Source organism: Lepisma saccharinum, chromosome 6 (genome assembly GCF_977018435.1).
Source record: "Lepisma saccharinum chromosome 6, izLepSacc3.1, whole genome shotgun sequence".
NCBI classification, from domain to species: Eukaryota; Metazoa; Arthropoda; class Insecta; order Zygentoma; family Lepismatidae; genus Lepisma; species Lepisma saccharinum.
Window position 1 is genome coordinate 62,200,900 of NC_139234.1, and position 144,179 is coordinate 62,345,078.

General features: G+C 38.2%; 4 protein-coding genes and 1 long non-coding RNA gene across 6 annotated transcripts in view; 3 read left to right on the top strand and 2 right to left on the bottom strand.

Annotated features, from left to right (window-relative positions):
- Positions 1–1,486: 1,486 nt before the first annotated feature.
- On the bottom strand, positions 1,487–49,402 carry LOC145989420 (uncharacterized). 2 transcript variants are annotated; one of them, XM_083124764.1, is made up of 14 exons: positions 49,253–49,402; positions 45,995–46,170; positions 42,819–43,060; positions 38,097–38,138; positions 29,610–29,715; positions 24,733–24,877; positions 20,590–20,695; positions 19,571–19,644; positions 19,324–19,413; positions 16,539–16,649; positions 6,481–6,629; positions 5,333–5,558; positions 2,933–3,131; positions 1,487–1,648 (listed from the first exon to the last, which is right to left on the bottom strand). In XM_083124764.1, exons 1-14 carry the CDS (start codon positions 49,300–49,302, stop codon positions 1,541–1,543), a joined length of 1,824 nt encoding a protein of 607 aa, XP_082980890.1. In that variant the 5' UTR covers positions 49,303–49,402; the 3' UTR covers positions 1,487–1,540. The 2 variants fall into 2 exon arrangements, with proteins under 2 accessions (XP_082980890.1, XP_082980889.1); XM_083124763.1 differs by having other exon boundaries at positions 29,544–29,715.
- Positions 49,403–58,873: 9,471 nt separating this feature from the next.
- On the top strand, positions 58,874–65,383 carry LOC145989421 (uncharacterized). The gene is made up of 2 exons (XR_014441841.1): positions 58,874–59,115; positions 65,031–65,383. It is a non-coding gene; the product is annotated as an uncharacterized LOC145989421 (long non-coding RNA).
- Positions 65,384–91,431: 26,048 nt separating this feature from the next.
- LOC145989422 (protein G12-like) lies at positions 91,432–93,145 on the top strand. The gene is made up of 3 exons (XM_083124765.1): positions 91,432–91,487; positions 92,317–92,544; positions 92,680–93,145. Exons 2-3 carry the CDS (start codon positions 92,317–92,319, stop codon positions 93,061–93,063), a joined length of 612 nt encoding a protein of 203 aa, XP_082980891.1. The 5' UTR covers positions 91,432–91,487; the 3' UTR covers positions 93,064–93,145.
- Positions 93,146–135,170: 42,025 nt separating this feature from the next.
- Positions 135,171–138,955, top strand: LOC145989423 (protein G12-like). The gene is made up of 3 exons (XM_083124766.1): positions 135,171–135,266; positions 138,116–138,343; positions 138,492–138,955. Exons 2-3 carry the CDS (start codon positions 138,116–138,118, stop codon positions 138,873–138,875), a joined length of 612 nt encoding a protein of 203 aa, XP_082980892.1. The 5' UTR covers positions 135,171–135,266; the 3' UTR covers positions 138,876–138,955.
- A 4,100-nt stretch (positions 138,956–143,055) lies between these two features.
- LOC145989424 (protein G12-like) overlaps positions 143,056–144,179 on the bottom strand; it is a 2,238-nt gene continuing 1,114 nt past the window's right edge. Inside the window, exons 2-3 of the mRNA XM_083124767.1 lie at positions 143,668–143,895; positions 143,056–143,519 (exon numbers count right to left, since the gene is read on the bottom strand). Of these exons, the coding sequence (XP_082980893.1) occupies positions 143,136–143,519; positions 143,668–143,895 (612 nt within the window). The 3' untranslated portion in view covers positions 143,056–143,135. The remainder of the gene's footprint in view (positions 143,520–143,667; positions 143,896–144,179) is intronic.

Consider the following 144,179-nt stretch of genomic DNA (forward strand, 5'->3'; position numbering starts at 1 on the left):
CCGCCAGAACATCACTACGTTTTTATCAGGAAATGGCAGAGGAATTAGGAATTCGTGTCATTCCATTTGAAGACATTCCTGTGAAAAGCCCAGATGCCAGTCCAATGGATTTTTGCGCATTTGGACTGTTGAAACGACGTCTTCAACATCACCGCCCACACACCCTGGATGGTCTATGGAAAGCTTGCAAGGAGGAGTGGGACATGCCTGTCCTGTACCGGAGCTTGCTGCAATGGAAACTGCAATGCCGGGTGATAGTCCACAATGCTGGGAGTCCAGTAGAACATGATTAGTGGTGGCGGCGTGGTATCTCTTAAGGTGAGTACCCGTCAAAAATGGTTGTATATAAAGCGAACAACCTTCTGTATTCATAGCTTTTTGAAGCATTATGGTCATCAAAAGGTGTTACTTTAAAATAAATCTTTAAAAATTGAAGAAAATGTAAAATTTTTCTCATATATGCTTGTTTTGGCATCTGATTTTCCTACTAAACCATATTTGGCAACTGCCCGACCCTGTGGCCGAGTGGTTAGCACATCGCGCTGCGACACCAAGGGTCCCGGGTTCGAATCCCGGTCGGGCTTGATTGTTTGTGACTGTCCATTCATCAATTTCATCATTTCATCACTCATCCCCATCTTCGCAAATTAGCCAAGAGGCACAAAACGCGAAGTAAAATAAACTAAATCAAATCAAATCAAATCATATTTGGCAACTAAACTGTCAACTGTAGCATCTAACTATTATGCATTAGTTGTTAAATGGCACCTAAATATCAAGAGTCTATTCACGTTTGGGGAATAAAAATGTGGTAGTATAATCAACATGTGTAGTCAAATTACTAACTTTATTAATGGTTCTATTAATTTCATATTATTATTTCTATTAGTCTCAAGGATAAAGTTAGTGATTCAATTACAGATATTGATTGAGAGAGTAGTTCTGAATCCTGTATCAAATGGAATCCAATTCAAAATTCAAATAAGATTAGTTGTAGGTAGCCTTGAGATCAGAATATTAACTAAAAATGTTTAATGCAAAATCAATTTGATGAATATCCAGCGTAAAACTTTCAGATTCAAAACACATTTATAATTCTTTAAAATTTTCTTGACAACTATCACAAAATTAGCAATAATTAATGCTGGCCATATTATTTCATGTATAAATATGCGAGTACTTTTGTATTTGTATTTTTTGTTATTTTACAGCACTTTTGCGTCTCTTCCGACTAATCATTGTGATGAGTATGAATGACGATGAGATGAAATTGATGAAGGGACTTTGCAAAGAAACATCCACACTCAGAACAGCGCTCAAAAGTGGAACCTACCTTCTGGGGCAATTTGATTTTATGTAAAATGAGCGAATCTCTCTCTCTCTCTCTCTCTCTCTTAACAAGGTCCAAACTACTTAACCATTCCTACTCTACTACTAATAATAATATCTCATAGAAACTATTATGTAAACAGTAGTTTAATGCAGGTTCAAGTTCCCAATCTGGAAGGAAAAAATGTCACAAAGCTGGAAGCACCACAGGTTAACCCTTTCTCTTTTGTCTCTTCTTGAGCATGACTGGTATGCTCCGTTGCTCTAGCCAGGTTTCAACAGCACCTACCGGCCCATCAATTATTTCCTCAGCAATATACTGAAAATGTTAAAAGAAATTTATTATGTTTGTGTAAATATACAATATCATCTTGCCATGTGGGTTCTACTACAATTAGGGATGAATGGCCCCCATATTGTATGGATCGTAGTTTGCAAGAAATATAGGATATATTAGAAAAATTGCATGCTGGCACTGTATTATCAGCAGGGTGCAGATTTTTGCCTATTTGTCGTCTTTATTCCTTTGTAGTAAAACATATGATATAATGTTTTAAGTTCGTTTCATGGTATTTCTAGTCTGAAAGTCCATTTTTGTAGTGCCTATAAATGCCTATTTTGAGGATTAGTGCCTATTTTGCTTAATTGTACTTATAAATGCCTATCTTGCAATTTCCGCTTGCTTTAACTTTTTTTTTTATGTGCCTTGGTTTTCCCTATATTGAAGAAGGTAACCCTTTGTCTATGTTGAACTGAATGAAATTTGGTATTTGCCAGATTTGAGGGTCGCAAGGGATGTCAGATCTTCGGAAATTTCAAATAGTTCTTAATCAGGGTAAGAAAACTGGACAACTAGTTGGTGACTCATACTTGGACAGTATGATGCCAAACCACCCCTTGTATGAGTCAGTCAGTACTCATTTGCTTTGTTGCACATTTAAAAGGACGTAAAGTTATCTGTGGAGATATCGTGTGTTCAAATTGTAAAAGGACGTAAAGTTATCTCTGGAGATATTGTGTGTTCAAATTGTCAAAGGACAAAGTGGCAAGAAGTGTATTACAGTAATTGAACAATGCAGAAGCTTGTTTTACCACTGATGAAAAATGAATTTTCTGTTAAGCTTGTATGAAGGATATTAGTTTAACTGTTAAATTACTTCAAAAATTTAATATTTCTTTCCACATGCGAAATATATGTACATATATAGTGTTATGTAATGGCCTTGTTCAAAACTATCAGCTTCTGAGGATTTCCGGCTACTTTGAAAATGTTTCCAGACAGAGTTTGTATTCATATTTTTTGGAAACGAAGATAAATGGTGAACAATTGATAGTGTGACGAGCCATCATCTTACACATGGGCATAACATGGGACCAAACGTAAGGGGTAAGGGGGGCAAATTGAGACGTTTTCCATTCCATTAGAATAGCGTCCAGAACTAGTTTGCTACATAGCTGCTACATTTCAGAAATCTGTTTGTTCCTCAAGTCCCAGGAGGTTAACAAAATACTCTTAACTTGTAAACATAGATATACTTTGAAATTTGGGAGGAAGAAATATTAGCAAGACATATTCCAAGTAATAGAAGCATGAATTCCTTACCTTGAGTGCCTGCTGCCAATACGCGTTACAAAGGTCTGGAATTGGAAGGGACATGACCAAGAGACACAGCTTCTCTTGCACATAAGGCATATTTCCCAAATCTTTGATTTGGAAGTAAAATATCTGGTCCAAGAGTTTTGTCACTTTCTTATTGTGCTCAGCTTTCAGGTTCCGGGTTTCATCTAACAGAAGCTCATACCTGAAATGCAATAAAGAATTTTATGTGTATGAATATGTTATTTACAACATAGTAGAATATGAAAAGGATTTCCTGGCCATAATGTGCAGTAAAATGGAGTTATATGGACTGGTGCGAACCTCTGTAGTGAATTAGGTGTCACATGTCTGGGCGTGGGTGTTCTTTGTGAGTGTCCCTTCATCAATTCATTCATATCATTACCAATCCTTGAATTGTCATTCGTATTAATCTTGTTGCCTTGCAGCGAGCGACGGCATGCAGGAGTTGACATTCTGACAAATGAAGGTATCAAGTGGCATTTCCTCACCTTGGTTTGGCGGAATTTGGTAAAGTAACATAAAATGCATTAAATATAACTTAAAACATGTTGTGGGCAATGCTGTATTAACATCTGAAGAGCTGTACACAGTATTAGTGCAGATAGAAGGTTGTTTGAACTCTCGTCCAATCACAGCCATGCCAAGTAACCCCAATGACCTGACAGCATTGACCCCAGGGCATATCCTAATTGGTGACAAACCAAGAGCAAGATCAACCGCATGTCGCGTTGGCAAAGGTGTCAACAAATTGTGCAGCATTTTTGGAGAAGATGGCATTTGGAATACATATCTGGACTTCAAGGTAGACCAAAGTGCCAGAAGAGATTGCCTAATCTTCAAGTCAATGATTTAGTGTTGATAACGGAAGATAATGTACCCAGATTGAAGTGGAAATTAGGTAGAGTTATCGAAACTTGCACAAGGACAAGATGGTTTGGTATGAGTTGCAACTGTCAAAACTAAAGATGGTGAACTAAAGAGGCCTATTATTTAACTTGCACCTCTGCCAATTGGAAATGTGTAAAATTTGCAAACTGAAAGAAATTTGTGTTCATTGTAATCTATATATTTACATGTAGTATGTTGTATTGCAATTTTGGAGGCCAGATCTTCAAAGAGGGCACGTGATGTTCAGACGAATTGTCATTCGTATTAATCTTGTTGCCATGCAGTTTGCGCATGCGCAGTCAGTGTGTGTCCGAGTCAAGTCGAGCGACGACGTGCAGGAGTTGTATGCCTCATCATTTACCTGTGTATTTATGTGGAACATTTAATTATATTTAGTGTTATTTACATTCTTCATGTAACTAAGTCTACATACATGTTTCATTGTGCCAGAGTGACTGAATACACAAAACCACACACCCAGGAACTTGGAGTAGCAGAGAGAGTTCATGTGCGGTACTCAGACATGCTGCAAGCCTACACGCATCCCCATCTTTGTGATTAGCCAAAAGTAGCAGAAGAATTAAGTAAAATAAACGCAAATCAGCCAATCAATTATATGGAGTGGTGAAATATATACACGTCTCTTATTTTCAAAGTTTTCTTTGAGTAGCTATTAATTGAAAGGGCTACTGCCTTCGTTGTTTCCTGGTAGACACATCTGGAAAAGTGCAAGCTTCATATCTACCATATCATCATCTTAGGGCAGTGAATGTAGCAGAACTTTGATATGTATAGGTTCATCAGTGAAAGAAATATGAAGTAAAGGTTTTTAGAAATTTGCTTAGTGCAAAATGAGAAGTTAATGTTAATTTCAATTCTGCACTTCTCTTGTAAGGTTGTAGCATTCCGTATGTCACCAAAAGAAGTGAGTGGGTTGGGGGGAGTCATATTTATTGTACATGGAAAAGAAAACATGTCTCATATCGCCGCACCATCGCCAAAATCACGAATGTGCAAATTTTAACTTTTCACCTAAGTTATTTCTGATTACTTTTTGTTGATAGATTCCTATGCTAACTTATATGGCCTAATCAATAGTCATAAATAGGTACATATTTTACTGATGATAACATTTATCCAAATGTAAAACCTGTTTTTCCCAGGATGTTGAATATTAAAATGTTCTTATCTCAAAGTAAGCAGATTCATCGTTTTTGGCATTGGTGCGATGATATATAAAGCCCATTCCAATGGTAAATATTTTGATAGTGAAGGGTGAGAAAAGTTGTGCTAAACAAGCAAAAACCAAGACCGAGATGTATGGATGATGTTGAAATAGGAAAAGCAGGATTGGATGTCAATTCTGAAGTTTGGGTTGTAGTGTGTGTGTATGTGAGAGAGAGAGAGAGAGAGAGAGAAATGGGTAATAATTAAAGTAGAAAGCAATTGTAACCTATTAAAAATAGTTGGATAAAGCTACTACCAAAAACTTACCACAAAGCTACATTTTCCCCAACTCTCGTTTTATCCTTAGGTTTTCTGTCAGCACTTTTAACACTTAAGGTATCCTCAGTGGAATCATCCTTTGATTCTTCTTCAGCAATGCTGCATTTTGCACTCCTTTCCACTTGCTTTATGAGATCGTATTTTTCAAAGAAATTGGCCATGTTGGCAATGTCTGAAACTTGAGTAATTCGCCTCAGTGGAAGAACACCAAGCACTGATAAAAACAGGGGAAAAATAAGTTTCAATATAACAAGTTAGTGTTAGGTATAAATGCTTGTATAAAATGTAACAACTTAACACACACATCACTTGGTTTTAATCTGGAACAATAAATGTGTTGTGATTCCATCTTTAACACTTTGTGGACTGACCTGAAAATTCCATGATTTTCCTAGGAGACTGTTTTTTTTTTCAGTTTTTCAGAAAATATGTTACGAAGTGTGTTATTATTTACAATTTTTTTTTCTTCTGAAGTTTACAAGACATCCTCTTTCCACAGACATATAATATGTTACATTTTATATTCACTTTCTCACATTTATGAATGTTTTTCTGTAACATTTTTCTTTTAAAGCAAAAAATTGAAGATTTTCATAAAAGTTACTCAAAACATATTTGCCATACACAATATAGAAATAATTAATGAAAAATAACCCAAAAGCTTCTTCTTGGGATCTAAATCGTCACAAACTGCAAAATGCAAAGCAGAATCCTCGTAAAGAATTTTCACAATGTGTTGTTCAATGCTATTCTCAAGAGTATAAACAAAATTGCAACATAATTCGACACAAGTACAAGTAAAATTCAGCAAAACAAGAAAATTTGACATCTCGCACTTGGAACTTGAAATAGATGGTTACAACCCAAGTGCACAAAGATGTAGTTCGAATACAGAATAATTCACAATACAAGTGTATAGAAAATGATGGGCTATGTTCATTGTCTGTCATACAAGCTATGCCCACTGCTCATCCGGAATGTGTTAATTTCTGCATCATTATCCTCTTCCTTATCGCACCACTCCACTTTACTTCACAATATAAATATATGATGTAAAACTTGTTAATCAAAGGTGCAAGACAAAACAAAATAATATACAACATATAAATAATATGTATATACATAAATAAACTCACCCCAGAAAATATACTTGTATTTATGAATAGTCTCACGTTCCTTCTTTTCTATTTGATGATCATATTTATATCCCGTTTTCTTCAGCACTCGTTCAAAACTTGCACGAAGAGACTCAAATTTCTCCTCGGGAGTTTGGACTGTGCCAGGTCTGTTGGAAAACAAAATCACCAATTGTAAGATCCAAAATTCATTTGCTTCACCAGTTTCATATTTGAATTGTTTTTATTTTGTGTCACCTTTTTGCCTTTTTACACTCATAATGATGATGAGGATGAGGATGAATGACGATTAGGTGAAAGTGATGAAGGGAAGGTACAAGAAAAAGAGCTGGAGATTGAACTTGAAATCTTTGATGACGAGATTAAGAGTCAACCATGAACCATTCAACTCACTTTCCTACTTTTTCCATGATTATTTCTTGGATACCAGTGGCATATTCTCCATGTTACGTTACCACATTTATTTATTGCCAGTAAACTAACTTCTTTCAAAATTTCTTTTATACGTTTAACTTTAATACATGGGCAATTGCTAATTATATACAGGGTGTCATTTTAATGGCGCCCACGGACCACGGAAACGTGTAGAAGACATCAAAACAAACAACATTTCTCAGTAACATTTTTCTCGTTGGTGCATCATTTCGGCGCCACAGTCGTTCAAAAAAGCCCGTTTTGCCGCCTGAATGCTGGCAACCACACACAACATTAGATTGCATTTGTGACGTCATATCCCGTCCTGAAGCGATGCGTTCCAGGGTTGTCAGGAACACTCATATTCTGTGAAAAATGACATAGCTACAATCAGCCACATTATGTACCGTAAAAGAAAGCGAGAAAACACTTTCTTTAACCTAACAGGAAGTAAACAAACGACACGAAAAGTGGTAGAAAGAAAACAGAATTCAAGTGGAAGTGGTCATTACGAATTTTGTCTCAGCTTACATGTCAAATATTTGCAAATCTAGTTACCAAGTTGGAATCTACAATTTAGTCTATCCACTTCGTCCTTCTGATACTAGTTGTATGTGACACACTCAACAGATAACAAAATAGAAATTAAAGAACTCAAAACTCCAAAGGTAAGCAACACATAATATAATGTATATTCAAGACATTACGAGGCAAGTGGCAAAAATTGGTTGAAAATACAGGGATATACAGTAGTAGACTGTGTTTATCTACGCACCGGATACACATATAATAGTCTGCAACTGTGAACAGGGCAGTATATTCGCTACTGATTCATCTTTAGATTGTTACTGTGGTTGTACGTGTTTTAGCCGTAATGTAACAACGTGAACCTCGGATACTTCCGTTATCAGCACAAAAGTACCACAAGGCATCTGGACACACACCTGTAGATATCAACCTTGCAACGAGATTTGCAAATATTTGACATGTAACTGGGCGTAAACAGCCACATGTGAGCTGTAAGTCCAATAAAATGTATTGTTGTTGATATTTGACATGTAGGTTGAAACAAAATCCCATATTGACACTTCATTTTGAATACGTTTTTACCATTTCCCATATCGTTGGTTCACTTCTCCCTTCCCCTGAGATGACTGCTGACCTTCTGGCTGGTAGGCTATGATGTTCGGTCTACTGGACGCGTTTCTTGCTTCGTTTTACACTTAATCATGTGGTTGGTAGTTTGTCAATTTTCACAAAATTTGTGTGTTCCTTGCAACCCTACCGTGCGCTGTTTCGCTGCAGGAAATGACATCACATATACGATCAAATGTTGGGTTGGGTTGCCAGCATCCAGGCGGCAAAACGGTCTTTTTTGAACAGCTGTAGCGCCGAAATGATGCACCAACGAGAAAAATGTTACTGAGAAAAGTTGTTTGTTTTGATGTCATCTATACGAATCTGTGGTCCGTGGGCACCATTAAAATGACACCCTGTATAATTCAAACTATTAAAACAAGCTTCTAAACCAGTATTTAAATAAATCATTTAAAGAACGTAGAGACTGATTTATGCATGACACTGATAATACACTGGAAGGGTTGGGGGGGGGGGGGGCAAAGCGTGTGGCTCTTTTAAACCAAGCATCCTGTGTACTTAGGTCCATCACTTCAAACAGTGATGACGGGAGAACACTGCTTGTTCCTTCTTGCTTTCTGTGCTATACTTGGCTGAGACAGTGTTGCTACATGAAAGGAAATTTACCTTGGTGCAGGGATCTCTAGGACCAATATTAGATACAGTGATCAGAACGCTACATTTTAAAAGTAGCTTTGCTACAGCTACAGCTACCCTTCCAAAATGTAGCTTCGCTACAGCTACAGCTACAGCTACATTTACCAAAACGTAGCTCGCTACGCTACTCCTGTTCGCTACTCGCTACTTTTTGCGCTACTTCTGCATAAAAAAAATGAAAAACAACCATATGGGTATTAAAAAAATCCCCTACTATTGGTAAATAGATTCTGTTATTTATTATCATGATTCCAATCATTCGATAATTTTGATAGCAGTATTACTTCAGTTACTTATTTTTACTATAGTTTTTGAGAATACCATACCTATGCAAGTGGCATTTCAATTCAAATTTGATATATGAATATTGCAATTAGGTTGTTACCCAAATTAATTATTACTACAATACACAAATAAAATTTTGTAGGATTACATATTTATGTTCACATCAACATATTTTTCTTGAGAATAAATATTTCATTTTTTATAGACTGATATGAAGTCAGCATTTTGAATGAAAAGTACCTGGAGCCCTTTGACTACAAAAGGGCCCCAGGTTTGATACCCAGCGGAGGCACATAGTGGTTAGGATCAAGTCTCGATCAGATTATCTATGCATAAAATGGACTCAAAACAAAAACTAGGAAAAACGCCAAGTTGGGAGGATGAGATCCTCCATTCCCCACACTGCTCATCATTCATCATTCTTCCTCGTTCTCACAATTAGCCAAAATTGGCAGAAAGCGATTATAGATAAGAGAATAATTAAATAAACCATTCATCCTCATTGTCATGATTGAGAGAAGTGGAAGAATAGATGAGGAGGTAAACAGAAGAGGACAAATGGGTGGTGGACTATATCAAAGCATTCGAAGATTAATATGGAACAGGGATGTACCCTTGAAATGCAAGAAGGTAATATATAGAGCCCGGAAGTTTGGCAAAATGCCTCTTTTTATCTACTGCATATATTGATAAAATTTTTCCGGATATACGTTTTTTATGTTGTTTCGAATGTTTTAGAAGCCTTTTCATTTTGCCTATTTTGCCTATTTGGGACCCCACTGCCTATTTTTAATTATAATGCCTTTTTTTGCCTTTTTCAATGAAATTTGAACATTATTTTAAAAAAATGTGTAAATAAATTATTTTTCTCCCAAAAAATGTTGTTGGCATTTATTTTTCTTCCGTTTATTATGTGAATAATTTTCGCCTTATGTAAGTAATATTGAACTCACGTATGTTTCAACATTGCTGAAGGAGAAAAGTGTGTTTAAAAAAAATAGTATTTCATGCTGAGTTATATTACCTTTCTGTTAACGTGTCCTTGTGAATGATTGACTGCTGAAAACCTGTTGCAGAACACCTGCACAATTACGTCATCACGTCCAGCATCCGTGTCAGGAGGTTATTGACAAGAAACAGCACTAATGCCCAAGGGCCTTTGCATGGATTCCAAGATCAAGTTCTCTATCTTCAGTTTAGTTCTGCACTTTGGAAGGAAAGGATCGTGTAGTTGTCATCATGCCGAAATTTAGTGTGCTATTAAGTGGTAAGTTACATGGTTACGTGCATGAATTTGGTGAAAGCACATTTTTGACAGATGGTACTATTCTTCTCTGCAAGATATGTGAAAAAACATTCAACCATGAGAAAAAATACTTTATATCTCAGCATGTGTCAACAGCAAAACATAAATCTGCAGTTGCCAAAAAGGTTGGACAGAAGAAGATATCCCTAATTTCAACAGTGGGCACTTCATCCAACAGGCAATCTGTTTTCTCTTGAACTGTGCAAAGCTTTCATGGAAGCAGGGATACCTTTCTGGAAAGTGGAAAACAAGTCACTGAGGAAATTCCTGGAGAAATACACTAAAGAAACGGTGCCGTCGGTATCTACGCTGCGGAAAACATATTTAAGCATCTGCTACGAAGAAGCTCTGCAAAGAATTCGTGCTGAAGTTGGTGGAAAGAAGGTTTGGATTTAAACAGATGAAAGTACTGACGCTATGGTATGCTGAATAGCCAACGTCATCATATGAACTATGGAACCAACATGCGGAGAATCCTCGTCATTTCTTCTCACGTCAGAACAACTAGAGAGCCAATGGTTCGTCAATAGCTCAGTTATTCTCAAATTCCCTACTTCTGCTCTGGCCAGATGGTGTACATCATGATGACATGTTACTTTTTATCAGTGATGCAGCTCCCTATATAAAGAAGGCTGCCATAGCATTGAAAATTCTCTTCCCGAACATGCTTCATATCACATGTGTAGCCCACGCAATGCACAGAATCGCCGAAAAAGTTAGAGTGTTGCACCCAGAAGTGGACAGGTTGATTTCGAACACAAAGAAGATATTTCTGAAATCTCCCTCTCGAACCCGAACATTTCAGGAAGTTGCACCTGAGCTTAGTTTACCTCCGCAACCAGTCTTGACGAGATGGGGAACCTGGATATCAGCAGCTATATACAAGTATTATGCTAACCACCTTGAAATAATCAGTGAGGTGATCGATGCTCTTCCAGAAAATGAAGCGGCTTCAATTCGTGAAGTGAAAAAACTCCTGTGCTATTCAGAACTGAAGAATGAACTGTCGTTTATTTTGCACATTATGGTGCATTGCCAGAGACAATTACAAAGCTAGAAAAAAGAGGTGAGACTCTTGTAGCATCCATGAAAATCTTCGAGGAATCTATGCAGCAGATGATGGAAGTGTCAGGAGAAAAGGGGTCAGCTGTTGTGGAAAAGTGCAAATGGGTAGTGAGTGCAAATGGGTAGTGAGTGCAAATGATGACTTGAAACAATTGAAAACAATTTTGATATTATAAAAGGTGAAAATGCTGTTATCGAAATGAGTCCAGCTACATTTGCTTGTTTTATGTATGCTTCATTAACATTTTGCCAGAAATTATAGATAAAAGTAAGTGACTTTCAAATGTGTCTTTTTCAGTTTATTTTGCCTTTTTCCCCATTTTTAGTGCCTATTTTCCACATTATAAATGCCTTTTTGCCAGCCTATTTTAACGAAAATAAATGCCTGAACTTCCGGGCTCTAGTAATATATAACACATACTATGTGCCAATAATTACGTATGGAGCAGAGACTTGGACAATGACATAGAGAGACAAAGAAAAGATGCAGGCAGTGGAGATTAAATTTTTAAGGAGCCTTTTGAAGAATACTAGAAGGGATAGAGTAAGAAATGAGGAGATCTGACAGACAGTGGGTGTAGTGAAGCTTCAGGACAGAATAGATCAGGCACAGATGAGATGGTCCGGACACATGAAGAGGATGGATGCAGAAAGACTACCAGTAAGAGCTTACAATCCACAACGAGTGGGAATAAGGCCAAGGGGGAGACCAAGATGTCGGTGGAAAGAGTAGATAGTGGTGAGTGTTAGGAGACAAGATTGGAACACCTTGGAAAGAGAGGAGTTGTGAAAGACCAGGAAAAAATGGAGAGGCTTGACTTCTATGCCGACCCAGCCAGAGGCAGGAAACAGCGAAGGATGATGATGATGTCATGATTAGGGAACGGAACTTTATGTGCTAAAAAACTCAGAAATATTTATTTTTTATGTGTCATAAATGTTGAAAATATGTGATAAAAACAGGAAAATATGTGACAAAAATATAAACATTTCGTAACAAAAACAAACTATAACATGCATTTTAAACACCTGAAATTAGTTTCTAAATGATTACCTCTTAGCGAGCTATTTTTTGGAAGAGTTGCAGTGGATCACCATAGTTTTTTTTTTCAAATTCTCCATTGTAAATCTGTGACGATTATCTCTAAAAAGCATCTTATATTGTGAGAAAGATCGCTCCACGTCACAAGAAACAACTCTTGCATATTTGAAGCACGAAATGTCACTAACGCTGAAGTTTTCCAAAGCTTCATCTTCCTCTACTTCACCTCCTTCCAAAACACATGCAATTTGGCACAATGTTTGAAAACCTTGGTTTTTCCCCAAAAATTCTGTACATTTAGACATTTAGATCCAGTGACTTCTTTCAGTTTCGTTTCTACTGTACGGACTTCACCAATGGAAGCTGCCAAAGTTTTCGCGGACGATTCAAGGTTTCATATGGAATTAGAGAGAATGGACAGGTTTGTTGAGATGTATGCCAATTCGACTTTTAAGGAGGGCTCCATCAACAGTTCTTGCAGAATTCTTCTTTGTCGAGATCATTTACAACAGATACAATTTTTTTCAAAGTTCTGGGCGTAACATCTGCATCGCATAACTACAGGTGTAGGGGGAAGGGGAACCTCAGGACATTTTTGTTTAAAAATGTCTATTCTTCTAGGCAACTTGATAAAAACTTTCTTCCCATTTGAAACCAGTTTATCGACATTGGGATAAAGAGCTCTTATCTTTTCACATATTCTATGCAACGCGTGCACCATTTTGGGGTAGCTAGCGGCAAGACCACTGCATGTAAGCTGCACCATCTGTCAAGAGAAGAACATTGTCAAATTTTATGCCTTCTGGCCACAATAGCTGCATTGCTTCATTAAAAAGCCTTGCTATCGTTACATGTAGCCAGCCCCAGCTACTTACAGCTATTTTCTCCCAATAGGATCGTAGGCAAGGTGCCAGAAGTCTGCCAGCGAGGGTGTTAAAAGAAAAAACAAACCTAGCACTCTCGATATGAAAGAGGTGCGGAGAATAAACATTTTTCCTTCGAGGATTTCGAGGTAGATGAAGTCAATGAGCGATTTTATGTATTTAAAATGAAAATTCGCAAAATATGTATTTACATACGGAAAACTGGAAAATATGTGTTTTTATGTAAAATAAAATTTGCTGTGTTGACATATAAGGCTATGATCAGAATTTTGGCAAAAATGAGGGTCTCTATCTTATCGCAGAAAAAACATTGATTTACCTAAAGTTCCTTTCCCTAGTAATGATTAGCAAAAGTTACAGAAAAGTGACGCAAAAGTAGGAGAAATACATAAATTTGAAAACTATGTATATTAACTAAAAAAAAAATTGTCATTTCTGCAGGAAAGTCAATAACACGTACATACTTTTTGCAATATGATAAAATTATTGAGGAAACTGTCGTGTAAACCTGAGTGTTCTAAACGTATTGTAATTTTAAAACTTGTGAACAAATACTATTGCGAAAATAATTGTAATTCCAGAAACTCTATCATTCTTGTAACAATAATTTCTTGCTGGTGAGATCCTATATACTGACTATGATCAATGCTGTTAACGTACTGAGCCATTTATTGCTGGCACTATTTCCTTGTCAGTGCAGTGGAAAATCCATCGCTCGTTTTTGCACTGCAAGTTGTGTCTTACACAGTAATTAATGACATTTTGGTGTCTTACACCATGAATATCCACAGGATTTGTTCCGGGGGTGATGCAAACGAAGCACTTTTTTCCAGTGGTGCAGCAAACTAGCCATGTTTCTCCCCAAAATAGCGATGCAGCTAACAAAACGTAGCTGTTAGCAGGAATATATTCATATATGTCAGTTAGTTATCTGGATATCGGAATTCTTCAGATACTAATTAAATAAATTACGCAGATATCTATAATCTACAACCTAGATAATCTGTATCTCCATGTAATAGACTGTCTTTTTGAACCTCCTGCAAAATTAAGGGTTATTGTCGATTTTTTCTGACGCTGTTGCCACATTCAAAATTCATCTCAAAATGCTGAAAAAAAAAGTAGCTGTAGCAAAAAATTCGCTACAACTACAGGAATTTTGTAGCTTCGCTACCGCTACAACTACAATTTTCAAAATGTAGCATCGCTACAGCTACAGCTACAAATTTTGTAGCTAGCTACAGTAGCAACGCTACAAGTAGCTCGCTACTTCTGACCACTGATTAGTAGAGGCACATATTTTTGGTAAATAAAAAGGCAAGATTTCGGTACAAAAACTGAGTCAATTTCGGGTTCAAAAGCGGTAAATAAAATTAAATATCGGTGTTATAGCGGTGAAAAAATGGATGAAAAGTGGTATATAAAAAGACATATTGGTTTTAAAATTGTGAAAATAATCCTAAATTTGATTTAAAAACTACACTTATTCCACAGAATTAACATTTCACTTCTAATAGCACATTTATGTAGTTATCAGAGTATTAAGTTTATTTCTGTGTAAAGGAGTCCATTTTTGCTTCTCCAACATTAACAGCAGAATTAATCAATTTTCCGGGAATTGCATAACTCTCAGGATAATTCAGACTTCGGAAGGTGTCGCGTCGGTGAATAAACCCTGAATTTCGTGTTTAAGAGTTAATTTCGCTTTTTGCAGTTCATTTCGCATTATTTCGTGACAAAATATGGTCACAAAATGCACCTCACACCTTTCAAAAACATGAAAAATTAACACTACAATGTGTTTTTTCAAATTTCGTTTTTTCGTCAAAAACGAAATATGCATGCCCCTACTGATTAGGTACAAGGTAAGATTGTATGGAAAAGGATGGAAAATTTGAATTTGTTAGATTTCTGTTTTTTTTCTACTTGCATGCCTGCATTGGTGTTTCATTTGTATTACATCTAATTAATGTAGATGGGGTGCATAATAAATACGTACAAGAAGTAAGAGTTGTTGCGGTAAACCAGGTCAAATTTTTAGAATATGCTACTGCTGGATACAAAAAAATAGACATAATGACAAGCATATATTTGGAAGGAAGGTAATTAGTATTATGATATATGATTTTCTGTCCATGGCAATGTACAAGGCACATACTGAAAGTTGTGAGCCTTATTCAATTACTCTCAGGCCTTGATCATTTTGGTTGAAACCACACCTATGGCAGGTAGAGCCATCTGTTGCACACTGAATGTACCACATATTGGTGCATACTCACTTTTGCTGCCAGAGCTGTCAGTAGAAGAAAAATGGCATCCACAGACAGTTCGTTTCGTCAACATGCTGTCGTGGAATTTCTTGTTAGTGAAAACGTTCGAGCTGCAGAAATTCATAGTGTTTACAGAACTTCTATGGAGATGCCTGGATGGGTTACAGTACAGTGAAAGGTGGGTGAAACATTTTAGAGATGGTAATACACATTGTTGATAAGCATCGTATTGACATACCAAAAACAGCTTGCACGTGCAACAACACAGACCGGACAAGAGGAGGACAACTACGAGAAATTGCACATTATTTGAACATTGGACACAGTGCTACACTGGACATCATAAAGACTTGGTTATCACAAGCACAATGTCATTTTGCAACATGATGACGCCCGTCCCTATACAGCTGGGCTTACATTACATAAAATTGAAGAGATGTGCTGGGAGCTAATCCCCACCCTCCCTACACCCCAGACTTTCACTTGTTTGCTCCCTTGAAGAACAGCATTCGGGGTACCAAGTTTGACAACGATGACGAAGTGAAGAATTAGATTCGCCGGTGGTTACGTCGTGCTGAAACGGACATCTACAACGGTGACATTTTCCAGCTGCTGTTACGGTGGTGCAAATGTGTTGACCAATCTGGATGTTGTGTGGAAAAGGAAGGAGGTCCAAATTATGTATCACCATACATAGAAGAAAAATAATTGTTTCTAACTTTGAGTAGTATCACTTGGCTCATTACTTTTAGTGCATACCTTGCGTTATATTTTGATTTAAAAAAAAATGACATGAAATGTACACACAGAACTGTTGTGTTATTTAAAATTTAAATTTTGTTGGTAATATTTTCTCTCTCTCTCCCCTCTCTCTCCCTCTCTCCCTTCCCCCCTCTCTCTTTCTTAAAGAATCTGGTTAATGTAAAAATGTAGGCTATAAGGATATAATAAATTAAGTGTAATTTAGTATTTCAGTTCAAGAAAACAACAATACTTACTCTTTACTAAGGTCATTATTCTCCTGTTTTTCTCCCAACAAATCATTCCACTGTGCAGCACTTGCTTGAAGTGTATTGATCAAATCCAATAAATCAGGATCAGTAAATTTTCTGCAACAAGAAATACATGATTCTCAATTTGACAATGTTGGGAAATAGAACATATAAAGCCTACATTGAAATATACATGGGGCACAGTTTACTTCTCAAACTACAGTGTGTCAAGGCTCAGGAATTTTACGTTGGTTTATGAACCATTTTAAGTTGGCCAAAATCAAAATAAGGTTGATAGGGCCAGAAGAAAGAAGAAGAAGGAACCAATTTAAACCTGCTCTTCACTGATTGCTTTGGTTTATTTTACTTCGCTTTTCTGCCTCTTTTGGCTAATTGCGAAGATAAGGATGAATGGTGATAAGATAAAATGGATAAAACAACAATCATAAACATTTATGAATGATTTTACTGGTTGTGATTTCAGATGCCAGAGCCTTGCTGGTCTGCAAAATTCGAGTCCAGAGTACTACGTGGGAGGGAGTTTGACATTTGGGTGTCTGCAGAAAGGTCTCTCCTTACACTCCTTAAACCTGCTCTTCTCAACCTTAAATTTACAGCTTTTAACACTTTAACTGTCAGGCCCAATTTTGGGAGGCCTCAGCTATTTGGATGGTGTGTACGACCTCTATGGTACACTTTTTAGTTGCTTTCAAAACTGAATCTCTTATCATCTGTGAGAAAACTCAGAAAGCAAGATAACACGGCCTTTCCAGGAGACCACTAGAATTCATACACACATTTATTTTGAAAGGAGTTTATATGAGAACTATGGTTGTGTATCAGTCTGATACACATAGTCTGTGCCAGGATACACCCTCTGTATCAATTTGATATACATGGTAGTTAAAAGTGTTAAGCTCTGTATTCAATTTCCTTTGTTGAGCATTATATACCCAAGCAGAGGCATGTGGTGCATGTAGCCGGTGTTACCGCAGGTAACAGCAAAATGTAAAGAATTAAAAAGTTGTTTCAATAAAATGACAACATTGTTAAATACGTTAATGAACACCGTTGGCCGTGGAGTAGATATTGCCTAGGGCACTTTTTCTTCAGCCGACAGAAGCAAAGAGGGAAGCCGTTCCACTACCCTGAAGAGGCAACAAGGGAGAAGAGGGCGCAAATGCAAGGAAAGAGCGGGGAAGGGCTTTGGGGCAGTGTGTGCTATGGGGTATTCATATGCCTGTTAAGAGGCCCTGTTGCCGTTCAGACCTACTGGATCAGCCAGTGTTGTCACATTGGATTGGCAGAAAAGAGCTAAATCCCTCCTAAAATATGAATACAATTTCTGTGAAGCAACTAGAGGTAGACTACAAAGTCAAGGGGATTGAACTTCAACTGAGACCAGTTAGGTAATAAACGAAAATATAATTCCTTGTGTGATTTGTGATTTGGACAAACCTTGCTCCAAAATACTAAGTTGGCAACAACAGCAGTACGTACAGCTGGTCTTCCACAAAGGAGAGATCTGTCGTCTGCTCGGTGCTCACCACACAAACGTCAAACTGACCTGAGAAAAGTGTGTATCATCTTCTTCCCCTTCGCACCTCATTGCAAAGAAACGGAGACAGATGAAGATTTGACAAGGGTCACCACTGTTCATTGGATTTTCGCGGTAAGCATCTCATGAGTGGTAGTTCTTTCTAGGAGTGTTTGTGGCTAAATTACTGTGCTGATTGCAAAACAAGAATGAAATTAACAAATATGTAGCTCGAAGACATGTTTTCTTTACCAATAGGGAGGGGGGGGGTGATAATGTCTAGCAGGCATAATTGTCGTACTGATAGCCAGTAACACTTTTGAAAAAGTCACGCCACGCCACTGTACCCAAGTAATTATTGCTCCCAGCAACAATTCCTTCAAAAGAGGGATAGCAGGAGCTACAAAACACCCAGTCACTCCTTCATATATCAAGTAAGTATGTATTTTCTGTTTTATGCCAGAATGTATGACACTTTATCTTCATTTTCACACTATGCTGACAAAGATATTCAATATCAGATGACCACCCACCCCATAGACAGGGTTAGCATGCACTACCCTATGGTATATGAAGTATCTGTCAACCCACTGATAAGAGTCTGGGGGAGCCTCAGAGTTGATTTATGCAAGGGAATTGTCGGAAAGATTTCTACCCGAGATCCCCTACGCTGGGATTCAAATCCAGATCTCTCATGTCAGACATCTTACCATTGTTGCATGCATGCTACAAATAACTGGTCTTACTTTTAAAATTTCATTGTAATATGAACATTGTCATTTGCATTTTAATGTCTTTGGGGAGATGCTGTCAGTGCAAGAAGTCAGTAAATTCCTGGTAAGCTTCCGATATATGGTGGAAACAGAAAAGTGGCATGTGAGAGAGCCTTGTGGAGATTGTGGAGAATTGAAAATAATCATGTGCACTGTACGATCCAGTCAAGATTTTATTTCTCTAGCTAAGGAATACGACTGTGTGGAAATTAAGTGTACCTCCAGATGAATCTTCAGAATCAAATGCATAGGTATTTGAATTTTCCTTTCTTACATCACCTTTCTGCCACTTTGAGCTAATTGCAATGATGAGTGTGAATGGTAATATGATGATATTGATGAAGGTATAGGCTAGGACTCGAACCTGGAACCTTTGATGGCAAGATTATGAGTCAACAACCAAAGTGGCAGGAATCGAATGCATCTTACAACAAGAGAAAGACACCAACTATAAATAGTTTTCTGTAATTCTTACACTTACTTTTGTTGGTAGCTCCTTTCAATCTGGTCAAGCGTACCGCCATGAGGAAGACACTTCAAGGGATCATATATCTTGTATGATGGATTGGCTCTGAAAGAAGAAGGAGCAGAGTGGTCTTTGTCATAATAAAACCTTGAATCTACTTCCAACATGCTACGACAGTGACCAGATCCAAATATAATGAAACAAAATAACAGTGAACTAACGTAAAACAAAAATATGTTGAATGAATCTTACATAAACTAACCTTGGAATCTGAGGTTCGCCAGTTATCTTTTGTCCTGTTCGATACCAGCGAAGAAGCCTCTGAGATAATGGTTTCTGAAAAAGAATGTTATTATTTTTTTAAAAAAATCCATTGCTTTTGGGCTAAGTGCATAGAATAATTATAATTACGATTAATTTTACAACAAACATTCGGTTTGGTGGCAGAGTGTGTTATGTGGTTGACTTTTGATCTCATGACCAAAGTTCCCAGGTTCAAACCCTGGTGTGGGCATTGGTGTTATTTGTGAGTGTCTTTTCATCAATTTCATCATATCATCAGTCTCCCTCATCAGCAATGGATACATTTACATGAAACTTAGCAACCACGAAGTATATAAATATATTAATAAAACATGTAATAGCACTTATATGTGAATTTTATACAGGAAACTATTATCTTCTTAATGTGTCTTAATTTTTGTCCCTCCTCCCTTTGTTCATAACATCAGTAGTACATCAAAATCTTCAATTTGCAATTACATTTTGAATGAAAGACAGTTGATATAATGTATATGTGTCTGATTGTCTATCTGCTCCTTCTCCCCCACCAATCTGCAGTGATTTTGCACCCTGCTTAATAAAGATAATAGTGAAAATATTTCCATAAATTTAAACCTACTTTATTAATTTCTACAGAATTTAACGACTTATTCCAAAGTGCAATTACAACCAGTAGTGTACCCAGAGAGGTAGCTAGCTACTTGTGGTATGATTCTATCCCTCATATTAGTGAAATTACTGAGGATATTACAATACTCACATATGCTATGTGCATTTTGTGAAGAAAAAAATACTCTACTAAGCTATTAATTTGTGAAAAGTGAGAGTTCATAAATTTGACTAATACATATTTGATTAGTATGCAGCTAGAAGGCAAATGTTTCTTTTGATTTTTGAACGTATCTACGCATAGTAGAATCCACATTTGTGTTGTGTTTACATAGCTACAATACCTTAAAAAATACTTATTTTTTAACACATTGTTAACAGTGAATGTACCTCTTGTCTGACATCTCGGTCCTTTATATTGACTAACATTTTTAATATTTCAGCTAAAGCTTCCAACTTCAGGGTGAAATCAATTGTCTTTCTCATTCTTTGTTTGCTGCAATAAATAAAAGAAGAGTTACATATCACACAGATGTTATTAGCTAGTGTGTTCTACTCAGCGGCGGCGCCAGGATTTATCATCTAGGGGTGCGGAAAGAAATTTAGGGAGTGCGATGTTGAAAATAAGAAACACATGAAACACGCATGCAACCTTTCAAAACTGTGGGAACAAGGTGCCAAAACTGGGAGGGCAGGGGGGGGGGGGGTAAGGACAGTTGCTTATATACCATACCTTATATTTTCATGTATCTGAACGAAATCCATACCCATGAAAAATGGGTCAATGGATGAATAAAGATTATGATTATTATGATTACTTTCCCTTGGTAGATAAGGTTTAGCATAGTGCGTGGGCAAAACGGGCAGAAAAGTGGTGGGGCAACTGCATCTGTAATCGCTGCCACTGATTAACATATATTACTGACTGAAATGAAATTATATATGTGAAATATTTAACTTTAGATTGACATTTATTTTCCAGAGGCTGTGCTCCCGTTGCCCTCCTCCTGGACATCCATGATTATATGTTTTAAGTCTACTCCAAGAAAGTGGTCATACATGTTGCAGTCTTATTGAAGAGAAATGTTGTGAACTATGGAGTGAAATACAAAATAAAATTACCCTTGCCTTTAAAAACACAATTTTTGAACCTTTTCAATGTAACCAATGGATGTATAAAGTACATAGTACGTACATTGCACCTTCCGTCTACCACTTCAGGACAAAACGCGCAGCAACTTCATCTCCGTTAAAATCCCTTCTGCCACACTATCCCCAACAACGAACTGTAAAATTTCTTTGTGAACATTGGACAGTTTTTGAAAAAGCCTGAAATGGTACGTTTACTAGACATGTTACGCGGAACAAATACATAGAACATATTAACAAGGAAACTACCCTTCACGTTACAATTTGCATTAAATAATTTCGAGTGCACGATTTGGTGATACCTTAAAAGCAGCTGAAATTTTTACTCCAGTGTGAGGAAGAACAAGTAGGTGGGACATAAACTGTTTATCAACAATGTAAGAAAGGAAAATAAAAAAAACATAACTCACATTAAGCTATAGGCAATTTTCGAAAACCAGAAACAGACCACTTGAAGAAACAAAAGAAGAAAAAAATCATAAAAACAATGCTGACAAAAGAAAAAAATGTCCGATGATCTTTATAGAGGCTGCCGCCAGTGCAGATAAGTATGTTTATCAGCATCTCTTCCAGTGCTTGTCTGTTGCATACAATAATAATGGTCTTACTTCACGACCGGATCAAGAAAGTGTGGGGCGTTACCCCCACACCCCCTATACGCCTTCATGGCGTGGTGCTATGCACAGGGGAACACTTTACCTTTTTTTACCTTACTTCAGTACTTAATATACGGTGCTCAGTATGACGACATGGCATAATATGACACTTAGGGGTTAGTGTCTTCAGTTGAACATAGGGGGAGCTGAAGGGGGGTGTGGAAGAAAATTAAGGGGTGCACAAGCACCCCCTGCATCAACCCTTGTTTTACTAGAATCTTTCTATATCTAAATTTTCTCAGCACTATTGGTGATACCTGATAGAAACTGGGTTCACCATTGAATATACAGAGGTTGTTCGCTTTATATCCGACCATTGTCGATTCGGTGCTGCCACCTGGCATATCATGCTGAAACTATGGGCTTGCTGGCGGGAGCAGTGTTGTGTCTGACCTTGTAGGTGCGTGAGTGTTGGTAGTGAATGTTATCAAATGGCGCCGAAAATCAACCGGTATTGGGAGGGTTACATAATGGCCCTTTTCCATGATAAGTTTTCATACATACGCATTGTGAAACAGTGTCGGGAGAATGGGTTAACACTCGGGGTGACTACTGCGAAAGCTATTGTGGCCTGTTACATACAACAGGTTCTCCTTGCGAAACATTCACTCACGAAAACCACCAGGAGAAGGGCTGCAAGCAAAGTGTCATCCGTAGTGCTATGGGGGATCCGTCGATTGGCGTGCCAAGAAAATCCCCCGACTCAACGTGATATGGCCCACAGATTTCGCCTCGCACCGTCAACTGTGAACAAAACAATTCGCAAGCGCTTCAGGTTGAGGTGTGTGCGGAAGGCCCGTGTACGCCACCTTCTACCGCATCACATTTCCGAATGTAAGACGAACTGCAGGGAACTGTATGAAAAGTACCTGGCAGGTTCCAAATGGAAGAAAATAGTCACAATGGATGAACCATATGTCCATCTCACTGCTGGTGGTCACATTCGGGCGATCACATACTGTGACATTGACGGCAAGGGGCGCAGCAACTTTGTTCGTCAGTGCAGGGAAAGTTTCCCTCGTGGCTTTATGGTTGTGACGGGATTCAGATATGAGGGTAAGTTGATGATACGCAAGGTGGACAAAAACGTGAAGGTGAATGCCAGATACTTCCAAGACTCCATTCTGACACCTATCTATCGGAGAGACATCCCACAATTGTATGGAATGGACACGAACCAACCAGATGATGATCCATATGGACAAGGCTTCGAGTCATACCGCCAGAACATCACTACGTTTTTATCAGGAAATGGCAGAGGAATTAAGAATTCGTGTCATTCCGTTTGAAGACATTCCTGTGAAAAGCCCAGATGCCAGTCCAACGGATTTTTGCGCATTTGGACTGTTGAAACGACGTCTTCAACATCGCAGCCCACGCATCCTGGATGGTCTATGGAAAGCTTGCAGGGAGGAGTGGGACAGAATTCCCATGCCTGTCCTGCGACGGAGCTTGCTGCAATGGAATCTGTGATGCCGGGCGATAGTCCACAATGCTGGAGGTCCAATAGAACATGATCGGAGGTGGTGACGCGGTATTTCTTAAGGTGAGTACCCGTCAAACATGATCGGATATAAAGCGAACAACCTTCTGTATGTGCACAGTGAGAACAAAATAAAAATTCTAAGTAAATAATAATGAAAATAACTGTGCGAGAGTTCTCTGAAAATGCATAGATGACTATAGATTCTTTACTGTGGTATAAAGTGGCCAGAAATTTTGGAAAGTGAAGCAAGCCTTTTACTTGAACTTCAATGAAGCATCCTAGTATTCACTTTACCAAATAGCAATTAGGATTTTGATAACTTCAATGAAACTCGGACTTCACTATTTAAAATGTCCATATATTTTTTCACTTATTGATCTACTGTGTTTTGTTTCTTTATCGTTGCCATGGTCAAAAATGTATATATAAATGTATACATCGTAATTTTACATTATCAAGAATGTGATAATAATTAATTATACATCGTAATAATGCAACAACGTTTTCCAAAATATAACAAAACAGAAATTGATAACCTAGATATATCATCGTTCGTATTAAGCACAAAATTAAACAAAACATAATAAATGAAATAAACTAACATCTTTAGGTCAGTCACAAAAGCAAAGTGGAACATGTAATTCATGCAACCAAATTCATCATAAATTAACATAATTTTACATTGTTGCAGAACTACTTATTTATTAATTGACATCAGATGGCATATCTGGTCTGCATAGCAATGGCCAACAATAACCTACAACAACCACTGAATGTTTCTAAATAATATTGTCGTGAAGTAGGAAATTTAGAATACATTTTGCAAAAGTGTGATACTGACCAGAAATCTAGGCTCAAAATTCAAATTTGCAAAAGTTCAACAGAAAATGAGAGGAAACTTTCTCTTCATTTAAATTTTATACAATTTCAGAGAAAATAGAAGCAACAAATACTATATGGTAAACTTGGCAGGCCGTGACCCTCAAAGTATGTTGTGTGATGCAGTTTGATATCACATGTTTGTGTACTGTCTTTGACATCAATATAAATACATGAAGTATTCACTAAGCCCACATGTTCATTAGTGCAGGAGACAGGAGGGAATTCTCCCCTCCCCTCCCAGTAATCCGAAAAATATATTAGATATATGCAAAATATTAATGTATTATACAGCATGTCCACCTAAGGCAATGATGCTTAGGATGAATGGGAAGATAGAGAATAAAGAAACAACCACTCAACTGATCCCAATCTCTCTTCAAGGGATTGTCGTCTTCCAATGGCATAGCTTCCATGTCAAATCGTGGATCTCTCCCCCTTCTCCTGATCTCCACTTCCTCCTTCAACCTCTCAAGTGTTTGTTGAAATTTCTGCTTCCCTCTTAGTGCTGAAAGAAATGTAATTTCATATTTTAAATCTCCTTGCATCAATGTGGTTTTTGTGTGTGATAATATTTGGTTTAATTTGCCGTTGCTACAATAAAAAGTAACAATTTGAAAGACTTTTGGTTTCTTTTTTAAAAAGAAAGGAAACAATCTACTACATTTTACCATCATAATATCTTTCATTTTAGAATAGATCTAAGTAATGGCCATTCAAAAATGGTTAAATTACTTAATGTGCAAACTTGAATTATTTAAATGTGCAGTATGAGTTATTCACCATAACTTCACTTCAGTTACATGACCTTATTTCAATATCACAGAAATGCAACATAAAACATACTAAATCAAGAACAAATCAATGACAACTTCATTTCAGGTACGGTCTGTTTTTTAATGATGCATTTTATATTTGCCTCCGATGAAAACAAATTTGAACTTTAGAAAATTAACATGATTGGAAAACTTTCAGCTCTCTCTCTGTCTAGCACTATAGTGCTTGGTAAGCCCTGTCCTCTACCAACAACCAGCTTCCAATCATCACCATATGCAAATCCTGTCTCTAGCTTCTCATCTTCATCACCCTCAAATCCATAACGTTTCCTGGTTCCATCCTTATGAGGCTGTTTTTTGATTCTAGAATTTCCGTCTTTCCTACAATATCATATTTTTAACTTCATACCAAACCAACAACCAGAGGGGCCTTGATAATATCTTTCTTAATATTTCTGTTATTTTGAATGAAATGAAAGATGAAATGGTTATGGAATGAACACAATGGTACACCCATAAAATACCCAGGGTTTAAACATGGATTCTCTGGCTTTGTAACACATTGAAATCTGAAAGTAATTTGTCCATATTTTTCTTGTTCAATTTTAAATGCTTCTTGTTAGAATTTCCCACTTTTGTTAGAAACTGAGACATTGAACACCACTGTAAACAGATCTCTTCTTGGAAAATCTCTCACACACACATTTATATTATAACCTTAGATTGGCTGTTTTAAGTCAAATTAACGCTTTGGTTGTTAATATCCACACTCAACTTCCAAAGCACTTGAGTTGAAATTTCCAGCAATCATTACTTCTAATGTATGAGTTAAGAAATTATACATTACTTTGTTATTAACCTGGGAGTTGTGATGCATGGAATGGTGATGCAAGCAATGACACATGAATGCTTTGGACCTGAAACATTTTTTTCCTGCCGTATCTGAAGCATCTACATTTTCCACAATAGTTGTCTGACAATCTTTAACGTCTTACCAAACAGAAGAATATGATGTAAATGATTCTTTTTAGATTTAAAATGTGTGAAATAGAATGAAAAAGTTATGATTTTTTGTGTAGCATGAGGATGAGGCAACGTAGGAAAGCTTCATGAAAAATTACATCTGATTTTACATTCTGCTAACGTGATTTTTAAAACAAATATTACACAACTGCTATATCAGTCCAACAGCCATGTAACAACTCTCAAGACAGTGAGTGCAAGAATAAAATGGTGCATCAGTGCAGAAAGTTATGCAAGGAGTAATGCCATGGGTGGAAACCAGTGGCGTCTCCTGACCCTGAACTTCAGGCGTTGGCAAAGAAGGAATGTTAACCCCTCCCCGTCTCATTTCTGTGAACCAATATTACAAATTTTCTCCGTACCTTTTTGGTGTAATTTTATAAATATTTAGAAAAACATTAAATTACATAAATTATTTTAAATGAAGGAAATACTTCATTTAAAGTATTTTGAAGGATAAGAAGAAAATTAATATGTTCAATACTTCGCCATACAATTAATTTTTAAAGCACGAGTTTGCAACCAAGAGGGGTTGGTGGAACTACTACCTATCACCCCTAAAAAACACCGTGGACATAAGAATGACCCGTTCATTGAAAAATCTCTAAAATGCACATGCACATTCCCGGTTTTTCCCCTCTCTTCATTTATCCTTCCAGAAAGTAAATTTTGAAAAATCAACTGCTCATTACTTAGAGTTACTTGAATTCCAGTCTATTCTTCTTTCTTTAGAGAGAAATGCGCTGATCACCGCCTCATAAAATTTGGATTTATCCCCTTCTCGCAGCTTAGAAAGTAATTCTTTCTGGATGGAGATAAGACTTAAATTCGTCATCCGGTTCTGAGTTTGAGTAGATCGGCGGAATGTGTGGATCCTCTTCAGTGATGAGAACGATCTCTCGACAGATGACGTCGTGGAAGGAATTGTTGCGATCAACACTGATAATTTATATATTTCTGTAAACTCACCCACTAGATTCGTGTCCAGTAGATAATTTACAATCTCAATTGGTGTTTTCTCTGACCCTTCAGTGGAAGCATATCAAACATAAAATTCATTCTTATGCAGTTTGGTTAAATTAAAGACACTGCCATAAATTTCCTGCAATTTATGTACGAGATGGTGAGGAAAGTTCTCTCTTTTATTCAAGTAGCCCCGTTTTGTGGGATTTAGTAAATCAAAATATTGAAATTTTTCAAATGATGCGAATCTAATTGTTATCTGGTTGCTGATATTATCAATGATTTCAAAGTGAATCCTCCGACAGTGGTCTTTCTGTGATTCGTTGTTCAGTCGCCTCCTTTTCATTTCAACAATCTCTTCCTCTTCTACTGCACCAGTTAAAGAATTCCATAGTGTTTCGAAATTCTCACTTTCCTTTTTCAGCTGTCGTTGAAATTCAGTTATTTTATTACTGCAATACAAAATATCAACATTTTTAGACTGCAATATACTGAATAATACGTCTGAAAAGGCAAGCAAGTTGGATAAAGCCTTTTTTTAAAATATATTTTCAAAATCCTTCAGGAAGCTAGAAAATCCTCTTGGAATCATTGCAGTCAAATGATCGAAGTCTCCACTTTCACTAACATGTTCAAAAAACATAAGCAGTGCTTCTGTGTTGTCATTGACTGTCCACACTAGCCTAGAGGTAAAATTTCATCTGGTAGGAGCATTCTGGACATGAAAGCAGAAAGTTCGTGTTACCTCTTTGAAGAAAGTGATTTAAGTGATTTAAGACCACAAAGGAACACCTTAAGCTCTTTGTTACATTCTAAAGATTGTTGCAGCACCAAGTTCACGACATGAACATAACAATGCGTAAAACAAGCTTTCGGATAATTTTCCAAAACTTTACTTTGAAGGCCATTCAAATGACCACTCATTACAGAATATCCATCGTATGTCTGGGCAATTAATTTATCCCCACACTTTTTAGTCACGTGACTAAAAAGAGCTCCTGCAGTTTTATCGGCGCTCATGTCATGAAATCCAAGAAATCTTTCAATGACTTTTTTCTGTGAGGCCGAAAAACAACGTAACACTGTTGACACCTGAGACTTTTTTCTAATGTCTGATGTTTCATCGACCATGATAGCCACAAAGTCTGTGTTTTGAACAGACTTTCAGAACATCCGAAACTGAATTTATTAAATCATTTTGAATGCCTGCCGAAGTACCGCGAAAAACTGTAGAATTTAATAAATGTTCTTTTAATGAGGGATCAAACTCGTGACTTGCAATAAGGAATTCCATGTAATTGCCCTTATTTAGAGATGCTGCATTTTCTTCATGGCCTTGGAAAAGCAGTTCTTGCTTTGCTAAATAGCAGACGGCGTTAATCAACCTCTTTAATATTTCCCTGTTCTCTTTTACTCTTTCATTGTGTAGCTCTATTTCAGCTTTTCGTTGAGTATCCAAAAGAACGTCAATTCTAGTAGGGGTGGCAACAAAACTACTAAATTTAAAGAAACTATAAAGATGCAATTCAGACTCGCTGTGTTTTCTCACTGCAGTATTGAGATGATTCAAATCCACATACCCTTGATAATTCCCAACACCTTTTTAGTCGAATAATAAACATGTCCAACAGTAAAATTTATTCACCACATCACACCCGCAAAGCCAGTCTCAAATTTCATAGAGTTCTTTTCGAAAATGTCTCTCAAAACCTTTTCCAACACCACTTTTTCCTTTAATACATGTTGACATCGTGAGATTCGGTCATGGTCGACCATTGTCAATCACTTGTTTCTTCTCTGAATACGAAAGCGAAGAAAATTAATTATTTAAATACTTTTGCACAACACTTTCACTATTTTCCATCTTAAAATAATCACATCACTTCACACGACACGTTTAAAAAATAATGCACAACAATCACGAGCAAAACAACGCGGAACGCGGGGCGAATGAAAGCCAAATCGTTGGGAACAAATACAACGCCTTGAGAATGTAACCATGGTGGTGGGTGGCAGGGTGCGCATGCGCGGCCGTCCTATGTTTATGCAATGCTAAGACGTTGTATTTCCTCTCCAACGCCCTGGCAGTGCGGGACCGATCTGCCTGCCTGTCAACCACTGCGCGCTGCACCGCGTTCGAAAACTACCGGGCGCTCGAGATGACAATTGAAGAAAAACGCTCAAAATCGTAATTTATAAAAGTACAGGTACTTTCTTCTTTATTTTATTTTCCTTTGGCCGTTGACACACGACTTACACACCTAGAGAAATCGCCACTGGTGGAAACGACCAAACGAGAAAAAAAATGGCAGGAAATTCTTGTACCCATGGTTCCAGAAATAGATCGTGCATCACAAAGAGGTGATATTGGGAACACTGAAAGGTACTGAAGAGGAGTGGACTCAAACGTACCCATATGATGGTCCAATCCACCCATGCAGCACCTGTCGAGGATTAATATTACTGTGAAAATTTTACCTTTCCTCAGATTTTCCATCAGTTGCACTGCTTCATGAACTTTCTTCAGACCAGATATTTCACTCACTTCAAACTCATGTTTGGACTGAAGTGTAGATGCAGATTGCTGCAAATAGAATATAAGGGAATTGATGATTGTGTTTCCAATAATCATACAGGTTTAATATTTTTTGTCATTTGCTGTGTAAGACTTTTAAACATATGATATAGTGCCCAATTCATTGATTTATTAAAGTTTATTTTAAGAGTACCTTATGACTAGAGCCTGGATTTATAAGCGAAATGCATATTCTTTTCCAGACTTCTAATGATAAGAAGAAAGGTTATACTTTGTATTACATACCTTAATGAGCTATTTAACTAAAGTTGAAAGTGCTTATAAATGCTTTTTCTGCAGGAAACGGTTATGCTTGCTTTTTTTATGATTTTGGTTTAAAATAACATATTTTACTCAAATCTGTCATATTTCAATCACACTACAGCATCGGGATGACGAGATCAATGCTTCTAAATATCCGCATGAGAGAAGCAGCATCCTAGAAAAGATACAGTGCATCCATAATCATTTTTCCAAATTACCTGATATTATAACACAGTTGAAAGCTCGAAATAATACATTGCAACATTCGCTTTCTCTTCTTGATGAAATTTCAGTAACGTTGTCTTCAGAAATTCACGGTGTTGGTAAAATTGTGTCCAACAAGCTCAGTCAGGAATTACTGAAAAATCCCGGTTACAAAACACTGTGCCAAATTTATAAAAACATTTCTGGTGAAGAAACAGACATTAAAGAGGAATTCACCGAAGAAGAACTGTGGTGTTTTTCACATGCGCCTGTGATGTCATGTTACATGGAAAGAACATGTTCACTGTACAAATCATTCTTCACTGACAGACGCCTTCACGCAAGAAAATCTCAGGATGACCTTCCTTACATACTTTAACAGCTTTGAATAAGTTGAGAGATCTAATAAACAAATATTTTTTCAGATTTTCCTGTATTTGTTTATGCTTATTTTGGTGCTTATTTTTTTCATTTTTTGCGCTTATTAACTTGCTTATTTTACTGTTTGATGGGTACCTGGGGGAAACCCTGGGGGGTAAAGGCGGTCAGGGGCGTGGTGCTTATCACATCACCCCAACACACGACCGGATCAAGAAAGTGTGGGGCGTTACCCCCACACCCCCTATACGCCTTCATGGCATGGTGCTAAGCACAGGGGAACACTTTACTTTTACTTTTTGTGCTTATAAATCCGGGCTCTACTTATGATTTATGACACTTGAGACTAGACCTACAGTTTAAAAGGGACTGAATTGCTGGATCCTTTGATTACAATGAACTACAATTAACCTACTGCATACTTGGGAGACCTCTCAAAGATTTTCTATTTTTCCTATTAGCTGCACCAATTTTCTCACATTTATCTTAGCAGAGATTAATGGTTGATAGAAATATGCTTTAGATTAATAAAATTTAAATACATTTTTAACTTTAAATTCTTCTACATGTTGTATACCATCTACTAAGGGTGCGAAATCACAGGGGGGGCAGGGGGAATTCCCCACCAACGATTTTGTCCTAAGATTTTCCCCACCAAACTTTTGGGGGGGAGAGAGTTTTTGTTCTAACAACAAAGATAAACAGTTTTCAACTCGGATAATAACTTTACTTGAACAATATTGAAAACACACACACAAAGAATGAACAACAAAGAGCTCCATCTATAAGGACACTGAATCCCCAGAACACAGTAATTAAGTCAGCTTTTAGATGTGAATTTTGCATTGGAAACTGTGTATTATCTTCTTAATGTCTCTTAACTTTTTGCCCTCCCAGTAGTGGCTCATATCACTGTTCATAGCATTTGTAGTATATAAAATCTTCAATTTGCAATCAAATTTTGAATGAAGGACAGTCCGTATATTATATATTTTATAATATCATTTAATTATTTAATAATTGACATATATATATAGTGTGCTTGCTGTCTGTCTGCTCCTTCACCCCGACCAATCTGCAGTGATTTTGCACCCTGCATCTACTTCTACTGCTAAACATAAATTCACTGAAGAATAATGCAGAAACAGAAGCATTGGCATGATTAGGAATTTATTGTGGAAAAGAAAGATTGAGACACCTGTTGGTGCTTAAATTTTTACAACTTTTCATTTCTGGCTAGAATTTTCATTATTCAATATTCAGTGATATAAACAGTTTGTGGTATCTGCATTCTTTCTAGGTGACAACTTCAGTAACTCTTCTCAAAGCATCAGGATATAACGTAAATTATATACAGGGTTAGTCAAAAGTATCGGGACAGGCCAGTAATAACGAGATGCGTGGACGGAGCAAAATCACATGTTGCAAGTGGGTATTGATGCGGAAACTGCATTGAATAGGGGTGTGGCCATCATGGCAGCCATCTTGGATTCCGCCATATTGGATATCACACAATATTTTCAAATGGAAAGGGGAATGTATGACACATCAATTTAGGCTAGAATTGTCTCATCAACGACAATCCGAACTCATTTTTGACCTATCGCCATTCCTGGAAGAGACAGGGTGTGCTACGTTTGACTGCAAAAATTTAGATTTGTCTGAGAGAGACGTTTGGACGGAGGACAATCACATGTTGCAAATTAATATTGGTGTGGAAACTGCAATGAATGGGGGTGTGGTCATCATGGCAGCCATCTTGGATTCCGCCATATTGGATATCACACAATATTTTCAAATGGAAAGGGGTATGTATGACACATCAATTTAGGCTAGAATCGTCCCACAAACGACAAGCCGAACTCAGTTTGGACCTATCGCCATTCGTGGAAGAGATAGGGTGTGCTGCGTTTGACTGCAAAAAAATGAGATTGGTCTGAAATTATTGTTTACTGTATTCCTGTGGGTAACTGTACACTGGAAATTACAGAGAGCATGAACAAGAAAACATGACATTGAGTTACAGAATGCATCAAAGCAAGTGCTCAAACTGCTTCCCGTCGACTGTCTGACAATATGCCAACCGATCGTAAAAACTGCAAAGTGCACGTTGCAGCATATCCCGAGAAAGTCCTCTTGTTTCGTCCACAATGCGATTCCGTAGATCATTCAGGGAGTGTGGTTTGGTGCGATACACTTTGCCCCCATAGAAAGTAATCCAGGGGTGATAGATCGGAAGATCTTGCAGGCCATTCAATCATACCTCGTCTTCCAATCCATCGTTGTGGAAAGGTTTCATGTAAGTATTGTCGAACATCCCGTCCATAGGGTGGCGGCGCTCCGTCCTGTTGGAACCAAACACGATTAAAGTCCTGTGTGGACACTTGGATGGCAGGGACAATCTGTTCACGAAGCATTGTCAAATACTTCTCACCTGTCAGATTGCCGTCAATGAAGAAAGGGCCAAGAATGATGCATCCCATCATTCCTACCCAAACATTCAGTTTCTGTGGATACTGCGTATGATGTTCCATCATCCAATGCGGGTTTTCATCGCTCCAATAGTGACAGTTATGTCGGTTCACCTGCCCGTTTAACATAAATGTCGCTTCATCAGAGAATACAATGTCATTGAGGTGAATACTATCGTTATCTACATTTCGCATCATTACTTCGCAAAATTCAATACGGCGATCAAAATCATCTTCCGTCAGTTCGTGCACTAAACTCACTTTGTAGGGTTTAAACTTACTGCGCACTAAAATTCGTTGCACTGAACTCTGGGAAATGTTCAGCTTGTTGGCAACGCTGGTTGTCGATGTATGCGGATTTTCCGCAAAAGATTGTAACACATCTAAAGAAACTGCCTCGTTGCTACACGATTTCGGCCTTCCTGATCGCACACGGTCCTTAACACTTCCACTTGCTGCAAAACGTCGAATGGTTCTTTCGACGGTTGACTTTGAAATTGGGTTACGTTCAGGGAATATAGCATTAAATAACTGTCGCACCTCGGTATACGATCGCTTGCGATCCCCATAGCCACGCATCATAACGTAATACGTTCTAGTTCACTGAGCTCCATTTTGACCACTGACACAGACACAAATCTCCTTCCTTTGGCACAACACTCACCAACATGAGCGAAATGCAGAACGTTCGCAAGGACGATAACAAATGCAACTGACCTTCGAGGAAGTTGACTACAATCTACAAGGGATGTGTGCAGGTAGAGTCCATATCCAGACGAACACTGTTATTGCTGTCTGTGGAAGGGAAAATAAAACAAACACGTACCTGATGTTCTTAATTCGTCGAATAGGATTGTTAGATACAAAAGAGTATGTTACGCTGTTGTAAGGAAGGATTGTTTAGACTGGCATTATTCGGTTATTTGCAATATTATGTTGTTTTCAACATACTATCAAAACAAGCCGGGGAAAGGACTAGAGGCAGAAATGGAAGAAACGAAGAGAAGTAGAAGTCACGGCCTCGAAGTAAGGTTCCATCCCGGCATTCGGCTGGGGGAACTGAGGAAAACCGATCTCCCGATCTATCACCCCTGGATTACTTTCTATGGGGGCAAAGTGTATCGCACCAAACCACACTCCCTGAATGATCTACGGAATCGCATTGTGGACGAAACAAGAGGACTTTCTCGGGATATGCTGCAACGTGCACTTTGCAGTTTTTACGATCGGTTGACATATTGTCAGACAGTCGACGGGAAGCAGTTTGAGCACTTGCTTTGATGCATTCTGTAACTCAATGTCATGTTTTCTTGTTCATGCTCTCTGTAATTTCCAGTGTACAGTTACCCACAGGAATACAGTAAACAATAATTTGGCGATAGGTCCAAACTGAGTTCGGCTTGTCGTTTGTGGGACGATTCTAGCCTAAATTGATGTGTCATACATACCCCTTTCCATTTGAAAATATTGTGTGTTATCCAATATGGCGGAATCCAAGATGGCTGCCATGATGACCACACCCCCATTCATTGCAGTTTCCACACCAATATTAATTTGCAACATGTGATTGTCCTCCGTCCAAACGTCTCTCTCAGACAAATCTAAATTTTTGCAGTCAAACGTAGCACACCCTGTCTCTTCCACGAATGGCGATAGGTCCAAACTGAGTTCGGCTTGTCGTTTGTGGGACGATTCTAGCCTAAATTGATGTGTCATACATACCCCTTTCCATTTGAAAATATTGTGTGATATCCAATATGGCGGAATCCAAGATGGCTGCCATGATGACCACACCCCCATTCATTGCAGTTTCCACACCAATATTAATTTGCAACATGTGATTGTCCTCCGTCCAAACGTCTCTCTCAGACAAATCTAAATTTTTGCAGTCAAACGTAGCACACCCTGTCTCTTCCAGGAATGGCGATAGGTCAAAAATGAGTTCGGATTGTCGTTGGTGAGACAATTCTAGCCTAAATTGATGTGTCATACATACCCCTTTCCATTTGAAAATATTGTGTGATATCCAATATGGCGGAATCCAAGATGGCTGCCATGATGGCCACACCCCTATTCAATGCAGTTTCCGCACCAATACCCACTTGCAACATGTGATTTTGCTCCGTCCACGCATCTCGTTATTACTGGCCTGTCCCGATACTTTTGACTAACCCTGTATATAATTTACGTTATATCCTGATGCTTTGAGAAGAGTTACTGAAGTTGTCACCTAGAAAGAATGCAGATACCACAAACTGTTTATATCACTGAATATTGAATAATGAAAATTCTAGCCAGAAATGAAAAGTTGTAAAAATTTAAGCACCAACAGGTGTCTCAATCTTTCTTTTCCACAATAAATTCCTAATCATGCCAATGCTTCTGTTTCTGCATTATTCTTCAGTGAATTTATGTTTAGCAGTAGCAGTAGCAGTAGCAGTATTACTTCTCACTTAATACAGCTTGCCAAGTTCGCTAATGGTTTTTGTGGTGCTGTGCGTACTATTCTCATAGTTTCCATATAATGTAGTGCTCAAAGTGGGAAGAAGGAAGACAGAAGTATTCAATTTCTGCCGGCTTGGATAATTTATTGTCACAATGTTAAACCATACAAGTATCACCAAGTTTTGACCAGAGATGTCAAGCCTCCGGAGGCAGGGCCTCAGCCTCGGCCTCCACGAGCCTTGCGAGGCAGAGGTCGTGTGAGGCCAGAGGCCGACCTTAAGCTTGGAGGTTGAAGCCAGGATGGAGTTTGGCGGTTGAGACCGCAGGCCAAGATGGAGTTTGGAGGCCGACCTTGAGCTTAGAGGATGAGGCTGTGTGAGGCCAGAGGCTACGATGTAGTTTGGAGTCTGAGGCCATGTGAGGCCAAGATGGAGTTCGGAGGTTGTTGGAGACCAGAGGCCAACTTTGAGCTCGGAGGCTGAGGCCCTGTGAGACCGAGATGGAGTTTTGAGGCTCAGGCCATGGGAGGCCTAGCCTCGCGAGCAAAGTCAAATAGACATCTCTCCCTACACGGAAGCAGAATTCGATTACACAGAGCTCAATACCATCACGCAAGCTACATCTCGCTTTCAATGGATTGTACTATGAGAATTATTGAGAAATTCGGATTATATGAAACTGTCTTTGTCTTTCAGAAAGGAAGCCCAGCTTCTGCCAGTGGTTGTTAGGAGACATGCCAGAGTTGATTTGGACCTCGGGGTTTAGGAACTTTCCTTTATTTGGCATCTCGTTTGACTCCCTGTTGCATGGGGTGCGGTCTTTTCCCTGCAACTTCTGGACTTTGTAGCAACCGCATGTCCACTGGCATACGCAGTATTTTTGTCGGAGAGGGAGGGGGAGGGCTGGACTTTTGTAAAAGTGCTTAGTACTATGAATGTGGCTGAATTTTTTATGGGGGGGGGGGGTCAGGCCATTGATAAAACTTGAACAGTAGAAATAGTAACAATTATTATTATTATTATTATTATCATCATGCTAATGATTAGGGTACGGATTTTTGGCGTAAATAATATTGTTTGAATTAGTGTAATTCTGTGCAGGGGTGCTCACAAGGGGGATTTAAGACGAGCATGCGTCATGGGAATTTTTGGGAGGGACACAATTTTATAGATTAGCTACCAATTCATGTTAGTAAACATGAAAGTGATCCATGCTTTTTCTTTCTTTAGTCTTTTAATTTCAACTGCAATGACAGGTTCTGAATGTCATGCGCCTTTCGATTGTTGGCATCTGGGATAGTGGTAAATAATGTCTGGTGCTTTATTTGTGGTAGTTCCGATGTTGTTGTTTATGTTGAGTTGGTGTTTTAAGTCCACTTTATGCACAGAAAGGCTAATCAGGACTGGACCTACAGTTTAAAGTGGGATCTAAACCACTATGTGCGTCCACCGGGTATCGAACCCGGGATTAGATTGATTAGAAGGCGACGGTGGTAGTTCCGACTTGGTTCGTAACTTCCTCCGACATGCGGACTTTAGTTTTAGTGTTGGATTATTTCAGTTATGATTTGTTTTGCTTGTATGTGTTTCTGTGCTACGACTGAGTCACTGACTAGGTAATTGTAATATACTGTCAGTTTTAATTGTGTAAAGCTTACCTATTTCGAAAATTTATTTTTTAAAGAATGAAATCAAATTATTGACCTTCAAACGAAAATCAATTACTGTATGTTTATTCAGACTATATTTGTGTGTGTGTGGGGGCGGGTTATGAAGAACAATTCTTTTTGGGGGGGATTATGATGAACGACTTCGGAGGGGGTGCATCCACCACCTTGGGGGGCACCCCTGATTCTCTGTATGCAACCTAAGATTGAGGTAATGTGAGATCATAGGCGTAACTTGGCGGTGGCAAGGGGCTCCAAAAATTTTCAAGTTTATTAACGTTTACAAGTTAAGAGTATTTTGTTAACCTCCTGGGACCTGGGAAAAAAAATATTATTTCTGAAATGTAGCAAACGCTAATGTAATGTAATGGAAAACTTCTCGATTCGACCTTTTCCCATAAAAGTTAAGCTCTCTATTGCATTCCCCCGCCTCCCGATATTTGGTCCCAAGTGACGTTCATGTGTGAAACGATGGCTAGTTACAATATCCGTTGTTCACCATTTACCCTTCTTTTCGAAAAACTCAAATACAAACTCTGTCCTGGAAATATTTTCAGGGTAGTCGGAAACAGAGATGTCCAGCCCACGGCCTCAGCTTCCAAGAGCCTTGCGAGGCTGATGCCGGAGGCCGAACTTGAGCTTCGGTGCTGAAGCTGCTTAAGGCTTGAGTCCCACATAGAGTTCGGAGGCTGAGCCCGCATGAGGTCGAAGTTCGAGATGGAGTTCGGAGACTGAGGCCGACTTTGAGCTCAATGGCTGAGGCTGTGTGAGGTCGAGGCCAAGATGGAGTTCGGAGCCTGAGCCCGCATGAGGCCAGAGTCCGAGATGGAGTTCAGAGGCTGAGGACACGTGAGGCCGGGCCTCACGAGGCCAAAGTGAAATGGACATCTCTGGTCTTGACCAAGCATCTCCCACCTTCGAATGGAAAAATCTACAACAAAACTAATTTGAAAATTACTTACCCGTACACTTGTTTGAACACTTCTTGGAGGTGTGTTAATCTCCTGTAAAAGTGAATAGAATAATTGAAATAGATCTTGCTGTGGAAACTTGTTTCAATTTATTGCATGTATGAAAAAAAAAATAAAAAAAATAAGGGGAACCCCCCCCCCCGAAGCAGCCTGCCTCCACCCCCATACATTCGAGGGTATGCGCTTAGTGCCCTGGTGCCTTTAAATAAACCAGGGCGTCATTTGCTCCGAATTTACCGGTTCCCCCGTTATTTTAATTATTTTTTCTTTATCTCTTGTTTACAATATACAGAATTACATATATCATATAACATTGTCCCTCCAATCTTACTCATGACTCACTTAAGCAAGACCTGTTTTGACACTAAAACTGGTCTGACCTCTAATATAGTCATTGCTAACCTTAGTATATAATTACCAAATCAACATTACTAGCTAACTACACATCATCATAACTATAATATATAATCCTACAGTTGTTCCAAAATTATACAAACATATCATAAGCATTAACATACATCATATGCCATATTTAATTTCATACACCCCCCAATAATATTACTCCATACATATAATAATAGGACGAGCTAATAGATACTATTTCAGTGTTTGAACTCTGCCGATTCACGTTCACAGTGGAGGCAGAGAAAATGCTGTAGCCGCCACAGTATGCATGCTGGATGCTAGGCTAAAATTAGTGGCTTGTGAGAGGAGAGGGGCAGCGAGGAAGTGTACTCGCAATATTTACACACATTAAAATCCTCCATCTGTGATTCTGTCCACTCTATAGCATATGCAACCTGCTTTAAGAGGACCATAAGAGAAGGGCACATTTGAGCGTATAACCAATATTGTGTTAGAAAGTAATGTAAATTGAATCATTGAATACTAAAGTCACAATCTCAGTACTCAACGTTCAGAGTGCAAGTCGTTGGACTGAGTAGAGTACACACGATTAATTGTTTTTGTTCGTTCATGAATTTCATGTAATCATCATTCATTCTCATCTTCACGTTGAACCTAAAGAAGTTGAAAATTTATGTTAAAAAACAAAACAAATATAAACCAAGGGCGTGAGAAAGAATTGCGAGTTAGTTTTTTTAAAAGGGAATTAGCAGTTCTGTATATTCGCCTGCTGGCTTCCAGAGTGAGGTAGGTGATCAGTATAAAACACTGAAAAGTCAAAGGCTCCATTTTTGAACTGTGAGGAGGCTAAGGCATGGGTGTATCATTGTGTTTGTTCCATCTTCCATCTCATCAGTTCATTATTCATCCTCATTGTAACGATTAACTCAAGAGGTAGAAAAGTAACATAAAATAACCTAATAGTAAGAAAGTTCTATATTACTCCATTTTTTTTATACATCAAAACCTTTAGGATATTTAAAGCACAACCCACATCAGCCCCAGCGGCGTATTCTGAAAATTTGACATAGTTTATTGCAACAATTCATATTTATTGTACATATCTATTATATATTAATTAGATATAATAGATGCAGGCATGCAAGTAAAACAAAAACAGAAGTCCGACAACTTCTTATTTTCTGGCAATTTCTATATATACTGCTGGACAAAAAAAAACCGGACACTTGCATTTTTTGTGATAACGCAATGGGTCGATAAAAGCTCTGGTACAAGGGCTAACTAAATGTTGCAGAAACTGAATTAAGTACGAATGCATAAACAAAGTCCGAGCCTATGAATGGTGCATATGGTACTACATGATCTGCCGAACATTCTGTAATATACCTGCGAGCTGTTATTGCAATTCAGATGTCAAATATTAAAGTGTCCGGTTTTCATTGTCCAGCAGTATATAATATGTAAAATGTTAGTTTACCGGCAGTATACAAGGTGACATGGGACAATACGCCACTGATCGGCCGGCCCTACTGGGCATACCAATGGGCAATGACTGTAGAACTGACCCATGGTGTAAAGACTAAAGAGGTGGATGCAAGCCGATCCTGAAAACTCTCCCTTCCGGCGCATGACGTCATCATCGTTGCAGAAGAGGACTGAAAGGAGTCCGTTCGCTTTACAGTGAAGCGTTCTTCGTGAGACAAATTTCAACTACAGACTCAATATAACTTCAAAACACGCGGAATAACCATAACCATGGTGTACTGAGCCAGGCATGTATCCAAGGAGAGGTCTTAGTGGGCTCGACCCCCCCCCCCCCCGAAAGTTTTCTGTTTACACTAGATAAAATGAGGTTTTTGGTTTCTTGTGGTGTGAAATAAGATAATGTGACGATAATTTAAGGAGAGAAATAATTATCGAGGCAATACGGAGAATGTTCTGTATCCTTGTTATTGTTAATAGTGCGTATCCAAGGTGGAAATCAAGGGGCTCAAGCCCCCCTGTAGGATTTTTTTCTGTTTATACTACATAAAATTAGGATTTAGGCTTCTTGAATAATGTGATGATAATTTGAGAGAAATAATTATCGAGAAAAGACGGAGAATGTTCTATAACCCTGTTATTATCACTAGCGCGTATCCAAGGTGGGGATCAGGTGGCTCGACCGCCCCCCCCCCCCCAGGAAATGTTTCAGTTTACACTAGATAAAAGTAGGTATTTGTCTTCTTGAATAATATGCCTATGATGATAATTTAAGGAGAAATTGTTGTCGAGGCAAGACGAAGAATGTTCTATAACCCTCTTATTATTAATAGCGCGTATCCAAGGTGGGAATCAGGTGGCTCGAGCCCCCCTCCCCAGGAAAGGAAATATTTTAGTTTACACTAGATTAGGTTCTTGTCTTCTTGAATAATGTGATGATAATTTAAAGAGATACAATTATCGAGGCAAGACGAAGATTGTTCTATAACCCTGTTATTGTTAATAGCGCGTATCCAAGGTGGGAATCAGGGGGCTCGAGCCCCCCCCCCACACACACACCTTCAGGAAATATTTCTGTTTACATTAGATAAAACTAGGATTTTTGGTTTTTGAATAATGTGACAATAATTTAAGGGGAGAAATACTTATCAAGGCAAGACGGAGAATGTTCTATAACCCTGTTGTTGATAATATTGCACGTAAACTTTTCTTGAGCTTTCAGTATTGTCGCAGCAAACTTGAGCACTATGTAGAGACTTGTCAGCATTTGGAAGCTGCACAGCAAAGGTATCGCCACACGTAGAGCGATTCGTTGTAATTTTTAATCTCTGGAAGGCGCGAGAGGGAATGTTCTTCCATAAGTGGAATCGAACTACTGGCAATATTTATAAATCATTTATCTGCGCAACGTTCTAGAATATACTGAGGATATAAATGCGCGTTAATTAGAAACATTCCTAAATATAAATTCTTTGACCGAACCTTGGATCCAAGAGAAAAATGGCGTTGTCTCTGACATAATTTCCTTCGTTCAATTCAAGGACTTGTTCATGATTCATTTGATCGTGTTAAAGGTGCATTACTTCAGTCTGTAATACGAAATTATAAAACTTTCTGGTGAGTTGTTTTTAAAAATGTGTCCGAGATAAAGAGTGGCGTGCCGACGATTTTCGGCAGGGAGAGGGGTTACGCATTTTGCCATATTTTCCTGTTTTTGACGTTCTTTATTTTTAAGGACTGTGTCAAATGGGGTAATGACCCCACCAACCCTCCCTTGGGCACGTCACTGGAGATACCTAAATGAGTAAGCATTTGATCATATTGGGAGAAGAAACATTAGATGTGTTGGGAACGGAAGGGTTTTCACTGTGCAATAATTGTTTCGTGATCCAGCTGTATTCTATAGAAGACTTCCTTCCACGGGGGAGGGGGGAAGGCTGCTGGAGCGTGGTACGGATTACATCACCTCCTAAATGGTCGATATCTAGAATGTTTGGGTCCCTACACCTAAAACCTCTAAAATGTGCCTTCATGGTACGGTACTATATGCACGGGGAACTTAGAAATAAATTTGAGGCACGAAGGAGCATATAACACAGACTGCATTAATAACCCTATATATACACATATGTATAGTACGTATAATGCATATACGTAAATATACACACACCTAAGACTGCATATATACGTGAGTCGCTTCGGTGACTGAGGGCGCCGGGTTCTTGACTCGCGATATTGCCACGGAAGTTACCGGGTTCGAATCCTGAACTGGGTAAGAGTATTTGTGTTGGGCAATCAGCCCAAGTAGGCAGAAAAGCAACGTAAAATGTGATACGTGAAAGCACACAATACATGCACATATATATTATATGTATGTGTGTATGTATATATATATATATATATAAAGAGAGAGAGATATAAAATTGTTTATTTTGTTCTTCCGCCTGCAAGCCAATACCCATTCGTAACAAAATTCTTCTTTTTTAACAGGAAACCCAAAATACTTGATATTCGTCCTTTCGTCTTTTTGTAATGATTGCTACAGCCGTAAAAGGCACAGTTAGGCATATTTTCTGTCGCAATGCACTTAGATTCTTCTCACTAGAAGTGAAACGAAGACAACAAAAAAGAAACACCAGTTCAATGGTCTACAGAAAAGAACAAACCCGGAAACTGCATTTCTCACCCTCTGAAAAGCACCCCCTCTCCTGGCTGTGGCCACTATGTTGACGTCAGAGCTGTGACGTATGGCTGAGAGCCATGCGCGTGCATCCACCTGTTTGTCACTCCACTATGGAACTGACCAACATATTAATTTGCATGTTCACACCTAACTACATATATAGTATGAAATCCAATAAATACCTCTCGTTTGTCTTTGAATGGTGGAGCACTAAATGTAGATACCAAATTATTTTGTATGAGTTCAATTGTATCAAGCTCCACGTCTCCCATCGAGGAGTAAGGGAGCCAAGGATAGGAGAGCATGCCGCTGGACTCAGCCTGTGTGTGAATTCTATGTCGTTTTCTTGCCCATGCATCGGGAGGAGGTTCCAGCCTCAATGTTTTCTCTGTTCGAACCAGCACTTTTCGGTAATCCCGAGGAGCTGTGGAAGTGCGACAGAAATAAACAAATGATTAAATATATGAAAGATGAGTGTGTATCAAATCTCCTGAAATGTTTCACAGAATTTACATTCAGACAAGATTGATTGACTGATTTGCTTTATTTTACTTCGCTTTTTGTGACACTTTTGGCTAATTAGCGAAGATGGGGAAGTTATGATGAAATTGATGAATGAATACTTACAAACATCCATGCCCAGACTGGGATTCGAACCTGGAACCTCTGGCATATGCTAAGCACTCTGCCACGGTCCACGGGGTCCGGCTACATTCAGACAATAAAGTTTGTTTATATATATATCAAGGACGTATTTAAGGGGGTCCGGACCCCCCCCCGAAAGATTTATCAAGTAATAAAATTAGATAATGAAAAAAATATTCGTTTAGCCGTTGTTATCCTCTGAACTTATTTGTAAGACAAGGATTATATTGGGATCATACGGCTTTGAAGGACACGAAGGACGTATTTTATAGGTCCGCCCCCCCCCCCTTTCCTTCCACCCGAAATACTTATTAAGTACGAAAATTAAATAATGAAAATATACTCGTGTAGCCTTTGTTGTAAGATAAACCTGCATAATATTGGATACCCGCCCAATATAGGATACCCTCGTTTCTCGGATCGTGGATGTTGCCATCTGCAGCAATTCACTGAACTACGTCCGTCGATTGCCGCCATTTCTCTATTGTGAGTGTGTTGAACACACTGCGCCTGCACGAACGACGAAATCCGAAATTTTCAGTTTCTGAGGTTTTGGAAGCATTTAATCATCAAAGGTTTTCACATTGAAGGTAAGGACAAACTATAGCTTACTTATATTTCATAGAAAGATGGAATATTAGAGTATGTTGATATGCTAGTCCTTTTCCGGTAAATGTCTTTGTTTGATAATAAGGTTATATTTCCCATGAGGTCACGTTCGGCCTAATATCGGATAGGGAGGCCTGCCAAATATCATATATCAAATTGGTCAAATTCACATTCTCCAATCCCAAATTGCGGCACAAAACATCAAGAGCAATCTGACTCAGAATAATCTGACATTAATTTGAAAATAAATAATAGGTTGCTTCCATCATGACATGTAATTTTATTTCAAATATAATGTTAATATATATATTAGCTATATAATGTTAAATTCCTATCCGATATTAGGCATACCCACTATCCGATATTAGGACGGCTTTTTTCCATTCCTCAAATTTGCATTGTTTTTAATTTTGTACTGTACAACAAAGAATTGAACAATAAGGGAGATAAACACATCACAAGGCAAACGTTAAGGTACCAATAGTTCATATTACCAAAAATTACGCATTTTTGTTCATTTTCGTGGATTAATTATGGTGATTAAACAAAGTATCCGATATTATGCAGGTTTACCTTATAATTACCTCTGAACTTATTGGAAGACAAGAATTATATTAGGATCATACGTCTTTGAAGAACGGAAAGAATGTGTTTAGGGGTCCGGACCCCCCCCCCCCTTTCCCCACCACAAAGACTTATTAAATATGAAAATTAAATAATGAAAATATACTCGTTTAGCCTTTGTTGTAATTATAATTTCCTCTGAACTTATTGGAAGACAAGGATTATATTGGGATCATATGGCTTTGAAGAACGGAAAGGGCGTATTTAGGGGGTCCGGACCCCCTTCCCACCCGAAAGACTTCTTAACTATGAAAATTAAATAATGAAAATAAACTCGTTTAGTATTTGTTGTATAATTTCTTTAGAACTTATTGGAAGACAAGGATTATATTGGGATCATACGGCTTTGAAGGACAAGAAGGGTGTATTTAGGGGGATCCAGGGGTCCGGACCCCTCGAAAGACTTACCAAGTACTAAAATTAAGTAATGGAAATATAAATAATCGATGGTTATTAATTTCCTCTGAACTTTTTAAAAGGCAAAGAGTATATTGGGATCATACGTGTTTGAATGACATTACAAAGAAGATTTATGTACAATACTACTCAAAATAATATGCATAAAATTTTAATCAGAAACTTATTTTTCTCCAACTACATGTAACATCATTTTTGTTATTCGATAAATATTCAATTATTCATCTATTTGACATTAATTTCATTGCCAGGGCACTTGTTTGTATGTAAATTATTCCTTCTTAACTACAGATAAGCTACGAAATGAATATGCGCTGTTATATCTCTATTCTTATACAGTCCTTTTACCTAATCGTGTAATAATAATAATATAATATTAATTTATGTATTGCAATTAGTATTAATTTGATTTAATATAATTATTTTCATTTAAACATTATTATTATTATTATTATTATTTCTGAGACACTTGGTTCGGACCCCCTGAAACATATTTCTAGATATGTGTGTGCGTATGTGTATGTTTATGTATGTATGTATGTATGTTTATTTATGTATGTGTGTACATGTGTACCAATCTGTGACAAAGAGGAAACACTGCTACTGTATAATATTAATATATTATTCATGCATACCCAGTGCTCAAAGTGGGGACATTGAGGATACTTTGCATAATCATCCCCTAACCTACTCCATTGTTCCCATGTTTATCCATACAGCCCTCCACCCCACCCCAATCCCCAAACTCGCCCAAGTATTTCTTCAGCTAGGGATTTACACTTCAAGCACTGTGCATATCTGAATGTGTGGCCGTTATACATAGCATAAAACTGGATGCAGTAATTTCCAATCTGTGTCAGAACCAGTACTTGAAGTGGGGCCAGCTAGCCTGGGGAGATGTTTGATCGAGCCTTGCGCTAGCTGGAAGGATACGATCCCCACCCTGTATTCCACTTCACTTTGAGCACTGGTTAGAACAAGGAAAGTCTCCATTAAATTTCATACTGACATTATGTATTTCCTTAATGATTAAACTATGCCTTTAGCTGTTTTTGCTGCTTACCTATCAGAGGCTTATAGTGTGCCTTCAAATGCTTCCAGAAGTCATGGATTATCATTGTGACAGTTGTCACCTGGGTATCAGCTGCAGTATAGGGTGTAAACTCAGACTGGACAATAGTCCGTGATGATGCAGTGCCTTCCATTTTTTTGGAGCCTCCTCCATCGATGGTTGAGCTACTGCGTGGTTTTATTTCATTGGGCGGAAGATCATAGAAAAGAAAAGACGGAAAACAAGGTAAGTGAAATATGTCACCTAGAATATGTCCATACTCACATGGAGTTGAATGAATGAATTTTTGGAGGATTACTTCGGCACATATGGCAATTTTACGCCCTTAGAAGTGCACGAGGAAAAATCCTCTTATCTAAAACCCTTACCTTAAAGTTAAAAAGGGGTGTAAAGGACCCCTCAGAAAGATTAAGTGCACGTTTGTAAAGGGACCTGTACAGCTACAGACTAAAAACTTCCTCAGAAACAATGAAAGAGGCCTGCTCTTCTAATATATATATATATATATATTTACGTTTGTATTAAAACACTGTCATCATCTCTCAACGTGGATGATAAACTATTGGGAATATTAAATATTTGTCTGAGGAAGGTAAGATCGGCACATTCGATAAGAATATGCTGAACATTTTAAAATTACAGTACACATGCGATGCATTGGAGGGTCCAGCCCATGCAGCAAATGACCATAGGTGAGACGGCTGTGTATTTCAATAATACACCCTTTTGCCAACTAGCCTTCACAATGAGAGTTGAGGTGCCAACAAGTATTTTCTTTCATACACATCATTAGAACATCAAACAGTGTTTCAAAGACATCAGATCCCGTTGCGGTAGCACAGGCAAAAGAGCGACAGCAAAAAATCAGGCGAGGTCAGGCCGACTCGGTAGCTCAGTGGTAGAGCAATGGCCGGGTTCGATTTCTGGTCGAGCCTGCATTTTTCGCTGAAATATCTACGTAGTACATCTCCTGTGTGTGCCTAATGTAATGAAACTACTACAACTATTTGGTGGACTTACAGACCTACAAAGTTATTTGATTTGCCACTTTTGAAAATTAATATTAAAATAATAACTGCAAGGAAATTTTCTGGATGATGTAAGGGAGTGCAAAGGCATACTTTGGAGTACTCACTACTTACTAATTTCTGAAATTCGACAAACCGTGCTAATATACGTACGTGACTTCCTTCGGAAGCCCCCCTCCCCCCGCCCCACATAAAGATGGACTGGTCTTAATTGATTCATTGATTTGCTTTATTTTACTTCGCTTTCTGTGCCACTTTTGGCTAATTTGTGAAGATGAGGATGATATGATGAATGAACACTCACAAACATCCATGCCCAGGCCAGGATTCGAACCAGGGACCCCTGACTTCGTAGCGCGATGTGCTCATTACTCCGCCACAGGGACCGGCAGGACTGGTTTTAAGGTGACATCAGAAGATTCAGAATGTAGAAAAAGTATATTTATGGAGTTGTGGTGTTAAAATGCATTCCGAAACCGTACATTTTTCGTAGTTGAAGGTTTTGACACCAGCAAGTGAGAGTGAAATGATTTTCTGCAAAAAATGTCAAAATAGTGTGTAAATTACAGGGTACAATATTTGTATTTTGTTATTTAGAGTCACATTTCTGCCATTTCGGCTAATTTCGACGATGAGGATGGGTGGTGATATGACGAAACTGAAGAAGGAGCACTCCCAAAGAACTGTCAAGAACGTGTCAACTCTCAAGGCCATGATTCGAGCTCGGGAACCCCTGGTGTCGTAACGCGCTGTGCTAACCACATAAGGGAGAGTAAAAAATGGCCACTGAGTACCTACATGTGTATCGTAGCGGACGTGTTAGAAGCATTGTAACAGTTGGGCTGAAAAGTTCGTAGGCTAACATAGTAAAAAATATTTTTTTGACAAAATTCGATTTTATTATTCAATATAGTTGCCTTGGAGGGCGATACAACGATTATAGCGGTCATACAATTTTTCGATGCCATTTTTATAGTACGATTTCTCTTTAGCCTCAAAATAGGCCTCAGTTTCGGCGATTACCTCTTCATCAGTGCTAAATTTCTTTCCAGCGAGCATTCTTTTAAGGTCTGCAAACAGGAAAAAGTCACTGGGGGCCAGATCTGGAGAATATGGTGGATGGGGAATCAATTCGTAGTCTAATTCATATAATTTTGCCATCGTTTTCATTGATTTGTGACACGGTGCATTGTCTTGATGAAACAGCACTTTTTTCTTCTTCAAATGGGGCCGTTTTTTCGTGATTTCATCCTTTAAACGCTCCAACAACGCTATGTAATAATCGCTGTTGATGGTCTGGCCCTTTTTGAGGTAATAGATGAATATAATACCATGCGCATCCCAGAATACTGATGCCATAACCTTGCCAGCCGACTGTTGCGTCTTTCCACGCTTTGGATTCGGTTCATCACGTGCAGTCCACTCGGCTGACTGTCGATTGGACTCTGGAGTGTAGTTATGGAGACATGTTTCATCCATTGTAATATATCGACTGTTTATTACGGTTGAATATCGCTAAACATTGCTCCGAATCATCAAAACGTTGTTGCTTTTGATCGATTGTGAGCACGCGCGGCACCCATTTTGCACACAGCTTTCGCATGTTCAAATATTCATGCACAATATGTCCAACACGTTCCTTTGATATTTTTAAAGTCTCAGCTATCTCGATCAACTTCACTTTACGATCATTTAAAATTATTTTGTGGACTCTTTTGATGTTTTCGTCGGTAACAGCCTCTTTGGGGCGTCCACTGCGTGCATCGTCTTCGATGCTCATTTCGCCTCGTTTAAATTTAGCAAACCACTTCTCAACGGTTGATTTTCCTGGTGCAGAGTCCGAATAATGTTTATCAAGCCAAGCTTTGGCTTCAACAGTACTTTTTTTCGCCAAAAAGCAATGCTTTATTAACACACGAAATTCTTTTTTATCCATTTTTTCACAATAATAAAAGCTGCTTCACTCACAATGCTATATCTCACGAACTAATTATCCGGCAGCTGTGAAATTTATACACGTATCTTTTGAAGGTTAGTACTAAGTAAAAATCACATGGATTTAATTCTAGTAACGCCATCTATGAGTCAGCCTACGAACTTTTCAGCCCACCCGATAGATTATGAAGTTTAATTCAGGAAAGGGAACGACGTGCAATAAGCACTTTGTGCTGTAGCTGAAGGTTGAACAGCTGCCCCCACGAAAATTTTAAAATCTACTTACGTATGCGACGTCGAGGCATGGGATTGCGATCTGCTGTCTTTCCCCTCCATACTGAGGCTGATTAAAATTTGAAACCAATGTTTCGGGCGAGGATTATAAATAATCCTTCTAATTTTCGAACTGAAAATATAATATTTCTGGAACTCCTGGCATTATGTATCTGGGGATACGTCCATGCAAACGGAAAATCATCCCATTGTTGGCATTTTTTTTTGTCAAGGTCGGATTAATGGAGAGCTTGAAGGGGCGATCAATATCTAAGACATCCAGAACTAACAACAAATCGTATATACGAGTAAATAGCGAACGTGTCCTAAAATCTAAAATTAAGTTATCCGTCACAAAACGTGTTAAGTTGACAATAAATTGAAAATGAACTTGGAAGTAAATGGCTACGACGCCAAGGGTCCCGTGTCCCGTGTACGAATCTCTGCCTAGGCATGGATGTTCTTTTGAGTGTCCCTTCATCAACTTCTTCATATCGTCCCCATCTTCGCGATTAGCCAAACGTGACAGAAAAGCGATGTAAAATAAACCAAATCAATAACAATAATAATAATAATAATAATAAAAAGCTGTCTCCTTTCGATTCCAATATCTCCCTTCCTGACTTCGATTTTATTTTTTGTTATTTAGCGGCGCTTTTATGACACTTTTGGCTAATTGCGACGACGAGGATGAGTGATGATGCGATGAAATTGATGAAGGGAGACTCAGAAAGAATACCCATGCCCAGGCCGGGACCTCTGTCGTCCTAGCGCGCTGTGCTAACCACTTCGCCACGGAGATCGGCCCCCTTCCAACCTGACTTCTGTGCTTTACCCGCTTCTCCACCCGAGCGGAGGAAAAGTGTTACGGGACGAGGAGCGCTCTGCTTCCGTCGAGGATTCTCGGTCGGTGGCCTGGAAATCCACTTTCGCCTTCTGCGATCCACTTCCGAACCCGGTGACCCATCTGGATTGTAGGCCAGGTTGTCGGTCACTTTCCCTTTTGCGCTGGATCCACCCGTCCTCAGCGCCGTGACCCCGATGATAGGCGACGAAAGTGAAACAGAAGGCAGAAGAGCCTCCGTCACTTTCGCTGGCGTCTCACTTATCGCACCCAACTTCGAGACAACTTCGTGTCGTGACGTCATTGCGGTAAGCCTTCGTTGTTAGGATTAGTTCCCTTAGCATAAGTACAATGAAATATTTCGGTGAGTAACCAAAAAGTTATTAATTTTGCTAAGAGAACTAAACCTAAGAAGCCTGACGTAACAACAGAGGCATACCGCAAGACGAAGTCTCTTTTCACTGCTCCGGTGTCTTCGATGCGTTCTATTACAGGGCCTCCACAATGGGGTGGTGGCAAAGTCGTCGTCTTGCAATCAAGTGGTCCCGTGTTCGACACCAGGGGTACCCATTCCCCAAAAGCCAATGGCGCGTCACCCAGACATCGTCATAATCTCCATAAATTACAATCTATCTTCTACTATCGTGCTACTGAAAGTCCCTTCTTTTTTGGCTTTATTGAAAACTGTACTTGAACCGCCACTGTAAATTCTTCCTTTTCTTAATCTAAGCGGATTAAATATGGCGCACATACGTAGCAAAAGTGGCTTGGAGCCAGCTAAAGTACATTAGTTACCGGTACCTTCCTCCCATCCGGCCTCATCGAAAATATTGAAGAATGGTGCCAAGGTGTAAACTTTCTTTTACATGTATTTCAGGAAAATATATACATGTTGATTATTATATTATTCTAAGGACACCCCCCCCCACAAGAAAATTATGGCACCTATGCCCTGGTGGGATTCAAACCTGGGGACCCCTGATGTCGTAGTGCGATGGGCTAACCACTCTGCCACAGAGGTTGGCACTTTACTTATTGATTCACATCGCATACAACTCGTAAAAAATTCGAAGTTATTTTGTGTACATTGTTTCTTTATGAGCAGTGCAAGGTTATGCAAATTTTCTAGGGAGCGACCCGCAAAATCAAAACATTCTGAGTACAGTAATGTGGCTGTTCCTTCCAGAAAATAGTCTTGTCCCTTTCTACCTCCCATGTTCAATTGTGGCGACAAACCCATCGCAAAAGGAAGATTTAATTAAAATCGGTTCTCAGTTAAACATCCTGAAACAATAAACACATTATTGTTTAAGATTGTTGACCGTTCTCAAACAAGTTCTCTTTGCCCCCTAAGATTGTTCCAATTAAACTGCTGCTTGTCTGGGGCCTTTCCTGTTGCTATGTACACTCCCTTCGTCTGATAAAAGCATAGGGAATTTTTTTGATTGAAAGATATGGGTTTCAAGTGCTTTGATGACAAGACGTTGAAACATCTGGTTGAAAGGAACAGATAAAGGTTTCTTTTGTTCGTAGATAAAGGTAATACGGCAATACCCATTAATGAATGAGTAGTGCGATATTTTTTTCAAGTTACTCTCAAGTTTGAAACCCATCGGTGGAAGAATAGAGTCTAATTGCGTCACTATAAGATAAAATGTATTTATTGTTTCTAAATAAGAGTAGGAACGGTTTCGGTCTGCAACTCTACTAACCAATTTAAGTAATGATGTGAAGCAGGGTGGGAAATCTTCTTTTTGGCTTTATTGAACACTTTACTTGAACCGCCACTCTAAATTCTTCCTTTTCATCATCTAAAACGGTTAAATATGGCGCACCTACGTAGCACCATATTGCAAAAAATTTGTGTAGGCCTATATACGAGAAGAAATATAAAACTTCTACCTATCTATTTTCACGGGGGCTCCTCGTTGGCGCAGTGGTAACGTCGTTGCCTTGAACTAAGGGGTCCCGGGTTCGATACATGTTGGTTCGGATACCACTTTAACTGTAGGTCCGATCCCCATTAGCCTATCTGTGCATAAAGGGGTCATAAAACAAAAATTAACGATTTGGAGCTTATCCTCATACATAAGCCAAATAGGCAGCGTGTTAATTATGTCCCTCATTTCAGTTCACTACACAACACAGCACATATCATTCACAAAAATGCAATCCACTCACTACTGTATTCACACGCTGCCTCTAAATAAAATCCACGCACCAAGGAACCCTTAAAGATCAATCGAAGCAATCTAGACTAGAAGTGGTCTTTGTCATTTCGGTAATTTTTAGATGTACTCGTAAACCATTGCCGGTCAGCCAATAATTTTCTCCCCCCCCCCCGCCCGTAATAGTTGTTTGAAGGCCAACGACCCCTTTTTCAACTCATCTGCAAGCGTTCAATGATGTTCTTGCCCCTGCCATGCTGGGAAAAATTAGTTTGCAGCATTGGCCCAGACTGTTGAGGAAGTTCAGAGGGAATTTCCCCGCTTTATACAACCCCTTTCCCCTCTCCTGTAATAGTTTGGTCCACAATTCCCCGTTCCTGGTGAAATTACATGCTGGAAGAAATTGGTTTGCAACATTGATCGATTGATGCTTAAGATAGTCCTGTCACGCTCGCCTGTCACCCCCTGGAGTTTCCCGCCAGCCGCCTCGCGAATTCAAAGAAAGCGGGCAAAGTTTTCAACTCGTAAGAAATCAGGCTCATCTTCTTATTGAACTGAATAATTTTATGCACATTTTCTGATATAGCTAGGTATATTGTTCTCTGTATTTTGGTCACTGAGTCTGGGCGTCGCAGATAGCCTAGATAGCCCTGAATATACGCCCCTGGCTATGTACAGTCACGGACACTGCCGACTTGTAATGAATACATTGACTTTCAATGGAATCGTTACAAGCCGGCAGTGTCCGTGACTGTACAGATATGTGGGTGAGAGCAGCGGCGGCTCTAAGGGGTGATCCGCCGTACCATGGCTCTACCCTCACAAAAAGAAAAAGCACTTGCTTCGCCAAAATATAGTTAAATTAATACATTTACGAACGAGGAGATTCGAATCTCGTAAGCATTCGAGCTTACGGCTGCCTCAATTCCTGCGCCGGATCCCCCTGCTGTTCTCTCACTTGCTCTGGGCCAGCATAGTCTGGCCTGTGCTCAGAGGCATGCGCGGAGTCATGAAAAAGTCTCCGCAGGGAACGAGCAAGGAGATGGTAGCCATAAGACAACCAACCGTGCCCCTTTTCGACTGGCACGACGCGAGTGCTCTCGCATTGTGTTGACATAGTTGCAAACTTCATAGAGAAGTGACTAATCCTGACCGATTTTAATACTCGTTGGAGAAGTAATTCGCGAGAAAGATACTTACCTGCCTACTTGGGAACAACAAAGTTAATATCTTCCCAAATGTATATAACCATTTATATAGATGCGTCTAAAGAGCCATCCAAACTTTTTTGTTATCAATTTATTCCTTAAGGAAAGATATATCCCTTGCTTTCACGCACACAGACACTCACGTGTTGCAACTGACGTTGACAATATTGAAGAAATTTTCTGTACAAAAGAATTGTCTAAATATCAAAGGGAATTCGCATCACCAGGGGATTTTTTACTTTAATATTTGTGAAAAATCACACGGAAAATCTATCAGTATAAGAATTTCACTTGGAGATATAATTCAATTTCTAGCATTGAATTTTAAAAATTGTAGATCCACAGTTCATTTTGCAAATATTCATATTCCAGTTAGTTAGTCTGCCGTGCTGGGGTTGCAAATTATAAACAAAGCAAGACGAGAATACCGTGTTCGACTCGGTGTCTCTAATTGTTCAGTGTTTTTCTTTTTAGTGAAGTGAAAGTGTCCGATGGTGTGTAAAAGGAAGGGTAGTCAGTGGAGATCAGTCAGATTAGAGCATTATTACGTACACCGTTTTGCAAGGTACTATACGATATTAAATTTAAAATTAAACAACTTGGCCGTCCCTCGCCATATTTAAACATCAATTTTATTTTTTTAAAAAAAAAACAGTGGTAAAGGTCACAGGCGTCGAAATTTTAATAGCCGCACTTATTTCCTAGAAACTCTGGTCGACCTCCGTGCACAGCATGCTACGACGCCAGGGATCACGGGTTCGAATTTCGGCCTGGGCATCGGTGTTCTTTGTGAATGTTCACTCATCCTTATCTTCGCGATTAGCCAAAAGTAGTACAAATGCGAAGTAAAATAAAGCAATCTTAGGAACTCTGAATTTTTGTCTGCAATTTTAATAAACAAAGTTCCATTAAAATTACCTCTTTCATTAGATTTCTATGACATATGCTAGCAAAAATTTTTCGATTTATTGATCACGTTGGCACTACCCATCACACTAGCTGCCAGCCGCCACTGGGTGAGAGAGAGAGAGAGAAAGAGAGAGAGAGAGGGAGAGAGAGAATGAAGATCTTACTTCCCTCCAACAGTTTTCGGTTTTCGATGATTTCCCACCCTGCTGCACAGCATTATTTAAATTGGCTAGTAGAGTTGTATCAGTATCATCACTGTTGTTACAATTTACTGATTGTACTCTATCCCGGGAATCTCTGGAGCAAGGCCGCCTATACCATAAAGGTAGAGAAAGGATGTATGCGAGTGGGCGGAGCGAAGCAGAACACGCTGCTGCAAAGGCTGGTATCTGGAGTCGCTCTTCCCCCTCCACGTGGGCCGGGAGCGCACAAACAAAAGCCTGCGTGCGCTTGTTGTTAAAAATGTATACCACGAGCGCACAAAATCCATGGCGATGTTGCCACGTTGTGTCAACTATTCCCTTTTCAACATGAATGCATATTTGCGTAATAATCTTATTTCTATATGCTAATTTTGTAATTACTCTTAAATTCTTTCTTTCTAACCTAACCTTACCTAACCTAACCTAACAAAAATAACTTCTATCCAAAGAGGCCATTTCAATGAGGGAAGGAAGGATGATCTCCGAAGGAAGGCCAGCCATTACACAATCATAGATGTGGCAACGCAGCATTGGATGTTGTGCGCTCGTGGCACCTTTCATATACCACGAGCGCACACTTTCACATTTTTGTGCGCTATTATAGTGGACTGCACCCTCCACGTAGTCCTGCTTCTTCGCACGTGTTCATTATCATTGGTGGAGCTCTCTCGAGTCACTACTTGTGCAGAGACTTGCTTTCGTTTTGTCGCTCCAGATATTCCAGGGACACAGTATAGTAGGGAATTTTGTTTAGTCCTATATTTAGGAACCTTGTAGACAATAGCTCTCAACTAATGGTCATCTCTGTCAATCTTCGATGAGAGCATGATGATGATGCAAAACCCCTCCCGAAGATTTTTTTGGGGGGGGCACGCCCGTGAATTTAAGATAATGATAAATAAAACGACGTCTAGCAGGTGAGTATTTCCCACGTGAAATGAGTGTCAATCCGCCACTGCTGAACGGTGGTGACAGGGGTGGATCCACGGGGAGGGCGATAGAGGCGATTCCCCCTCTCAACTGCTAGGGTTTGGGATATATTATTATGCCTAATATTTTTGAAGTTTCAAATGTTCTGTATTTTATCACCAAGTTTAACAGGCTCGACAAATGTTTTATAACTTTGATTTAAGCTCACTTTATGAATATGGTAGGCCGGAACTGGACCTACAGTTTAAATTTGGATCCTAAGCACTATGCAATATGCCTCGAAAGGGAATCGAACTCGAGACAATTTGAGAAAATGGGTTTTTGTTTTCTTTGTCTATTCACTTTACTCTTCATATGTCATCGTTCGGTTTACCGTGGGCCCATATTTTTGCAATAATCTCTAGAACATGAAAGTCAGCTTGGTTCCTGTTTACAGTACTAAATATTCTTTATATAAAACAGTGCAAGTGTAGGTTTGAATTGATTCTCGGTGAGAATATGGGCCCGGCCGAAATTGGCCCCTCCCAACTGTAACTTCTGGATACGCCACTGGGTGGTGACGCTCCTGCAGTAAATCGAACCCAGAACCATTTAATTACAAGGTGACCACACTCCAAAACACACAAAAAACCAGACGGTGTGGATACGCGACGCAATATGAGAGCACCATACGCAGGCTGCACAAACCGTATCGTTTACGACACTCTTGCCCAGAAACCATGTCCCACTCAACTCTGGGAGAGCGCATGCACTGGTGCAGGTGCGGTCGGTAGGTTAAGATCGTGGCAAGGCATTGTCTGGAACAAGCATTCAAAGTCCTTACTCCCCTTCTCGATTAATGCCAGGTGAACTCTTCCATCTTTTCAAGAAAAACACACTCACTCCGACTGACAAATCGTGGGCCTGTAGGGAGAGAGAGAAGTGTCCCAGTTCGCACACCTTCAAACTTAAGAATCACTTTCTCTCGGCTGTCGGCTCCTATATCCGTTTCGTTATTTCCTCACTCTCTGCCATGGAAGCATGTACCGATCTCCGAAGTGTAGGGGTTGTAGCAACGTACTCCTAATAAGTCAGGGATCCTCAGTTCGAGTCGGAGACAATAATGGTTTCGTCCCAGATAAATATGATCCCGTCTTCTAAAGTTCGAGGTGTACGGGTGCAGTACGGGTGTCTGTGAATACATCCAAATGTCAACCTTTCTTCCACGCCTTGGACTGCATTGTTGAGTCTGGACTAGGGATGACCAAACGGATCCGGATCCGAGAGTTTCGTATCTCAATCCCATTATAATATTACCACACCTTAAAACGTATTATGATCTTCGATTACAAGCAATTTTTTCATTAGTTAGTCCTACAAGATTTGTTTTCAAGTGTTGTTCCTAATATACTTTCCTACGCATCGGCTAACACACTCGTGCACAAAAATAATCTTACTTGTTTAACATAAAATGTCAGAGGTAATTTTGTAAATGCCATTGTAACGAATATGTATTCATTCATTGTGTGTTTCATGTATTGGAAATGAAAACACACATAAATGTGAGACATTCCATTCCAGGATGAAACCTTTAACACATTTAACAAGATATAAATGTTATACAAAAATTATACAATTGTTCTACAGTTACAGTTTTAAAAATTAAAATAAAACATTATAATATATGCAGTGTTATATAATTACAAAGTGTAAGACTAACAAGGGAGGTTATCTACGTGCCCCCCTCCGATTTGCATGAAACTTGGCAGATGTTTAGAGCGACCCAAAGGAAGAAATACGTGTTTTTTTGTATCGGCTAAAAATGTGTTCTATGGGGCAAACCCCCTCAAATGTCAAGATGAGGACAAATTTAAGTGGGCATTTGACCCCTGTGTCCCCCTCCGATTTCCATGAAACTTGTACTTAGCAGGTAACAATATGTTATAAACACATTCTTACTTTCCAAAGAAGCGCTCATGTGGGATGGCAAAACGAATCCGGATCCGAAAGTTCCAGATCCGGATCCGAAAATTCCAGATCCGCGGATCCGGATCTGGCCATCCCTAGTCTGGACCCGCAGTCAGTATAATCTAGTGTGTGTTGTGTTCTATCCGTGTGTTTATTATTTCATGTTATTACCATTCATCATTATTAGCCAAAAGTGGAAGAAAAGCCACGTAAAATAATCTTATTTCAATCAAGTTTTCAGAAGATCGATGTGAAGTAAACAGTGATTTAATGTCGCTTTTCTTCCGATTTTGGCTAATCGCACCTACAAGGGTAAATTGTTATTGGATGAGACAGGGTGCACTGCGTGGAAGAAAGGTTGAAACTTTAAGGTCTGTTACGTCAAAAATGAGGTTACCATTTCATTTATTGTCCATCCACTGAAAGAACAAGGCCAAGGTAAACAAACGCACATGATTTGTGAGAATTCCTATTGGTTGGTTCTTACGTCAGCTGTCCCGCGTCGATATGGAGCGAACATTAAAGCCACGCAACTTAGCCAAGCTATTAAAGTAAAGTTATGGGTTGTTACTATATGAACTGTTTACTTGTGAACAATATATCAGTAGATGGGAAATAAAATATCTACCTGGTTATTTATAAACATGACATATATGTATATTGTTTATAGCAACTGCAAAGTTAATTCCTTGATGATAGCTGTGTGAGTGAACCTGTGTAGTGTGTTTGCACACATCCTGGACAAATTCGAGGTTCGTAGCATCGGAACATGGTGTCAAACAGAAAGGAACGTTACGCTGCAAAAGTTAATGCAGTAACAAGCTTCATTGCTCACACTACGCACTTTGAGATTCGGAACATGGCCGAGGCATGTCTTCGAGACAGGTGCTTATAAAGTGAGACAAGATCAAGAACAAGACAGGTGTTTACAACTCGAAACGAGACTATCCAATCTTGTTTCCTCCTGATACCACCAGATGAATGGGGACGAAAATAATCTAAGCGCAATTTGTAGTTTTCGTAATTCCGATTTGTACTTCTACGCAAAATGCTTCAACTAGCCAGAAGGAAAGGTTGCCAATCTTAGTCTGCTTGCTCGGTAAACACGCACAAAAAAAAAAAGAACGTGATAGAGGGGTCCGGACACAAGTAATCGTGTCAGGAAGTATGTTGCAACATATAGAAAGGCTAATTATTCCAATGATCATAAGACAATTGGGTCAAAGCATTATCAGGCAGCCTACAGCCTCAAGACTTGATAATTCAATATGTCCCTCAATCGCTGCACAACTTTAAGATGCACAAGGTTAAAGTTAACTCAGAGATGAACCGACGAACTTATCGATAAACTCAGTAAAAACTGAAGACGCTCTACTATAAGGGTTCTGAGGTACATGGAATTACAGATTAACGTTGCAGGCTACACAAACGCGAGGCCTTAACCTAGAGCCCCGGGGCATGTTACGAAATCGAACGTGGAAAGAAGAAAAAAACGAGTCCCCAGCGCAAGGAGTTGCCGACCTTGGTGTGGTCGTGTTTGCGTGAGGAAACAGGAATTACCGGTGCAGTGCTTTGGTGGAAGTTGGCGCAAACACACCCGGGGTTCATTTCCCAAGTGCTCTAGTGAGAGACTCCCGCAAGAAAACAGTGTTATGGTGATGGCTCTGGTAAGCGAACGCCCGTACTTGTCTCCATCCACTGCAAGAACGAAATTAATGTAAACAAAACCACGTGACTTCTGAAAAATAGTTCCTTTCCTATTTGATAGTTTCGGCCTTGTCTTATCCACAGATATATCGGTGGTGACTGTACAGCTCATAACATAAGGCTCCACAACTTGAATGTAGTAGCTACGTTTAGTGTTATTGCTTCCATTAGCATAACCAATAAGATTTCTACAACCCACTCGTATTTGTTTACATTGACTTCATTCTTATAGCACACGTTGGATAGTAGGATAGTATCAAGACGAGACCTGGCAGAGATTTGTTTCGTGTCGTGTGTGAGGAGCCTGTCGCGTTGTTCGTCCCATCTCGAGTTGTAAATGCCTGTCTCTTTCTCAGTCTTGTATGCAGGCTCGAAATATATAGTATAAGCAATATGAACAGCATGTCATCTCATAATCTTTCGCAGCGTGTAGATGAATAAGGAAAACAACTTTCAGTTTAATTCTTGTTTCGACTTTAGAACCCTCGGAAACGGATTTTCCCTGAATGCATTCAACGACGCTGCACAGGTTTGCAGCTGGCACTAGCAGATTAACTTTGGAGGCACAAGAAGCAAAATATATGCCTTATCTATAAAAAATCAAGTAGATAACCTCTTTGTTTGTTGGAATAAAAATAATATAAATACATTTGGGATCTTCCTGTGTTTTAATGCAGTGGTATTCAAACTGTGTGACGTGACTCCCTGGGGAGGCGTGAGAAATTATGAAAAAAAAATCTAAAAGTTTAAAATGTATTAATAAAAAATATATGTATGTCTATATCTTCAAAGAAAACTATGCAAGATTCACTTAGTAAGAAGGATGTTTTTTTTGTTTGAATTTTTTCGGAAGTCCTTGACAAGAACCGAAGTCACAGGGAGATTTATGATTGGTGAATCTGTAGCTAAATAACTGAGAAGTGTGCCTGTGTCTGATGGCACGACTAGTCATAGAATAGGTAACCTTGCCGAGGATGCAAATGAGAAGTTAATCCAACAAATTAGTGAGAACGAATTTGCAAAACAATTGTATGAGGTAACTGAGAGCAACAGTAATGTGAAAGTATCATATGGGACGAAACTGGAAATGACTTATTTGATGAAATCGTCGACAACTTCAAGGAAAAAACAACAACTGAAATATATTAGAATATTCACAGATGGTGCTCGCTCCATGTCAGAATGTTACCGAGGACTGCAAGCTCTTATCTGTAAGAAAGCTCCTGATGCATTCTGGATCCACTGCATTATTCACAGGAAGTTCCCTGCTTCCGCAACCCTCAGCAGTGACTTACACGGCAATAATAATAGTGAAACATGCCAAAAATCGAGCCAAAAATGGGTGCTAGTGTGGGAGGTGAACACACTTTTTCTGTATTATTGTAACACGCGTTCATAGGCGTGCGCAGGCCCTCAGATCAGAGGGGCAAAAGCCTTGATGAAAGTTCAGTCGGAAAAGAAAAACCTCATTTTATCTCACTCTTTTAGTTTTATTGCATTGATGGGCATATGTGTGTTTGTGTGTGTATATATATATATATATATATATATATATATATATATATATATACACATACATATATATATATATATATATAACATATTATTTAAATACATTACATAATCAATTCATGCACCCCATAACAAACCAAATGCAAAAATGATTTAAATTGTCTTTGAAATGTGCGTGCTCCTTTTCCTCCAAACCAAACTGTTATAGCATCACTATCTGTCTGAAGTACTTAGTTGTTCTTACTTGTGCCTCTGGTAATTCACAATGCATTACAGAAAAGAAAGAAAATGCGAGCGAAGTGAGCAAGAAAATTTTTCGATCCAAATTTATATAAATTGAAAACTATATTGATTTAATAGCGCGCAAAAAAATTCATGGGATGCCATGGCATTCTCGTTTACAATTTTTCACATTCAGATTGTTCAGCGTAGAGGGACAACTCTCGCAGCCCCCTAGCTACTACTGCTCTGAGCTTGACAAGACTGTAAGAAAAGCAGATATTGCGAACGAAGCGAGCAAGAAAAGTTTACGAAATGAATTTTTATTTGTATAAAATTTGAAGTCGAGGAGGCAATTGCCCCTCTGTGCCTCCCTGCAGGTGCTCCTGGCCATCTGGAGGAAATGATGCAAGAAAGATGTGAAAACTAATTCCATCTTCAGTATTCTTTCATCCTGCTACTTTTAGATTCTGATAGTCTTGCATTCTTTTACTTCAATGTTTGCCCCCTAGAATTGATTTCCGTCCAAGGTTGGGAAAGCAATAGCGTCCTGCCCCCTTGTGGTTGTGCCACTGAAGCCCCTTCCCCGTAGTTGCTTCGAACTTTCAACGGCTTGAAAATACTTCATTTTCTTTAAGAGTATAATATCGTTTAATAACAGCAATAAGATTCTCCTCACTAAATTTCTAAGTTCAAGTATAATATAGGGGCATGGAACGTCTGGAAAGGGGGGGGGGACAAGGATGGCCACATCTCCCCCTTCGAAAACGAATGTCAACCTATTTTACACGTATAATTTGATTTCAGTCATAGTAATTTACATTAATTATTATGCGATAATTTCAAATTCAAGTGGTGTTTTTTGAGGGGGCAACGCTATTATCGGGGTAATATGTATGCCCCATGGAAAAATACCTTGTTTGTCCCTTCATGGGAAAAAAATATGCGAACGTCCGTGATTAGGGGCGGGGGACTGCATCCCGTGCGCACGCTTATGCACGCGTTGGTTAGTAAATATCCAGTACGTTTACAGGGAAGTAAATGAATAAAAAAAAGCCTTATTATGGTCTCCGTGCTGAACAAAATCAGAGCATATATCTGTAGCACATTGTGAAGCGTACGCTAACCACAACACAATGCGTCACCATCAATGCTGATCTCTCCTCGGCGCCAAGGTTGAAGATCTTTGCAAAACAAACACAGATGCAAATGAAATTCCTTCACTTCCACCTTGATCTCAATTTGTATCCAGCAAAGGCTGCTGTGAACACCAATGCATACATATTCCAATGAATATTATAGCAGTGTATGAGTTAGAAATATTGTATAAACACTGCAAATGTAATGTGCATATTAAATATTCCGCACCGTGGCTGTGCGGAAGACGTCATGCTTTACGCTCCTGCTACGCGAGTGCGAGCAAGTTCGTCTCTCCTGGGGAAAGAGTAACAACATTTCTTCGAGATTTCGGCCGTCGTCCACCCACCATCGTGAGGAAATTGGGGAACTACAATGAGTAGCGTAACCCGGTCACGGAAATCTACAACAATGACTGGGTTTTCGGCGTGTTGACCACACGTCACCCCGTAACTGGTTGGATGATCTCCCACCTCGGGTGAGTGAGTGAGTAGGATCAGGTGGGAGTGAGGCCAGCAGTCGTTAGGTAGGCCTCTGTATAAAGTGAACTCATGAGCGGATTAAGGCTGAGGGTATACTCCAAGTGACTTAATTAGTGCGTAGTTAGAGATTGGTTAGTTCATTGAACTCTCCAGCCTAATTATTGCCTATTTTGTGGGAGCAGGAAAAGGTATATTATCCATTTTGCCTTGGCTCATCTCACTCAACAGGTCGCTAGGTGCCGTGGCTTGCCGCGAGTTGATAGCTTCCTGGAGATGAGGCCTTGCTCGAAAAGGTTTATTATCCATTAAGGGTGAGGGTGAACAAGACAATCATCCCTTCAGAAGACTGGAACTAACAAGAAGCCTTTCAATGTCCCAAGTGTACATCCAAAAACGTTTTTCGCCTCTCACGATAAAGGGCTTTAATCGAGCACTGCCTACTGGGGAGCTTTCAGACCGAAGCGACATGCAACACGAAGATTTCACATCGACACGGGCACCTTCAGTATGTAGAAAAGCATTCGCTGCGCATACGCATAGACCGAGGCTACGATGCAGAATATTGAGGAAACGACCAAGTCCGAGCTACACGTAAGCGACAATCGACACGTGCAGCTTGTCGTGTTACTTCGGTACGAAAAGCTGCATTTATTTTTATAGGTTAGTTTCCAAGCAAGCACGTAGCCAGGGCGAGGGCTATGGGGGCTGAAACCCTCACAAAATCCTCCAAATATCTAATTTTAAATAGTGTGTAGTGGTAATTCATTTTACTTCATTAGAAGGATTATACATCTTGTGTAATAAGTTGTAGTATACTGAGAAATTCATCTTCAGTTCTTCTACCGCCTCCCCACCCCCCATTTTTCGCTTTTAGATGGCGGCTGCTGATAAGGGATGAGCCCCCTCCAAAATCAATTTCTGGCTACGGACCTCTTTCCAAGTCACTTGTCGCGTGTCGCTTGGGTCTGAAAGCTTCCCTGAGGAACACTTGGGTTTTACTTCTTCTTTCATTCCCTGCCTTCCTTCCTATTAGGTGCTCGTATGATTTGCAATGTGAAGTCGGGTGGTGGTTATACCTCTATTTTTTTTTCAATTCGGTTATTTTAAGTCGCTTTTCTAGCGTCTGGGTTAATCGCGAAGATGATGAATGGAAGGGGATGAAGTGACAAACACAATAAGTACATCCATACCTTCCACGGGGTTTAAAACTGGCACCTATAGCTTCGTAGCGCGTCACTCTGCCACGGACAGACACTTAACCGGGGGGGAGGGGATAAGCTCAAGGGGGCGAAGCTCCCCCGAAATCATAATTTATATAGTGTATGGTGATAATTTATTTTACTTCCTAAAGCCCCGTTTCCATTACCGCAAATTTGCCGCGCAACATGACGCGCGGCATGCTACGCGGCATGTGCCAAGCATTTGTTGAAATGGAAACTGTCTGCAACATGCCGCGGCGCAAGTGCCGAGGACAAAATTGCCCCAAACGATTTTAACGCACAACATGCGCCGCGGTCAATGGAAACAGCCTGCAGCAAGTTCCTGGGGCACGGGCATGCACACTAGAGTGGAAACAGACGACGCGACTACAATCTCTGGTCCAACAAGATTTAATAACAATTCAAAAGCACTTGCAGTCATTCTTACAAAGTTTTCGTATCCACTTCGAAGACGTAAGTCTCTCATCAACAAGTTTTTTTTTCGCTAGAAAACTTCTAATCCACCATCTAGGTCGTTTTCGCCTCTTTTTTAGAAGTTCATGGTACGCGCCTGCCATAGCCACAAAACCCGCCATAGCTGTATTGTCCATCTTTACACAAGTTAAATCAACACCAAATTATTACAATACAAGAGAAGAAACACTGACTACTCTAAAGCACTGCACAACGCTACACTGCGGTCCTGCACTCCAGTGTTGTTGTGGGCGTATTTTGCAGAAGTAGTTTTGAAATGGATACAGTGCATTAAATGACATGCAACGTGCGCCGGCGGTGGAACTTGTCAGAATGGAAACGTAGCTTTAGCAGGATTAAATATCTCGTATAATAAGTTGTAACTAAGAAATTCATATATAGGGCTTCTGCCTCCACTTTTCGCATTTAGATGGCGGCTACTGATAACGGAGGGCATCCCCCCTCCCTGAGATAGAAATCTGGCTACTGGTCAGGCCGCAGGTACAGCCTCTAGGGCGCATTCTATGTTGACAATTCAACCACACTAGATTTAACTTCCCCTCTTTCCATTTTCGCCATCTGTACTAATAAAGACGTTGTCCTATTATATGTTGCTCTTGCTGGACATTTGAATCACTCGTAGTATCTATGCTATCATAGTTATTACTTATTACGTCCGCCTTCTTTTCTATAATCCAATGAACGCCATCGGTTTCCAGGTACAGTCAACCAACTAACCTGCCATCTGCCGCTACGCATGTGGGGAGTGAAATTTCCAGTAGATTAAGTAAACGTGTTTTATTGATAGTGAAATTCTCAATCTTATTTACTGTTTCGTCCTTTCTTTTCCAGGCTCTATTGGCGGTCGTTCTCATTTTGGACCATTGTTTGGAGCTAGATGTCACCGCCTACCAGGTCTTTCTAGATTGGGACAACTGACGTGCTACGAGATGGCAGCACCTGACAATCGAAAGAAGAGGATCGTGTCGATCATAAAACGCCGAATGCCGATCCAGCCTAATCTGCCGCTGTTGTCCTGCGCTTTCGCCTTCGGCAGAGTTCTAGTTATCCTAGGTTACTCGCAACACGAAAGTTCCAAGTGATGTGAGGCCAGTGTGTATGCACCGGTGACAATTAAAAAGACCTTCTTTTCATGTTCAGAGACAAGAAATGATCGTTTTATTAAATAGTTTTTCAATGCAAAAGATATAATTATTAGCCCCCATGAATTATTTTTCTTTCTTTCTAAGGTGATACGATGAAATTCATGAAAGTGACGAAGGGACCATCGCAAGCGCACATGGAGAGCACACAACACATGTCTTACAGAGGATTATACTGTTTGTGAGTCCAGACGCCAGAGCCTCGTTAGTCTGCAACAATGCAGTCCAGGGTGTACTGCGTGGAAACGAGGTTACCTTCCGGAAAGGTCACCCCTTACACTCCGAGAGGAAAACAAAGATAGGGACAGAGGTGTCCCAAAAGTACTTTTCAGGACAGTGAATTCACTTATTAAAAACCGGGACATCCGACAACCAGACTCCTAACTAGGGATGGCCACAAATTCCGGATAACGGCTATCCGTATTTCACATTATCCGATATCCGTTTCGGATGAAATCCGGATATCCGTACATCCGAAGAATTCGGATATCCGGTCATCCGAATATCAGGACAATTCGAATATCCGGATAGTACGGATATCCGGATAATTCGGAACAGATTAGATTAAGGATTTGTAGAAAATCCGTACGGTGAAGTACGAAAACGACCAGTAAGAGAATATGAGGAGAGCCTATACAGCGGATAAACGACAAAACTGTCCGGATAATGTACAGTATGCGCCAAAATATACAGTACTGAAATGAAAAGATGAACAAAATTATAAGACATGTTACAATATAGTGACTGGTTTATATGCAACCCAAATAACAATCGTGCCTTTTGGGTTGCATAACTGTCAGGAAACCTAAGGTTAGGTTAGGTTAGGGCATGTGGAGTGGACGATTCTCATCTGGGTTGCATATAGACCAGTCACCTTTTTCAAACTCGGTCCACCTTCACGACCGCTTCCGTATGAGCGGAAATAATGCTCAACTATGAATACTTTTTCCTCCGTCGAGAGACCCACTTCCAACAACAACTGAACAACACAACTTCCTTTTCACTACTGCGAACACCTGCAGCTGGAGCTATGCCCCGTCGACAAACGCAACCACGTGTTCGAGATGCGCGAGTTTCAGTACTGTATATTTTGGCGCATACCGTACATTACTCGGATGTCAGAACATTTAGGAAAATCCGGATAATTCGAATAATCCGAATATCGGATATCCGGACAATTCAGATATCAGAATATCCTATATCCGGATATTTGAAATCCAAATAGAAAATTATCCGCCGGATAAAATTTATCCACCCCCCACCCAAAAACCACCATGACACGCGCCAAATTTCTCGTAACATAAATTTTCTCAAAACTGCAATTTTTGTCCAGTTTGGTAATATAACTGTACACACTTCTGAAAATAGAATTACCCACCAAAGGATTTTTTTTGGATAAATCCCTGGAGGAGATGAGATTGCTTGTTTAATTCTTAAGCCGCGTTTACACCGGGGTTGCTAACACGTGTTACCAACAAATGTTGGTAACATTTCGAAAAACGCTTGTGAATTTGTTACCAACATCTCATGTTAGCAACAGATTTCCACAAATTTTGTTATCCACAAGAAGTCGGTCAAGATCAAAGAATGTTAGCAACATTTGTTACCACCACATGTTAACAGAGCATTTCCGATGTTCGCAACATTTCCCCTGCTTCCTCTCCCGCTACCATCACGCCAGTGACATCCAGCCAGCGAATGCGAGAGCATCGTTTCGTGCGAGGTGTGTTTTGATTTGTAATTTATTTATCATAGAAAATCTTTTGAGCGAGATGGAGTGGTCAACGGATCAAGTGCTGAACTTAGTTGAATTGTTGCGCGAGAACAACTTATCCACAATTTAAAAGGCAAAAACCAACAGGTCACTTCCGCTATAATTACTTCTTGCCCGCAGTGAAGGCCTCACTCAGAATCTTCTTGGTCTTCTCTCTTGCGCCAAAATGGCACATGCTGCCACAGAGAGTACAACTTCCTTCACAGTCGGCATCTTGCAGCCAAAATGTTAACTTCTGGTTACCAACATTTGTTGAAAACATCTGTTGTTAACCGTGTTGGTAAGAAAAAGTTGATAACATTTGTTGGTAACATTCGGTGTAAACGCGGCTTAAGGAGTGCTGCATGTTACCATCCTTGATTGCCAGTGCGGAGGAAAAGCCTTCAATCTATTAAGTAACAAAACATGGATCTTGAAAATGCGTAAATCTTTATCAAAAAGATGAGTATATGCTTTGAGCGATAAAGGTGATAGTGAGACAATGCAACTTGCACTTTGCCCATTGCTTGCAATACACGGTCCTTGTTTTGAATGTTGTCGGAAGACAGGTTCGAAAGTCGTCTTGATGGAATTAAAACTGACAACAGAACAAATCAGATGTGGGAAATAACACACTGAGCTTATCAATCACAGGTTAACACTGGCAGTAACGCACAGTATTTGGAATTCAGAACCAAGCAATTTATTTTCTTCCAATACTCCTAAAACACCTGCAATTTTGTCGCAGACTTCTCGGAAAACTCAAAAGCTACTACAGTACTATTTCAAACAGACATTACAAAGATTTTCGCACAGAGCAGTTGTATGGATAAGAAACGTATTTGTATCTAACTTATCTAATGTGACTTTTCTGCCTCTTAAGCTACTCGCAACGATGAAATCGATGAGGGGACACTCGCAAACGACCAGGCCGGGACTCGAACTCGGAACCTTCGATGGAGAGAACGTGAGCCGAAGCTCAACGCGCTCAGTTGCTGAGGCGGTTGAGTGCTATGTAAAGGAATAAAGATAAGAAAGCAAACTAAATAAAAACTCTATCTTCATTGGACAGTTTTCGACCAGTAAATTAGGCACGCTTTTACTGGAACTAATTGCTATCAACCTTGATCGAATAGACATAATGTTTAAAATACTGTATATCTAGCTATATAAATATAAATTAATCAGAGTGAAAATAGTAAATCTAGGCAACATAGAATATAACGCAACGAAAACATTATTTATGTACTTATACAAATTAATATGATGGGATAAATAAAATAACAGTGCCAAGGGTGGCTCAACTAAAATTAGGCTGTCCAACTGATGCTCCACCTTGTCAAAATCTAATTGGAAAATTTTGTGAACAAAATCAAATGAAGGTCCATAGATAATGACGAATCCTTTGAAGATTCGGATCTAGATTTTCTAGTTTCGGAGATGCACTACGAAATCTTGAATCCTAGATAGGGTGACCATACGTCCCGTTTTGACAGGGACAGTTCCGTTTTAGAAGCGTGTCCCGGTCGTCCCGTTGATACGATTATTAAAAAGCCACCATTTGTCCCGTACTATAAAAGTCTAGGAGTTACCTTGAAAACCAAGTCTAAATTTGAGAGACATTTCATGCTAAAGAAAGATTTTTTTTGTGTTCCGTTATTTGTAGAGCAGTGAATAAGGCCAAGAAGCGTGCATGCACTTTCAATACGGAATTTCAACAAGAATTTAAATTCCTGCTTCTTGACACAAACTCACAAACTCGCTTTGTGTGTCTGGTATGTGGGGTAAGGTTTTCGTGGAGATTTAGAAACTGTTGGTGAAGAATAAAACTGCTCTCAAGAAGATTTGTTCTTCTGATAAATATTTCTGGTACTCTTCAATAATTCAGAGTAGGACTAACGTCAAAGGTTCATCAGAAGGGACCAGAAACACTGTGTAAGTCAGGCCGAGATTATAATAATTAACACCATTTGACAACGGGTAATCATAATTCACTTATTGTTTATGATGTATCATTTATGTGATCTATCCTTTAATAAACATAACACGTTAATTATAACATCAATTTTTAATTAGGCCTAACCGATTTTTCAGGAGGAGGTGGGGGGTTAAACTGATCTCCTTGAGATGTCCAGTTTTTGGGTCACCCTAATCCTGGAGGTCTACAGTATAGTAGAATTTGCCATATCGCCGTAACAATACAATGCCAAAGCCACGAATGTGCAAATTTTAACTTTTCACCTAAGGAATTACTGACTACTTTTTGTTGATAGATTCCTATGCTAACTTATATGCCCTAATCAACAGTCTTAAGTTGGTGCACATTTTACGGATGACATCATCATTCATCCAAATGTAAAACCTGGTTGAGATGCTTTTATTTCAACGTAAGATTTAGAGCATTAGTGGTTTTGGCATTGTTGTGATGATATTACGCATTATTTCGTTAACTAGTATAGAATTTGTAATTTTAATTTTACTATAACAAATGACAATCACACGTAATATTTACCACATTCTCAATGCAACATTTGTACATAATTTGTTTTTACTTTAATATTTAAACTTCAAATTATTAGATAATAAATCCTTGTTTGGATCACGAAATAAGAACGGAAATATGGAAATATACATATTTTGAAAGATGTGGCCCTCCCAAATCCTTGACAACCATCAGGCTGCACATCCACGTCACTAGTCTGGCTTCGCCAGTGGGATACCAAACACAGTTCTATGTAAATACAAAATTACCTGCAGTGTAATCACATTTCAAAGAAAACATTAAACATATTATGTAATTATAGAAAATTAAATTTGAATATTGTGAAACATATTGGTCGTAAATATAAACAGAGGAAAGAAAAATAATTACAAATATTAATATTATAAATTGTGTAATTGTAGATAATAGTGAGTGTTTGTATGGAGAAAGAAGAAGTATAACCACAGTGGTACGTACATGTAAACAGATGAATGGAGACACGACGGATATAACTATAAATAGTAGTAATGAGTGTAAACATAATCAATACAAATGCAAAGAGAGAGAAAGTAAGCATAGTAAAAGCAAAATAATACTGTTTAAAGTTCAAATCACCGTTCCAGAAAAAAAATACCTATAAATGGTGCGTTGAGGTAGGGGTCTACACATTCTCCATCTATATCTTACTGTGACAGGCACTATTCCCAGGCTGGCATTGCACAGCAGATGTACAGATTAACGAGGGGCTGTTTGGTTACTTGGCACCTGCAATCGCTGCTGTGTGGGAATCGAACTCGCGTTCCCAGAGAGTGGTTGCCAGGCGTCTTTCCTCCTGGACCACCGAGGTTCTTAGAAACAATACATAGTGGATGTCAATACAAACAGAGGAGTTAAAACATATTGCATACAGTATATTCATGAGTGGATTGTAAACACCGTGGGAGTAAACTTAAAATTGAAGATTAAATCTTATTTACTTCCCTATCCTTGTTAATTTATCTTGTTGATTTAGTCTTTTAAGTCCACTTTGTGCACAGTAAGGCTAAACTGGACTGGTCCTACGGTTTGAAATGGATTCCGAACCACTATATGCCGCCACCGGATTAATTTGTTTTCTCCATTGTGTTCTGTAAATAGGTAGGGTAAGCTTTCCTGTATTTGGCACTGCCCAGTTTTTTGGCACGTTGAGGAGTATTTGTAGAAATTAAGATCTGTGTGAAACTGGCAACATTGTTGTTGTTCCCGCCTTGTTGCCCTGTCTTCCGTTGATGACATTTGCAAGCGGCGTCTATTTCTTTTATTTCTTGTGGAAAAATCGCGTATATCTGGAAGGCTTTTGTGATTTTCAAGATTTCTGCTAAATTCTAAGCAGGTAGGTTAAGGAATATGTTTTCATGTTTCTCTTGTTATTTATTGTTGTAATGAAATTATTGCACATGTTTCTTGTTTAACGGTTAGCAATACCCTAAAGGAAGTGCATTGACTTCCCATTGCCAACAAGATGTTTAATCGCTGCACGCTTTCAAGGGTGCCAATAATTGGTATTGCTAATGTGCATGATGCTCATTTACTTGGCACTCAGGGCCGGATTAAGGTGGGTGCTATTAATGCTGCAGCATTAGGCCCATTCCTGAAATAGGCCCACATGAAAACAGACGAGAATTTTCCGAAAGCTGAACAGTTTTCTTTTGCTATAATAACCTGAAAATAAATCTCAGAATGATATTTGGAGCCCCAATTTAGGACATAACTATAACGTCGTTGTGTTTATTGTTCACTGAAGTTTTCAAGCATTAGGCCTAGTTTAGTCTTAATCCGGCCCTGGGGCCAATAACTCGCAATTTGGAAGAAATAGGCCTAGCCTAGTTTTTCATGTTTTTTTAACACTAGCATGCATCATTTCAGGAATGGGCCTAATGCTGCAGCATCAATAGCACCCACCTTAATCCGGCCCTGCTACCATGGTGCTATTTAAAACATAACAATGACGATACGAGCGTTCTGACTTTGATAGCTTTTTGTTAATCAGTAGTTGCCACCAGTGCCAAGTACCAGCCTTCAGACTGACATTTATTGGTACAGACTTTCGGTGCACTTAGGCTTATTTGAACTATTGATCTTCGTTGTCTTAGCTAGGCCATTACAAGTTTCATTAGGCATATTCCTATTTAAATTGTTGTATTACAACAATATAGGCTTAGCTACTACGTAGCCTAAAATAACTGTGAATGTTAGAGGCTTAGCACATTATAAATATGGAGTGCCAATAACTGGGCACAAATGTGACAATAACTGGTCAGTGCATGCCAACAACTAGACATTATCACGTTCTGAATAAAAAAATAAATAAATAAATAACTGCTTTCTGTTTTTACTATCTTCCAATCGATTTCACTTCAGAACAGGTGTAAAAGTTAATAAAATACCGAAACCCAAAAAATGTACTGATACAATATGTGTAATTCATTTCTTTGCAACTAGTTCATCTTAAAGTGCCAATAACTGGTATGCTTACCCTATAAGTAAAAAGAAATGTAAAAATCGTTGATTTCAATGTAAAGAGAGAAGGTGTAAATATATACCCTGTCCCGGATATCTCTGGAGGAAGCGAACGAAAACAAGTCTCTGCGCAAGTAGTGACGCGAGATGGCTCCACCAATGAACACGTGAGAGGGGATGGGATTGCGTGGAGGGGAAAAGTGACTGCGGTTACCAGCCTTCGCAGCAGAGTGTACTGCTTCGTTCTGGCCACTCGATTTACCCCCTTCTCTGCCGCTACACGCGGCCTTGCTCCAGAGATAACCGAGACAGGGTATACCTATGTAATCAATGATCATTTTATTTCTATTTAAAACGAACGCGCGATGGAAACTTAATATTACAATTATAAAAAGACGAGAGAAGAGAACATTTAGAAGACTGTAAAGACAATTATCGTGAACTATTCACTGCGTGAAAAGACAGAAAGACAAGAAGAATGGTTTGAGTTTGTATATGACTTTTTGTTTCATGCCATTTTTAAGAAAGGCTATCCTTATATTTGAAGCTTAAATTCAATGCACTTCTCTGCCACCTTCAAAATTAGTTAGTAATATTGGAATCTTTAGCCAAGAGGTGTTGGTCAAATTGAATTGACAAGAAAGAAAGTAGGTGTTAGAGTTTAAGATTGAATCTAATTGGCGGATAAACAAGTTCAGAGTCGAGATTTTTTAAGTTGCTATTTCAAGAGGTTACAGATAAATGGTTAGAACAACAAGATGAATGCGACATAACCCGGGAAATCACATCAAAGTTCAAAATCTTATTTTTAATTGTTTTGACGTCTACTCGACATAATGTGACTGATAAATTAATCTCTTGTCATTATTAATCAAAATGAAATCACCACATTCTATAGCAGATAATGGTCCTTCTTTAATCCACTATTTTTTTAACGTCAATCTTCAAGAAAGTATGACGATAACTTCACTATTGTATTTACCGATGAAATCTTAGGGGCAAACTATCTCATGCTTGAACTCCCAACGTTCCTTAGTTTTACCCACGTATGTTCTCACATGAAATGCTATGAGTAATGTCTATCTTCAATATACAGTTAGTTAACAGTACTCTATCGTAATAGCCAGTGGCGGCGATTGTGTGCGAAAACTGGGGGGCAAGAACAATTTACTTTCTCTTGTTAGACAAGGCTTAGCATTAAGAGGCCATAGTGCAGGACAAAAAGTGTAACTGCCCCTCACGCTAACTCCCTAATCGCCGCCACTGGTACTAGCAACTTTAACAAACATCAAAGGTTATACCTACAAAATAGAAGTTAGAAAAAGGGTTAAAAGCTAATAGCAGTAATCTACTAGTCCCGGACGTTATTTTCGATTCAGGGTTGCATTTTAGTCGTTTGTATCTCACTTTGAAGTGTCCCAATGTGTTAATAGTGTATAAAGTAACTTTGAAAACGAACTTTGTACAAACTTTTTTTGCAAACTGTAATATATCTGAAAAGATATATATCACCTATGCCTGTTTGTGACATGAATGAAATATGGAACTTATACTGGTTGATCACATCACCCCCACTCACGACCGGATCAAGAAAGTGTGGGGCGTTACCCCCACACCCCCTATACGCCTTCATGGCGTGGTGCTATGCACAGGGGAGCACTTTACTTTACTTTACTTTACTGGTAAAGTAGCCCAAGCAGTTACTTATGAATACAGACACAGAACACTTTCTGTCCAAGATGGTAGCCATTCAAAATGGCTGCCTGCCAACAATGAACCATTTAACATTATTTAACAAGGCTTTAATTTATCCGAATCTGATTAACCTTTTATCTCAAAAGAAAGCTCGAAGAAGAAATTTGAATTTCGATTCTCATAAATGTTTACACATAATAGTGAACACTCTTTTTTTTGTCTGCAACGGTTAAGGAAATATGGGGGGTACATAATTGGCGCCATTTTTTCAATATGGCGGCCATACCACAGCTTCAATTTCAGACGACTTGAAGTATGTTTATTAGGAAGGCAAGTACAACATTTCTACCAAATTTCTTGCATGTCCTCTTTATTAATTCATAAACTCATTTTTATTGCAATATACATCTGTTTTTAAGTGTTGTTCGAAGTGTTGCTGTTCTCTTCAGCAGAATAGACGAATTGTAAATAAACCCCACTTAAGTAATATTCATAATGAACTGTTCGATGTGCAAGAGAAACCAGTGACCTTGGAATATGATAAATGTGCCATTATGCTATCATCTACCTTTTTTGTGGGAGAAACAAAATACCTTATTGTGATCGGGAATCTTTGGTCTGAAAGAGGCAATTACGTAAAGGACTGCACTTTGATTTAGATCCTTGCATTTCTTATCACACTCTGAAGTACTTTGCGTCATTTAGTCTTGCAGAACCCACCAGTCATCGTCAGGACCTACTCGGAGCATCCAGTTATTTCTTAACACACACCATCCTTCAGGCAATCCCCAACTGCCTCTTCAGCACGCTTCACTTTGACCTACGTTTGTGACAAGTAGCCTGCAATATCTTTTACACCAGACTCAGGCCCGCTTCAGATGGAAGCATTTCCCTTGGAATTTTTTCTAGTATAAATGATTCCAAAATTCTTACGTGCCCTTGAAATTAAATATTAATAAATACAGTATGGCCTAATCATAAAGAGAAATGCTGTTAGGAATTATGATTAGGCTTGTTCACAAATATACAATTATGTTTAAATTAGTTATCGACCACGAGCATTTAAAGTAAAAATTCTTACCTGGAAGAATGTTTGCTCTAGTTATGGAGCTACCTGGGGGATGCTCCTATGGTTTAACATGGTGACAATAAGACAGCTGCGGGGGGGGGGGGGGGCTTTGCGAAAATGCTGCTGGCAGGGAGGATACCACCCCCGCATCCCCAACTCACTTCGAGCACCTTCGATCAGTGGATCTAATGAGATCTTGTAGTATCCTCAGGCAAAAAAAAATAAATTAATATTGTAAATGCTGATTTTCATTGGCATGTCGCATTATGAACACCGAAAAATTCAAATTAATTAGAATATATCCATTACAAAACGTTTTTAAATAAAAAAAACTGTGCAGACTAAAATGACAAATTTCAGGAGAACCCATCACGGCCCAGTAGAATTGAAGCCGCGGCCCGGCGGTTGACTACGTATAACTCTGCACTATCTCGTTCTCCAAGGCCATCTGTAGCAACTGACGTCGAGCATGGGAAATCTAGTATGAAACTAGATCAGGAGAGGGAAAAAAATCAATTCTTGATATGAAGACTACTTAAGTGTTATCAGCAAAATAAAGTGTTTTATCTCTTCACATTTAGCCAAGTGTTTCCGCTATGCAGTAATTCTTAGGCCTACGTGTATGCTGTATTTGCAAGTTTGATATGCACTAGTTGACGGGAAGATTTTATTTATAATAATATATCAAGATCCATAATGCTTATGAGTATCTCATTTTCCTTGAACTAGCTCATGTCGAAGAATACCTTGGGAACGGCAAAATAAATTTTTTGCCAGAAACCGAGGGAGAGATGAACATAGAATCTCTACATTTGTATGCATTTAAAGTTTCCGCCCCTAGGCATGTGTCTAGATATAAATCTAGACCTGATGTTAAATAATATGAAATATACAAAACCGTTACTGACAAAATTCGATATAATTATGCTATTCAGTAATTTAATTTTCGTGTCGATAAAGACATTTTAAATCTCTTCTATAGTGACAAACGCAGAAAAAAATATTAGAAAAATTATATATTTCTAGGTATTCTACACTCAATTGAATCAATAATTATAACATCAATAATCCGTGGCGCAACAGCCCATGAGGGCCAGGGCCTACCGACTACCGTCCTCACTCCCACATGCCTCGGCAGAGGTGGGCGATCATTCAATCAGCTAGGAGGTCACGTGTGGTCAGCACGACGAACCTCCAGTCGTTCTTGTAGGTTTCCATGACCGGATTACGCTACTCATTCGTAGCTCCCCAATTTCCTCAATCGCATACACTGGTCGAAATCTCAGGTGTGGGGGCCATTCAATATATTAATCAATAGGCTATATGTGCTGGCCGCGGCATTCTGTTTCAATTCAGATCATGGGCGTATATATAGCTCACGTAAGGGGGGGGGGAGGTTCAACTTTTGGTTCAATTAGGGTTCCTATATTTCATAAGTAAAAATCCGGGACACTACTGACCGGTAGCTTGTTAGGGAGCGGAGGGGAGGGGGGCTGGACCCGAAAAAGTTGTATGTACGCGTATGTACAATATAACTGTCATTTACATCACGCATTGTGTGGGAACTTTATTTGAAAAGTGCGGACTGAACAGATACGCACCCAAGCACTGACTCTTTATAGTAAACAGGTTACTATAAAATAGAAGAGAATCGTGGCTGAAATTCAGCACTGCTAGCAGACGGCGGCGCCATCGTGAAGTCAAAGATGTTTGCGGCACCGTCCGCATATCGTTAACTCTTCTATTATGGAAAGGGAGTGGTTCAATGTAGAGTTAGATTGTTTTGTAAAATTAGCCATTTCAAATTACGTCCACGCATTAAAATATAAAAAAAAATCAGGAAAGTATAGTCTTAAACATTTCTTCTTTCCCACCCGATTCTAGGACATTTGTGCATCCCGAAGAAACTATTCGGAACACCGGGACAAATGATACAATTTCCGGGATTGTCCCTGAAAATCCGGGACGTATAGCGTCCCTGGGTATGATCTAGCTATCAAAATCCACTCTGCCACCACATGAAAAGTCAAACATTTATTAAATTAAGTCTATCTACGAACTTCGAACTTCTCTACATAAAATGAGCAGAAAATGCTTTTGAAAGCTTCTCCTTGAAAAATAATTACAATGTTAGAATTAGTATTTTCCTCCGTGCTACAAAATTGAAAATAACATCATCGGTGTTATTTTAACATTTGTATGTATGTACACTTAACAGTGCCAGGTCCATTAGTCGAGGATCTCCCGTTGAATTGTGACATTATTTCAACCTCCTTAATGTTAAACACATCCTCTCGAATGTTGAATATGAAACTGGCAGTGTAGCCAAGATCACCAACAATTTGTGCAAATTTGAGTACAAGAGCTTGTCAAAATTTTCTTCTCCCTACAATGCAGAACCTGGACATGTCCTTTCAATTACTGTTTTCCACATTTTTCATTCAGATTTGAAAATGTAAAAAATATCAATTAGGCCATCCAACAATTTGACACACTGTACCAATGAATGAGGAATAGGCATTTCATATTGGAATAAGTTGTTGCAATTTTTCAATGTGTCGACTGTGTTCAGAGAAACTTGGGTTCATTTATACTACAAAATGGTCCAAAAATGGACAACATTAAAGTTTCTACTATTAGTTTATATGATTTCAAAGTCACAAGTATTGATACTTTTCTGTCCATCTTGTGTCAAGCAACTTGAGAACGTTACAGAACTTCCCTAGCTATGTTGCACTGCACTTCTTACAACCAAATTACTGTGAGAAGATTGATTGATTTATTTGCATTACTTTACTTCGCTTTTTGTGCCACTTTTGGCTAATTTCCGAAGATCGGGATGAGTGATGGCATGATGAAATTAATGAATGGACACCCACAAACGCCCATGCGCATTCCGAGTTTCGAACTCGGGACCCACGATGTGCTAACAACGGGGGGGGGGGCTGCTCCCTTGAGAAGACTCGAGGGAAAAATTTATAACTGATTTGACGGTCTCAATATTACAGAAATTCGTCAGAAATGGGCAATAACCAGGGTTAAAATATGTGCTGAACAATGTACAAAAATTGCTTTTGGACACTTCTCTGAAATTATCTCCCGCTTAATTCTACCACCCATTACATCAGCACCATCATATTTTCACCAACTATTCTTTTCTCTAAATATCCACACCCACTCAACCCAGAGAGAGTAGAAGTACTAATAGCTTAAGCTAACCCAGATGCAGTTAGGGACAAGTTTCCCATTCCGATCTACAGTTTGGAAAATAGTTTATCGACTTTCGGGATTATCAAACAGTTGGGAAATTTCAAATTATCAAGAAATTAGAACCTGGAATACTTAAATCTTGATTGGTATCAAACCATATCGGGAACTTCTAATGAAATTATAATGTTCGCACTATAAGTTCACAAGCAGCTGCTTCGGGCAGAAATTACATGTGGCATTATAGAATTTGTGAAATATCAGGAATTTTCTGAGTATTTTCCGGAGAAATTCCGAAACTATCAGGAAATTGCAGACATTTGCTTTGCAGTCCCATCTGGTGTGTGCAATTAATTTCATTCCAATCCGTATCCCGTTGTATACGCTTAAAATTTATTAGAACAAAATAAATCTGAAGAAATTTTTACGAAAAAGTTTCTGCGCATAGCGGATAGAACAGGTAATTTGTAATTTTACTGAACCAAAGGGGGAGTTGGACCCGTTGAATCTCCCCCTTAAATACGCCCATGGTTCAGATCACCCCTGTTTCAATACCTGGGTTACTGTTGTATCAAATTCAAATTGATCTTGTTTTGTTTATTCCATATTTGATTGGATTTTAATTTTTATCATGGAAATATGAATCAATTTATCAGATTATACGGTTTATTTTAACGTATTTTCTTGATGTGCTATTATATAATTAATTGCCTGACATATACGTCTGAAATTTGGAAAAATAAGAGTCTCAGCTTATCCAAGATTTTTAAAAGTTCACTTCATACCCAGAGGTTATATCAAATCCTTATCTGGATGTTTGTACACGTGTGCGAGTATGAAAATGGCACCAAAGCTAATTGCATTATGGGTTAAATTTCGGTCGCAGATATGATATCCGAGCATTAAAAACGCTATCTTTTAAAAAAAAATAGTATACGACGACATAAGTATTCAATTCACTTCTGACACAGGCCTACATTAAAAATTAAAGAAACGCTATTTTACATAATAAACTTACACAAAACTTCAAAATTATAATAATCATAATTCTATTGCAAAGTATCGGCTGTGGTAGTGTTCATGGTATCCCGGTCAGTAGGACAAAGATTCGAAGGTTCGATGATTGAATTAGGCCTGGCAGGAAAATACCATTCCGCGAAATTTAGGATTCAATCTCACATAAAAGGCAGAACCACTCTATAAGCTGCAACTAGCAACCAAACAAATCACGCTGGTATCAGTGATAGATTGCCCTTCAGCTCGCAGGTGGCGCTATCTCTGATTTAAATCTTAGCCACGATTTGTTCCAAGGGAGACAAAGACAGATCGAACCTTTGTGCATGTCAGTAGATTATATGTTACGTAATTGCTCTCTACTTAGTCTATGCTATCCAGATCAATCTGGAAAGTAAATACTTACATAACGTACCTGTGCATAAAAATAGAATTATCGTAGGGCAGGGAGTTTCCATATTCTGTCTCTGAAAAGCAATTTTCTCTTTTATGATTCATATATTAATTTCGATTTTGGTTATTTTCTACCTATCTGGGCTACAACGTAGCCGGTTGACAGAGTTAATTACCTAAGTTACTAAAAAAGTAATGCATTAGCATTGCTTCCAAAAGTAACGCCATATAGTTACCATTATTCCAGAATTAACACATTACCGTTGCTTTGCTCCGAAAGAAACGCTATACCGTTACCGTTACTCTTGTTTCCAAAAGTAACACCTTACTATTACCGTTTCTTTGCCTCCAAAATTAACGATTTACCGTTACTTTCTCACACAGTAACTATTTTCATAATCATCACTCACATCTGTTCTCTGTGGTCATTGGCGTGCCCAAGGAGTGGTGGTGGGGTCATATCTCTCCCCCTTCGCCCCTTGGCCCAGTATTCATAAAAATATAGACCATGAAAGGCAGGAAAATATGAAAAATGAGGGTTGACTATTAAAAAAAGTATACGTAACCCCCTCCCCTTTCGAAAATCCTGGGCACTCCACTATCTGTGGTGTATGTTTTCTCAATGTAACTTCACATGCACAAGTTCAAACCAACACAATAAATCCACGATCCGGAATGTATCAATTTATTATTGATTATGTTATCAAAATTTACACTTAATTTAATTACAGATCAGAGGTAAGAGAAGATTTTAAATATTAGTATAATAAAGTGATGCCTGTGACATCCCTCCTCCCCCCCATGAAGGAAAGTGGCTGGATTCAACACTCTCCAAAGGTGTAAGGTGACCAGTGGCGTAGTGTTATTGAACGCCAATACGCCCGGCGTTCCCTCATTTAAAATGAGTAACAAATGCGTGAATGCTGTAAATAGAAAGTAAAACATTACTAATTATATATGTGTTTGAGCTATATGGCATTATAATAGCTATTTATCTTGGTACACCTACAACGCTCGACCAAACAGCTCTTGTTAAGGCATTTTTCTAATGCCTTTGCTGGCCGGACGTCGGAGAGGTTTTGCTTTACAGGACTCTGCTTGCCTGGAGGAAAAGCTTGGATCTCTACAGTACCCGCAATTGATCTCTCGTACGCCGACGTACGGAGCAACTTTATTGGTTCTAGAGCTCATGTGACCTTTCCTGCTTTCCGAGGTACACGACAAACTTACCCAGTTTTTCGCACTCGTGCTGTGTGATGCTACAATACGTAACATGACTCACATAACTTTACCAAACTCGAATATATAACTTTCTTGTGTAATTTATAGCACGAACAGTGATGTGCATTAAAAACTACCTAGGTAAAGAAAAGCAACACAGTTTTCTACAGAGTTTCCAGTCCTCGTGATGTGAAAGGTTAGAAACAGAGATTATTTATTCATGGGCGAAGTTCAACCTGTAGCTTCTCTACCACTTAACCCGCAAAACTAATGTATCATTAAGAAAGTTTTTATTTGTTCGTTAATATCTGAAGGGCTCGGTGCAATAAGGAGCTAACCCTCACTTCTGTCAAAATTGAGATACACCGTGAAATACATGCGGCATGAACGTCTGCTGCATTCACCAAGAGGTGGTGCTGGTGCTGTGTCACATTCGCGCGCAATCACGTGGTACCCTTCTTCGAAAGGAACGTACGAACGGAAAGTTCTGTGCAACAAGGTGTCAAGCCACAGGAAAATGTCGGATAACGAAGAAGGTCTGCAGAGCACCTCCTCATATATTTGTGATTCTGATGAGGAAAATGGCCCTCTGTGCGGTGACAACAGCTTTGATGACCCAGACTATGTGTGTGGAGTGTCGAGCAGCGTAAGGTAAGAAATAAGTTTTTATTTCTGATATTTCTTGAAAATGTTGGTTAACACCTTATTGTCTCAGACTTGGGCACGGTGAAAACGGTTGGTAAGTGGGCGTCGTGATGTGCATGTTAATGCGCAAATCAGCTCACTATGCATTCGTCAGGCCTCTTGCAAGTTGGTACAGTAAAATCATGAACTTATTCTGATGACAACTGCTGCTAACATAATGAATGTAGGTTAGCACCATATTGCTGAAATGATTAATCACGAAGAAATCGACATGACACACGTACATGGTTCCCTAATAATGACAAATTCTGACAACGTACCATCAAGGACATTGCGATAAATCGTATAGAATAGGAAAGGTGGTCTCTCGGATGGCGCAGTTGTAGCGTCATCGCCTTGTAATCAAGGGGTCCCGGGTGCAATTCCCGGTGGTGGCACATAGTGGTTCGGATTCCACTTTAAACTGTAGGCCCAGTCCTGATTAGCCTTACTGTGCATAAAGTAGACTTAAAACAACAAATCAATCAGTCAATTAACGGGAAAGGTATTGTAGAAATAATGTAAAGATAAATAATCAGAATTGTTTTGTCATTTGCAAAAATGATGTGTTTGGGAAATTTCTGTTTGTCGAGTGGATTGGACTGTTATTGCTTCGTGCTAGTTTACATTTTCAAATAAATTTGTTACTCTGATCCATTTCAGAATGACCTTCACATCACAAGGACGACAGAGCGATCTCCTGTGAAACATCCTCCAGCCAAAAAGAGACGATGCGACCAAGATAACTGGGAGAGAGTGAAACGTAAGAGAAGAAGAAATAAAGGGGAGCAGTACACATCCGGACACACAAAGGATGTTGTTCCAGACAGGAAGATAGGTGAGGCATGTACTTGTCCAAAGAAATGCTGGAACAAAATTAAGGGGGATGCAGAGTTCATTTTTCACACATTCTAGGACTTGGCTGATTATGCAACACAGAACACATACCTCATGCAAAATATTAGAATTCAGAATACGAAACGTTCCTACACAAAGGGACAATCTTCCAGGAGGCCATTCACATTTTCCTATAATATACAATATACAACAGATGAATGGGCAGATGTGATCAGCAGTGCAAACAGAAAGAAGAAATTTCATGTAACACGCATGCAGCAAGCCGACTTCAAGGATCTCACACCACTTGTGGCATCAATTACCAAGAAAACCACCACAGATGGTAAGAAGCCCCTCAAGTTTAAAGAGGCTGCGGTGTTCATGATGGAATCCGCTACTCGCCATATTCTGCATGAGAGTTATTCATACCAGAAAGAAGTGCCAGTATGGGCTAAGTGCACCCTAAAGAAAAGAGGCTGTCCACTGCCAGAGGTACCCCTAAGTGATTTGCCATGCAAGTACAAGGAACAGATTCCCATAGATGTCCGGAAATATTCAGACATAATGTCCCTGTTGGAATGGATCCCTCCAATATACCATATTTTTTATCTCAGCCTTGTTCCGACGGAAGTAGCTGCCGAGGAGAGTGCAGAAATTCTGGATGAACTTGATGACTGATACATTAGGAGGGCCTTGATCAGTTAATTCAGAATAGTTTGTGCGACCTGCATTCATATGCCACTATTTGGTGTCAGTGCTGAGAATATTTCGGCTGACACTGCATGTCAATTAAACTTGTATGTCATTTTTTTCTCCCTACAAAATTAACTTTGATTTTTCATTCTTATGTATATATTTTTTTCACAATATAATGGTCATGCATTCCTGTTTGTTGCTATTCCACAGAACTGACACCGAAGATTGTGATGCAATAAGGATCTAACCAACAACGGGAAACAATGAACTAAAAAAAAAAACTAATTTAATCATCTTTCCAATAATTGTACCACATTTGAATGTGTCCATGTAAACTGGAAACTTCAGACATGCTTTTGAAATCAACTATACGACAATACAAACAAAATTCAGATTTATGGATTTTTTCAAACCTTCAAATGCTAATATCTCGAAAACAACTTTTTGAGGGTTAGCTCCTTCTTGCACCGAGCCCTTCATCTAAATCCTTTATATTTTGTCAATGGAAATGTTTAGCGTTCGTTGCAAAACTCTTAACATCGAATGATCTCTGGATGGAATTATTTTAAAATATTTATCAGGTTTTTTATGCCGCAACGTGATGTATGTCAGGCAGTAGTCTGAATTACTAATCGGCACTGTAATGTCAGTAGAGTGTACGATAGGTGGATCATCCGCCGACCTCTGTGGCGAAGTGGTTAGCATGGGTATTCTTTGTGAGTGTCCCTTCAACTTCATCAATATCATCACTTATAATATTCATTTTCGCGATTAGCCAAAAGTGGTAGATAAGCGAAATGCATCTACTATTGTTCTAGAAGCTCTGGTAGGTTCTTTAATGACTTGTGTCATGCCGAAAGGTTTCCTTGGTTAGCTGCGCGTGCTGAGAGAAACAAAATATAGTTTTGCTACACATGTTTTGGGTCAAAGACCCCGAATGGCATATGGTGTTCTGAGTTGAGCAACTTAATTTAAAAAAGCTATAAAATACCAGTCTTCCAAACCTTTGTTGCATAGTGAGGCATCTCATTTTAAGCTTTTAAATATGCATGGATCATGTTTTATCGGAAGCCGGCCGACTTCAGGCAACAAAAGACAATGAAATTGTACTTTCAAATAGACAATATTTTTATCGACTAATCCCATAAGTAAACTATTAAGCAAAAAATGGCGTAGCCTTCCTTTGGATTTGGCGTTCCCAACCGAAAGGCTCATGCTACGCCACTGAAGGTGACAAGATTTTTAAAACAACAGAACGGGATATTTTTCATGTTTTTTTAAAGGAAAAACGGGGCAAAATGTACACATTTTAATATAAACACTGTTTCATCATAAATGGGTTCGAAAACTAATTAATTAAATAAATAGGTCTACTGTGTAAATAACTTGCACAATATGGTGATACGCACTGCACTCCAATCAGCAGTCCTTTAGAATTAGAATTCATTCGTTGATATTTTACAGATGAATAGATCTTCAGTACATCCTTGTTTTCAAATAACACTGGTAAAAGTTTACACACGGGTCATTCCACGCCATTTCAACGAGGTCATGACACCCACCAACTCCGATTTCGATGAAATTTGGTATATACCCTTCCTTTATGGTTGAAAGAAAACCCCATAATTTTTTTTCACTCTATCTCAAACGGTTTTCATTTTACAGCACTTTGAAATGTCATTAAATCAGTGTTGTCTGTCACTCTTGAGACCCTCGACACAAGATACCCTTGCTTACATTTTATTTCTTTTCTCCTTAACCAATCATCAGATCTCTTTGAAATTTTACACAAGTTCAATGAAATAATGAGGGTTTCAGAAAAAACTACATCAGCACTCAAACAATTTTACAAATGCCTACAAAAAGACAAATAATGGATTTGTAGCCTAATTTATGTGGTGGGAAAACTAGGTTACGAAAATCTGAATTTTCATCATGTGGGTATGATGGAACGAAAAACTTTTGATGTTGAGAATCATTGCAAAGACATGCTCTTTCTCTACAAAAAATAACATTTTTGGTTTTTTATTCCTTCTAACGAAAATTTTACGATTTTTGGAAAGTGACTAAAATTTCATGGTCAATCCGTACCGAATAGTCCAGCACTGGTCGCTCGACCAGTTTTAAAATTTGTCATTTGTTTGTTGTTTTAACCCCTGTACAAGGGTAGTTCAAAACAGGCATTATTTTTCTAAAACTAGACTTCGTTTAAAAATGGCGGCCATTTTTGTTTCATGACTTCCAACATTTTTTTTCCTAAGCAGACAGTTGCGATAATTATGATAACTCAGCTAAGAAAAATTATAGAAATCTGGGATAAAAACATTGTTTTCAGTATATTTCAGGCTACATTTTATGTTCCATATCTTTTTTCACCACATCTAATGCAAATGGCTGAAATTTAGGGTCAAAACTGACTGATATTCAATTTTGAAGGGGAATCAATGTATAGGATATATTATTTTTAGTACGTAAGCAATAAAATATCAGAGCTATAATTTTTTGTAGAGGAAACATGTACATCCAAAGTTTCAGCGGAAAACATTTGACACACAGCCGTACACGCCTTATTTATTTATAATAGCTACTAACGGGCTTTCTATGTCATTCGTATGTTGCAATTAATTTATACGTACAATAATTGTAATTGCGTGATAGTTAATTAAAGTAAATAATTATAATTGTAACTAATAACGTAAATTTGTCTGTTTTTGCCAAACTTTCCCCTGTTGTAACTTTCTTATCATATAATATCAATCTCGAAATTTTTTACAGGTATGCAGTAAATATCAAATTTTATTAGGTTCCCAACAACTATTCGTTGATTTCAGTTTTATGTCAACTTTATCCCGGAAGGCTAATCGAGACTAGACCTACAGTTTATTAAAGTTGGATCCGAACCAGTATTTGCCTCCACTGGGTATCGAACCTGTGACCCCTTGGTTACAAAACGTTGACGTAACCACTATGCCATCGGGAAGACCTTTACAACCAGACATATATTTGGAGCCCAAATTTTGAGATTTAACTCAATGCGGAAACCAGTAACAGAGCTCAAATATTTTCTTCTGAAACTTTGGATGTACATGTTTCCTCTAGAAAAATTATAGCTCTGATAATTCATTGCTTACCTACTAAAAAAAATATATCCTATACATTGATTCCCCTTCAAAATTGAATATCAGTCAGTTTTGACCCTAAATTTCAGCCATTTGCATTAGATGTAGTGAAAAAGATACGGAACATAAAATGTAGCCTGAAATGTACTGAAAACAATGTTTTTTACCCCAGATTTCTATAATTTTTCTTAGCTGAGTTATCATAATTATCGCAACTGTCAGCATAGGCCAAAAATGTTGGAAGTCATGAAACAAAAATTACCGCCATTTTCAAACGAAGTCTAGTTTTAGAAATATAATGCTTGTTCTGAACTACCCTTGTACAGGGGTTACAACGACAAGCAAATTAAGAATTTTAAAAATGGTCGAGCGACCAGTGCTGGACTATTTGGTACGGATTGACCCTGAAATTTTATTCAATTTCTAAAAATTATAAAATTTTCGTTAGAAGGAATAAAAAAACCAAAAATGTTATTTTTTGTAGAGAAAGAGCATGTCTTTGCAATGATTCTCAACATCAAAAGTTTTTCGTTCCATCATACCCACATGATGAAAATTCAGATTTTCGTAACCTAGTTTTCCCACCACATAAATTAGGCTACAAATCCATTATTTGTCTTTTTGTAGGCATTTGTAAAATTGTTTGAGTGCTGATGTATTTTTTTCTGAAATCCTCATTATTTCATTGAACTTTGTATAAAATTTCAAAGAGATGTGATCATTGGTTAAGGAGAAAATAAAATGTAAGCAAGGGTATCTTGTGTCGAGGGTCTCAAGAGTGACAGACAACACTGATTTAATGACATTTCAAAGTGCTGTAAAATGAAAACCGTTTGAGATAGAGTGAAAAAAAATTATGGGGTTTTCTTTCAAACTTAAAGGAAGGTTGCAGGCCCGTAGCCAGAATTGATCTCCGGGGGGGGGGGGGGGGGCTCACGGGTTATCAGGGGGCTTTGTATATCAAGTCCATTTTGCAAAAGTTTAACAGTATTAAATGAAGATAAATTATGTGTGTGGGGGAGGGTGTCATTAAGTTATATAAAGTTTATAAATATCACACAAATACAACATATTTCTGTATATTTTAAAATATCACTTGAGGTGTTAATTGGCTGCTACTAAAATAATCCCTTACTACACACTCCATACTACGTTTGATGATACAGATATTTATATTTCACAAGAAAATATTGACATATTCAATCATAGTGCCTACCGTACATTCCACTCCCCGGCCGAAACAATAAATCTCCCCTTTGTTCCCAAAACTTGGGAGCTGTTAACCTTTGACGCAGATGCGTGAGGGAATTTGCATAATGACATCAAAGTCACAGATTTCTGTATAAATGGGAAGTCTCAACAGGGGTAACGAACGTACAGATAATTTGATTGAACTTGAAATTTAAAATTTTGGGTGCGTCAGCACTTAGGCTATTTTGCTCCCGTCACGTTATGCGGAGTCCAGCCCTTACCTTAACACATAACAAAACTATAGTGCCGTATAACGAAAATCTTAAAATATTCTTAGTTCGGTTACAGCGCCTTGAATAACGTAGTGTGGAAAACGGCACGTTTACGCGCTCTCTCGCTGGTTCCACTCGAAAATGATCCGCTAGAGGCGCTGGTGTTGAACCGGTGCTTGGTATTCGTCTGCTTATAATGGAAGTAAATGGAGTTTTCGCTGCAACGTCTGATTCTTTTACATGAAGCATTTCTGTGAATGTGATAATTGCTATGATATTTGGTACAGTGGTCGCGAAGATATTAACGAACATTATAGACAGTCGACCACGTCCTGTTATCGTCATACTTTCGTTAATAATACGGGAGAAAAAATACGCGTGGAATGCTCTTGGCAACTAAATTTTTGTGTATGAATTAGGTTCATTATTATTATCATCATCATTTCTTTTAAAGATATACACACTGAAGCATTTGTATTTTTGATATTTACTGTCTCTTTTCTTCCGATTTAAACTAATCGCGGCGATGATAATAATGATGATTGCATGAAACGACAAGGGGAACTCCACAAAATTTCTTAGTGCCATCGACATGAGTGTAAGGAAACTTTCAAACCAATGGGACAAGCGACACGGGATGTTCACACTGTCCCACTAGTTACACACACTTCCAGACTGTAAAATAGCATTCATTGCACATAAGGGTCCAAACAGCAAACGACACGTTCATATGGCGTATTCGCGTGCTACTTGTTACTTCGGTCGGAAAGCTCCTTAAAGGAAGGGTGCTGAGACCGAAGCGACGCGCTACAGGGGGAGTTCCCAACTAAGTGACAAGCGACATGGTGCCTTCAGTCTATTAGCAAGCGTTGCTTGCGAACAGATACAACAACGGATCTAGGCGACATGATAAGCCACACGTGTCGCTTTGTCGCTTCTGCCTTGCTCAAACTGGGCCATTTCCTTAATAGCTTGCAACATGTTGCCGTGGTTTATTGTTCGCGCATACGCGATGCAATGAGTGTCTTGCTTTAGTGAGATTGCGCACCAAAGCGACAAGCGGAACGCGACACTTATCGCTTGAGGATTTCACCAACCGAACGCTGGCCTGTGCTTCCCGTCATGCCGCTACGATGTGAAATGTTGCTCTTGATTGGCTCCTTTCCAAGCAACATGTGTCGCTTCGGTATGAAAGTTGCCTTGGACCGAATGACCCGTGTCGCTTTGGTGTAAAATCTCCTTGAGGAAATGGTGCAGTCAGAGCTTGTGTTCGAAATGCCACATTGATTTCTGACTGCTCGCTTTCAAGCGACACTTGTGGTTTGTCGGCTCGGTATGAAATATCTCTCAGGATACTATTTATATTCTAATAACATAGAAAAATAAACTCTAATACACAGTCCAAGACCTGACATCCGGAATCACTTTGCGATGTTTCTTCTTGTGTTACGCATGCTATTTATTTATTAATTTTATTTTACTTTTCTTTCCAAATTAATGCCATTTCGTGACTGCAAATCACTCCACAAATATAACTGTTTCCGTCAATTCACGTACCGCCTTTCAAGACACACAAATCTACATAATATATTCCAAAAACTAACAAAGCCGCATTACTTTCATAAGAAAATTAGCACCGACATTGATCGCAATGCCATCTATGTTTCTCATCCGTCTGGGGAACCAGTTTCTTGGGTCGTTTTCCACACTACGTTATTCAAGGCGCTGTACTTCGGTTAAAAGGTGAGGCTGTAAAGGGGCACTCAGCACACAAATGGACAACAAACAGGACAACATACAGAATTATACTGGTATAGGGTCAGTCGCCAGAGACTCGTTAGTCTGTAAAAATCAGTCCAGAGTGTACTACGTGGAAGTGAGGTTGAGAATTGGGTGTATTACGTGGAAGAATCACCCCTTGCACCCCGAAGGTACAGATAAAGAAGCTGCCATGTGAATAAACTTTCTGAAGTCTAGAGAAGAGAATCTCATAAATACCTGCTGCTACTTAAAACTTCTTCTTATAAATAAGATGAACGAATGTAGTAGCTGCTGTTCATGCTCCCTGAATTTATCCTTCACCAAAGTTGTGAGAAAAATAATTTCTGTTGTCTACATTTTTACTTTTCACTGCAAACAAATTACACAAAATAGTTTTACCAAATGTCAAGGGGGCTGACTTCAGTGCCGGGGGGGGGGGGGGGCTGACGGTAGTTCCAGGAGAGGCTGAGTTCCCCTGGCCCCTGCTTGGCTACGGGCCTGGAAGGGTGTATACCAAATTTCATCGAAATCGGAATTTATGGGTGTCAAAATCTTAGTTTTTTGCGTTGATTTGATGTGGAATGACCCACACGTGTGATTAAAATTCACTTTATTAATCAACATAGCTTTCAAAGATTATACTGAAAGAGCGTTCTTGTCACTTGTCCACAAACCATAAACACTCGTTCAGTGGGGGCATTAGTTCCGAGTAAACACAGAAGAAACTCCAATATGTTAAGAAAATTGGAATATGACACATTGTTGACATTGAAATGTGAAATAATTTCTAGCCAACAATGCCATAGTTCATAGTAATAGTATAGAGAAGCTGAATTGTTGCAGTATTTCTATCCTGGTAAGTCATTGTCACAAAAAGGAGCATTTTGGTGTCCAGTTTTACGTTAGAAATGAATCGGGAGAGAGACTCATAAAAGAAACTGTTCCTGCTAATACAGGGCTTGAATGTCTGGCAACCTTACAAAAGTGGCATAAAGCGAAGTAAAATAAATGAAATGTAACAATCAATAAATCTACCGCCCTAGTTTAATAGCAATGATGAGAACGAATGTTGCGGCACACGCTAACCATTCAAGCACAGTGCCGGCAATTTATTTCATGCATGTCATCACTGTGGTAGTCAAATGACATCCTGCTCCTGTAAAATGGAAATAATTCGTGTAGGGCGCCATTCGAAACTATTTTGTTTTCAAGGCAACAAAGAACATGCAATGGAAAATTAAAAAAAAAAAACAAGTATATTTGAAATAGTCAATGGTCAATGAGAGGTTAATTTCAAAATTGCCAATTGAAAAATAAATTCGAAACAATTTTAATTTTTATAGGTTAATCGACAATTTGACTTAATTCAAAGGAAGAAACGTTAAGATTTAATTAATTATTTTCATTCTGAGATATCAGCCGGATTTTACGCGTACAAAGTATCTTGTAAATTTTGCTCAGAATATTGTGTAATACTTTAGTTTTTAACGGTTATTTTTTTCAAGCAGAGTTGAATAAGAAAATTAAATTACAATTTTCTGAACTAAGAACATACTGCACCTGTATTATTTATTTTAATTATTATTCTTGATTTTTCTTCTTCTTTTACTTCTAGACTTATACGAGCTTTGGTGTTCACTCAGCCTTCGATTAAAACAGCATAATATATATTCAGTTTAAAGTTGAATCCAGACCACTTTCACGAGAATCCAACCCATCGATTCCAAGGCGACAGCTTTACTTTACTACCATATTAGGGCGTGAAAAATGTTTTAACCACAACGTTGGCCTAGAACATCCTCTAATTCGATTTCTTTCGGGAGGGCATAAAATTCCTTCATTTTTAAATTTAAATTCAACTTCAACTGTCATCTCGATAATTTAAAATAAACTTTGTCTTTGTTGTAACTTTGGAACTATAAATATCTGATGTAGGTGTTTTTGGGTGTGTTCAACGCACTTTAGACTTGATACACTGATATCAATACCTTACTGCTTTTGAAAAAAAAAAATGCGAGACAATAATCATATTTTTTATAAAGGCTCTTCCGAATCGGTTTCGAATCTTTGGTATATTTCTTGTTTGCTTCAGATAAGAGCACAATGGCATCAAACGACTGGCAGACGAGTTATCAGTGAAAATGTCTAAATGCAATCTTTGAACTCGCAGCATGATCTGATTTCATATAAGAGGGCGCAGATTTTGAAAGAAGTCACCTTGTTCCTCTCCACTGATTCATAAGGTAGTTCAGGGTAAGTTGGAGAAAGAAATCGTCTTTGACTTTCCACTACAGATTTCGTAGCAACTTACAAAAGCTCTAGTCCAGTATAATATATTTCAGAGTATATTTCCAGTTAAAATGTCAATATAGATCATAAATACACATTTATTTCTAATCATTATAATGATATAATTAAATTACAAAATTATCTTCACGATGAAGCAATAGTACAATTATACTGTAACACAAAAACGTATAGCAGAATATGTCAAAATATTACTAAGATTCTTTAAGTGAAGTGAGTATTGTTTAGGACCTTTCTCTTGGTCTAAACGATTGAGACTTTCCAGGAAGATGGCTAGTGTATTCAGAACTTAACAACAGACTTTCATTATTATTCTCCTAAATTGCCTATCCTAATTTCATGTAGAATAAATTTCATTTTTATTATTTTCAAAGTATGCTTACTCTCAAACTTTAGTGACTGTTAAACTTAATTCAAGAAAAACTGTGACATTTACAGCTACCAACTTAAGTCGAATATATGACACCAGGTTATTATCTAATAACATGTATCCACCCATTTTCATGTGCAAACTTCCTTAGAAAGAACACAATTATTTCATCATTAATTAGCAAGTGTTGTTTGTAGTGACCATTATTTTGGTGGACAATAAGCAACACACTCTCTCTCTATGGAATAAAATGAAAATACAGATAGATAGAAGTATATGAACTGCATTGGAAAAAAATAAGTTCAAATTAAGGAACGTGCTGCATTAACTGCCTTCCTGTAATTTAATTTACAGGGTGTGTTTCAAAAGATTGTTCAAATAATTGTTGAATATTTCATATTCAAGATGAAGTACGCTCTGGTTTTCCTGTCTGTCCTCGGACTCTCCTTCGCTTGCGACCTTGCACCAGCATGGGACGCCATCCTCTCCAACGTCGACCTGGATGGTGCCAAGGCCTGGCTCCTCGACAGCTTCGAGAATGACCCAGACGGCCAGAGAGTCCTCGCCTACTTGCAGGGTGAAGATGCCACCGTCATCCTCGACGCAGTCTGGGAGGAACAGGCTGTCAAGGATGTGAGTATCTATCTGTAACATTTGGCTCATTCTCTATAAGATTTCTGCAAGTCAAAGATAAACTAGATTGCTTCAAAATTGATACATTGATTTAGAACGAATTAATTCATTTATTCAATAATTCCTTACTTCCAGCTGGTTAACTGGATTGCCGACTCCAACGTAGACATCTACGGAATCATCAACGGAATTCTGAGCGCTCTTGGCCGTCCCACCATCAGCCCTGAAGCTCTGAAGCACAAGGCTATTCACCCAAGGGATCTCGCCAGCTGGTTCGACCAACTGGGACAGTTCATCGACGGTCAGGGCGTCCTCGACACCGTCATCGAGCTCTTGGGTAATGACCCATGCGCTGGAGAACTCCTGGAACGTCTCTCCTCCCCAGAAATCAACGCTGTCGTCCAGAAGGTACGAGCCCTCCCTGAGCTCCAGGATCTCGTCGCTACCTTGGAAGCCGAAGGCATCGACGTTCAAGGAATCTGGAACCAGCTTTGCGCCATCTTGAACTGGTGCGAATAGAGAGCTTTCGTTGATTCCATTCATCTGAGGAAACCAATTTTGTAAATATTTTGAAGTACCAATAAATATGAATCATTAAGTATATTTTTTCTTATCCTTTGTTAGTTACCTTTTAAGTTTCAATCCCGTGCAATTTGTAACGTACTGTGAACCATTTAACTTCTTGACACCCACAGTTTAAATTTGTATCGCATTGTTTTTATTTATTGTAGGTACTGGTATCATCAAATGTAGTGGAATACTAAAAGCAATAAGGACTTTCAATCTACGCCATTTGACTAAGCAAACAATATTATAAATATACTGGACAGCATATCATACAAGAAGTTACCTTGTAGGGAGAAAAGTGATTGCAAATGTTATGGTATTACTGTAAATATCCTAAGTGGCAACTAGCATGCCTTGGTTTGACATTCAGACGCTTCATTCCACTTACGTGCTGGTAACTCAGGTGCCACCATAGCTCCTGGTAATCATGCAGAAAACTGGACTTGTGCACTCTTTGTTTCACTGACACCTGCAATATTTTCCTACGGTCCCTCCAGACTGCATGTAAATAGAAAATTGCTGCGGATGTAGATGTCAGTTTTTATGTGTAGCTTTATGTGTAGCTTCCTTTTTGTAAGAAGAGAGTACCTAGGTGCTTAATCTGTGCTCTTGAAATAGCATAAAAGCGAGGATTTCGTGCAAGAATCATCACACTTTCGTTGAAGACGCCATCATTCTGAAGGGTTTGAGGTGCATTTAAAAGATGATATGAAGTGTTTATAACTTTTATAGGATTATTTTTTATAATATTCGTGTTTCTATGGCTGATAGGAGATGAATGACAGATAGTGAGCGCTGGCGTGCTATCGGAAGCATTGAAGCAGGACAGTCAATTAAAGATGTTGCTATTTTCTTTGGCGTTGATCATTCGGTAATTTCTCGATTATGGAAACAATTCCAAACAAGTCAAACAGTTGTGTCCGGAGACCTGTGCCCGGTCGTTCAAGGGTTACTGCCCCCTCTGATGATCGGTATATTGCTATAGTAGCCAACCTGAATCGACGAGCGACCTACACAACTGTTACATCCACATGTACGCCCGAGTACCACGTGTTTGTGTTGCACTAACCGTCCAAGCCAGAGGGGCAAGATTAAAGTGGTGTCGTCAACATGTCAACTGGACTGTCTCAGATTGGTGCAACGTCTTTTCACGGCCGAGTCCAGATTTGCCCTGGAATCAGATGAAAGCGTGTAAGGGTCTGGAGAGAACGAGGCACACGCAATCAGGCCAAGAACATCATCGAACATCAATCATTCAGAGGTGGAAGCGTCATGGTATGGGCTTGAATTTCAATGGGATATCGATGGCCGGTCCACACGCTACGTCTTAACGTACGTCTTGCTTGCGCATGCACGAACTGTGCATGCAAGACATAGCGTGTGGACCGGACATTTAGAACTGCGCACATGCGGAAATTGTCAGCCGAAGACAGCCCAAGAGCATAGATGTCTGTGCAAATCTCAAACATCTGTGCAAACAAGTCTGTGCGTGTGGACGCTCCTCTCAGTCTTTTGTCCCCCTGTTGCTAAATTCCCTTCTACCCTAGTGTTGAAACACTATTAATGGAATTCGAAAATGTTGCTCTCTTTTTTTTATTGATAAATTCGTTTTTGTACAACGATGATGAAAAATCTTCGACAGTGTTCACGCGAGTTTTTAGCGGAGTTCATTGAACTCTACAAGAAATTTCCGTGTTTGTAGCGAGTAAAATCAAATAACTAAGTGACCAGGACAAGAGGAATCAGACCTATGAAAGCTTATTACAAAAATCAAGGAGGTTGACGCTTCAGCGAAAAGTACAGTAGTAAGGAAAATCAATTCCATGAGAACTGTTTACCGAAAAGAGTTGGCCAAAGTAAACAAACCAATCAGTTTGTTCTGGTGCTGGGGATGATGATGTATGTTTATAAGTCAATGTTAAGGTAATTTCATTTATTTGGATTTTTGACTGATAAAGAAACTACGAGAGAGTGAGAATTATTTTCTGCCTTTCCAGCAGGCCCGTAGCTAGAATTGATCTGCAGGGGGCTTTGTAAACCAAGTCCATTTTTCAAAAGTTTAACAGTGTTAAATGAAGGTAAATTATTTGTGTCTGTGTGTGTGTGTGTGTGGGGTTATTAAGTTAATATAAAATTTAGAACTATCACACAAATAATACATTTTTCTATAGGTATCTTCTAAAACATCTCTTGAAGTGTTAATTGCTACTGACATCATCCATTATTACATACTACACACTACTTTTGATGATACAGATATTTATATCATACAAAAAATGCACAATATTCAATCATAGTGCCTACCGTACATTCCACCCCCAGCTGAAGGAATAAAACTTCCCTCCGTTCCCAAATCTTACGAACTGTTGATCTTTGATGCAGATATGGAAGGAATGTGGATGACGACGTCAAAGTCACAGATTTCGGTCTAAACGGGAGACCGTACAGGGACAGCAAAGGTGCGGATGAAGAAGCTCCTCTGTGAAAGAACATTGTATAGTGTAGAGAATCTTCTAAATGCTTGCCGCTACTTCGACTTCAGCTCATAAACAAGATGAAGTTTATGTTCTGTGAATTTATCCTTCACCAAGTTGCGAGCATAATATCTGCTGTCTACATTTTCACTCTTCACTGCAAACAAATTATACAAAATAGTTTTACCTAATGTCAAGGAGGAGCTCAGCCTGGCTACGGCCATGCTATGCAAGAACTTTCTAAACTCTATAGGTACAACCTACTAAATATAAATACAGGGTGTCTAAAATGATTGAAGCAGTTTCACGATGTTACTGTACGTGTATTATTGAACATATTGTGAAGTAACTTTACAGTTTTGTACAGAAACTCAAATAGTTTTGTGACACATTACAAGTGTTCGATATGCCCCCTCTTCGTGATTCTGCATACATAAACTTTATAATCAAGTTCTTTCCAAGCACGATGAAGCATTGCTATATCAGTCGGTAATGGAGGCACAAACACTAGATCCTTCACATAACCTCACACACAAAAAAGTCACCGTGAGACAATGACAGCAGTTGTTGATCATCATTTCCACAACGACCGATCCATTGGTTTGATACTCTGTTGGTTAAGAATTCGTGGACAGGGGCCGGGCAGGGCACCATCCAACTGGTGGATAAAGTTCTCACTGTCTGTCTCCAACTGTGGCATAAGCCAATTTTCTAACATGTCAAGATACCCGTATTCTGTAATGGTCGTTCGCTGAAGAAGAAGGGGCCGTTAACTCTAAATTTTGAGATTGCCAAAAAAGCATTGACAATTCCTATTAAAAAGCATTGAGTTTCGGAAAGTTGCGAAATTGCTCAAAAGCGCCACGGGGAACAGAAGACCCCCATAACTTGTAAAATGTCACAAAACTTGTTGAGTTTCTCTACAAAACTGCAAAGTTACTTCCTGATACGTTCAGTAATACATGTACAGTAACATCATGAAACCGCTATCAATCATTTGTAGACACCCTGTACTTTTCACTACTTAAACTTCAGTTCATAAACAAGATGAAGGAATGTGATAGCTGATCTTCGTTCTGTGAATTTGTCCTTTCGTCAAGTTATGACCACATAATATCCGCTGTCTACATTTTCACTTGTCACTACAAACAAATTAAACAATAGTTTTACCTAATAACCGGGTGCTAACGACAATGCAAGGGGGGCTGACGATGATGCCAGGGGGGCTGAGCCCCCACCGGCTCCTGCGTGGCTATGGGATTGCTTTCCAGGCTAATCGCAACGATAAGATTGAATGTTGATTTTATTGAACCGATGACACCATAGTAACTCTGTCGCCATGTAATCAAGGGGCCCCGAGTTCAATTATAGATCAAGCCCGGAATAGCCTATATTAGTGTCTGTGGCGGAGTGATTATCACATCGCGCTCTGACTCCAGAGGTCCCAGATTTGAATCCCGACCTGGGCATGGGTGTTTGTGTGTCCATCATACATTAGCCATCCCCATCTTCGTAATTAGCCAAAAATAGCGGGAAAGCCAAACCATAAATGGTAACAAGGTGGTACTTTTTTCAGCCCCGCAGGAAGTATGTTTTAAAAACTTATCTTACCTATCTCCATGTCTGAGTAATGTTCTAGAAGCCAGATGTCCCAAGTTGGAACCACAGTCATGTGTGTGTGTATCACTATGTTCGTCCCATCACCATTTAATCACTTCGTCATCCATTATCATCGTCGCGATTAATCCAAGAGATAAAAGAGCGACATGAAATAATGAAAATATAAATAACTTGTACATTGTAATTAATTTGTTATTTATAATGGCAATATTTTAAGCAAGCTGAATTGTAAATACATTTTTCATAAGAGAATCATCATAACTTTTTATTTTTGAACATTGTAAAGTATTCTATAGTATTAGGAAAACTAATCTTAATGAACTATTGGAATAGTCTTTTAGGTAGTGCTAATATAATATTAAACGTTTAAAATGGAGGTTTATTTATACACATATTTATAAGAGGACATGGTGATAAGTAAATAAGCAAAATGTTTCTCACCACGCGCTTCACGAAGTAACGTCACGTGAAAAAATTGGTGCCTTCTCTTTGAAAGACAAACTGCGAAAAATTGACCAGAGAAGCACTTCCTCCATGATGGACAGCATGGAAATGAGTAGGAAAAATGTACTGTAAGACGTAGCGTGTGGACCGGCGGCGGTTCTGTGACGGCTGCGCGGTATCGGGATGAAGTGCCAGACTCCATTGTGAGAGACTACGCTGCAGCAGTTGGTCCTGATTTCCTCCTTATGGACGATAATGCCCGTCCCCATCGAGCCAACATCGTTGACGAGTACCTGGAAAGTGAGGGCATTTCTCGTATGGCGTACTTCCCCGACATAATCACATTGAAAACCTTTGGGATACCCTCGGGCGTGCTGTCTCTGCACGTTTACCTCCTCCAGCCAGTCTCAGACAGGGGGTGCTCGTTCGGTGGCGCAGATCGTATGCGCAGTTGTCCGTGGATACATGACGTCATCATCGAAACACTCGGCACGGAAAAGGCTGGTTCCTTATCCAAATATTGAGAAATTTGACAACGAATATCTTCTAAAATATAGTAGCAAGGGAAAAGTTACAACTTTTACTGTTAAGACCAGGGTTTCGGAGCGGAGCGGATCAACGCTCCGACTGTTGCCAACGCTCCGGAGCGAGGAGCGAGATTCTAAGAAATGGTTCGCTCCGCTCCGGAGCGGAGCGATGTCTTATCCCGCTCCGCTCCGGAGCGGAGCAGCGGGAATCGGAAAATTTCTCGCTCCGCTCCGGAGCGAGGAGCGAAATTTTAGAAAATGGTTCACTCCGCTCCGGAGCGGAGCGCTATCTTGACACGCTCCGCTCCGGATCGGAGCAGAGGAAGTTGGAAAATTTCTCGCTCCGCTCCGGAGCGAGGAGCGAAATTTTAGGAAACGGTTCACTCCGCTCCGGAGCGGAGCGATACCTTGTGACGCTCCGCTCCGGAGCGAGGAGCGATATTCTAAGAACTTGCCCACTCCGCTCCGGAGCGACTCCGAGGTTGGATAATACGAGTGTATATAGAAAACTAACGATCAAAGGTTCCGAGTACATTAGTAATTTTGTTTGTGAAATTTGTACGGCATTTGAAAATCGCCCGTTATTGTTGTTATAAAACTGATTATTACTAAAGCTAACGCCACGGAAACAGTCCAGAAAAATTACGTCACTCACCTACAGTGTTGCCAATAAGCAAGGAATGATCCTTACACAATACACCAGGGAAGGCACAATCAACCGCATACGTACTGTCCGTGACTGTACAACGCGCAATGTGTCAACTGTGAAGCGTAGAAGAAGTGTGGCAAACCTGGAGGGCCAGGGGTGTGGAGAAGGCAAGGGGAAGCTTCGATCTTCACTGGACTGTTTTCGTGAAGAGAGCGATATTATTATTATTATTATTACATTTTCATTATCACTTTTACTACTCTACTACTACTTCTGGGGACAATATATTTCAATAGCAGGTGTGTCACCTGTGGTTTTATAAGTTGAGAGAATGGAACCACTCTCATTTCCTGCCACCAGGGATCGCGACTGAAACTCATTTCGGTTCAACTTCTGGTTCGGGCTAAGCACTTCGGCATATCGGCCCGACGTTACAGTCCACGCCGCGGGAGAAGTGAGTTATTCCGGAATATTGGTTAGAGTAACACTGGCGAAATTACTGCAGAGAATCCATTCGACCTTCTAAAAGGCCAGAGGAAAGGCGAAGCAACTTGTACGGAGGAAGATAAAGGCTAATAGGTGTTCATGCAAAACACTCGCTGGTGCATGATTGTCATATCTAACTTTCTTTTACGCTGGTTATGTATGATACTTTGAATGTAGCGAAAGGGAAAAGTTTAAAGTAATTGGAAATTCAGGTTGCTAATTTTAACTTTTCGATTTTTGAATGTATGAAGTTGAAAATCGGAATCATGCTTATTAATGTTACCGTCGGCCAATAAGGAAACGTTTTAATTTGAAATACAGAGTTTTCATATCTAACTTTTTAAAAATCCTGACACTAGAAAGTTGAAAACCGGCTTAACCAAAAATGTAAGTTGCCACATTTGGTTTACTTTTATGAAGGTATAAAGTCGAAAATCGGAATGCTGTTCGTATACAGCCGAACAGGGGAATTTAAATAGTATGAAATACAGGGTTGTCATATCGATTATTTTTCCCAATTTTAAAGGCAGGAAGTTGAAATAGGTATTCAATGGTTACATACGTATACTACTGCAAAAATTACAAAATGTCTGTTTGCCATATCTAACATTTCAAGTTTGTAAGCAGTAACCTGGAAATAGGCATGGTGGTTATAAGAAAATTGAAAAATTTTGGAAAGACGACGAATGGAATGTTGCTATATTTAACTTTCTGAGTCTAGAAAGCCAGAAAACGTATACGTATAAAATTAATATTTTTTGTATTGAGTACGTTGTACACAGCAAACTGAAAGCAAGTTTTCAGTAATGAACAATGTGTAGTCAGCAGATAAGTCGAAACAAGATGTATAAACCTTAATAACCGTGATAAACACAAAAAGTAATATTATCTACTTGGATAGGGTCATGTCCTGAATTTTATGGTTTCATTTTGAAAAACAGGGCTGCGAGCAATACGTGCCTTCCTCACTGATGGCATTTGATTTGATTTTTGTAACTTAGCTTTGAATTTTAGCTAATCGCGACGATGATAATGAGAGAATTGATAAATGTGTACTGAAAAAAAAAGTAGCGCCCTGTACCCCGATAACATAGTGGTAACAACGTCTCCTTATAATGAAGGGGCACTGGGATCGATACCCGGTGGAGGGACATAGTGGCTCGAATCCCACTTTAGGTAGGATTTAAACTGTAGGTCTATTCTCGATAGCGTATTGTTGAGTCTTAAATCCACCAAAAGTTCATAACAAAAGGCATTGTTTCAACGTATGTTGAATGTATAATTGCAATGTATATTGTGATAAATTAATCCTTAAGCAAATATACATTTGTAATTCTGTTTAACAATAAGAGATGTCACTTTCCTTTAAATCTATTCACAAAATCATAAAAATACAACTCGGAAATTCATTTCCAAATGAACAACCTCTTATGCATATCTTTTACGTATGTGTGTGTGTGTGTGTGTTTTTCTCTGAAATCTGGCAAAGTTCTAATAATGTATTCACTTCATAAATGTCTATTACATAACAGAAAGCATCATTGGGTATTCAATATCAGACGAATAATGAATTCCATGGGAATATTTCAGCGAGTTCGTGGATTTGAGTTAAGCTCTCAACGACAAATGGTGTTGGTTTGACCCGCGTTAATGTCATTGGTGTTTCCTTTGTGTTTGTTTCTCTATCACAGTATAATTATTTTCCATAGTTTCGGGGTCCTATTTTTTTACCGACTTATCTAGGATTTGTTTAAAATTACGGATCATGATAAATGTACGATTAAAGGCAAGGTAAAGTCCGGAAAAAACAAATTGAAACTTATACTTAGTTGAAAGGACAATTGGTTATTGTTGATTACAATTATAGAAATAACTTTATCGAAATACTTGGTTTTCTTTTACATACATATTTGTAATTCCTTTTGTGCACCATTCCATTCCTACTTAAATATGTAGACTATAAATAAAAACTCGGCATGGTTTCCTTCATTTCATTATTACAGTATAGATCTTCCATGATTCTCGTGGCTTATGATGCATAGAATTAACAATTACGGATTTTTTTCGTTCTTTTTTGTTCTTTTATATTGATTTAACAAATCTAGTCACCTTATTATTCTATTAAACGATACTGGTTGGAATGATTTCTCCATTCGCATGGACGTCCGGAAATGGAGGGGGCCACGCCACCCGGAAATTAAAGGTAATCAAGAAGTACATATTTCACGCATATAATTTCATTTCAGTCACAGTAATATATGTTAATTATTGCAAGGGCGTTGCAGGAACATGATAACTTCAAACTGTAGAATATTTTTAATGGGAGTAATACTATTTTGGGGAAATTCTGCCTCATTCTGCCCCCCTCCCTTGGACAAATATCTTGCTTGTCTCTTCCTGGAAAAAATTCTGAAGACGTCCATGTATCAGCGGCGTTAAAAATTTCATTAAATGTCCATACATCACCGTTGACAAGCACACATAATATGCATGTAATGATACAAGAGAACACAGCTTTTAAAGGCTTCTTTTTATGACAGTGAAGAGAAGAATAACACACGCAAGTAATACTTTTAAAAGAGAACAATCTAGCCAGAATTGGTGTAGCATAATTCTAATACAACTGGCAACACTTGATCTGTCTGGCAAAGGCGATGTCTCAACCATGTACGGATAAGTCGAACGCAACGTACAGCGCAGCGAACGAAGTTCTCAACCCCGAAAGCACACACAAACAAGTTATGTACCAGTTTCACCCTCCTCCCCTCTTGAAACGGGCACAAGACCAATGAGCTAGCCGATTGCACTGAGTCACCTGCAAGGAACACGGAATACGGCACAAAACGAAGCTGTCTGTTGTATGGGGGAGGTGGGTCGGAAAAATCCGTAAAGCAGAAAAAAATGATTGCTCGAAATTATTCGTAACCCATTCAACACATAACATTCAAACTCTTATATCTAAGAGTCACAATACAAAATTTGAAATACCCCACGGATCCCTGACGTCATAGGGTGCTGTGCTGTAGAGCGACCACAAACAAAAAAGCTTCGGTCAAAAGTGTCCGCGCACCTCCTCCTTCGCCCGTTCGACTAGGGCCATAAGGAAGCATGATTCACTGTGTCCCTCCCATCCAAGCGAGGGCGATCATACAGACAAACAACTAGAGTACGTGGAAACAGGACTGCAGGCTCTTTTCCATATGGTCCCATTATAACCACTCCGTCACGGAAGTCGGCTTTAACGCGCCCATTCCATTATTCATAGTTGCATTACAGCATTCGTGTAAAAAAAACTCCTAAACGGATCGGAGCGTGCTGTCAAAAGCACAACGCTCCGGAGCGGAGTGCTGTTGCCTCACGCTCCGCTCCGGATCGGAGCGTGCGTCTAAAAAATCTGAACCACTCCGCTCCGGAGCGGAGTACTGCTGTATCACGCTCCGCTCCGGATCGGAGCGTACGTCTCAAAAAGCTGAACCACACCGCTCCGGAGCGGAGTGCTGTTGTATCACGCTCCGCTCCGGATCGGAGCGTGCGACTCAAAAGGTCGAACCACTCCGCTCCGGAGCGGAGCGTGTCTCTCAAAAAGCTGAACCACTCCGCTCCGGAGCGGAGTGCTGTTGTATCACGCTCCGCTCCGGATCGGAGCGTGCGATTCAAAAAGTCGAACCACTCCGCTCCGGAGCGGAGCGTGTCTTTCAAGAAGTCGAACCACTCCGCTCCGGACCGGAGTGCTGTCGTACCACGCTCCGCTCCGGAGCGAGGAGCGGAGTAGAAATGACGCTTCGAAGTCGCTCCGGAGCGCTCCTTTAGTACGCTCCGCACTCCGCTCCGAAACCCTGGTTAAGACTCATCCTTTCTAATGAATTTATCACAAAGTTGATTCAAATGTGTAAAATGGTTTTCAAGAAATCGTGTTACGAAGGAACCCCTGTTTTGTTCTCTCCAGGCTTCCAATGTAAGGGAGTTTTAACTTAAGCGCGTTGGATTTATTTTTGCTCTATGTTTTGAAATAAGATTATTTTGTTCTTGTCAACTGAAATTATGCCTAAATGCTATGGAAAGCTGTGAAAACTATTATCAGAAAACTAACGGAAGAAATCTAAAATATCACAGCTTGATTGATATAAAAAAATGCGAGATTGCCCATTTTTGTGAAAAAGGCATTGTGCGAGATTTAAAAGCAGAACTTTATAATATTATATGTAAATGTAAGGGTGTAATTAACGTGACTGCTTCCCAGGCACGTATCCAAGGGGGGGCTTAGGGGGCTCAAGCCCCCCCCGAAAGTTTTCGGTTTACACTAGATAAAATGAGATTTTTTTGTTTCTTGTCGTGTCAAATAAAATAATGTGACGTTAATTTAAGGAGAGAAATAATTATCGAGGAAAGACGGAGAATATTCTATAACCCTGTTATTGGTAACAGCTCGTATCCAAGGTGGGAATCAGGGGGCTCGAGCCCCCCTTCAGAAAATTTTCAGTTTACGCTAGATAAAATTAGGTTTTTGGCTTTTGGAATAATGTGACGATAATTTAAGGAGAGGAATAATTATCGAGACAAGACGGAGAATGTTCTATAACCCTGTTATTGTTAATAGTGCGTATCCAAGGTAGGCATCAGGTGTCTCGAGCCCCCTCCCCCAGGAAATTTTTCAGTTTACACGAGATAAAATTAGGTTTTTGTCTTCTTCAATAATGTGACGATAATTTAAGGAGATAAATAATTATCGAGGCAAGACGGAGAATGTTCAACGGACCCTGTTATTGTTAATAGCGCGTATCCAAGGTAGGGATCAGGTGGTTTGAGGCCCCCCCCCCGCTCCCCAAGGAATTTTTTCAGTTTACACTGATAAAATTAGGTTTTTGACTTCTTGAATAATGTGACGATAATTTAAGGAGAGGAATACTTATCAAGGAAAGACGAAGGATGTTCTATAACCCTGTTGTTGATAATATTGCACGTAAACTTTTCTTACGCTTTCGGTGTTGTCGTAGCGAACTTGAACACTATGTAGAAGAGACTTGTCAGCATTTGGAAGGTGCACAACAAAGGTAGCGCCGCAGGTAGGGCGATTCGGATTCATTGTAATTTTTTAATCTCTGGAAAGCGTGAGAGGGAATGTTCTTGAAAAAGAGAAGGAGTCGAACTACTGGCAATATTTACGAATCGTTTTATCTGCGAGACGTTCTAGAATATAATGAGGATATTAATACGCGGCTTCAATTTCCCGGTTGATCTGTACAACAGAATAGGTGGAGACTTCAGAGGTAAGTGTGACAATTAATACAGTCGATTAGTGATCAGTCAGTGTCCATTGGTTGCTTTATAAGATCTAGTGATTCGAAAATGAAATGGACTAAATACCGTAAAGTAACGAAGTCTACTACTAGTTCCAGTTCGGTCCCAAAGCTAAAGACATTGACGACAGCGGAACTTCGAGTAGTGCTACGAGTAGTTCGGGTCGAAAGACGAAAAGATCGAAGGTCGCTCTCTCTAAAGTGAATATTTCGGCAGTATCGGGCTGGGCATTGGAGCGATTTATTAAAAAAGAAATAAGCTGCACAGATCAACTGAAAATCAAAGTTTTGAGTGATGATTTGGTTGTGCCAGGACCAAATTTTGTGTATGCAGTCCGAGAATTTCATGGCATAAAAAAATACTTTTGTTTAAGGCTACTGGGTTCGACACACACTCAACAGACAATTTTGGACACTTGCGAGTGCTTAGGCATGAATATGAACAATTTGGTGGGTTTCGGCTTTTATAAGAACTGCAAACATGGGAGGACAAGACACATTAGTGGTGTTCAGGCTCGAATGAGAGAGAAATATTCGTGAACTGTCTGATTCGAGTTCCCAGCACACAGTTTGAATCTTGTGTTGTCGAGTGGATTGTGCATTCCGTGCATGTGTAACACCTTCGTAAAAACATAGATGTTTTGATGCCTGATGAGAAGAAATGGACAAACATACATACTGAGATGGTTCCGGCACACAATATTAATGCATGGAAACAGAGGAGTTGAGTGGTAGAAAATGTCCCGATTTCACGTTCTGATTAAAATGACAGCCTTAAACAGTGGCGACGATTTAGGAGATAGTTGCTCCCCATTCTTTTGCCTCCACACTATCACACTATGGCCTCTTAATGCTTGTCTCCTTGTCCACTCCCCCCCCCCCCACATTTTGGAACCCAATTGCCACCACTGGCCTTAAACATACAATTGTGATACCCCTTTAAAAAATGGTGTTCAGCCGCCGTCCCGAAGGGAATTCCTTGATACGTGCCTTCTGTTTCCCGTAAAATATCACTGCACTCTTCACGTTCTTCTTCTGTCTTTTCTTTGGCGCCGTCAATAGCTTCAACACGTTGTTTTTTATATATATTTGTCACATATTTGTTTTAATTAATATTCTGGTCGTTCCGCCACCTGAACGCAGCAGCTACGGCTCAAAGGGCAGTGTAGTTACACCGGAAAAAGGCTCGGAAATTTATTTATTTATTTATTTAGCGAAAGATCCTTAACAGAACCAATAGTTCCAATTACAAAGGATCATATTAAAATGGCAGGCTTCAGAAGTTAACTCATCCAAATTAAATTAAACAGGTATGTGCTCTCTCTAAATTTAAATCATAGTTCACAAATAATTTGATTAAAAGTTTTAAAAGTATCTGTTTTATTTAATAGCGTATTAATTGGTGCATTCTCCAGCATAGCCATAGGCAGTGACCACACTACGAGGGGGGGGGTCAGGAACGCCCCCCAATTCTCGTTCGACAATTTCTCTCTCTCTCTTATCTGCCTCCAGTAAAACGACAAAATAAATAAATGAATGAATGCTCTTTTAGAATATGCATTTTTGTGTCGTATGTAACGGAATAATAAAAATGATTGCCCCGGGAAAATATGATTTACCCCTCCATCTTTACTATTGCGCTGTCACATATCCACTTATATCTTTGTATTCTTGAGCCATTTAAAAAAAATCATTTCGCACCCTAAAAGTACATTTAGTGACTGCAAGGTCAACTCTCGATATTTCAGATATATTAATAATTTTCATCACAACGTCTTGTAATAATTATTTGTTACTTCAATAACCTCCTCGCAAATGTTTCTCGCATATTAAAACATAGATGCCAATTTTTGTTTATTTCCTTGTAATGCTGACCTCCGTGGCGAAGTGGTTAGCACAACGCTTTACGATGCCAAGTGCCCCCAGGTTAGAATCCCCGCCCGGGGATGGGTCTACTTTCCTTTCTTCAATTTCATCATATCATCACCATCCTCATATTTGCGATTAGCCATATGTGACAGATAAGCGAAGTAAAATAAACTAAGTCTATTAATCAATTATTTTTTTAAACTCTTTAATTCTTCTTTAGCATGCCACGTTTTTGTTAAAATTGTATTACGATTTGTAAAATGACGAAATTCTAAAGGAGAACACGCAACTTTCTTTGTAGCGCATCGGCCAGAAAGTTTCAGGAATATGGATTTTCAAAATACATTTTTTCACATGTACTTTGCCCCCTTTTAAAAGTAGCGCGTTTTCAATTATGTTACTAATCATTAAAAGGATGCCTCAATACCACCTTGGAGGATGACAATTATTATTTTCCCCCTCCTAAAAGTAATAATATACTTTCGCTCTCTGAATCTCCCATATAAATGCTATGGGCCGTCTGCTTCAGCCGAGCTCACTGCTTCTCCGGTGACGTCACGCGTTCGTGCAAGATCGGCAATCTTCGGATGGCTTTACCTAATCTCTATATTCCTTGAGTCTCAGAGAGTTGGAAACTGCCTTAATGGAGAAATGGCTATTGCTCGCATCTGCGATGGTTTATCACCTCATTGAAAGCTTGGAAAATCGTTATAAAGTTTGTGTAAAGGTCCGGGATGGTCACATACCATATTAATATAAGTTTTGTTTTGGTCACATACCATATTACTGTAAGTTTTGTTTGGCTTCTTTGCCTTTAAACATCATTATGTTAATGACCCAAATGTGACGTCACCATATAACTTACGAAAAGTAAATATTTTTTATCGCTGTATACAATTCTTGTTTTCTTTAATGCATAAACACATTTGGTACCTTCACATGCAATTTTGTGTTAATCAAAGCTTTACTTTTCCTTTTTTGTTGATATTACCATCGCGTGCTTAACTTTTGGGAGCGTGTTTATGTGATTCGAACACACAAAACGTTATTGTTATCTCTCTTCAATTGTTTTCAACTACTGCTTGCTAAGCAACAAACCAACATACTACGTATTAAATTTGTTCTTTTTTTTAAACACAAGAATTGACTATACTTTCATAATTTGAAATTAGTCACAACATTCTCCCTCCTTCGGAGAAAAAGTTTGAAACATTTTTTTTAAAATTTTTGGATAACATGTAACATCACAAAGAAAAACTTTCTCATGACAAATATATTGTCATTAATTAACATAGAAAATATTGAAAACAAATAATAATTATTTTAAAAAGATACTAATATCTGTTAATAAAAGGCTGTTGAAATTCTTTGAAACTACATCAGTTTACATAATTCTTCCTTTGTTCCCTGATTACAGTTGAATCTCTTTAATTTGGATACATTATGTGTTTGTACAGTTCCTTTTCCATTCAACGATAACAGTTAACATCAGTTACCATTGATTTCTTTAACTAAATACGGACCAAGCCATAATTCCATAAATTTGTGTATTGTTATATACTCAGAAATGCTTTGTTCATCTATTTTTTACGAACACTATATTACTATTCTCCATCTTTGAATATCTGTCACTCGTTACATAAGAGTGAAAATTATAACGTTTTTGTGAATCACCTTTATTACATTCATCTTCATTTTCCTCATCTTCATCTAACTTGTCTAGCTTATAAATGGTCTCAAGTAGAAGAAGAAAATCCTATAACCTCCCTTTATTTATTACTATTATTATTTTGGTCTCTTTATATTTTTCTTCATATTCATCGAAAACAAGTTGTTCGTTCTCATCATCAGTGTCGTATGCAACAATTGACAAGTTCAGACAGGCCCTCCACAAGAGAGGAAAGGTCAAGTAAGGCACTATTTCCAGATAGGAGTAAACGAGGTTGACCCCTTGAATGCGATCCTTCAGTTTAAAGTTATCAAATTCTTGCACCACCATTATAATAATTAACATAATTACTGTGGCTGAAATGAAATTATATGTGTGTATAGTGGAACCACAAGCAAAACAACCTGCGCAGACCCGCAACTCCTGTGCACCGTACTCCCGCGAGGACGGGAGGGGGAGAGTGGACTATACTTCCTTATGGCCTGAGCTGAACGGAAGAAGGGAAAGCTGCGCGGGGACTTTTCGTCCAAGGTTTTTTTCCTTGTGGTCGCTCTATAATATGTAAGTTTAGGTTCATATTTATCTTCCAGGAGCCGTGCCCCCCCCCCTTCCGAACGCCTATGCTCTGATGTGAGTTGGGAAATGGAGGTCTTAGCTGATAAAAGGTTATGTTCGTTCTTCTTCATATATCTTGACATAAAAGTCGAAAAGTAACTACCCTGGATCATCATTCGCTGGAAGTTTCATCACCTGTCAGTGCGTACAGTCTTAAACATCAACACTTCCAGAACGAGTGATTTGTCGACCTCCAATACCGCTTTAACACACCATGCGAATTAAACTTTTTGCTTTGGGGGGGGGGATGCCCACCGCAAGGACTCCCACAGGATTTTTTTTCGGGGGGCATGGTAAGATTTCATATCTTGCCCTTCAGGCATAGAAAGTTGTATTGTTGTTATTATTATTATTGCTATATTATTATTATTACTTCACAAATCATAAAATTTAAATTGAATTTAAAACAGTACTTTGGCGCTGTAAACAAGTTTAGACTCCTGTATGCTATCTAGATAGAAACTTGATTCGCCTTACTTCCTTTCCATACACATCTATCACTTGTTGATGAACAGATCTTTGTCTTCAACTTTTTCACAAAGCACAGACAGATATCAAACAAATATCACTTAATCTACTGTCCTTCGAGGTATCTCTGATCCATGATCTTACATGCCTACTGAAAAATAATAATAATAATTGAAAATTATGGAGAAATTTCAAAGGATCTTATTTAAAAGAGGCTAATTCTTGATATTTTCTACGCTATGTGTGTCTAGAATTTCTTGATATTAACAGTTTTTTATTTCAAAAGTGCAAAAACAATCACTTGAAGAGGAAATAGTGCATGCAATTCTATATTTAGACTACATCGGGAAATTTAAAAAATTGCCGTGCCGAAAATATTCCGACCTGATCGCGAAATTTAGATTCTTTTTTTCGAGAACGTCAGAGTTATCAATATTTACTTCTTCCTAATCCCATCCCCACCAATTTTTTTCCGTCCTGCACACCCCTAGTTACGGCAGTCAGCATGATTCTAATGTCTCTTGTGAAAACGTTCTCTTATTATTTTGTTGGACATGGCAGTTAATTGCTGTAACTGACAGCCTGTAAATCGTAGAAAACAATATTCTTAGTAATAAAATATCTATACAATTTCATCATTCGAATTGCATGAACTTTTTCCACATGTCTCGGGTGAGCAAGTACTCCCCCTTCCCCTCTGTTGCCGCCGTTGGCCCACTCAGTGGCGTATTTGTGATTTCATCTTGGGAAGTAGGTCTTTGGGTGTGCAAATTTGTACATATGTTACCAGTCAGTAAACTAAACTATTGCCTGAATATAGGTTCTCACCTAGGTCAATAAATCTTACTTAATACATTTATGACGTAATTTAGAAACAGTGCATTTATATTCTAAGTGAATGTAGAAGAAAACCCAAACTCGTACATAGAAACAGCAATCCAACTAGTATCATCGAAAACTTAATGTCCATTTAACCACCTAGTCTATTGTGAACACTGGAATACATATTCGGTGAGGTTGGTCAGCTGCAGAATGGTCCTCCTTTACTCCACAAGGCTGCATACTTTTCGGCATGGAAATCTTTGATGACTTGATAATTAATGGACACGAATCATTTTTTAGTTGTGTTTTTTATAGTAAAGAAATAGTATACTGCATTCTTTCAATTCCATTTTCTTTGAGGGGGATAAAAACATCCCTGGCAGGAATAAAAATAATTTTATTTTGCCGGCGATAAAATGTTTTGCTGGGGGAAATCTATGGCATCCCCTCAGTTAATTCGCCAACACCCCTTCAACATTTTCCCCAAGGTCCAATTTATGGGCATTTTGACACTACGTTTACCCTTGAACCTCTCAGATGGAACATACTGGATAAGCCCCTGTCCACAGCAAGGAGAAGCCACAACTTGTCATCACTAAATGTACGAATATGAATAGTTTCTTTACCTTTTCATCGTTTTTCTTCCTTGCAATCGCTGAAGTATCTATCCTAAATTGTTATATAAAGTGTTGAAACTGTTATGTCTCTTTGACACTTAGAACACCATAAAGCTAGAAATTATTTCTTAAAAATCCGGATAGTTTACACGTCACCCCACTTGGATACACTATTTCTTTCTTTAATGTCATGAAAGACAAGTCCAAAATTTAGCCTAAATAAAGGTAATTGAGTTTTGGAGAATACTCTTGACTACACAACAATTTCCAGACTAAACACCTTCTAAAAGGTGTAAAAAATCACTCCCATTCACGGTAGATAAGATTAAAACGCAGTCAGTATATGGAAGAAAAAGTGTGATCAGTCTAAACTTCAGCTTGCTTGCTGTATAGATTTGCACCAAAAAAATGCATTTTTCAATCCTAGCAAGATAATTTCATACTATTATACGTACATTCAGAACAAGGGTCTCCCGATTGCGTAGTGGTGATGGCGTTGCCTTGTAATCAAGGAGTTCCAGGTTTGAAGTGGAGGCACATAGTGGTTCTAATCCCACTTTAAACTTGTAATGGTCGAATTGACCATTACTGGTTTTGGTATATTGTATTAATTGCTGGCCAGCTACAAGGTTTCGGGTAATTAATATGTTTCCAGTGTGTACTTTTATGTTATTATTGCATGTAAGTGTATGCGCTTAATGCATTGTGATTTTTACTGGATATTAGATTCCCCTGTTTTTTAGCTTCCCGTTTAGGGGAGCTAGCTGTCTTTAAAAAACTGTTGCAGTGGAATTTTCCAGTGCTATGGGGTCCACGTTCACGGACGTTTACCCCGATTATAAAAAAAGTCCAGTTGGGCTTTAGAAAAAAACAGTTTTTTACTACCTTCACAACGACGAAGAACCTTCGGAAGTCTTGTCCACTTAGGGTGGCTAGACTGATGATGGAATATAATGTATAATTTGGCTAAGGAACCTACTTCGAAAGTTTAGTCCACTTATGGTGGCTAAACTAATGATGGAAAATATATGTAGCATTTGGTAAAGCCAACCCCTGTTTGAAATCCCAATTAGCAAAAGATTTGCAGTTGTAAGATATTGCCGAGTCGCATCATAATGCCTTGCGGGTTGAATGAGGATGCTGCGTAAGTAAACGCAAGACTAGTCGGAATATCAATTAAGTCGAAAGTAGGCCACAGAGATAGTTAGGCTAACTCTGTGTTAATGAAAGTACCAATGGTTAGGCCATGGGTACGCCTTTGCTTGAATTAAGGAAATTGGTTGATTATGTAAATGCACATATAGAAACACTTTGTAAATATGTAAATAATAGCAACGTATAATAAATCCATATAATCCTACTATAAATGTTATGATTTGCTGAATTAACTTCAAGAATTACAGTACTCTTCATTTTAAACCAAATATTTATTCACTTTTTGTACATGTGTAACGAACCACGGACTAGAAAATATAAATGTTATGTGAAACCCCCTTTTATAATTCCGAAGTTAATATAAATCTGCCCGCTTGGCACCCAAGGTAAGCTGGAAGGAGAGATTTGAAAGGATATTACAAGGTAAGTAATCCAGAGGGCCGGAAATAAACTAGGGAGTGGGGGGCAGCACTTTCACAAACTGTAGATCCAGGCCCGTAGCTAGGGGGGATCCCCCTGAGAGCCTGCTTTGCCCCCCTGTTAAAAATACAGAACACATTCCTACCTGAAATTCTCAATAATCTTTACAATTATATCTTGTGTTACTCTAGCAACGTAACAAAGACACTTATTGATTTTGCGATTTATTAGGGTGTATGGGATTCTGTATAATGTCGTATCATCATTGGGGGGAGGGGGGAATTCCCTTCCAGATTCAGACTTCCGAAAATGATTTCGCAATTTTCAGTATCTAGAACAGTTGTGACATTTTGAGAAGTCTTGTATTAAAGGTGCCTAAAGGTGTCGGTTGTTTTCCTTGGATGTGTTGCTATGACTTGAAACTGCTTAAATTTTTGTTTCATGTGGATATTTAATTTTTGTTACTTATCGTTGCTTTTCTGCCACTTCTAGCTAATCGCAACAATGAGTAATGACGTGAAATTGATGAAGAGACACTCATAAACAGTGAGGCAAGCACAAGGGGGCAGGGGGCATTGCCCTCCCCCGACCTTGGACGGAAGTCCATTCTAGGGGAAGCAAACATTGAAGTAAAAAAAACAAGACTAGGAGAATCTAAGAATAGCAGGACAATTGGATACTCATGATGAAATTAGTTTTTACGTGCTCCTTGCATTTTTCTTCCAGACAGCCAAGGGCACTTGCAAGGGGCACAGAGGGGCAATTGCCCCCCTCCATTTCAAATTCTATACAAATAAAATTACATTTCGTAAAATTGTCTTGCTCGCTTCGCTCGCAATGTCTGCTGTTCTTATAGTCCAAGTTCATAGCCAGAGATATGGGGCGGAGGGAGTCGGTCCTGGGAGCCAAACGATCTATAGTAAAAATAAATGTTAAAGAGAATGCCATGGCGCCCCGTAAAGTTATTTGCACCCTATTAAAACAATTTCTTTCTATGAAACTTAATATGGAATATTAATGATGATACTGTATTCCAAGAAGTCATTGATCAATCAAGGGATTCATATTTGTTTGTCAGGTGTCAAACACATGTATTTTACCTATAATTCACACAAAATGGTTAACATAACCAGTAGGCAAACATTGTCTTTAGTGATTCAAGAGTCTCCCCTTTGAAGGAAATAAGAGTCCTTGGTGGACTAAGGGATCCAGGTTTTAATGTTTTACCAAGTACAAAAAAATGTATTACAATTGTTTACACAATTCATCAAAGTGTAGATAATATGTAACCATTATTATTTAATTAATTCGATTTTTCTTGCATAACACAACACAATGGTATTGTTGGATTCACGTTAAATTCCTTTGTGAGTAAAAATCTTGCATACTGGAAACTAGAGGGCATCATTATGAAGCATGATTTATAAAGGGCTCCCTTAATCAGTTTTGCAGAGAGGCCCAAAGATGTTGGTATACGTATTAATCATCTATTAACATTATGGACCTGTAAATATCAAGTAGACACAGTCTCTATTAGCTTATTTATGTTAAACTTTATATTATTTGCAGTGCCGTGCCCAGGATTTTTGAAAGGGAGGTGTTATGTCTACATTTTTGAGTAGTCAGTCCTCATTTTGCCATATTTTCCTGCCTTTGATGTTCTTTTTTTTTAAAATATTGGACCAAAAGGGAGGGTATAACCCCCACCAATCCCATCCCCTTGGGCACGCCACTTATTCTTTGGCAATCTGGAAAGATCATTATCGAAATTTGATGTTACTCGATTTATTTTTCGTTGCAGTTTCAAGATATCATCTCTTTTCTGTTATTTATCTATTTTGGGAAAGGGGGCAAGTGCCTCTGTGTACCCTGCTATATCTGCCAATACGACACAGTATATTAAGAAATTGCCCCCTCTAGGATTGACTTCGCCTCCCCTACAAAGAATTCCTGGCTACGGGCCTGTGTAGGTCTAGTCCCTATTAGCCTATATGTGCATAAAAAGTACTTAAAACACAAACTCAAACATTCAGAACGAGACACCGAATATTTACGGTATCGGCTATAAGTATTAAATTTCTGTTCTTTTACATTATTTTTCAGCTTCTTTAAGCTATTCGTGATGTTGGATGATGATTGCATAAAACTGATAAAGGGACATAAATATATAGGAACATTCGAGGAACTAACATCGAACACCGAATTTCCGGTGGAGAGATTGTGAGTCGATGCTCAAGGCGTTCGGCCACTGAGGCAGTAGGTTGATGTTTCTATGAAACATGATGAAATTATTTATTCCAACAGCCATGGATTATGAGCATCGGATTCTATATACTATAACTGGATTCTATATATAACACTATAACTTCACTTCCTGAAGTTTGTTCCCATTGTTCAAAATCACCTTGTGTATTCGTAGATAAACTGCTATAGTTGTAAATTGTAAGTTGTATAGTTGATAATCCCAAACTCACGTGTTTTCGGCATATACCTGTAAGTAGACAAGTTTTAAAAAAAATAACACTTTGAACTATTATAGTTACACTTCCTCGAAAGAGATACCAATTTCACCCCATTCCTAATAATGTTTAATACAACCCTAATTCTGCAACATTAGACATCTACTCTTCAATTCATCTGAAAGGTCGTGGTGCATTTATTGTCAAGTCTTTCAGATAATTTGCTGACATTATCTTTCCTGGACAACAGTGATGCACTGATAACTGTAACCAATTTATCAAATAATGCCCAATAACTTGCAGTTTGATTATACGCTTGAATTTACACTCTTGGTGGATATCCATTTTATAAATATTCATGACTGACGTATGCGTTGTCATTGTTCAGAGTTATGCTTTACATTAGAGTTTGACTGCCTACAGTTTAAGGTGGAATTCCTTGAACTCCTTGGTTACATAACCACTACGCCATCTGGTAGCCTTAGTGTCATTTTATGATGAGATAAATTAACTAAAAAGTAATTCCAAATATCTGCCCTATTAAATAAATGCAATTGCCGTTCATAAAGCTTGCACCAAAAAATGCAAACAAAAATTTGATACTTTGACTTTCAGAAACGTAGTGGAAGTTATTTTAAAACTATAAAGTAACCCCTAACTGCCCTGGGAGGTTACGACCACCTGGTTCAGCCCTTCAGGTCCCATGCCCCAGCCCGTAATCAAGGTTATGCAGTGACGTATTAGCTGTAAAGTGAATATATCCCTAAAAAGGGAAGCCACGTGATGGACGGAACGACAGTGTTGCAAAATGCAGATACTAAACACTGGAACAAGGACAATTTCTAGTTAAGAAGAATGTTTACCATAGCCTGTGGAAAAGGAGATTCGCTAGCCACTAGCGCAGTTAGACGGTTGAACGGGAACTTGAAGTTACAAACCTGCGGCTCAAGAAACATTTACTAAACTTCATCACATTACATTGTAAGGTGTATTATTTGTATTACATTTTGTGTTTATATTGTAACATAATGAAACATAAAAAATATTATTGCTCGTTTTAAACATCAGGCAATAGTTTTTAGTGCACGTTATGTATAATAAGTAGCTACCTGTCAGTATATTCATTTTATCTGAAGCCATAAACTGTACATGGGGTTATTGCTTATGAAGGATAAAGCATTCGCATGTTCAATTTCTGACACTTTTTTCCTATCTGCATATTGCAACACTGCCCACATATGTGGGGCATATCCTAATTGCCCCACATATGGATTTTGCATGGATTTTGTCCACAACCAATAAATATTTTATAAAAAAATGTTAGTTCGTTGCGAAGCAACTTGCAAGGAATAACACCAACTTATGATAAATTAATTATGCACGAATATTACAATTATAATAGCATTAGTGTATTATATTTACGAATAAGTAGAAATTAACGATTCATATTTATTTGGGCACGCATACATCGTCAGTTATTCAAAAACAATCAATTCTCCAAAGTGTGTCCAAAAAATCCACATCACAGGGAAATTATACAAAATCTGCACAAACTAATTCTGCAGTCAAAATCTCATGTTCCTACACATGTGAAAATAAATGAAGAATAGTTAATACTAAATTAATACCTACATCATAAAAAGTGGGCATAAAACAAGCTTTACATATACAGGGTGTTTCCGCGACCATGTTACAAAATATACATGTCCCCGTTGGTTTTATACACAGTATATACGAGGGTTGGGCCATAAGTCATGGCATCTTTTTTTTCACGAGAATGCGGGACCGGCACGAAAATCCGAAATTGATAAAGAAGCCCAGTATATGGTTATGTCCCAACATGTGCATGCATAAATAAATCCCATAATGCTCCCAACGTATATATGTATATATACACATATGTATGTATATGTATGTATGTGTGTGTATGTGTGTGTATATATAATCTTGTGTAGTAGTAGTTGTGCATTTGTGTTTTATCTTGTGTAGTGGTTGTTATGTGTTTGTGTGTCTTGTGCAGTAGTAGTGCTGTGTAGTGTTTTTGGGTTTGTCTTGTGTAGTAGTTGTAGTGCCTAGTGTGTTTGTGTTTATTTTGTGTAGTAGTTGTGCTGTATAATGTGTTTCTGTTTGTCTTGTGTAGTATCGGTGGTGTGTATGTATGTGTCTTGTGTTGTAGTTGTGCTGTCTAGTATGTATGTGTAGTAGTTGTGCTGTCTAGTATGTATGTGTAGTAGTTGTGCTGTCTAGTATGTTGGTTTTGTCTTGCGTAGTAGTTGTGTTGTCTAATTTGTTTGTGTTTGTCTTGTGTAGTAGTTGTGGTGTGTTTGTGTTTATATTTTGTTGTAGTTGTGATGTGTTTGTGTGTGTCTTGTGTAGTAGTTCCTCCATTCATATTGGGGGTTAGGCGTAGAGCTGACAACTCTGCACTGTAAAAACACATGTCAAGAAACAACAATATAAGGCCATGGATGTTCCCAAGGTAAAATATTCCGGAGGTAAAATAGTCCCCCGTTCGGATCTCCGGGTGGGGACTACTTTGGGAGGTCTCTGGACTAAGGATAAGATCTACGTTAGGAAGAAGGATATTAAATTAGGCACCTGGAATGTTCTGAGCCTTTACCGGCCTGGGGCATTTCAGTGTACAGATAATGAGATAGTTAAGTATAAATTAGATGTAGTAGCTGTCCAGGAAGTTAGGTGGCCAGGAGAAGGGAATTGTAAAACTAAAAATTATACTTTTTTCTATGGTGGTACTGAAAATCATAATTTTGGAACAGGCTTTTTCATAAATAATAGAATTATATCGGCTCTTAAAACAGTAGAATTTATTAATGATAGGATATCATATGCAGTTTTACAGGGTAGGTGGTGTAAAATTATTTTAATAAACATACATGCACCAACGGAAGATAAAGATGATAATACTAAAGATGATTTTTATGCAGAGTTAGAACAGGTCTTTGATAAATTTTCTCAGTATGATATGAAAATTCTGTTAGGTGACTGTAATGCACAAATTGGCAAAGAAGAGACATTTAAACCCACGATTGGTAAAGAAAGTCTTCATGAATTAAGTAATGATAATGGTATAAGATTGATTACTTTTGCAACCTCAAAGAATTTAATTGTGAAAAGTACCACTTTTAAACATAAAGATATCCATAAATATACCTGGTCTTCTCCAGATGGTAAAACTCATAATCAGATAGATCATATTCTCATTGATAAGAGAAGGCATACTAGTATAATTGACGTTCGTACACATAGAGGTGCTGACTGTGCTAGTGACCATTATTTAGTAATTGCTAAATTAAGAGAAAGACTCTCAGTGATAAATCATAAGCAACAAAATCTAAAAGTTCTAAAATTTGATACAGGAAAGTTTACTGATGAAAGAATTAAGAAAGATTACCAAATTAAACTGTCAAATAGATTTGATGTTTTGCAGGATTTAAATGATGATGAAAATATAAATGAAACAGCCGTAAATAAGAATTGGGAGCACATACGTAATGCAATAGAATCAGCAGCTAAAGAAAGTATAGGATACCATAAACCGAGAAAAAGTAAACCATGGTTTGATAATGAATGTCATAATCTAATAGAAATAAGAAATCAGGCTAGACTTAGGTGGTTAAATAACTCTGATGATACAAATCTAAACAATTATAATAGAATAAAGCGAGAAGTTAACCGCACGTTTAGAAGTAAAAAAAGAGATTACTTGAAAACCAAAATTAACGAAATTGAAACAAACAGCAAAAATAAAAATATCAGAGATTTATATAAAGGTGTAAATGAATTTAGAAAGGGGTGGCAACCTAAAGTAAACTTGATAAAAGATAAAGACGGTGATTTTCTAGCTGACCCAAGTGATATTCTAAATAGATGGAAGAACTACTTTAATGACCTTTTAAATGTCCATGTAGGAGATAAATCAGAAGTGAATGAAGTACACACAGCAGAACCTTTAGTTCCAGAACCCAACTTGACTGAAGCTAAAGATGCTATTAAAAGGCTAAAGAATAACAAAGCACCTGGCATTGATTTAATACCAGCTGAGTTAATTAAATATGGTGGAAATTCATTAATGTATCAAATTCATAAATTAATCTGTTTAATATGGAATAAAGAAGAAATCCCTCAGCAGTGGAAAGAATCCATAATTGTTCCTGTGTTTAAAAAAGGTGATAAAATGAACTGCAATAATTACCGTGGAATTTCTCTACTCTCAACAACATATAAAATATTATCTAACATTCTTTTAACAAGACTAACCCCATATGCTAATGAAATTATAGGTGATTATCAATGTGGATTTAAACGTAACAGATCAACTACAGATCAAATTTTTCACATCAGACAGACACTTGAAAAAAAGTGGGAATATAATCAAAATGTCCATCAGCTATTCATTGATTTCAAAAAAGCATATGATTCAGTCAAAAGAGATAAACTATATAATATATTAGTTGAGTTTGGAATACCTAAGAAGCTTGTTAGTATGATAAAAGTATGCACCAGTGAAACAGAAAGTAAAATTCGTGTGGGTATTAATATGTCTGACAAATTTACAATTCATGATGGGTTAAAACAAGGAGATGCATTATCTCCATTGCTCTTTAATTTTGCCTTAGAATATGCTGTTAGGAAGGTAAAAGAAACTAAAGAAGGACTAAAATTAAATGGTGTGACTCAGTTGTTAGCATATGCAGATGATGTAGACTTACTTGGGGATGATGTGAATACAATTAAGAATAATGCTAAAATATTTTTCAAAACTGCTAAAGAGATAGGTTTGGAAGTTAACAAAGAGAAAACTAAATATATGCTTACAGGCCGAAACCAAGTGTTAGGTAATAATCAAAATCTAATTATTGATAACAACTCGTTTGAACCAGTTTCCAAATTCAAATACTTAGGAGTAATATTAACAAATGAAAATTATATTAAAGAGGAAATAAAAAGTAGGCTTAATTCAGGAAATGCATGTTACTTCTCTCTTCATAAACTTTTGTCTTCTCGTTTAATATCTAAGAAACTGAAAGTTAAAATATACAAAACCGTAATTTTGCCTGTAGTATTATATGCATGTGAAACTTGGTCCCTTACATTGAAAGAGGAACATAAATTGAGAGTATTTGAAAATAAGATCCTTAGGAAAATCTTTGGACCTAAAAGGGATGAGGAGACAGGTGAGTGGAGAAGGTTACATAATTTAGAACTACATAATTTGTATTCATGTCCAGATATTATTAGAATAATTAAATCAAGAAGACTTAGGTGGGCAGGCCATATGGCACGAATGGGAGAGGAACGAGGAGTTTACAGGATTCTTGTTGGGAAACCTGATGGTAAGAGACCTGTAGGAAGGCCAAGACGAAGATGGAGGGACAACGTTGAGATGGACCTAAGGGAAATCGGTAGGGATGGAAAAGAGTATATAGAACTTGCTCAAAATAGGGAAACATGGAAGGCCTGTGTTGCTGCAGCCATGAACCTTCGGGTTTAAGAAGGCTAGAGAGTTAGTTAGTTAGTATAGTTGATAATCCGCATTCATACAGTAAGCAAACACATATATATGCAGACATATTCATGATAGCCAGTATCTTGCGTGTTGTTCCAACTCAGAATCTGCAGTGGCGATATTAAGTCAACGAGCTCAATCATCGAAGTAGCAAAACATATTCTGTTATTTCCAGTGATTTAATAAGGAAGATAACACCACGTTTTATCAGCAGTACTACCCATAAGATACGCTAAATCAAACTAATTTAATGTAGCTAAAAGTTGTATTGGAGCTAAACACAATAAAATATTTGGGAGCTGATGTTTCACATGAACCACACAATGTTCCTGTATGTCACTTTAAAGTCATGTTATTAAATTATATACTTGTAAACAAATAGGATCGAAATGAAACTTATTGACCAACAATACACGGGGGAAACCTAGTTTTACATAGCCTTGTGCACAATTACTTAACATCAAGCGCAAACCGTGTTTACAATAATTTAAAAAAGAGAGATAAATTGTTGGATATATGCAATCAAAGTCTGTGTTAAGAAACAGAGTTAATCGGTTACATAACACCCATCTACCATGAAGAATCGAATCGGTAAATTCATTGATTACACGACAAGAACAGCTATCCACAATCGTAGAAGTCTCAGTCGCATTGAACCTTGGTTTAGCTAATGTTCCATCACAGATTAATAAGATCGCTTACTTCCTATCTCTCCTTTGTAATCTGTGCGTATACCAAACCGGACATGTGGAGCCACCCTACGGCTGTTTCGAAACGTAAAGCGTTGTCATAGCAACCTCTCCGCCAATCATATCTTACTCTTGGCAGTGACAGTTGAATGCGTCTCAGCGCAATGATCCGCTCACCCCACCCTTCCATTCCTGCTTTTATTTTCTGCTAATAATTCGGGACATATCTCGTAAGGTCGAATTAATTATTTTATATAAGTGCATAAAAATGTTCTACAAGGATAAATACCATTGTTCAGTTAATGCACGTTACGTTTGAATGACTTCTACATCTAAGTTACGTGGCGTATGCAAGGGGGGGTTACGGGGTTTAAACCCCCCCCTTGAGCTTGTGAAATATTATGAAAAATGCTGTGGAAAAAAAATTAAATGGCCAATTTTTTACAGTCAAAGATCTGGGACAATAATATTACTATTACTACTTCTTCTACTACTACTACTAATAATAATAATAATAATTTGAATTATTATTTCCATGCAGCATGGAGAAAAGCACAGCATTCCAAACACATGCATCTTTCAGAGTGATGCCTTGAAAATAAACACGAGTTTATGAGGTTAGGTTAGGGTAACTATGATTTAAAAGAGAAAAAAAGTTGTTTTGTATCTCAGTTGCAACAATGTTCAATACACTGCCGTACGCAGATTTTTTTTTTCGGGAGGGGCTGGAATAGTAAACGTGGATATCACATGGCTTCGTTTTGGAGGGCAGGATGCATAATAAAATATTTCGTATTTTTGGAGCTTTTCAGTCTATTAAAATTGTATTCAAAGACAAAAATGGTAATCGGGATTCACTTTAAAAGAGGTTTCGCATTTACACATTTTGATTTCTTAAAGTTCTTAACAGATTTTTATTTGAAAATTCTGATTTTCTCAAAATTTCGGTAGGGGCTGGAAATGAGAATTAACTAAATAAAGTTATTGGTACGTTGTAAGAGGTTAATGTATAGACAAAGGCTAGGCGGACAAAAATACAGTCACCAATTCGCCTTCCCATTGTATTGTTTACCGCAGGACTTTTGAATGTCTCTCTTTAAAATGTCTCACCTTGTTGACTAGACAATTATTCAAACGACAATAAGGTTAACTATTGTAAAATGTTTTGTTGGTATGAACAGCGAGATAATCCAGATGTGAATTATCGGGGACATTTATGTGGGGAAGAAGCCGGAAAAATTCCAACCAATTTCGGGAATCGAATCCGGATCTCCCGCGTGATTGTCACTTGTCAGATGCTCTACCGACCAGATCACCGCAGCTTCTTGGATGAGTTCCATACTTTGATTATTTCAATTTATTTTAATATATTTTCTTGTATTTATGGATCTTCTTCACCCTTGAAATGTCTCACCTCATTGACCAGACAATTAATTCGTAACAAAGAAACAAAAAAAAAATGCTACCAGAATTTGATAAAAATCGAATGACTAGAAAGTGATATTGTTCTAATGTTTTCATAAATACTGTATTTATGTAGATCTCTACTACTTAATAGTAGTAGTAGTGGTATTAGTAGTATTATTAGTATTAATTTAGCTAATTAATTAATTATAAGTATTATTAATTAATTATAAGTATTATTAATTAATTGTGATTATTATGTAATTAAAGTATAATAAAACAATGGTAATGTGAATTTGAAAAAAGTTTTAGAAATAACACCCCCCTTGATGAAATCCTGCGTACGCTACTGACTGTTACGAGATATACAGAATAAGTAGCCCAGAAGCACAACATACAAAAATAATTTCAAGTTCCTGAAATTCCAGCACGTAAATCATTCCGTTGTGCATGAAAAATGGTCCTTGTATTATCTGTGGTAATAAGTATTTTTATGTCGTATTCTCCCTATTATGCGTTGCTTTTCTGACATTTTGGGCAAATCGCGATTTTATCTTGTGTAAACTCTACGGCGATTACTTTGTTCGTAGATCAATGCGTTTTACCCCTCCCTCGTCGTTGTTTATTTAGCATCGCATTTTTTTCAATTTTAGGCTAATCGCGACGATGCTATGAAAAATTGATGACACAAAGAAAGCTCTAACAGGGATTCGAGCCCAGGACCCCTGCATTAACCGAACAATGGTATTTATCCTTGTAGAACATTTTTATGAACTTAAATAAAATAATTAATACGACCTTACGAGATATGTCCCGAATTATTAGCAGAAAATAAAAGCAGGAATGGAAGGGTGGGGTGAGCGGATCATTGTCCTACCCAAAGTGTTCTAAAGGGCGCTCGAGCCATGTTGCAACATTTCCCAAATTGTCTCTTTCTCTTCATAACAATTGCTGCACAGTTTAACGTGGGTGGCAATCTGCAGGATACAGCATACTTAATACCAGCAACTGTTTCTGGTGTCGTCACTGTAATTTTCTCCCTTGTGTAGGCCTACCATATTCAATCGCAAGATGTAGACACTTCTGATTTACCAACGTAGAAAATTCCATTCATCTGTCTATGGCCTCATAAAACGAAAGACAAATGCATCCACTTTCTCTGCAATTGATATCAGTGGAGTACCCTGAGGGGGGGGGGGATTTGATGCTGAAAATGCCAGGGAAACAAAAGACAGGATTCGAAGGTTTTGTCTCAGGAAATAAGAATACATCATAAAACGTATATTAAAAACTACTGATGGAACAAACTTAACCACCATCCTAAGAAAATTGGGGACCTACAAGTGAGTAGCGTAACCCAGTCTGGGAAATCTCCTATAACAGCTGAGGGTTCGATGTGCTGACCCTACGTCACCCCATTACTGGTTGAAGATCTCCACACCTCTAGGTAGGGTTGTGGGAGGCAGACTGGCAGTCAGTTGATATGCCAAGGACCTTCCAGGGCTGTAGAGCAGTGGATCTCAACCTTTTTCAGTCGTGGAACCACCTTGAAGGATATTACACTTCATGGGACCCATAAGATGGGAACAAGCGGAATTACTTTGTAGGGGTGTGCACCTAGTCTATAATCATATATTTGCTCTTTTACAACAACACGGCCTGAATTTAAATTGTTAAAACAATATATCTAAGTAATTTAAGGTAATAGGTTTTTAAAACCCAGTTAACAAAGTTTCGAACCCAACTTTCCGACCCACCAAATGTCCCCTCAGGACCCAGGAGTTGGTCGCACCCTATAGGTTGAGAAACTATTCTGTAGAACCATGGGTTATGTTATGCTGTAGATGAAAGTAAATATTTTAGCCTACAGTTCATTTCTATCACAACTTACATTCAGTGTTCTGTAGATGAAATAGTATTTTGGACAATACGACATAGAAACTAGTTCAGTGCCATCTGCCATGAGAGAATAGAATAAAATAATAGTTATGAGTGACACAGCTCATTGCGGAAGTTATCAAACAGAATAATTTCTGGAATAAAAATTGTAATTGTTTTAATTCTGTCAGTCTATTTCTCTGTAAAAACTACTATGATGGTGATAATGAATAGTTATAGGAAAATTGAGTAAGAAAAGGTCACACCTTACACGAGTTAACCTAGAATGCCTATACAGCAACCACCCCATCTCGAAGTTGTACCAATATGGAGACGCATAGTGGTTCGGATCCCACTTTAAACTGTAGTTCCAGTCCCGATTGGCCTTACTGTGAATAAAGTTGACTTAAAACACCAAATCAATCAATCAATCGCAGTTGTATGAAATTTCACTTTTCTGGTTTGCATGAGAGTAATTTCAACCCATTTCTAAAAACGTGTGAATGTTTGTAAGATATATTATTAACTAATCACTGCATGCTTATTCATTTTAGTATTTGTCAAAAATCCCTAATTTTTAATCTAGAATGGGAGTAGGAGTGTCATACAAGCGAGTTTTGTTCGAAGTTACTTACTGGAACCACTCTACATATTGACTACAATTTCATCATATGGAATTACACATTTCATAGTTACACTAAAATCTGGACTCGAAATATGAATGTCTTAGAATAAAAACAAAGCAGTCATTGAGTATGTAGGATCAAGCTAGATAAGCACACTCCCAGCCCCCCACTCCAAGGGCGCCGACTTTCCAAAATTTCTGTGGGTGCATATCAATGGCGGTTAGATCTGTAATTATCAAGTATTGTATACTTTAAACAATTTATATGCACAATGATTGCAAGAGGCAATGATATTATCAACACGTTACTAAAAGAAAATACCACATTCATACAAATTAAAATGAGAAATCTTCATAAATGCAAATAATTTTAATTATATAGCAGAAAGAACTATGCAAGGATTTTGTTGTGAACAGAAACTACAAAATGACTAACTTTATGTACCAAATAATAATAATAATAATAATCATGACAGGTTAACTTTCAATATAAAACACATTCTTTCTTACGTCATTTGCACTTATGAATTTGTTTGCAATTTTGGTAATGTCAATATTTTTAGTCATTTCTTTATGAACATGCAAAATTGCCAAATCATTCAATCTTTTTTGGGTCATTGTTGACCGCAAAAACGTTTTCAATCGTCTAAGTGCTAAAATGACCGCTCAGAGGTACAAGAAGTAACAGGTATAGTTAAAATCATCCGTACAAACTTCACAAATTCTGTGAGTATTTCACGCATGAGACCACTGTTTTCTCTACTTAAAATATTTGTTGTGTCTGACAAGTTGGTCACTTTTTCTTTGTTCGTTCGGCTCACATCTAGAAACATGTCCCTGTGCAATGTTAGCTTGTCTTTATCAAAGTCTGTCCCACAGAACTGCAGAATTCGATCAGCACCAATTTGACCGATAGCAAAAGCTTCAAGTTGTGAAATAAGTTCCAAAACCTTGTTTGAAATCTACGATTTAGCGAATCCACAGCCACATCAATTATTTCAAAATACAAGTATATTTGTCTGTACATTTCCTCCGGCGTTTGATACGTATGACGATCACTACCTTCGTTGCAGCGTTTTGGCATCTTCCTTTTTCTAGGCAAAACTGGTTCATAAATGTTCAATTCCTCCGCTTTCCTCATTGTTTCATTCCACAACTCAAAAAATATTTCCCTTTGTGAAGCTAAACTTGCAGACAAAGTTTCCACCAAAGTTTTGATTTCTCGGTATGACAATGATTTCTTCTGAAAAGAAGAATGAAGTTGTTCAATCCTGCCGAAAACTGAAATTAACATTTTCAGGACAATAAGAAATCTGAATTGATGTAGGTTTGAAAAATATCCACTAGCCTTCCCACCGACTTCACTTTTTTCTTCTGACAGATCTTCCAAAAAATTCAAGAGAACGTCATAATTAGAGCCCGGAAGTTCAGGCATTTATTTTCGTTAAAATAGGCAGGCAAAAAGGCATTTATAATGTGGAAAATAGGCACTTAAAATGAAAAAAGGCAAAATAAACCGAAAAAAGGCACATTTGGAAGTCGCTTACTTTTATCCATAATTTCTGGCAAAATGTTAAAATCTAAATTGGGAAGAGCATTTCAATTTTTTCCGTCTTGATTGCACATAACTACAAGGTGCTTTATAAGTTCTCAACATTCATTGCTAGTCGTCTGTCAGAGAGAATGTTTTTCATAATAGAAAATGATCTTTCACGAATTGAAGCCGCTTTATTTTCTGGAAGAGCATGGATCACCTCACTGATTTTTTGAAGGTTGTTAGCATAATATATAGCCATAGATGATATAGCTGCCCATCTCGTCAAGACTGGTTGTGGAGGTAAACTAAGCTCAATCGCAACTTCCTGAAATTTTCGGGTTTGAGAGGGAGATTTCAGAAATATCTTCTTTGTGTTCGAAATCAACCTGTCCACTTCAGCAGTCAATCATGCACAAGAAATGTTAACCGAAAGGCAATATCCTAACTCAGCACGAAATACTTTTTTCTCACACTTTTCTCCTTCAGCAGTGTTGAAACATGCGTGAGTTCAATATTACTTAAATAAGGCGAAAATTATTCACATAATAAACGGAAGAAAAATAAATGCCAACAACGTTTTTAGGGAGAAAAATAATTTATATACAATTTTTTTAAAAAAAAATTGTCATATTTCATTGAAAAAGGCAAAAAATGGCTTTATAATTAAAAATAGGCAGTGGGGTCCCAAATAGGCAAAATAGGCAAAATGAAAAGGCTTCCAAAACATTCGAAACAACATAAGAAACGTATATCCAGAAAAAATTTATCAATATATGCAGTAGATAAAAAGAGGCATTTTGCCAAACTTCCGGGCTCTAGTCATAATTAATTTCCAACGATTGTAGTAATTTTACTCTCACACACCACCTTGTGGGACAGAATGGTCGCAAAGTCAGTCTGGGAATGTTTCTTACAACACCATCTTCGTTGTCTTCTTGTAGCGACTGAAACACTGCTAGCCTCTTTGGCGAATGTCTTACAAATAATATTAATTCACGAAGAATCACCAGAAAGTCTCGCACATAACGGATACCTTGCATCGCACCTTGCACTACCAAATTCAAATTATGTGCCGAACAGTGAACAAATAAAACTCTCGGCTCCAACTGAGTAATCCTACTTTATAATCCTGTTAAATGTCCACTGACATTATTCGCGCCATCATAACATTGACCACGACAGTATTTTATGTCGAGAGATAAACGTCTTATGACATCCTGGACGACTTCAAACAATGTCCTAGAACTTGTTGAAGCTACTTCATAGAAGCCCATAAACACTTCTTCAACTTGCAGATTTTCATCGACAAATCTGAAGCATATGGATATTTGCAACAATTTTTGAAACAATTATGTTTTAGAGGTTAGCAATTTTAACTTCCATCTCAATATTTTAATTGCTTATTATTTTTTGATAATGGCAAGTGAGAAATATTTATTTTATTTTGTTTTTATCAAACTAAAAATCTTGTGGGTGCGGCGCACCCACAAGATTATTTATGTGGGTGCTCGAGCCCCGGAGCACCCACGTAGTCGGCGCGCATGCCCCACTCCTAAACACACACACAATGGAATTAAAAATACACCACTGAAAGATCTTATCCTGCACAGATATGTATTTTATATATTCATATACTTAATACAGTACTGAAGATGATACAATCCATGCATTCAGAATAAATATTGCACATGAATTTTTTAAAGCTAATTAAAAAACAAAAGAAATGTGCAAATTTCCAGCTGATGACAAAGAAACCAACAGTATTTTTGCAATTTAGAGAGATTTCACACCAAAGTGACATGTGACATATGCCACTTGGAAATGAACCAATGAACAGCAACATTTCACTCATAGTGGATGCCATATTGACAAAATTCCTGCTACTTCTAAATAATGTCACACATGTTTCTAGCCAGTCTAAAAGAAAGTGAACATAAAGAGTTAATAAATAATCATTCTTTCAAGCTTCACACTATCAGGTCGATCATTGGTGCATGATGTTTCTCATACCATCCCTTCCATCAAGAAGTAAATTTAACTTGGCCTCGTATTGAACATAAGTGTCTCACTCATGATGATTTGCTGCAAGGGCTAGTCCATCCAATGTGTCATGTCTAAATGTTAAGTGATTGGCTTATTCCTACCAAATGTGTAGATTATACTTTCCTCAAACTTTTGATCTTACCAATTATTGACCAGGTTGGGAGATAATGAAAGCACTTTAAGAAATGTCATTACCTTTTTGAGAAGAGCTGGGCTCTTATACTGTCTCTGAGGAAGTTCGTAGTTTTGTGTATATCCTTTGCAAGTCTTTATAACATTTCACTTTCAACCTTTCCCAAGGGGCTCTTCACACCCATTCTTTAACTCAGGTATGGGTTCGATACCCGGTGGAGACCCATAGTGTTTCGGATCCCACTTTAAACGGTAGTTTCAACCAAATTATCCTTTCTGTGCATATAGTAGACCTAAAAGAACAGTTCAAACTCAAGCAAGGATATTAGATAGAAGGATTCTTCCTCACATACATTGAATGGCCCAATATGATCATTATGCCTACAAGTTCCAAAATTTATTTCAAGCATCTTACTTCCAATTACACATATAAATTATATTGTTAGCATTAAACATATGGAATATAAAGTTAAAGACTATAAGAAATCCTTAAAACCCTACATCAAATAATTTCCACTGTATTGAATATTATCATAATATTGTTAATGAAATTCCATTAGACAAACCATTGTGTCATACTGATAGGTTTCTTGGTCGGACACTCACTATGGTGACATGTTATACTTCACCAAGAATGAATTTACATGTTGAAATACTCCAGAAGAAGAGAACAGTTTCAGAGTAAGTACATTACTCTTAATGATTTAATACTCATACTGTGGAAATGTAAAACATTATATTCTATTGCTAATAACAAATGTAAGGGAAAATAAACGAACACGTTGTTATTCAGGTATATATATATTTATTGAATCACTAGTAATTAATATATTTTGCATAAGGTATGATAATCTCTTTGAGGTCCTACAGAGTTTCACTGGAATAAAAGTTACTGAAATTATTAAAGCATCATTAACACACTCAACAAACACTTCCATAGTAAGTTCACATATGTACAGTCTCAAACAGAAAAATGTGTGCATTTTATTTTCTTTAATCAAACTGTTCAAATATTTTACAGGACTGTTTAGCTGAAAATCATATCTTTTTCATCCATCCTGCTTTTAATATTTAGTGAAACATTAAATACATTTGTTTCTAACATCCTCAAGCAATGTATCGTGTTGTTAGGTGTTATGTACTTTAATCAAAATTTAACTCTAAAGCATATATCTTTTTAATGCAGAAAAGGGAAAATACAATTTCTTATGCATGAGCCACATAACTGATGACAATGTTATTCCATAAGAAATGCAATATACTTACTTGGTTCTACTCTGGGTATGCATCATGCACTAACTTATTTCTATTAGAATTCATAAACATTTTCTCTGAAAAATTGTCTCCACAAACTCTGTAACTTTTGTATGTTTTGTGCCTCAAGTCCTTTCGCCATATTTTCTCCAACTATATCTCATCTCTACGAGAAAAATAAAAGACGAAAAATTATTTTAGAAACATATAACTATGCAAGACAAAGCATTCTGCATTTTATGTCACTCAAAAAAGATAAATTCCAAGATGCAAGAGTTGTTAGTGAGCTAAGGTCAAAGCGTGTCAACACAAAGAAAAGTTACTGAAAATGAATATGCATTAGATCACTATCTGTATCTGTTGAATAAAGTAGTGTCAAATGTATAAGGGTACGTTCTATGATAGCTCCTTCAACAATTGCGCAAAATCTTATGAGCTTGTCACCATTCAATTGATTTATTTATACTCAATTTTCACATTATTTCTCATCCAAACTACTTCTTATGGCACCATACAGTGTGTGTTAATGCAAATAAAAAAATATTATAGATATTGCACTAAACTTCCTAACATATGAAGCAAAGTTTTACCACATTATCTTTTAGAAAGAGTCCCTGAAGCTTACTGCCTAACCTACAACTGGCTAACAATGCAATTATTGTCATTAAATGGATCATGGAATCTATTCCTGGGAGTGCTTTCAAGAAAAATGTTATGACACAACATATTTCTGAAGAAGATACCAGGACAGGAAATATGTCAACAAATCAAAATCCCCCATACCATCTAGCAGATCAAAGCCAATGACCAACAACAAGAGCTATTACAGCAATAATATTAACTACAGGTATAATTAACCATAAATAGTATGTTAGAAGAGTTAAACAGCAGCTGTGAGCAGTATGGGATGAAGATTAATGTAAAGAAGACAAAGGCAATGGTTATAGGACGGAAACCAAGTAATATTAATGTGAGAGCAAACAGTGAAAGAATCCAGCAAGTGGATAGCTTCAAGTACCTCGGATGCACTATAAGCAGTGACATGAGCTGCAACCAAGAAGTGAAAATGAGAATCGCAATAGCAAAAGAAGCTTTCAATAGAAGAAAAAATGTTTTTTGTGGACCCATGGACATAGGTCTAAGGAAGAGATTAGTGAAATGTTTTGTGTGGAGTGTAGCACTATATGGTGCAGAAACCTGGACGTTGAGAAGAAATGAAGAGAAACGACTCGAAGCTTTTGAAATGTGGACATGGCGAAAAATGGAGCGTGTAAAATGGACGGACAAAGTAAGAAACGAAGGCGTACTGAAAAGAGTTGGTGAAAAAAGATCTATACTGGAGACCATCAAGAAGAGGAAAAGAAACTGGTTAGGACACTGTCTAAGAAGAAACTGCCTGCTAAGAGATGCCTTGGAGGGAATGGTTGAAGGAAGAAAAGTCCGTGGAAGAAAGAGATATCAGCTTATGGATGATATTAAATTAACTGGGTCGTATGCTATTACGAAGCGTAAGGCAGAGAACAGGGAAAGCTGGAGATTGCAGTGAAAAACCTGCCAATTAGGCAGAAAACAATGAATGAAAAAAAAGGTATAATTAGATGATTCCATCAACAAAATATATTATTATTAATAATAGGAGTAACATCCATAATTCTGTAGGGTTGGATTAAAGCACATAGATTAAAATGCGATTTGAAACACAAAATCTTCCTCCCGTGGCACCAGTGAGAAAGGATTGTTCTTTACAGTAACACATGTGTAAATGTTCGTAAAATATTTTGCATATATTTCACATTTAGGTTAGTTACACTCATTTCGTTTCCAAAACTAGTGATTACTTATGATTTGGTTCAATGTATGCTTTCGTAGATAGGTTAGGCAGGCCAGGTTTGGTTCTCTTAGCATTATAAATAAATTACCTAAATTCATTTTACTAAGGTTCCGATTTACTTCTACATTAATTCCCACTAGTCTACGATACTTACAGTCCCTTGTCAATGGAAAATACATTGTCCTTGGGAAGCGTGCAAGCTTGCGTAAGGTAATTTTTAAGTTGTTTTTTCAACATAAATATTTTTTTAAAAAATCCAAAGAGTGCTAATTACTTTAAGAAAGGTTCAAATTTCGTGTGACAATGATTGCTAAAATTCTACGATAATTAGTCTTCCTGCTAAGAGAATTTTTAAAAAAATCATAGAACGATAGGAACCGTTACCTTAGGTTTCATTGCTTTAATATTTACACGCTTTTTTTCATCTCCTTTACATGTTGACAAAGTTTTAAATGCTAGAAGAAATAAGCTTCATGCAGAAGCGAATAGGAGCGCGATAACTTGCAACTTTCTGCATTATAACATGCACAAATGAGCTTTTCCGAACTTCAAACAAACTTCAAGTCATTCCTACTATTCTCGTTGGCTTCCTATCCTCCTGTGTAACTTATAAATAACATTAAGTTACAAAATCGAACCTTTAATCTTTCAGACGTTTTTTTTAACACATGTCCTTTTACTCAAATGAAGCAAAATACAGAATACGAAGACATGCTAGGAATTATTCTCCGTGGAAACTAACTTTATGGAAATTATTTTTACATAAAGAGCAAACAGAATTCATAAATAACTAACCTTTCAGGATATGACAGGACACGAACAGAGCTCTGGATTCCTCTTCTGACAGTTTTTACAATAAAAATCTGCACAATAAGCCATTGTTTTTATTTTTTGTTCTTCTACATCCTTATTAAAATAGTTAGTGTACGTCCATGACAGATCATATGGAACGATGTTACGTCATGTGGAACTAGTGACTTTAAAAATACGATTTTTCTTATACATGTTTAAGAAGGGAAAGACATTTAATAAAATACAAAATCACGTACAAGTGATCATCATTGATTAATAGATACATAAACTAAATTTTTAATAAGAAAATTAGGATTTAGCATCGATGGTGGTGCCGACTGGTAGCTGGTTAATTCATGCACGAACAAATGAATTCCGAAATTAACCTTATTCGGATTTTTGCACCAGTGCGGGAGGCCTGGTTCCATTACAGTGATTGACTATGTATATACATCCCGGCTAGTGGGGGAAGGGAGGAACGTAATACAAAAGCTCCACACAAAACTATAAAATTGGATACTCTTTTGATATATATTCTCTGCACACGATTCTAATAAAAGTTAACTCGCATATTGGATATTCGCATACGTAATATGCCACAAAATAACTGCCTGGTATTTTTCAGCATGTGTATGTGTAGGATTGCCAGATTTCTAAAATAAAAAAACGGGACATATAGACATGGATGCTGTTAAATTTATTTTTATAACATTTTTAAACATTACAAAAATCAATTGCAGTTTAAAGCATTGTTAATGCCGAATTGTTAACATTTTGACAAAATATATTAATATTTGAGTGAACACTTGGCGTCCTTTAAGAGGACCTTTGTTTAGAATAATCACTACTATAAAAACACTTCCTTTTTGGCATGACGAAATAAAAGAAAACTTTTTACATCACCTAAACCCTGAATATTATCCACTCCACTCTGATTCCATTGACCAAGAAAAGAAACAAGTGATAGCGTTATTGGAACAAGAACTGCCTATGCCAGTCGTGAGTCGCTTCTTATTCGACATATCGACAATCGACAATGAGCAGTTCTACGCCAATGTTAATATGAGGTTTGAGTGGTAAATGGTAATTGGTATCCAATTACGTTAGTTATAAATTGTTATTCATTTGTTGTTGTATAAAATGATTTTGAAATTTGAATTTGTTTTTTCTTTAGCTAAATATGGGACAAATGGGCGTCCCGAGAACATTTTCTGGGAGACCGGGACATTTCTTTAAAAAGGAGACAATCCCGTATATACGGGACATCTGGTAAACCCTATGTATGTGGTATGTGTCCTTTTTAAAAATTAAGCCTTATCAAGTATCGGAACATTTTTCAAGCTTAAAAACTTACTTTGATAAGAACGTAATTAATATTACATTGGTATACCCTTTACTGTTAAGATGGACTCTGGATGGTAATGGGCATGGACAAACAGAACGGACTTGGAGAACTTAGATTTTGATATCTTGAAGAAACACAGCGTTACAACCAATGATGTGCCGTAGACTATAAGTTTACGTCTACATGCGTTGTCTACGCGTAATCTACACGAAGATTACATTGGCTTATAGTTTACATAGTCTACTGTAGACAATGCAAACAACAGGGAAGAAAGAAATCCGAGTGGTCTTTCAAAGAGAAAGTACTATTTTCTTCAAACATGCCTGTAATCTGGGCCTACAACCAACTTAAGACCATCCGACGTAATCAAAGTTATCGAATTTTTACTAACGAAAGGAAAATGGACAATCGTAAGAAAAACAAATGACAGCCGTAATGAAAACTGACATTATTTTTTACACTCACAAAAGGAAAGGCTAAATTTTTTTTTGGTCTTGTTACTGCATAGGAAAGTGCATGTCTTTAAAGCATTTTTTCCACGTGTGAAATGGTGGAAATAGACATAAAACAAATCTTATCATTCTACGGACAGCGAATTTTTGGAGTGTTTCGCGACAAGTTAATTTTGCAGTTCAATTAATACCTAGTGAATTGGGTGAACGTAAATAAATACTTAAAACACTTATTTCTGGACAGTGGAATACTTCACGCTCTCTATGTCCACCTGCTGATGCTGGTTGCTGCTTCTAGAAAGATGAGCGTGCCTTACACAAAGAACGCCGAGCGCCATGTTGTCTACGTTTATTATGTCATCGACGTAGATTATATAGTTTACATAGTCTACATTGTCTACACGTAGAATGTAGACAATCGTTGTTTACGCGTAGACGCACATCACAGGTTACAACCCATTATGTTGCAACCTTCGAAATTCCTTTCCATGGCACTGATATCAACTGTAATCCACAACAAAAACCAAGACAAACATGGGATTAGAGACGATAATTTTGTCATTTAATATAACGTCAATCCTTTTGTGTTAGCACTTAGTATTGCAATTCATATACCTTCTAGGTTGCCTGTCGAGTTACTTTCCTTGATTGTTTTAGTCTTAATATCTACCCAATTATAGTTATTGCTGTAACTTAAAATCGCCTAAAAAGCCTCTCCACGTAGACTTTAATTAATGTTTCTTTTTAAAAATAACTGTCACATATGGAAGAACCTGGTTAGTATAATCTTTGGAAAACCAGATCCAGTAAACACAGTACTTTCAAAAATATGATAAGGAAACAGTGTTTGTATTGTTTATGAATCCGAGTCACTTATTATATAATTAATATCTGATCACAGATACGGGAAAAACCTCTTGAGTAAAATGATGATAGATAATCGCTGCGATATGCAGCATGAAACCTTGAACCTCAGCCACCGTCTGGGATTGTATAAAAGGTCTGCCATTTGCTGCTGAAATCACTTGGACTTTTGCAAGTAGAACTGATTCAAGGTAAGTCGAATTCCACAGTTTTATCCAACAAATAACCAAACATTTAATTAATTATTTTAGAAAGATCTGCAAATTTACATCGGATAACAGAGTAATAAAAACATTGCGAATATAGGGGACACAGCACATTTATTATTACAAACTGAAGGTTAACAGTGGGCGCTGTATTTTAGGAAAATTTTGAGATGGGAATAACATCCCAATTAAACTGAACACCACCAAGAAAGAAAGCCTAGTCGAAAAAATACATATAGGCTACAGTGCAGGTAAATTTCATACACGCCTCTATTTAAACAAAAGAAACATAGTTGGCCCTTAATTATCTCCCGGTGACATATTTTTGGATAAGTCCCGATCTAAAATATTAATTAACCAAATTGAGACCGGATTTTAAAGGAAAAAAATCCTCTAAAAAGAACAAAAAGGGGTAAAATTATTGCCAAAGAAAGGAGAAAAAAGAACTATAGTTTTTTTTGCACTCCACTAAAAATACTATTTTAAATGAAAGCGCAATATATACCGTTCACATATAAAATGGGATACATTAAATTTCGTATACAAAAATAAACTATAGTCCTTTTTCATTTCCTTTCTTTTTTATGGTAAAGTACAGCGAAAAAACTTACTATCCGTTTCGAATAAATCTTCCTTGGAACAGCTTGCCGCATTCCATAGCTTGCTACCACTTGTACCTGGCTTCCCCATTTCAGTGACACTCAATACTGTCGTCATGTCACACCGTTAAGTTAAAACTATTCTAAAAAACTTCACAATGAAAGCCTAAGTCTAGCAGAGACGTACACTTTCAACCCAAAGGCGTGCCGCTTACAATGCGTTTGTTGGTGTGTAAGCCCAGATCGCATTGTTTCAACAATCGCTGCAATGTACTCCCAACCAACACTTATGGAGGGAAGGTAAGGTAGAAGGCGCTTGTTCTTTCTTTCCTCTAAGCTTCACCAAATAGACAATTGTTGAATGCTTTGTTCAGGGCATAAACAGTCGTATACAATATTTGATATCTTGTCAATAAAGGAACCAAGCAAGATGTCTTTTCAAAAGGGGGAAAGGAATGTAGGCTGAAAAACTAGTCAATAAAGGGACCAGAAAGGAAAATGTTTTTAAAAAGGGGGAAAAAGAGAATGTGGGCTAAAAATATGAAAAAAGGGGAATTCAGAACTATGTAATCTTGTTGGTGGAAAATAATAAGATAATATCAACAATGTTGTCATTTATTCCGTGTTGAAAAATAAAAAAGGACTTCCCTTTAATATCTGATCTCTGATCTCTAATGATATAATTGGGAAAGTTGTGGTGAAATTACTATAAGCGATCTAATGTTTTTATATTAATACACAAATCATTGAATTACAATTTTTCATTACATAATTCTAATTGATTTCTAAAATTAACGGCATGCTTATTAATGCAATTTACAATTTAATTGGTATGTCTCAGAGAAGAATGTAATGTTTATTGGACTCCTCCATTGTCTAGTACTTCTACTTCTTCTCAAAACACAACCTTCGAGAGAAACCCTCTCCTCTTGTCTTCAGATGAACACATATAATTTCGCTAGAAATGATTATTAACTAACGATGGACCTGTACTTTGCTCGAAATTCAGCACGATAACATTCAGAAGGTAGAATTAGATTTCTACTGTACACCACACGAATATTCTTATGTATCACACAGGCACGTATCTAGAAATATGTTTCGGGGGGGTCCGAACCAAGTGTCTCAGGAATAATAATATTATTATTAGTAGTAGTAGTAGTAAAAATAATAATAATGTTTATATTAAAATAATTATAAATCAAATTAATACTAATTACAATACATAAATTAACATATTATTATTACACGATTAGGTAAAAATAATGTATAAGAACAGAGATATAAGAGTGCATATTCATTACGTAGCTTACCTGTAGTTAAGATCGGAATAATTTACATAAAACAAGTGCCCTAGCAAATGAAATTAATGTCAAATAGATGAATAATTGAATATTTATCGAATAACAAAAATGATGTTACATATAGATGGAGAAAAGTAAGTTTCTGATTAATATTTTATGCATATTATTTTGAGTAGTAGCGTACATAAATCTTCTTTGTAATGTCATTCAAAGACGTGTGATCCAAATATCCTTGCCTTCTAAAAGGTTCAGAGGAAATTAACAACCATCGATTATGCAACAAATGGTAATATTTTCATTACTTAATTTTAGTACTTGGTGAGTCTTTCGGAGGGTCCGGACCCTGGACTCCCCTTAAATACGTCATTCCTGTCCTTCAAAGCCGTATGATCCAATAATCCTTGTGTTCAAATAAGTTCAGAGGAAATTCCAACAAATGCTAAACGAGTATATTTTTATTATTTAATTTTCGTACTTAATAAGTCTTTCGGGTAGACGGGGTCCGGACCCCATAAATACGTCCTTCGTGTCCTTCAAAGCCCTATGATCACAATATACTTAACCCTTGTCTTCCAATAAGTTCAGAGGAAATTATACAACAACGGCTAAACGAATTATATTTTTTATTATTTAATTTTAGTATTTGAAAAATCTTTCGAGGGTGTACGGACCCCCTGGACCCCATAAATACGTCCTTGGTACCACATTACATATTGGAGAGTAAATCACCAATTTCAACGCCCATTCTATTGTAAGATATGAAACTTCCAAATAATTCAATTTATTGGGTTAAATTACTTGAGCATATGCGATGCACCAAAATACACGTGATCTCAATAAACCGGTTTCATACAAGTCAAACCAGCACCAAAACTATACATTATGAAAGATAATTTAGCAATTACTACAAACATATTATTTCATTTTCAAGATGAAGTACGCTCTGGTTTTCCTGTCTGTCCTCGGACTCTCCTTCGCTTGCGACCTTGCACCAGCATGGGACGCCATCCTCTCCAACGTCGACCTGGATGGTGCCAAGGCCTGGCTCCTCGACAGCTTCGAGAATGACCCAGACGGCCAGAGAGTCCTCGCCTACTTGCAGGGTGAAGATGCCACCGTCATCCTCGACGCAGTCTGGGAGGAACAGGCTGTCAAGGATGTGAGTATCTATCTGTAACATTTGGCTCATTCTCTATAAGATTTTTGCAAGTCAAAGATAAAGTAGATTGCTTCAAAATTGATACATTGAGTAAGAATGAAGTAATTCATTTATCCAATTAGTTAATTTTCAACTTCTTTACTTCCAGCTGGTTAACTGGATTGCCGACTCCAACGTAGACATCTACGGAATCATCAACGGAATTCTGAGCGCTCTTGGCCGCCCCACCATCAGCCCTGTAGCTCTGAAGCACAAGGCTATTCACCCAAGGGATCTCGCCAGCTGGTTCGACCAACTGGGACAGTTCATCGACGGCCAGGGCGTCCTCGACACCGTCATCGAGCTCTTGGGTAATGACCCATGCGCTGGAGAACTCCTGGAACGTCTCTCCTCCCCAGAAATCAACGCTGTCGTCCAGAAGGTACGAGCCCTCCCCGAGCTCCAGGATCTCGTCGCTACCTTGGAAGCCGAAGGCATCGACGTTCAAGGAATCTGGAACCAGCTCTGCGCCATCTTGAACTGGTGCGAATAGAAAGCTTTCGTTGATTCTACGTCATTCCATCCACCAAGGAAACCATGCTTGTTACTTCCAATAAAGATAAATGAAATATATCTCTATTTCTTTCCTTTTTAACGCCGACTAGCATGTTTAAGTAAATAACATATGGTAATTTATAATTATTATATATGAACATTTCTATCGGATGAAAAGTAAAATATACCGTTGAGAACACTTATTCTCAAGAAACTACTAAAACTGGATAATTTTAGTCAAGCATTATTAAGAAACTTTCGAAGTAAAATCTTCCATTAAAATGTGTAAATAAAACTTTTGAAGAAGTTAAACATCGTTCTCATATCCAATTATTAACAAAGATATCTCAGTCCTATTACACAAGAAATTATGACTGTTGAGAAAAAATATTTCCCTTATTGAAAAGAGTTTGCTGAAAAGATTTACATTTGACCAAATTCATCCAATTTAAATAATAAATCATTGCAGTAAAATTGAACACTGTAGGTTATTCACTCGTAGATAATGTATTACTCCACAAAACTACTCAAATATGTGTGTTTCTTTCGTGAATAATATTGGGGAACAAATATTGTGCTCAATGCACATTTATTCTTCTGCGGGTTAGAATCCGCGATGTAATTCACATTGTGGAAACACCAATATTAAGACTACTAATGGAAAAGTACTAACTTCCTGAATATTCAAAGGAATCTTTGTGGATAATTCCAAACTAGTAAAAGAAAGCGTGCAACTGAGTGTAAATTAAGTAAATGAAAAACATCCTTAATTTTTCTCTACCACAGGAAATTCTTATACTGCAAGAAATATCTCAAGATGATTTTTCTCCTACACCTGGAGTTCAGAAGTAATAACTTAACACAACTTTAATGTATCTCGCTGGCTGCTCTTCTCGCGAATCCTTGCCTTTCCTTCGCTTACAAGTTATATCAAGACAACACACAAGACACTTTCATTGCATTAATAATAATAAATTTTATTTATTTTATTTATTTATCCTGGAAGATTTATAAATCTTTTTTATTTCTGCAATTTCAATTTTATTTACAAATATAAACACTGATCTTGAACTACCGAACAAAGCTATCAATTTCTCAATGGGATGTGAATGGCTTGTTTATAAAAGATTACATCACATCTTCTGCGATTGGATAAAGCTGACCACGTGAAGGATGGAGCGGGAGAGTAGGTGCTACAGCAAGTATTCCAAAGTATTCGCTCATGATTTCAAGCAGATATTTGTCACGTAAAATTTTTAATGGAGGAGATAAGGACCCCGCAGAGGTACAGGAGGCCACTGAAATGGTTACCTTCGTACCACAGTCACAGAGTACCATTAAGCAACCGTTGTTATATTTGAAATATCAACAATATTTTTAATTTTTCAAATAATATAGTTTCCATAAAGATATATTCATGATACAAATTTTCCTACAAATGCATGTAAAAATTAATATGAAAAATTGCTGACCTGCAATTTAAAAAAAAATCGTTCATTAATCAGGGGAGTTCCCATTTGGTTTGCTCAGTGTCAAACAAAGGATTTTCAACATAAATAATTTAACAGTTGTAACAATGCATACACTAAATTCAAAAATATTCTACGTTCAATTAATTGATTAATTTGGTTTATTTTACTCCGCTTTTCTTACAGTTTGACTAAACGCGAAGATTAGTGGTAATAAGGTGAATGGTTGAAGGGCAATCACAAATGGACAACACCCAACACTAAAACTACAGAGAATTATACTGCATGTGAGTCCAGACGCCAGAGCCTCGTTTGTCTGCAACAATGCAGTCCAGGATGTACTACGTAAAAAAGAGGTTTACTTTTGTGTACCTTCCGAAAAGTAGAGTCCGATACTACCTTATTATTTCCATTCAGGGTGCTATTTAAAGGAGGGTGAGGGACAACTCACCCCTCTGGTTTCTACACCCCCCTTGTGGTTCCTAACGTTTTACTTTTGGGGGAAATTTTATATATTATATAATATTCTCATGCTTCAAGATTTGTTTACTGGAATTTCCCTTCAACTGCATACTTTTCAAATACCACTACCAATAGTTCAGTATTCATTATGCTCTAAACGCACGGCACGCATGAAATTAGGCGGTTGGCAGAAGTTCGCGCTATTGCCACGTCGGAGCACAACACCGGAGATTTGACAGAATGAACGGTCTCGTCGTAGAGTTGATCTTCGCAATACATGTGACGCTAACTTACAGTATTTGCTCGAAAGGTCAGGGATGACACAAAAGTGGCCCGGAGAGAGGTCGGCCTCACGCTCGAACAAGGCAACGTAGCCCAGTTGACGTTGCCACACGGTGTCCTGCTCTCGCTTTGCTTTTCTCATATGGCACCAACGCAATTCCGTCCAGCCGCCCATTTTCATGGCCGTGCGTTTACATAAGTTATAGCCATATTATTATTATTAATAATAATAATAATATTTTTATTTTCCTTGCTTTGAATTAGATCTTTTATGTGCACAAACCTTACGTAGTGGAAACTACAGAGGAAAGTTATGGAGCCCTTGTGTAGTTCTGCAGGGAAACCTCAAAGCAAATATCGCTAACACTGCTTAAACTTATGCTCTCGAATTTTTTATTCATTAAAGTTTGTGTTCATTCGTCATTCAATCATCATTAGTGATCCATGTTTATAGTTACGGTTAAAGGTGCAATGCGTTACTAAAATTACCAAATCAGAAGAATACCATACTATTAAATACAAATATCGTGGAAAGTTTGGTATCAATTTACACCGTTAAAAAGAGCTGTTTGAATGTAATACGTATTATTTGAAAATTGATACCAAACTTTCCACGATAGTCGAATCCATCCATAAGAATCAAGTTCGTAACAAACTTAGGTGACACACCTTGACATTTGAAAATATTCTGGAATATTACATAAACTCCTTCCAATATCACGTATGTGTTAATGCAAAAACAAATCAATCCGTTGTAAAAGAACATCCTCTTTCCTTTTTATTCTTACAAATATACTGAAGGGCAGTTTTCAACTTATGAAAACTGATTATGGAAACATAAAACGAATAATTGCTTCAGCACTATGATATGATCCACATTTTTATGTGACGTCACCAGTAGAAGATATGTCACTAATGTATTTATTTTTGTAAACGAAAGCGTAATTTCTTTGTTATTATATGTAATAATGCACCTTGTTTGTAATATATATCTTTTGTTTATCGTTTATTGTATTTATGCTACATTATAGGTAATTTAATGTATCTTTGTTTGCAAGAGTGCACTATACGAATTTGTATTTCTAAAGATGTATAGATGTCAGTTTTGTTGATAGTATCCTTTTGTAGATAGTGAATGATTCATCTGTACTTTAATCTGTGTTCTCGAAAATAGTATAAAAGCGAGGATGTCGCGTAAGAATCATCACACTTTTTCGCCACGGATCGACGAAGCTTTTAAACTTAAAAAGAACTCCTCGGTGTTGTGCATACATCTTGGTATGGTAGTTCGGAGCGCAAGCTAGGCCTATGTGAACATAGGTACGCCGATAGCCATGCATTGATGATACGCACAATACTGCAACCATTCTACGTCAAATAATAAAGTTAGCCTAAAGATTAATTTGGAAATAAAAGGCTAAAGAGCAAATATTGGCTCAGTTATCATTGCATATCTCTTGGTGTGGTAGTTCGGGGCGCAAAGCTAGGTCTATGTGATCATAGGCTTGCCGATAGCCACGCATTGAGTTTTATGCGTTTTAATTGAGTCAATTCATTGACAAAGCGAAATCCTCGCCTTCGTCTCAAGTATAGTTGCATTATAATTGCAATAAATAAAGAATAAAACTTTTCAGTTTATACATACGGCAGTAATGTGGTTTTATTTCTCTGTGCTGTGAATATTGTCTTTGCCTAACACTATCCCTGTACCTGAGAGGAGTCTGTGTACTTCACCGAGTCTCATCGTTCACCGCTGAGTATTATTAAGTTAATATTAATAGTATAATAATACGACGCGTCTAAATAATTGTGCTTTAGAACGTATCAACTACAAAGTAAAAAAAAATTAATCACGTATAGTTAGAATGCATTTCTGGAAAAGTGTGTATTGGAAATAACATCAACTTGACTATATGTTATTTACTTAAACATGCTAGTCGGCGTTAAAAAGGAAAGAAATAGAGATATATTTCATTTATCTTTATTGGAAGTAACAAGCATGGTTTCCTTGGTGGATGGAATGACGTAGAATCAACGAAAGCTTTTTATTCGCACCAGTTCAAGATGGCGCAGATCTGGTTCCAGATTCCTTGAACGTCGATGCCTTCGGCTTCCAAGGTAGCGACGAGATCCTGGAGCTCGGGGAGGGCTCGTACCTTCTGGACGACAGCGTTGATTTCTGGGGAGGAGAGACGTTCCAGGAGTTCTCCAGCGCATGGGTCACTACCCAAGAGATCGATGAGGGTGTTGACGATGCCCTGACCGTCGATGAACTGTCCCAGTTGGTCGAACCAGCTGGCGAGATCCCTTGGGTGAATAGCCTTGTGCTTCAGAGCTACAGGGCTGATGGTGGGGCGGCCAAGAGCGCTCAGAATTCCGTTGATGATTCCGTAGATGTCTACGTTGGAGTCGGCAATCCAGTTAACCAGCTGGAAGTAAAGAAGTTGAAAATTAACTAATTGGATAAATGAATTACTTCATTCTAACTCAATGTATCAATTTTGAAGCAATCTACTTTATCTTTGACTTGCAAAAATCTTATAGAGAATGAGCCAAATGTTACAGATAGATACTCACATCCTTGACAGCCTGTTCCTCCCAGACTGCGTCGAGGATGACGGTGGCATCTTCACCCTGCAAGTAGGCGAGGACTCTCTGGCCGTCTGGGTCATTCTCGAAGCTGTCGAGGAGCCAGGCCTTGGCGCCATCCAGGTCGACGTTGGAGAGGATGGCGTCCCATGCTGGTGCAAGGTCGCAAGCGAAGGAGAGTCCGAGGACAGACAGGAAAACCAGAGCGTACTTCATCTTGAAAAGGTAGTAATTTGAGATATTATTGTGTGCTCACATGTATCGTTTTATTGGTTTGTGTAATCTAAAAGCTGATGTCTTGATTTCCTGCTTATTGTACTTTATCAGAGCACTGGAAAAATAGTGCCTACATTGGCTTGCGAAGTTGCAAATTTGATTGTTATTACAGTTATTACACTTGTAACGTTTACTCTTTCAGTTAAATATCTTTGTCCTGCAGAACGCTTCTGAAAAGAATGTTGCCATTTACAACACTATTATTCGTTTTCGTTTTCCGTCTT

Bases quoted from the DNA above. Each gene is read 5' to 3' on its own strand.
- LOC145989422 (XM_083124765.1), top strand. From the start codon at position 92,317: ATGAAGTACGCTCTGGTTTTCCTGTCTGTCCTCGGACTCTCCTTCGCT. The intron at 92,545-92,679 runs GTGAGTATCTAT...CCTTACTTCCAG, and splicing joins AGGAACAGGCTGTCAAGGAT to CTGGTTAACTGGATTGCCGA.
- LOC145989423 (XM_083124766.1), top strand. From the start codon at position 138,116: ATGAAGTACGCTCTGGTTTTCCTGTCTGTCCTCGGACTCTCCTTCGCT. The intron at 138,344-138,491 runs GTGAGTATCTAT...CTTTACTTCCAG, and splicing joins AGGAACAGGCTGTCAAGGAT to CTGGTTAACTGGATTGCCGA.
- LOC145989420 (XM_083124763.1), bottom strand. From the start codon at position 49,302: ATGGAGGGGAAAGACAGCAGATCGCAATCCCATGCCTCGACGTCGCAT. The intron at 46,171-49,252 runs GTAAGTAGATTT...AAAACCACGCAG, and splicing joins CATGCCTCGACGTCGCATAC to TAGCTCAACCATCGATGGAG. The intron at 43,061-45,994 runs GTAAGCAGCAAA...GCACTTCCACAG, and splicing joins ACACTATAAGCCTCTGATAG to CTCCTCGGGATTACCGAAAA.